At 46.1% G+C, this 127,781-nt stretch overlaps 2 protein-coding genes across 4 annotated transcripts; one reads left to right on the top strand and one right to left on the bottom strand.

Annotated features, from left to right (window-relative positions):
• Positions 1-19,151: 19,151 nt before the first annotated feature.
• On the bottom strand, positions 19,152-66,261 carry TTI1 (TELO2 interacting protein 1). 2 transcript variants are annotated; one of them, XM_045832773.1, is made up of 9 exons: positions 66,204-66,259; positions 63,940-64,074; positions 45,459-47,794; positions 40,605-40,811; positions 37,282-37,430; positions 34,230-34,370; positions 32,077-32,281; positions 31,702-31,789; positions 19,152-19,840 (listed from the first exon to the last, which is right to left on the bottom strand). In XM_045832773.1, exons 3-9 carry the CDS (start codon positions 47,758-47,760, stop codon positions 19,561-19,563), a joined length of 3,372 nt encoding a protein of 1,123 aa, XP_045688729.1. In that variant the 5' UTR covers positions 47,761-47,794; positions 63,940-64,074; positions 66,204-66,259; the 3' UTR covers positions 19,152-19,560. The 2 variants fall into 2 exon arrangements, 1 of the variants encoding a protein (XP_045688729.1); XR_006784990.1 differs by lacking the exon at positions 37,282-37,430 and having other exon boundaries at positions 19,789-19,840; positions 66,204-66,261.
• Positions 66,262-66,315: 54 nt separating this feature from the next.
• On the top strand, positions 66,316-117,819 carry RPRD1B (regulation of nuclear pre-mRNA domain containing 1B). 2 transcript variants are annotated; one of them, XM_045832775.1, is made up of 7 exons: positions 66,323-66,891; positions 72,284-72,413; positions 80,912-81,045; positions 89,274-89,386; positions 91,246-91,372; positions 97,633-97,808; positions 115,230-117,819. In XM_045832775.1, the coding sequence occupies exons 1-7, from the start codon at positions 66,741-66,743 to the stop codon at positions 115,377-115,379; spliced, it is 981 nt and encodes a 326-aa protein (XP_045688731.1). In that variant the 5' UTR covers positions 66,323-66,740; the 3' UTR covers positions 115,380-117,819. The 2 variants fall into 2 exon arrangements, with proteins under 2 accessions (XP_045688732.1, XP_045688731.1); XM_045832776.1 differs by lacking the exon at positions 97,633-97,808 and having other exon boundaries at positions 66,316-66,891.
• The last annotated feature ends 9,962 nt before the right edge of the window (positions 117,820-127,781 follow it).

The raw sequence follows: 127,781 nt of genomic DNA, 5'->3' as shown, positions 1-127,781 counted from the left end.
TTATTCTTAGATTTTGAAATAATTATATGTACAGAAGAGTGCACATAGACATGTTGACACTGTTTTGTGAATAAATAAGCTATAAAGCAAATAAAGGTGAGCCACCGCCAACCAACAGCATCCCAGAACAGAACCCTCAAGTCCCGCCCACCTGCCTCCCTGACCCCAGCCCTCTCCTTTCTTCTTGAACTTTACACATGGGATTGTCCCATCTCTATTCTTGGGGCACCACTGTATTTACGATGTTCATCCACGTTGTCACGTGCCTGTCAGTTGTCCAGTTTTATCACTGTCTAATGTTCTACTGCAGAAACAGTCTAGAACTTACCAATTTTCTGCTCGACTGGTGACAAGAGCCTGCCTTCCCACCCGAGTGCTGTGGTCACCAACCACAGAGCCCTGAGCCTCCCAGTCCAAGTCTCTGACTCCCAGGGCAGGTTTGCCGGTCGTGGCTTAGGCCCCGACTGACCTCTAGGGATCGCATTTCCGCCCGGGACGTGTCACCATCCCCTTATCAAGGCCGAGGAAACAGGCTCAGAGAGGCCGAAAAGCTTGCCAGGAGCTCACACAGCTGAGCTCTGCTCTGCTGGCTGGACCCCTCCCCCACCCTCTTCCATCCTGGGCTTTGGACTCTGCTGAGCTCATCCCAGTGTAGGGTCCCGCCCCCCAGGGTAGTGCTGAGGGTCTGCCTGAGCGTGTGTGGGTCTGGGGCTCTCAGGTCAAGCCCTGGTAGCCAGCGTGGCCAGCTGGCCCCTCCTCTGTGCAGAAATCACAGGCGCCACTCCCGCTGAGCCTGGGGCAACTGCCTGTCCTGAGCTCCCCTGTCAGCCATCTGGAAGGAGCTCCCCTCAAGGGCAGACACTGGGATCTGTTGAAATAACGACTGATGCTGGGCGAGCACAGAGCATGATGACCCCGGGGGTCATCATCCCCGGGGATGGTGACAGCATCCCCGAAGTGTCCAGATGAGGAAACCAGTGTTAGAGGAGGACGGGTTGGAGGATGGATGGACGGATGGACGGACAGACAGATGGACAGACGGATGAGGAAGTGAATCAATCAGACCAGGACGGAGGCGGGGCTCCGGACCTGTTGCGGAATCCAGGTGCCTGTCCCAGGGCTGGATGGACGGTCCAGGACCCATGGCCCTCTCAGGCCAGCGGCCAGCCTTTCCTCAACGACTACGGTCCCCACTACCTCCAAGACAGCGCTAAACTACAGAACTCCCAGGGCGCACCTTCACCTTGCTTTTACCTTGAAGGTCATCCAGTGCTGTTTCCGAAGCTGGATTTGGAACATACGTTCGGGGTCTCCTGTGAGTGTTTTAGGATACTCAAGGCTTATTGATGAGGCACCAGAACCCTTCAGTGTGAATGCCCGTCTCAAGTGGGCCCCCCAAACCAGGTTCCAGGAGGATGCCTACTTCGCGCCTTAAAAGAAGAAAGAAACATTTCTAGAAAGATGCTTATTTTAGTCACATCACGTGCAGCCCCGAGAGCCAGCAGGAATGGCATTTAGAGCCGGGGCTTAGGCAGATGATAGACGTGGGTTCCAACTTCCGTTCCGCCACTTACCAGGTGTGTGGTGTTAGGTCCGCCTCCCCTCCCTGAACCTGCACGTCTCCTTGCAGAATCTGACGGGGCAACATGAGCTCCGCATCCGGCACACCGAGGCTGCTCTCACCCGCCAGCACGGCGGGGCGCTGGGGGGCGCGGGGCCGGGAACCCGCACGGCCAACGAGTTTCTCTGCCCAAGGAAGTGCGTGAGCTGCCGGGATAACACGCGTGCGCAGCAAGTTGTCCGAAAAGACAGCCAGCAAGTGGGGCCTGTGGTCACTTGTAAGAAGCGCGACAGAAGGAACACCCCATCGGCTGAATATCAGGCAGAGGCGACTGTTCTGTCACTTGATACACATACAGATCTAAAGAAGACCAACCAGGAGACAGAAGAACATAACATGGGGGAAATGGAAGGATGCCAGGGTTGGCGGCGCTCCGGCTACGTGAACTGTGTGGCGTCCGAGTCCCGGGGATGGTGAGAAGGTCCTTCCCTCGGGCGATGAGAAGTGTCTCCTTCCGAGGAAGCCCTTGCTGACCTCCGGGGAGCACACCCTGGAGCCACGCCCACCCGCCCTTCCTCCACTCTACTCTCCCACCCTCGTCCCCCCCCCCCCACCATTCCCCGCCTTAATTTAGTCCTGATTTAGTCTAAGCACCCACAATCCGTTGAAAAGGCCACTGGTCTCAGAAGAGCCTTGCCCACTCCCAGGCCCAGGGCGGGAATGTCGCTGAACCTAAGCCAGGGGCTCTTCACCTGGAGTTCCCAGATGACCCCAACCAGGGGCCGAGGCTAAAACACTGGCATTTGCAAACTTTCACGAGGGAGGGAACAATGACTTTTCTGTTTCCGCTGACCTCCAACTGAAAGGTCCTGTCTCCTTCCCTGATGAATGTGAGCGACAGAGCACAGTGGCCTGAGCAGCAAATCGTGACTCGTCAGCAGGAGAGAGCTCAGCTATCTTCACGGCTCAGCACGGTGGTTATGTTTGTTACGGTGTCTCAGACCGCCGTTCACACTCATCACCGCACCGCCTTCGAGACCGCCATGGTTATTACATCTGCCGCTAGGTGTTGTTATTTAATGCGCTAATAAGGAAGCACGTTTATTCCTATACCACACTTTACAAAATATACTTTGAAAGTCATATTCCAATATAATTGGTTTTGTAATCCTATCATTTTATTTTATGCAGTTAAAGACACTGGGCTGGGGAGGGCCTGGAGGCCTGGCCACACTGTGAGAGGGACCTTGGTACAGGATGGTGGATGGGCCCCGCTCCAAGCCAAGGCCTGGAACACCTCTATCGCCACCATCTGGGACTAACTTTGGAAGTGTCATGTGACCCAGGTGTCAAATTCACAAGGAGATGCCAGGGGACATCTGCTGGAGGGAGAGGGGAGTCCCTCCTGAGAAAGGTTCCTTAAAAGAAGAGACAAGGAAGACATACTTTCCTCCTCCACTTCTAAGTGTCTGACACGAGACCTGGGAATTTCTTCCGCCACTGGGCAGCCGTGGCGGGAACAGCTGATTCAACCAAGATGCAGAAGCGGCCGATGGGAGAAGCCTGGGCCTTGGACGATGCGGTTTACCTGGCAAACCAGCCAGGCCTGGGACCTCTCCGCCTCTGGACTCCAGTTTCCAGGCAGCAGACCCCTCATGATTTAGGCCGATTGGGTCTGTTGTCATTTACTTGCAGCCAAGAGCACCTTCTCCAGTCCACCATGCTGGTCTCGCCCCGATGTTTTCCACGCTGTCCTGCCATCGGGGCAACGTGGAGAAATGAGCCAGCTCCTCCTCCCACCGGCCCTTCTGTGGGTTTGTCAGACCCTTGTCCCTCTACGCTGAGCATCTTCAGGCCCTTCAGCTGGCCTCAAAAGGCACAGTGTTGAGGCCTCGGTCTCCCTCTCACAGGCGTGTCTGTCTAGGTGAGTGGTTCTCCAAATTCCCCACACACCGGACTCGTGCCAATGTGTGTTCACGTTAACTGGTTCGAACACACACTTCCAGCTCTCACCCCCACAGTTCGATAGGGCTGGAGTGGGCCCCGATAACCTGCATTTCTAACAAATCCCCGGAGGATGCCGATGCTGCTGGTCTTGGGGACCACAGCCTGAGAGCCACTGGGCTAGGTCCCTACAAAAACATGGCCCCCCACAGTGAAACCACTGCTGGAGATGGAGCCCAATTAGTGCTGGGCGGCGCAGAACCATGGCCGCCCTGGACGTCCATAGCACGCTCCTAAGGTTCAGGCCCAGATCACGAACTGCTTTTTCCTACTGCTGAGCTCTGTGTTGAGAAAACTCTGAACACCAGGGTATCCACGTGGCTCCTACTCTCTCCCCTGCTCTACAGAATGGAAAGAATCCCTTGTGAATGCTCACCATGTGCCAAGGGCCTTCATGAGTTATCTCATTTGGTGCTAATAACAACCCTGGAAATGGTCAGTTACCTATTTCTGGAGAGACGGATGCCCAGAGAAGTAAAGAAAGAAAAAAAAGAAACTTCCCAAGGTCACCCGCTGGTAAATAAATGAGGGCCCGGGATTAGAGCTGGATTGCAGAGCTCGGTAATTAAGAACTTTCCTCCTGCCGAACAGCATCTATTAATCAGCTGCCCTTTGGGGCCCAGGACAAATTTACCTAATTGCACCTCATCCAGCTCATTTCTCTTTTTTGTCTACAAGGTCATCAGACGCGATTTTTGTCAAATGTCCTGGGTTTCTTGAGCCTGCGGTATCTCTTTCCCCTGAAGCTCAGCCCTTTTGCTGCCTGACTCTCGCCCCCGAAGGAGGGAGAGCCGCCCGCTGACTTGCGCGGGGACCCACGTGAGTCTGGTGAGCTGAAAGTGTTCACTGTGGGCACATTGTAACACAGGCCATTTTCTAGGCTACAGCTACTGAATGTTCCAATTTAATATGCAAATGCACCCCACGTGATTTAGGGTGTGCTGGGCCTTTATTGTCCTGGTTGCCGTTATGCCGCTTTAGCCCACAGCATTGCGGTTACCAATTTAGCGAGCAACGTTATTTTTTCATCTTCCTTTGTCCTCATGCCTCATCCTTTCCCACATTAAGGGACTTAGGCCTGTGTTAACATTTAATCTAATTAATGATCAATCCTTGAAGAAGTGTGGCTGCAAAAGGAATCCATCCAAATGCTAGGGAAGGCTTTAAGTTCACGAGTTTTCCCCTTCTTGGTGGGAGTCTTGGTTTCATCATAAAGAAATGCATTGACTCACTTTATCTCCGGCAGTGCTTTTTGCACTGTGTTCTAGTTCGCCTGATGTTAACATTTTTGGACCGATTTTCTTGGGTTAGTATTCAGCTGGGTATCTTTTTCTGTCTTATCTGCAACATTTCTGCGTCATTGTTTTTATAACACAGCTTATAGCTGGATTTGGTTTTTAGAAATGATCTGATAGTCTCTGCCTTTAACAGGTAAGTTTAATCCATTTATATTTATTGTGATTACGGATTTATTTGGACTTATTTCCTACCATCTTATTTGTGTATGTGTGTGTCTTGTGTTGTATGTTGCCAGATTACTTTCAGGGGCTGGGGAGGCACATGTGGTTACTTTGTTTTTCTTGACTTTTGATGGGTGGTATTTTTAGCCCCCATCCCTTTGCCTCCCCACTGATTTGAAGGTTGTAAAGCACCTTTCTGTAGCAGTTTCATTTTAATTATTGAAGTCCTTCACTCTATATTTTCCTAACAATAGACTCAGTATATCTATTTTTCTACGAGAAAACCTCTTTAATACAATGTAACTGCCGACTCAACTGCCCCATACCATCTTCCTTATTATTATTTAGAATTTTACTCCCGCTGTTTATCACAAATTCGTATTTATATAGTCAGAAACTGATTAGATTTACCAACATATTTGGCCAATTTCCATATAAAGTTTTCCTTCCTTCACTCTCCTTTTTGCTGGAGCGCATGCTTTAGCGATACTCTCAGTGAAGGTGCGGGTGGTAAACTCTCTTCGTCCAGGAAAGTCTGCAGATGTCCGTAACTCGTCCTCCTTTTCCACTGTGCATCGGCTGGGCACTGAGCTGGGTGGTTGTAGCTCCCCTCCGCATGTTCCAGCGTAACTTCTCTGTCTGTATCCACTGCTGCTGATGAGAAATCTGCTGTCAGTCCAGCTGGCATTCCTTTGTAGGCGATTTTCTTTTCTTGTGACTCTTAAGATTTTTCTCTGTCTTTTTTGACATTCTGCTACATTGTTACGATGTTTCTGGTGGACATTTATTTTTAACCATCTCGTTCAGCCCATGGAAAGTGTTTTCCATCTCAGGGCTTTCTTTTTGGTTCTGAAGTGCTCTCAGCCATCATCTAAATATTGTGTAAATATTGCGTAACCCCCACTACAGCCTTTATTCTGTCCTGGACCTCCTGTTGCCCTTATGTCACCATCTGTCCATCTGCTCACCACATCGTCACTGCTCTTTCTCATTTTCCGCGTCCTTATCTCTCTGTGCGGTTTTAAGAACTCCTCAGGAGTGTCTTTCAGTTCACTGATTGTCTTTTCAGCTGTGTCTCATTTAGGGTTTATCCTATTTGAATGCACTTTAAGAATCACAGTTTTCATTTTTAGGATTTCCAATGGCTTCTTTCTCATATCAACAGTCTATATCTATTTTTATTTCATGACTTTTTTCTTTTTATAACTCCTTCTTTTCTTTACTTTTATTAGGGTCCTAAACTTACTGTAAAGTCATGCCCAGCTGTCTCTCTTATTTGCACTTATCACAAGTGAATTCGTCTGCTAAGGAGTTGAGTTTTTAGCGGCCTCTCCAAGTATCAGTTTCCTCACGTGCTTTAGGATTTTGGTGTGCAGGATGATGTCGAGAGGAATTTCCTGTCCACTTTCTTCCTTTGCACTTGTATGAACCTGGACTCTCAGGGCCCTAGTCCCAAAGCAGGCTTCCTATTGGCAGCTCAGGATTCCCAGTTTTTGGTGACATCAGAGATGTCACAGATGCAGTTAATGAGTCAAGAGGGCTTGGTTCAGGTCCTAAGGGCCAGACCTGCACCTGTTCCCATTACCTAAGGTGTGGTTTCAAGCAGTGAGTCTGACAGTAGACTTCCATTCTCAAAGGATCCCGTGGTCCCCATTTACTCTGTAGGCCTGGAATTCCTGGTCTCTCCTGCCTGTTTGCAGACTGAGAAGCTTTGGCTTCCACTTAGTTCGTGTCTCTGTTTCCTCCCTATTCCGAAGAGAGGCTTATCTCTTTGAGGGGGGCTCTGTCATTTTATTTAAGCATATAATTTACTTATTATTGCAGCATATACACAAAGGTTATTTTTTCCCATTAATTCATGACAATCTAATTAACTTTCCTTAGGTCGGTTTTATTGAGGTATGATTTATATACAAAAGCACCAATTTTAAGTGTTTAACTCAGCAAATCTTGATAAATACATAGTAATCAGCATTACCACCAAGAAAAGAAAACTTCCACCCCCTTCCACACTTCCCTGTGCTGCCCGGCCGTCAGTCCCCTTCCCAGACTCCAGCCCCACAGCACCACGGGTCTGCTTTCGACAGGTTGCTTTGGCTTCCCTGGAATTTCAGATAAATCGAACCAGACAGCACACACTCTTTTGTGTTTGGCTTTTCACGCTAAGCACAGTGACTCTGAGACGTATCCATGGTGTGTGTCCAATACTCCACTCCTTCTCGCTGTTGAGCAGTATTTTGTCGTGTGGACACATCGCAGTCTATCTGTTTCTCTAATGGCAAACATTCAAATTGTTTCTAATTTGAGGCTATTGTGTGTAAGTTGCCACGAACATTCATCTACAAGCCTGTGTATGGACGTGCTTTCACTTCTTTTGGGTAAATATCTAAAAGTGGGATTTCTGGGCAGTTGGGCAGTGTGGTCAGTGTATGTTTAACTTTACACCTAACTTCCAAAGAGTCTTTATAAGTGGCCGGACCATTTTGCACGCCCCCCTGCAATGCAGAAGAGTTCCAGCGGGGGAGCGGGATTTTTGAAAGCGCAAACTTAGCGCGGTCTTGACTGGTGGTGCCTGTGACAACGCTTCAGGGCGTCCACTGAGCTGCGGAATGCTGGGAGCAGCGATGAAGGCTCCGCAAGGGCACAGACCCCATGGGTCCTGTTTGCTCCTGTGTCCCCAGTGCCGAGCGCAGGCCTCGGCCCGCAGCAGGCACTCAATAAGTAAATCAATGGATAAAGATTTGTCTCTGACAGACAGTAATGCTTTGTAAGGGTTGAGTCAAAGTTGGGACCTACTGCATTTTAGTTAGCCAAAGGGAGCTTTTTTAGGCTCTGTGTTCTCTTTCCTGAATTTCACAAGACCTTTGTTTGAAGCTAATGGGCATTTCCACCTCATTACTGTGAGATCAACTCCCCCTCGGCCACGCTTCTCCTTGCAGCCCAGGACAGCCACTCCCCGCCCCCCACCCCCCAGCACTGGGTCTGCACTGCAGCCAGCAGGAGGGGGAAAAGGGAGAGAAGGGGACACACCCTCTCTTCAAGGATGTGTGCTTCACGTTGCAGGGATTCTGCTTTTCTTTCATGGGCCAGAACTTAGTCACGTGGCCACATGTAGCTGCAAGGGAGACAGGAACATGTGGCTTTTATTCTGACCAGCTGTGTGGCTAGATGAATACCAGGGTTTTCTTTACCTAGAAGAAGGGCAGATGACATATTGGGTCACTTCCAGTAGGCCCTCCCCTTAGCCTGATTCTTTTGTCTGAAACCCCAGGCACTTTGAGCTCAATGTGCTATACTATTTGAGAAATTTGTTTATTCCTCAACTCCAAGGAGCACCTTTCAGTTCGCTACCCCCTCAAAAGCCATTGTCTCACTCAGCACCGCCCAGATCAGCCACCCCTCCAGCCCCCCCCACCACAAGGTTTCTGCTCTAGCTCCAGGGCTGGGGGGTGATGCACCCAAAGAAGGGGGTGTTAATAATGGGCTCTGTAGACCACCCACACGGCTGGCCTCCCTGGGGCCTGAGTGGCTGCCTTCTGGGTGGTCTGCCTGAGGAGCTCTGGTGGGTCCCATGGCTGAGCTGGTGCAAAGAGCTGGGTCCCTTCAGCTGCCTTTCCCACCATCTGCCAGGTGTGGTCTCCAGGAAATTTAGCAGTTTACAGGGAATGGGGCATGTCCCAGGCCTGTGTGTCCAATACAGTAGGCATTAGCCACATGTATCTATTTAAATTTGAGTTATAACAATAAAATAAAACATTCGCTTTTCCAGCTATACCAGCCACACTTCAAGGGGTCAGTAGATGCCTGTGGCTGGCAGCTACCATCTTGGATGCACATACAGAACATTTCCATCACTGAAGAAAATCCTGCTGAACAGCACTGCCCAGAGGAAAGACATCTCAGGCTGTATTAACAGAGGCAAATTACCAAGAAAGAGGCCGGTAATGGGACTGGTTTACACTGTGCCAGGCTGAGCCCAGCTGGGCCACCTTGGTCCATGGGGTTCACACTCTGCAAGAGAAACAAATGAGAGAGAGCAAGCGGTTCAGGCAAGGGCCAGCAGGACGCAGAGGGCTGGAAAGGTCGCTGTGTCTTGTCTGAAGGATGTCTGAGCATCGGTTCCTCCGGAAGCAGATGCTGGGACAGAGAATTAAGGGCAAGTAGTTTACCTGCGAGGTGATCCCAGGCAGGACCTGTAGGGAAGTGGGGAAGTGAGACCAGGAAACCGTTCGTGGTCAGGCAGATGCAGACTGTGAACGCGGTGGGGGGTAGGGGAGTCCATCCTAGTGTGGGACGCGGGGAGCCAGTGCAGACAGAGCACGAAGCTCAGGCACCCTGCCCGAGGGGTGTGGAGCTGGGGTTTTTATTCATCAGCTTTCATCCGTCATTGCTGAGGGCTGCTCCCAGGGTGCTAACTTCCCCAGGACTTCTGGCCTGCCAAGTATGGAGACAGAAGGCCTTTCCTACCTGTAGAAGGTCCTCAGGCAGAGAGATGCGAATACCTGGCAGCCGGGAATTGGCCGGAGCACACGGGGGTGGTAAGACCTGAGGGGTATGGGCCGGGCACTCGGCACTGTGTGCAATGATGCAGTAAGGCCGACATGTTTGACCCCCGGCCTCATCACACATGTGCACACACACACATACACACACGCTCCTTACACACTGGCTTCTCACACTGGCTTCTTCCTTTCCCTCACACTCACCCTGCTCCCTCCTACCCCAGGGCCTTTGCACATACTGTTCTTCATGTCTGAAACACTCTCTACTCCTTCCCATCCCTTTGTATCCAGTTCAGTCCTACTTACTCTTCAGATCGTGGCTCCGACATCCCTCCCTCCAGGTGCCCTTCTCTGAGGGACACCACAGCCCCACCCTGGGCCAAGATCCCAGCTTCCTGTCCTATAGGTGTGTCATTACATGTTTGAGAGGTTAGTTGAGTAACACTGTCTTCCCCAGGAGACTGAGGAAGGGATCTTGTGTGTCTGATTCACAGTGGCACATAGTAGGTCCTCGAGAAATGCCTGTTTAGATGAACGAATGAATTCCAGTCAGGTTGACTATGACTCCCAGTAGCCAGAGAGGGAATTTTCCAGCGAAAGACCCCAGGAGGAGGAGGCTAATTAGCAATTCATTAGGATCCATTTTCACGTCTGTAGTCGATGCTAATCACTTGTTTGTTTAAAACAGAAAGTTCTGCACTCATTAAATCCATTAGTAAATGAAAATGTTTCCCTGGGAAGTCTGGCCTCCCACACTGGAGTGTAAACTCAAGGTCCTCGCCCCCTCTTTTGTACAGACCGGCCAGAGGCCGGCAGCCCGGCGAAGGCCCTGCTCACCAGCTGAGAACGGCCCAGTGCTCCCTCCAAGCAGGACCCGAGGAACCTGCCTCTCCAACTCTCCGAGCCAAGTTCCTGTCCCCGGGAAATGGGCGCAATACCCAATTTCCTGGCCGGCTGGGAAGGTCAGAGGGAGTTGTGTAGCCGGGACAGTCCCCTCACACCTTGGTATTATCGCCTGTCCCACAGCCCACGGTGGGTCTGACTTGAGAATGTTGCTGCCCCGCGCAACAGCGCCCCCCCCGCCCCGCCCCACAAACTACTTGAACCACTGCCTTGAACTCCACTGGTCCTGCTAACACACGGGTTCCTCTCTCCCTGCAATGGGCCCCGTTTAAAGGCTGCTCCCAGACCTCATGTGCTCACTCCCGCCTGGCGTCAGCTCGGTGAATCCAAGCGGCAGGACCAACCAGGCAGCCACCACTACCTGCATTTGCCATGTGGAAACTGAGGCTTAGAGAGAAGAGATGCTTGCCCAGGGCCTTCCCCCCGCCCCCCCCCCCCCCACCGCCGTGAACACCCTGCTCCCGGAAGCTGCCTCCCATCCTGGCGACGGAGATGGTTGCTCTCCCCAGCCCGGCTCCCGCGGCAGCGTTCCCCGGGACCTGGTGCTCTGCAGAGGCGCCACAGCTACCGGTGCCCGAGCGCTAACGACATACTAGGCTCCAAACTCAGTGCTTTCTTTCCATGCCCTGAATCATTCAGTCTTCACAAAAAGTCTACAGGGGGAACTACCATCATCATCCCCATTTCATGACTAGGAAACTGACTGGCCGAGGCCTCGTGGCTGGTCAGTGTGGCGCGAAGACTGCCTGCCTTCAGAGCCCATGCACTCCCCCTCTGGGAGGACCGTTCTGTCCCCACACTGGGCCTCAGGACAGGCGAGGGGAGGGCTGGACAGTGGCCTGGTAAGGGTGAGCTCCGCCCTGCACCCACCCGGAGCCCTGCGGAAGAGCCCCTCAGAGCAACTTCCCCAGAGGCAGTGCCTGCCACCCACCCTTCCTCAGGCACCCCCCGAGTGCCCAGGGGAAGCGGGGCTCCGACCCACCCCTGGGGCATTGAGCAGACCAGCCCCCCTCCCCCGAGTTTCGCCCATTCCTTCCGTCTCCTCCCCGAGTGAGCCTGGGGACAGGCCGTTCCCTCCGCCCAGAGGGGCCCTGCCCTCTGTGTCCAATGCGCAAGCACTGCAGCGGCAGCTTGGAGGGCTGCTTCTCCATGAAGCCTCTTCGTTTCCTTTCGGTTCAGCCTCTGTGCTGCCCTGTGTGCCTCTGAGGCATCGTCATCGTCACCGTGAGGACCAGCTCCCAGAGAGCCCTGCCCAGGGGCCAGCCCGGGTCTAATTCTCGCTGTGCTCTCAGGGAGATTCTCTTCAGTCCCATTTCCTCGAGTCTCAGAGCGAAGAAGCGACGTGCCCGCGGCAGCAGGGCCAGGGTTCACAGCCAGGCTGCCCCCGGCCCCCCCCCAGCACAGACTTCACGGAGGCCTTCTCGTGACACCTGCCTTGTTCAGCCCTCCTCTGGGCCTCGCTCCTAGGAGGCCGCGCTGTGTCCCTTCGTCTCTGGGCCTGGCCCAGAGCAGGCCTGGAAAAATGCCTGTTGAAGTTTCCAACCTGCAGATTCTGGACCCTGCTGTCCACACCCTGATGCATCTGGCCATGTGACTCACGGTGTGATGTGAGCAGCCTCAGGTTCAAAACCTACCTTTGCCCCTTTACCTCATGGCTCTGGGCCCGTCAATGGCTCAGTCATCCCAGTGAGAGCAAGGTGCACGCCGCAGCCCTGTCCAAGGTGCTGAAGATGCAGGTCTGAGTGGGACCCTTCCGTGGGGGAAAGGCTGTGAGCCCCAGACAGGGCTGTGGCGGGGCCTGGGACAGGGGGGCACTCCGCGGGGTCCCTGAACCCTGCCTGGGGAGTCAGGAAAGACTCCGAGGCTCAGTCTGCTTCTTTCAGGGTCCCAGGGGGCTCGGGCGAGCTGGAGCATGAATGGAGATCACCTCCCTGCACGCACTCAGGGGCCATGGGGTGGCCGCCCGCACAGCACACAACCCAGTCCCTGAAGGGCATCCTCTCTGCCTGTTGGACTAAGTACTGCTCCTCTCCCCGGAGCCCTGGTTGTCTCCAAGGAACGCAGAGCACAGGCGAGGGGACCAGATGATGTTAGGCCCCTAACATGGCGATGTGTTCATTCACCATAGAATTTTAGACTCATGAATGCCTTACATTCAATCACAAACCACTGTCAGTGACTCACACATGTACATGACAAAAACATGTAAAAGGGGTACAATGTGAAGAGACGTCTCATCACGGATCCTGTCGCCCTTCCTAGAGGATGCCACTTGGTGGTTCTTTAGGGGAAATTCCACACACGACACACCCCTGTCCCCCATAAACAGCAGCGTTGCTCTGCTGGCTTTTTTCTCGTGTACTGTGTCTTGGACAGAGACCCAGAGAGAAGTAGCTCTTTCTTTTTAGAGGCTACGTGGCACTTAATTAGCCAGACCTGTCTGGACGGACCTTTAGGTTGTTTTCAGTCTTTTATTAATGCAAGCAGTGCTTCAACAGACATTTTATTCATCATCTCTGCACGTGGACAGGGGAATTGCACAAAGCAGGACTGCTGAGTCAGAAGGTGTGTGCATCTTCAATTCTGAGAGCCTTATTCATTGCGTTATGTCGGTGTAACATTCAGAGTGGGGCAAAAGTCTGCTGTAGTGGTGAGTATGTGAAACAGTTTATTCCTGTGTTACTATTTGTTAATTATTGTATCACTTTCCATAGGAACAGTGGTAAACCTGCTTTTGCCCCGCCCTGTAGTTCTTTTAAGCGGTCCATCCTTCCTCAGTCCCCAGCAGCTCCTCCAGCTTGCTTTTTAATTCCGTCTTTACTTTTAGGAAAGAGTCAGCGGTGACACGGATGACTCCGGTCTGGAGTTTCCGTGTTGGCAGGGTGTTGTGGGGCGTGTCTCTTCCGGGTGCACATTCAAGTCCTATGCTGAGGTCATTTCCAATCTCTGGCTTCCAGTATCCTGAGAGACTGATGTAAAGCATGAGGCATAATGCCTGGCACATGCTGGGCATTCAATGTTTGTGAGTTTCTGTAAAAGACGACATTACAGCGAACTGCCTAGGCGTGTGCTTCTTCGTGCATGCGAGTATTAAATTCTTAGAGGCAGATTTGCTGGCCCAGAGGTAGGCTCATTTACATCTGACAGGTACTGCCAAATTAACCTCTGAAGAGCTTGTACCAATTTGCACACCCTTTCCCCCACACACTTGCCAACACCTCATTATCCAATCACAGATGTTTTAGGGACTGAGAGACTGATTCTTTCAAACTCCCTAGCCAACAGGGAAACTGAGGGCTTAGGGGAGGGGGTGCCCGAGGTCGTCTGTGAGCGGTGGCACAGTGATTCCCATTTGTGGCCTTCTGGCCTCTCCCAGGAAACTGGACAGTGTCCTGGGTGGGATGTGCGAGCACCAGGTGGGGTCCGTGAGATGAGGAGGATGTGAAGATGGGGTGAAGGGGAGGTGGGGTGCACTGAGGTCTGCCTACTCCGCACCTCTGCCTTGGGGAATGCAACATGTTTCATTTCATGAAGAAAAACTTCTGACTGCCCTCACACAAGTGGCTCAGTTGGTTGGAGCATCAATCATCTTGTACACCAGAATGTTGTGGGTTCGATTCCCAGTCAGGGCACGTGCATAAGTTGCAGGTTCGGTTCCCGGTTGGGGCGCATACAGGAGGCAACTGATCATTGTTACTCTCTCACATCAATGTTTCTCTCTCTCTCAAACCAGTAAAAACATATCCTCAGATGAGGGAGAATAAAATGAAAAAAAAACCTGACTCTTCTCCACTACTTCCACCGCCTCCCCCAGCCCCTCCAACATCCTTTCCCTTGGAAACGGCCTCAGAGATTCTGAAAGGTGCCCTCCTCACTCCGGAGCCTGCCTGTGTGGGAGGAAGCCGAGGACGTGAGGGTACTGGCTGAGAGAGCAGGTTGAGACCCAGGAGCTGCTGTGCAAGAAGAATGGCAAATGATATAAGGAGGGAGGCCGGCATGGGGTGGTGGAGGCAGCCATACATCAGCGCTTTTTAACCCCTTCCGGCCGCGGACACGGGCAGCCTGGATGCAGGGGGACTGTTGCGGCGAGAGAGGTCTTCATAAACGGTTTGCGCAGGGGGCTTTGGAGGGAGGACGGCACGGCTCCCTTCTGCCCTTTGCAGACAGGCTTTACACTCGGGTAACACTGTCGGAAAAGGTAGAACAGCTCCTCATCTAGGAAATGATTCCTGTGGGAAATCAGGCTGCTTTTCAAGCACAATTTGAAAAGCTGCTGCCTCCAAACTTCGTGGTGGCGGGGAGTGGGGGGGGTGCGGAGGGAAGAATGCCATTTATAAAGCAATCAACGCTTCCACAGAGTCAGCCATCACTCAGAATTATTTTCTGAAATTTGGCCTCTATTCCTGCCTCGGGAGGGAAGGCAGTATGGGCACTGCTTCCAATCAAGCCCGACACGGAGGCTGGGCGGAGGCGCACAAAGGGAGATGGCCCGCGCTGTTCATCCCAGCTGGAGCCACGGAAAATTGTTTCCAGGGCTCCGCCACTCTCCGAGCGAGCCGGAGGAAGCCTCATCAGAGGCTCCATTCATCTCACTTCTTACTTTTAAACTTTAAAGAACATATTTATGTGCCTCAGGTTGCTCATGAACCACGGCATGTCAAACAGTTTGGGGCTGATGGAAGAGGTACATTCTCTCGTCCTGGGACTTTCAGAAACACATTTCCATTGCCGGTCTCTCTCCCTTCCAGTTCCTCCTGTATGCCGCCTCGAGGTGAATATTCTTAAAATGCTGCTTTCGACACATCACTCACCTGTTCAAGAACCTTCCAAGGCCACTTCTTGATCTCCGAAGGCCAGGATCCCCAGATCGGCAGTCAAGGCCCTCTGTAAACCTGGCCTCTAACTTCTGCCACGCAGCCTCCCCAGCCGCTGGGCCCACAGATCGGGGGTCGGGGAGGGGTGCCTGCCAGTTTCGCCCCTCCCCACCCTGGCAACCAAACGCAGCACTGCCTGCTGGGAAAAACCACTCCACCCCAGCTCTCTCTCCACGTGGTTTGGGTGAGCTGACCTGACCCCGCTGCCTCCGGACCTGCCCATGAAAATCCTCTAGACCAGGGGTCCCCCAAAACTAAGGCAAAAATTCCCCTCCACCTATTCTGTAAGGCCCTTGGGCTAAGGTTAATTTTTTTCTCTTTTAAAAGGTTGTAAAAAAAAATCAAAGAAGAATATGCCAGAGAGACCAGACCCTACGTCCTGCAGAGCCTAAACCAGTCAGCAGCTGGCGGTCTCCGGAGACAGTCTGCGGACGCCTGCATGAGGCTGGTTCGGCGCCGCGCAGAGAACCCGCGGAGCCAAGGAGCAAGGAGCAAGGAGCGCCAGGCTGGGACTGGGGCCGCAGCTGCCTAGGGGAGGTGCACACTCTCCCGAGTTTGTTCACGGAGGGTACAGAGGCCCGGAGCTAACAGGTGGCCGTCTCTCATGCTTCACAGAGACAGGCTGCGAGAAGACGGCCAACGCCGGGGGAGCAGCATCAAAAGGTGGAGGCGGTGGCGCGGGATCTGGAGCCAGCTGGGCCTCTCGGTTAGGAGGCCCAGGCATTTCCTTTGCTCCAGCCAGTTTGAGTCGGATGTCCTGTGAGTTGCAACTAAAGAAGTTGTGATGGACACAGACATTGGCAGGTGTGGCTGGGTGCCTCTGGGCGTGTTATCCTCCGTGTCTGGAATGCCCTCTGTCCTTCCCCCACGCCCCCAGACCAAGTGTGTCTGTCCTACCCCCAATCTTACCCCCTCCTCTCTGTGGTCCCCCCCACCACGCCCCTCTGAGCTCCTGGGTGGTTTGGAGATTTATCCATCTACTTCCTCAGCCGTAACTGACTGGAGGAGGGTGCATCGCATCCCTAACAAAGCCATGAGCTGTGGGAGCCGAGGGGGGAAGAAACCCTCTATAAATTTCTGCCTCCCGAGGCAGCCACCCCAAGAGGCAGAGGCAGCAACGCCATTTCAGAGATGGGACAGTGAAGTAAAGTGAGTCGCCCAAGGTCACACAGTTACCAAGAGGAGCGGGGGTCAGGAGCAAGCTCTGGGTCTGACGAACTCGAGATCATCCTTGCTCCCTCCACCATATGGTGCCTCCCGAGGATCACACCCCGCCCCCTTCACAGGACCCCCGGGCCCAGCGCTCCACTTTCCTGAATCCTCTGATGCCTGCGGGTCGGGTTGGGTCGGGGCTTCCACGCCTCAGCCTGAAATTCAAGCCCCACCCCTACCGTTAACTCCCAGCTGCAGCCAAGCCAGGACTCGAAAACCCTGAGTGAGAAGAGAACCCCTCACTGCACGAGCAGGATTTAACACGGGAAATGATCATTTTGTGACACCTACGTTCCCACGGACTACACTGAATCAGCCGGACAGGTTCAAAATTAAAGTTGCCTGAATATAATAACTGGAGAGTCACTCTAATTAGTTTTTTTTTTTAATCAAGTGCAACAATCTGCCTGCAGGAGTCCAAACACAACTCAGGATGTATTCTCCGAGGAAGAGATGGGTTTCTGGCAAATCCTCCCACACAGATTATCTCCGGGAGAGCCCCGAGCCCCGCCCCCTTTTACAGGGGCACGGGATGGGCGTGTCTTTCCCCTGCCTCCCGCTGGCGCTGGTAACAGGCTCCACAAAGCACGCCCCCTCTGACCTGGATGCTCATCAGTCAGGATCTAGACACTGAATTGGCCTGTCACTGTGTCCCCCCGTGGGATCAGGGCCAATGCTGTGACTCGCTTTATGTTCTCAACTAGAGGGCATTCTCTCCCTTTCCCGAAGAAAAATCATCCCAGAATTTTACAAACTGGAAGAGTGGTTCTCTCTCTTCCAGGGGTTCTTTACTGGGGGTCCCTGCAGGGTCACACGCGAAGCCTCTGGACCTGCGCGTAGCACTCAGTGAGGGGGGCCGAGCAGACGTAGCCGAGGAGGAGGTGGTGCGGGGCTGCGGACTAGGGGTCGCAGCGCCCTCCCGGGAGTGACGTGGGTCAAGGAGGAATGTTTGCGGGGAGTGGATCCCTGGATTTCATCAGATTCCTCGGGGGTGGGGGGTAAGCAGAATCCCAAAAGATTACAAGCTCTCCCTTCATCACGCTGAATAAAGGTCTTTAAAAAAAGAAAAAAACCACTCTCCTTCAGGCTCAATTCCTCTTCGCAGGTGGGAGGAGTGAGGCCTGAACAGAGGGAGGGCCCCCCAGACCACAAGGCAGGCTGCTGCCACCTGGCCCCGAGCCGGACACCCCACCGCCCTCGCAGGAGAGACCCGAGAAGGAAATCAAGGGGCTCCTCCAGAGCTGGCCGGGGGCCCAGGGGCCAGGCAAGGGTCCCCATGCCAACCACCTGCGGGGGGAGGGGGGGTTTGTAGAGCTTGGGGGGAGTCCCTGCAGGGTCACATGACCTACGTTACCAGGGAAGTTAGCTGGACAGCGCCTCCCCGTGCATCTGGCTCCTGGGACCCTGCAGCACGTGTGTGCACCCAAATTTACATAATCTATACGTTTTACACCACCCAGCCAGAGATATCAAATATTTATCCTGCCTTTTCACACTAACTCCTTCAAGGTTACAGCACGGTGCATGGAGGGAGGCTCCCTCTCACAGCTCCTCGAGCTGGAAGCCGGCCAGCATGGCGGGCCTGGCCCAGCCCGACTCAGGGGACCCAGCCAGGGTCGCCAGGGACCACTAATGTCACCAGCAGAGATTAGGCATTATATGCCATCTGATGGATGTGAATTGACACCACCTACTGAGAAGTGGTGCCAACCCCCCCCCACCGCCAAATATCCAAACCCGATCAAGCCTCCTGCTCCGCCTCCCCACGTACAGGGAACACAAGCCGGGAGGAGCCTGTGCAGTGACCCCTGCAGGGTCACGATCAGTAATGCAGACTGTGGGGGGCGGGGTGGCGGTAAATGGCCCGCCCTTCTCACCGTAGGTAAAGCTCGCAGGGAAAAGAGGAAAGGTGGAGGGGGAACCTACAAATGGAGAGAGATGTATTAACTAGCACAGGGGTCCCCAACCTCCAGGCCTGTTAGGAATCAGACCACAACGCAGGGAGTGAGATGGAACGTAAAGTGCTTGCATCATCCTGATGTCATTCCCTGCCCCCGGGTCTGTGGAAAAACTGTTACCCACCAAACCGGTCCCTGGTGACAGAAAGGTTGGAGACCGCTCTATGAAGGGACATGCTGATAACAGCAGTGTACAAACGTTATGTGGGTGTGTCCTGACTGACGACAATGTTAAACGACCATCATTCCATTTTTCGTAGGTGTGATAATGCCGTTGTGATTGTATGTTTAAGAAGGTTTGGGTATGACATCTGGGATTTGGGATTTGCTTGAAAACAGCCCAGGGCTGCGGGGGTGGGGTGAGTGGGCAGCTCGGCCAGGCCCGTCCTTGACGGTGGCCGGGGCAGCCGCGCACCTGGGGCACCGGGGCGCTGGTGTCCACAGTCGGAATCAGAAAACGCAGCCTGCCACTTCACAGAAACCCAACAACTGTCACGAGTGTTTGCTCTGGGGGAGAACCACCAGATGTCTGGGGACCAGGAGACCGGCTTCTCACCGCTGCTGTTCTGTGCAGCGTGGATTTTCACACCACGGTTCTGGATTACCCATTCAAGAACATGCACTCATTTTCTCAAAGTCACCCAGTTTATATGAAAAACTTCAAAGTGAGCCCTTGATCATATTTTCATCCACGAAGTGTCTTTATTTCATTCTCTCCCAAAGAACAGGTTAAGTGCAGAGAGCTCCGTCTCAGCACTTGCGGTGAGGGAGGCGCGTGTCTGTGGTGCTGTGTCTGAGGACTCCCGGAGAGACACTGCCTTGTGGTCCTCGGGGTCCCGGGGTGCAGGACAGGCCTCCGGCCCCCGTGTCCGCGAGCTCTCGCGTGTGTGGGGGCCCTGTGAGGGCTGGCCTGTGAGGCGGCTGGGGCCTCGGGGACAGTGAGCAAAGGAGTTAAGCCCTTAAGAGCTGCCTGACAATGTCATCGGAAAACACCAAGTATGAAATGTAAATAACAGTCAGCTACTTTCCTTCAATCCAATTTCTAAGCAGTTGCGTGATCGATCAATTTATAAATCGATCGGCTGTCTAATCCACCTTCGCAGTCCTCTCTGCAGCTGCCACGGCCTTCGGCTGGGTGGGGGTGGCCCCCGTCTGCAGGCTGGGGAGGGGGCTCGACTCGGCGCCCTGCAGCTCCCGGAGCAGGAGGAGCACGCTGGCCGTGTAGGGGTTCTGCTGCCCCGTGGCCCCCCGCAGCTGCACAGGGTGCAGGGAGGGGTGGGGGGGTATGAACTGCTCAGGGCAGTAAAGCTCGTGCAGCAGGAACCAGGTGGAGTCCGGGTCCACCTTCATCAAGTGGAGGAAAACCCTGTGGAGAGACGGACAGCAGTGAGGGGAAGTGGTGGGGTCAGGGGCACGGGGAGGGCAACCTGCTGGTGCTGTACCCGAGAGGCTTCTTACTGGGCTATTCAAAAAAAAAAAAAAGCTAAAACATTAAATCACTTGAACAGCAGAACAAACCCACTGAGCTCATAAGATAGGGCCACTGGATGGTCCCAACACCTAACAGAAACAGAGGGAGAGAGTTTCATATACCTTGACATACAGAAAAAAGCAGTTAGTCTGAGCACAACAATATTGACATCAAACAAGATCTTGGCAAAGGAACTGGTTAAGATCTGGGGCGTAAAGCAGGAGTTCCCACAAGGAAGAAAACTGACCAGCCCACCCTTCACAACAGGCTCCACGGGGCTCACAGGACCCACCCCGGGCAGGCCCTCAGCTCACCGCCGCTCTGGAGCTGACCCTTTCTGGCCACGGGGAGCCATGGATTCTTGGTGGTTTGGACATGCTTGTACAGGGATCAGATCGTCATTCTCCTGGGACAGGACCGACCGAGACCTGTCCCGTGACCTGGGCAGAGGCAGGGCCCTGATGTCCCACATGTGACACAGACGCAGCTGCAGAGCCCGGGCCACCTGACGGCACAGGCCCACCACACATGAGGCTCTTGTAGCCTGAACCTTGGGGTCACAACCTTTGCCCCCTACCCGCTCACATCCCACTCTGGAATGATTGGCCTTGTGCGCAGGGCCACTGCACCAGGCAGTCCAAATGCTGGCCTCGTGCACCTGACTCAGTGGTCCAGGGTCGGGCTTGCCAACCCCAGGAAGGATGAAGCCCCTCTCTAGCTGAGCAGCTCTCTCTGGGCGGGCCCGCCCATCTCAGCTCACGTATCACCTGCTCAGAGAGGTCTGGCTCCCTGGGCCACTGAGTCTAGGGCTGCCCCTTGTCTGTTTTTCAGGACACTCTCCCTGGCACTCATCGACTACCTGTCTATTGGCTGTCTCCCTCCCTCACCGTGCAAGCTCCCGAGGGCAGGGGCCCTGTTGTCTGCGTGGCTCACTGCTGCCTCCCAGCCCCGAGCACGGCCCCTGGGAAACTCTCCATCAGTACGAATGGAACAGGTTCTCACGCTGAGTGACTGGCGTCTTAGGTTGCACACTAATGACTGAAGGTGGCACCCCTCTCTGGAATATTTACATTCTGTAGAAGGATCTGAAGGACAGCTCACCTGCCCACCACCACGGAGGGACTGAGGGACACTGGCAGGATTCACACGACCACGGACATCGCTAGCTAATTGGCTGCGGACGATTTTTCAACTTGTCTCGGTTTATTTCCTCAAAATGTAGAGGGCCCTGGCTGGTGCAGCGCAGTGGAAGGAGCACAGGCCTGCGAAGCAAAAGGCTGCTGGTTTGATTCCCAGTCAGGGCACATGCCTGGGTTGGGGGCCAGGTCCCTAGTTGGGGGCATGTGAGAGGCAACCGATCGATGTTACTCTCCCTCTTTTTCTCCCTCCCTTCCCCTCTCTCTAAAAAATAAAATTAAAGAAAAGAAAATCCTGAGAAACAAAATGCAGACGTATCTCATCCAGGGGTTTGCAGACGCTGAAGCGAGGACACACAGCCCCAGCCCCACACAGTGCCTTCCGTGCGACCCCGTCTACCGGCGAACAGAGGAAACGATCGATTCGATGGGCCCCATTTCATCCTTAATGACCATTCCTAGGAGCCTCTCCCATGCAGCTGGGCATCAAATAGGAACCTAAATGCTTGCGAAACAAAGCTAAATTCTGTTTTTTAATTATGTTCATCTGAAAAGCCTGTGTGTTTTTGCTTTTTTCCCTGGGGTTTAATATTCATAAGGTGGAGGGGGGCACTTTGAAAAATTTCCTGGTCTGTTTTGTGCCCACACAATTTAAGTTTTCTTTATTTAGGATAATCTCGTGTCTATAACCTCCGCGGCGGATGCTGGAGAAGTGATTAGAATATTCCAATTCTTTGTTTCCACTTCGCCGCAGAAAGGAGATGGGGCCTGCGTGGGAAACAATTTTTGTTTAAAAACAAAAATATCTTTGATAATTAGAGTGGCAAGGGAAATTAAGAAAAAATACACCAAAACTGGGAAGCAGACTTCTATTTACATGTGATACGGCTGACAGTTTTCCCCGGTGCCAGAGACTGTTAGAATGCAAATGGTTTCATTTGATTTTCCTCCTCCTTCAACTGGAACCATTTCTCAAGCTACAGCGGGGCGCACGCTCAGCTTCCAGGGATATTTTGATCTGGGCGACACCCGGCAAAGTGGTGCCAAGGCTCAGTCCGGTCGCGGCTCTGCTCCCACATCCAGGGCGAGAAGACGTTGCAATGTTCGTTTTCTGGGCCCTTTTTAGCATGCTAAGTGAGAGTGCCGTATTATTCGTCCGCAGAGGAGGAAAAGCCACTCTCGCTGCCCTGTGAGATCTCTAAATAAGATGCTAACAGGGAAGCGAAGTAAAAACGTGTATGAAGTTCACCTTTTATTAAGCAAACGCCGAACTCTTGAAAGAATTACTGTGGGTCTCATTTCTTAGCCCTTAAAGGCATGGAGTCCGCAGCGTGACAGGCACTGATGAAGTTCCTTCTCCCACCTCCGGGGCCCAGGACAAATCATCTGGCCTCCGTAAACCCGTTTCTTCCTCTTTTTCCTAAGGGGAGGCAATCACGCCTGCCCCACCCTGCTCACAGGTTCCGTGCGAGCCTCTCGGGAGGTGAGGTGCAGGAAAACACTTTGAAGTGTATGATGAAAACACTGCTCCTTCCAGAAACGGGGGTGTGTGTGTGTCTGAGGAATAATTATCACTACGGGCCCTAGCACTCTGCCTTGCCACGGAAGATTCTCAGACACTCTGAAAGGGGTAAAACATCTGTCTTTGCTTTCATTCGTAATTTCCTTCATACAGACTTGGTGGGGTCCCAGTTCTCGGCCAGCTGGGTTCTAATTTCGCCCAGTATTTTAAGGAAGAAATGAATGCAATCCCCTTTGACTCGGCCAGCCCGAGGTCAGAAGCAAATACCGTGCCATGCGACCAGGCGGAGCTGAGCTTTTGCTGAACTCAGACAAATTCTGAGCTTGGATCCTTGTTCCCTTTAAGCTCCCGAGAGCTGAGCCTGAGACCCAGATCTTGTCTGAATGCTCAGAGGCCCAGCTGCGCCCCAAGCTCTGGTACTACTTGGTCCTGGGCCCAGTTCCCGCCCACCCTGGGTCTCCTGGAGAGCAGATCTCGAAAGCCTTTTCTGCATAATCAGGAGCCACAAGACAAAGCCGGGGCTTCTGCTTTGAAGCGCCTGCAGGAACTGCCTGGAAAATGTTCCCAATCCATCTTGAGACATGGCAGAGATGGCTGTTGAACATGCCAAATGGCCAGCTCCATCTTTTTTCATACCCAAAGAGAAACACTTTAAAATATATATGTGTACACGATTTAACTTCTGAACAAAAATTTCTCTCTCCTTCCCCCAGGCCCAAATCAGTGGCTTCAGGGAGCACAGTTATCAAGAGATTACCCGGTCCCCAGAGTCTGGGGAGGCACTCGGCCGTGCCCCGCGCCTCCCCGTGTCCTGAGGCGAGTGATTATCTCTCAATAACCTGTAGGGCCGTGTAGCTTAAATGATAACTTGACTTTAAAAAATTTAGAACTCGCCGTTAGGCAGTTTCTAAGCAACCTCTGTTTCCATGGCAAAGAAGCCTGGTGTTTATACTGATTTTTCACTTAAAATGCGGTTTTATTGAATTTCACTTCATGCAGGCAGCCATTTCCCTGCATTTCAGCCTTATCTACAATTGACGGGTATCAGTAAGTACCTAATAAACCCCAGACGCCAACCCAACAGAAGCGGCTCATTCCTTTGTGATCAATACCAGGGTGCTCTGGGTGACAGAGCTGGGGGCAAAGTGGCCTGGCGAGGCAGGACATGTGCCACCAGCATCCGGTCAGCTGAGTCTGGGTCCCATCTCCTGTGGTTTACCCAATGTTCCTAGCACCTGGGCCGGCCAGGCACCGTGCCAGGTGTGTGGCACACAAGGGTGGGTGGGTGGACAGTGATGCTGGCCTCCTGGCTCCCCGTCTGCTGGGGAGGACAGACTAAGTACAGAGGCCCGTGGTGTCATGTAGAGAGGGCCGCGTTAGGAGTCACATGTGGGGGCAGCCGGGAAGGAGGGGACAAGGCATGTTTCTTTGTTCTCTGTAAAGAGGGGGCACCAGGGAGTTCTAGGGCCCCTTCCAGCTCCAGGTCTACAGCGGTTCGCAAGCATGGGCCCTGACCACGGGCCCTGCCCCCCAAGTGTGGCAAAAGCAGAAAGAAACGCCCTCTGCTGCAGATGCAAATATCCCAGAGTGTGTCCTCACCATCGCAGTCTAGACAACATCTGCTCCCAGGGAGCTCTAGAAAACCGCCAGCCAATCAAGGCCCAGTAAAGCTAAATAAACTGTAACCGAAATTCAGAGCTTCCAGCTCTCCTGGGTGACAGGCTATTCTTTCTCTGTCAATTACTTGCTTGAGGGATCTGCTGCTTCTTGTCTCTTTCTGGATGTATAAAATGCGCTCGTGAGCTGTCTGTGTAAATGCCAGTGATAAAGAACTTGTGGCTTTGTGATCTGTTTATTTATTTATTTATTTTGGGCTTCTGAAGCAGTTATTCAGGGATGTCTCCGTAGGAACACGATACCGACCGTCTGTACATGGGCATGACTAAATGCAGTCGGAAAATCAACTCACTTGTTGGAAAGCGAGCAGATTCACAAAGTTATTTTAGCTTCCCTGTTACTCCCTCTCTGGCAGATCAGCCTCCACGCTCTTCTTTCCTGTGACTCCATACATGCTGATGCTACAAATGAGGCTGTGTGTTTCCTTTTAAACAAATGGATGCTCAGGGCGTCGACGTGTCCTAGCCAGCGAGCAGTGGGCCGACGCTTCTACACTCGGTAATTTACTCTAATGGGTCTTGGTTCATTGGTTAACCAGTATTTCAAGCCTGTCCTTTCTTGCTATTCAATTTAGCTATCTTCCCCTGCACGGAGGTCGTTTTTTTGTTTCTAAATGCTGAAAATGGAGGATTATGACTTGAAGCAACAATTTACTTTCTAAATAAATACTACCAATTACCTTTGCAGCTTACACATTCTCGTTAGACTTAACTACATCCTGTTCAAGACCATTCATCTATCAATCTAACTCCAGCACACATACTCATACTGAGGCTGATATTAAAAATATTTCAGTGCAAGGGGACAGGATTTAAAACCATAAACACCAGTAGAAGCTTATGATGGTAATCGTGCCCCTAAAGTACCTCAAGACAAAGTATCATAAATGCAGCGGAACGACTCCATTGCTTTGTGCATATTTAAAAAGATATGGCGCTGAGAGGACCAATCTGTTACAGGCAATTCAAAAATAAAACAGAGCCTCGGAGGCTTTTAAGTCCCACGGGGGCGGGATCAGAGAGAGCCCCTTCCATCCGGCCAGCCCTCCAGCCTCTGGGCCCCCTGCAGGCCCAGACCCCACCCCGGTGCTGATGCTGCTGGGTGCGGGTCTCCCAAAGTGGCCCTGAGTCGAGCACCGGGGCTGCTGGCGTGGGCCTGGACCCCGGCTGGCTCTCAGGCCACATGCAGCGTTTCCTGCTCCTCCCTGGAAGATTCACGCCACTGAAGACAAAGACATCCCGGTAGCAGCCCACCAACTCTGCACCCCTCCCCCTGGACTGTTTTCCTGGAACCCACGCCCTGGCACTGCGCCAGCAGCCTCCAAGGATGGATGCTGCGAGAAGCAGCTCTGGGAAATGTACTTCCGTGTTTACGGCAAGGCTGTTAGGGATATTAGTCACAGCGATACCCAGTGTTCCTCTAAGACGACCCACGGAGACATTTTCTTAGGGTTCAGTACCAAGGAAAGCGATGCTTCTTTCCGAAAAGCTTCCTTTTCTTACTCCAGCAATGACCAGAATTGTAGCTCTAGACCCGCATTTTATACATTAACCTCAACCCTGGTTTCACCTTGTTTTCCTCTTATTTTTCCTGTTAAGAAATTTGTTCACTTCCTATTCTCCTTGTTGCATACACTTAATTTGTAAGCTGCCCGAGGTGTTTTTGGGAATAAGGGGGAAGTTTAAATAACGACAACTACTATTTTCTCACTTTTCAGTCTGTGCTGATATTTTGTGCTAGAGAATAATCTATATGACTTTACTGAATCCTTGTAACAACTGTATTAGGAGGAAAATAATAGATGTACTTATTCTAGTCTTGTAGATGAGGAAACAGACTTTGAGAAGTAAGTTAATTTGCTCACGGTTACACTGCCACTGAGTAGTAACGTGAGGCCAACTCGAGCTTGGTTTTCATCTTTGAAATTTTTCAGCTCTCAACACAGTGCCTGGCTCACCCCTCCAAATCTTTTAAATAAATACACATGTAATAGGACAACCAGGGCCATTTTCCTGGCTACTTTACTAGGTACTGAGACCATCACATTCCCTCCAGCTGCTTAGGTGTTCAGGACAGACCACAGACCACAGACGCTGCAACGGGACAGACAGCGTGGTGACCCTGTGGTCTGCCCGGGCTTTTGGTACCTGAAACCCACTTCGTGCAGAGGGTCCAGCTACCAGGAGCACCGAGAACATCCCGGTTCCCGACCCAGCGCGGTACGTACACGCACATCCCAGACCTGCCTTTCCCCCTGGGTGGTAAAACGCGCCCCCCACCCCCCCGCAGATTATCAATCACACGACAACACCGAGGAAGCGGGGAAAGGACGGGCAGCATCTGCTTTAAGCAGCGCAGAGGTCCCTGTCTCCAGATCTGAAACCCGGCAACCCACTTTGTTTGTAATCTGCACGGCAGATGTCTCTTATCTTTGACACCAGGAAATCATGCCTATATATGCACAGCGAACGGCCTCAGATCTGAGTGTATTTTTAGAACAATGAGGCTGGGAAAGAAAAGCAGCAATGCCTGTCAAAAGATGGATAATGGGGAAGCTAACTACTTGGGTCTGGATTTGTCAACTATTAATCAAATGTCAGAAGGAAAAATATTAGCAGTGCCTTCATTTCCACGTTGGGTGCAATTCCAGGGGGAAGCAGCTTTGCAGCCCAGCCTCATACCAACTGCCCACACCATTTAAGGAGATGAGCTACTAATTTCAAGCTCAGCTGAACTAACGGATCACCTCTGTGACTCCTGATCCGTTCGAGTATAATAGGCTCAGGTGTGGGTAGAGCGAGGCGCGGGACTCTGACAGGGATGAAATGAACGCGCCTGCGCCAGCCGGTGTTCGTCCAGGGTTTGAAGGCACCGGCTGGCTCTTTGATGGGCTGGGATCCGACTGCTAGAAAGCAAGCGGGGAAGTCCGTCGGTAAATGAGCCTTCGAGCCTGGTAGTGACTTCTCAAACGCACAGGCAGTAGAGGCAGGTGGCATAATTAACGTGACAAGATCATTCTGAGGCGAAAAACTGTTCCAGTCTGAGTAAAGATGAAGCAACAACAGCAGCAGGGACAAATACCATGCCCAAGTGTATATGCATACACACAACGCACACATAACACATCGTGCACTTGGTAAGTTTCTATATCCCACAGGGGTATGTACACACACATAAATGCACGTTTGAAACGTAAGTGCGTGAGGGCAGAGGCCTCCTGCCTGGCCCCCGCAGTTTTCAGTGCCTGGACCAGTCAGCGCCCGACACACAGCGGCTCCTCGGCTAATCAGTGAATGCCGAGTAGACGCCCTCACATATTAATGCAATTCATCTGCACAATGACTCTGGGAGGAGGTGTTACCACCACGCCACGTTTATAGAGGAAGGAAATGAGGCAACTACATCATTTGCTCAAGGTCACAGAGCCAGTAAGATCTGAACCTAGATCTGTCCACTTCCAAGCCTGGTGCGCTTTGCCCTCATATACAATGGCTAGGCGGAGGACGATGGCAGGGCACCCCAGCCCCCAAAACACACACACACACACACCCACCAAGGGCTGCAGCATCCAGTACTGGCACAATCACAAGGTGACCAGATGGTCACTACCTGTTAGCACCCTGCACCCCCACCTGGACTCTAGGGTTGGCAGGTGGAGGTAGGACTAGAGGTGAAGACCAAGTGGCCTAAAAACATTGCTCCTCAACGTGAGTCTTGTTGGGCACGGACTCCATCTTTTAAAAATAGGTATTGTTCTGTGTGTTCTTTATAGCCCTGGGGTGGAAGACTCATTGGATGATTGAAGACCTCCCTGCACAAGACAGGGAGCCTTAGAGGCCGCTCAGAGAGGCCCAGGAGTATGGTTTTAGTGGAATTGAGTTGAACCAGGCTGAGCATGTACTGGCTTGAAGGAAAAACACAGAGATTCAGTGTGTGCTTGCATCTCAAATTCCTTTCATGTTTGGGAAGGAAACACTCCATGGCCAGAAAGGCACAGAACTGTGGAGGCCCACTGCATGCTGGGAGATATCTCAGAGGCTTCCGAGTCCACTTGGGAATTGAAATCAGTTAAGTTTGCCTCTGCCAAGGATGAGACTGGAGCGTAGCTGATATGACCTGTCATTCTGTAATCCAATGCTTACCCTCAGGAGCACTACCTTATTTACAGCTTGTGCTATGCTCGCCCCTCCTCCTGACCCCAAGTATGATTTTCTCATTTGTTATCCATTGAAGCTATTTAACTAGATGCACTTTGGGGGAGCCGGTATTTTTCTTGCATAGCCAGTTAACAGTGACACCTGGTGGTAACATACAGCAAGGTTATACCCTACCCCCATCCCCACCCCGCCCCCAAGTTACAAGATTTATGCCCCTCCTTACGAGGCACAGTCGCTAGATAAAAGCATTAAACTGGAATGGCATCTCCGTTCTCAGCATTTACAGCCTCGGTTATATCAACCACCCCCTGATCAATTTCCATTTCTAGAGTTTACAGCCTGGATGTAAAAGCCTGCCACCAAGGCTATATTTAATGTGACAAATTAAAAAAGCAAACACAGGCTTGGTCATTCTTTGGAGCCAGGAAAAGCAAACAGAAGGAAGGAAGCACCCAAGTGTAGTGCACACAAAGAGGAACCTTTACAGAGCCGCCGGATTTGCCTCCATTCCAGCTCCAGGGCGGCTGCCCAACGGAGGTCCCATCAACCCGCCTGCAGACCTCCAGGCGCTGGGGCTCACCCACCTCCTCTCAGAGCAGTCACTGCCCCTCACAGGTGTCCCCACCGGCCCTGTCAGATGGGGAAGCCCCTTGCAAAGCAAGCTGGTCATCTGCCCAGTGTGGAACTCACTACCTTGGAGGGACAGCTCTGGCTTTACTGGTTCTGAGTGCTGAGCTGAGGCTGGAGTTTTTGTAACCCTCTGGCTAGAGGGCTCCCCCTCGGGCCCTGACAACAAGCACAACAGCCCTGTCTTCTCCCACAAACTGACTGCTGTGTGGGGAGTACCGAGGGGCAGGCGTGGAAGCAGGGGGCCAGCAAGGAGGCCTGTGCAGTCATTCAGGTAAGAGACGAGGATGGCCTGGCCTGGCCTGGAGGTTGGGAGGTGAAAAGAAGCAGGCAGTTTGAGACAGGTGTTGTAAGTCAGGCAGACAGGCTTCACTTCTGGAAGGGGTGTGGGGCGTGAAGGAAAGAGAAGAATTAAAGACAGACAGCTAGCCCTGGCTGGCGTAGCTCAGTGGATTGAGCATGGGCTGCGAACCAAAGTGGCGCAGGTTCGATTCCCAGCCAGGGCACATGCCTGGGTTGTAGGCCATGACCCCCAACAACCGCACATTGATGTTTCTCTCTCTTCTCCCTCCCTTCCCTCTCTAAAAATAAATAAATGAAATCTTAAAAAAAAAAAGACAAACAGCTGAATGGATGGATGGCATGGCCATCTGCTGCCCTCGTTCATCGGTCCCCGCAGGTAGGACTGTCTCGGTGCCAGTCGGCCCACCCCATCTCCCTCTCTCCACTAGGTAATGGAGCTCACAAAGGGACCAGGTTTCCCATTGTCTCAGGCTTCCTCTCCCATTTAGAGAGCTTATTAATTTTCGAATCAGGATGCCAAATCAGCTCCAGATCAAGGACAACACTGATGTTTTCTCCCCTGACTTCACAATAAATGTGCAGATGATGTATTTGTGAAGCAATCAACCTTGCACTTCCTCCCCTCCCAGCCCGGCCAAAGGAAGGTCATCTGACTCAGCCCCGCACGGAATGCACGGAGCAAACAAAGGCGCCGCAGTCAAGGGGCCTGGCTGCACCTCCTCCCAGGCACCAGGAACACCAGCTCAATATTCGGAAGGCCCAGTTCTGGGTTTAATTGGTTTTTGTGGCAAAAAAAAAAAAAAAAGAAAGAAAGAAAGAAAAAAGAAGAAAAAACGGAAAGATAACGAATTGCTAATATTAGCTTGTCCGCTGGGTCTAAACGCAAAGGACAAGAAAGGGTGGGTGCAGAAGGCGGAGAATGGGGCAGGGACTGGGAAAACCAGATCTTTGTAACTCTCGGTTGTAAGAGGCTCACAAAAGAACTTACTTCGAGATGAACTCATTATGGTCTCGACTTGTACTTTAAATCATGCACACTTAGCCTCCAGGACACTGCCCAGGGGAGGACCACTCCCCCCTAAATCAGCTGTCTGAGGAGTAAGACTGTCTGGGGGCAAGAACTGGGTTAGGATGCACCTGTGTGCCAGAGAAACCTCGACTGATTCTGTGCCTAGGGGATGTGATGGGAAGGAGACAGAAAGAAAAAGGAAACCGGGGACATCAAGAGTAAAAAATTGCAAAGGACAATAAATCAACTAAAAGAGATTTCCATCAGTCCCGGAGAGCGAGATTTCTAAGGGAGCAGCAGGTCGGCTCTCCCCATTCCCCAGTCAGAGCGGTCTCCCAGCCCGCAGGGAATGCGGTTACTCCCACCCCACCAGGGAGGACCGGGATGTTGCTAGAAGCCTCAGAAGGGGAGGGACGGTTTCTCTGCTCGAGACACAGAGCTGCAGGGACACAGCGCCAGGCCACACAGGCCAGCTTTTGCTCTGGCAGCGGAGGTCCGGGGATGGCAGTTCCGGGGCGCAGGCTGCTCCCAGCTGAGAGGAAAGCTGGAGAAAGGGGAGCCAGGGTGCATTTCGGATCTCAAGTCTGGGGGACGCTGCTGTGGTCAGAGTTTCAGCTTTTGAGAAAAAACCTTTAGGACTCAAGGAACCAGATACAGCTTCTTCCATCAGAGGTGGTACAGCTCTTCTCGAATAAGCAAGACTCTTAGAAATGAGAATCACATAATTTCAGAGTCGAAAAAGGCCCTTTAAGCCATTAACCCAGTGGTTCTTAACACGTCTTGGTTCACAGGCTCCCGTTATAATTGGACGAACAGTAAGAATTCTGTCTGGAGGAAGGCATGTACGTGTCTGCTTGCACACACCCAATTCTGCATATAATTTGTGAGGGTTCATGGCATCTGATGCCCATTAAGATGCTCCCTGGAGTCAAGATATGCAAGACCAGTAACCCAATGCTCTCACTTTGTAGATGAGGGGGCCGAGGCCCGGAGAGGTGCCAGGGTCACCAGACAAGCAGGGCCTGGAAGCAGATGGCCCTCCGACCAGGAGAGCGCTCTGTCCCCGCCAGCGCACCATCTTTCTGTCTTTTGCCCCTTTGGCATTGTTGCTGACATTGCAGCAGAGGTAAAGGTTACTTGCAAAGAGAAATGCATCTACTGAAAATACCATCTCTAGAGGCGGCGCAGTTAAAGAAATTACCTTAACCTAGCAAGAAAGACAGAGAAGAGGAAAGCGCAGAGATGCCTCAACTCCACTTGCCATTAGCAAATCATCCATAATTTAGGACAAACGTAAAGGGATGCAGATGATCAAGCAGACGTACCTCCTAGCAGCCTCTTGTAATTTCACAGGCTGTTTGGCGCTGAGGTAAATCAAGCAGGCATCAGCCACTTTATTCAGGTCGCCCTCACCTGCAGAGAGGAGAAATCAAACAAGCGCTGGCCTCAGACTTCATCTGGGACAAGCGGTGACCAACTACTGTGTGGTCAAACCGGAAGAGCCAGGCAAGATGCCATGGGCCCTCTACTCCACCCCACAAGTTAAAAAACACATCAGGGTAAGTGGATAAGTGAGGCCAAGGTCAGACTGAAGGACGTGCAGAGGAAGGGAGATGAGGGGAGCGTGGTTAGGCAGACAGGGCAATGGTGGGCATGAGACAATGACGAGTATGTGTCCGGTGACACTACCCGGTACCCACCTAGGTCCAGTCTCTCGCAGAGGGGGCCCAGGCCCTGCAACACGGCCAGCTGCAGCTTGAAGGCCAGCGTGTGGGAGTAAACCGGTCCAGCCCGGGCACTGATGGGAGCCTGGGTGACTAAGGAGCTGGCCAGCTTTGGCAGGACATCTTTGCAGAACCGGCTGCGGAGGAAGTCGCCACACTTGCCCCCCAGGGTACGCAGCACCTGCAGAAACAGCCCCCCAGCTGGTGACTGAACATCGCCAAGGCGGCAAGAGAGCTAAAGAATGCTTGGTAATTCAATTTCATCCAGGCCTCTGCTTGAAAAAAAATAAAATTACTGCTGTTAATTCCTTGCCCATGGTTTGTGATTCTGACAGTTATGAATTTGGAGGTCTCTGCTCCCAAGGTACGGCTGCTTCTATCCATAAATACAGATTACACGGAGAATAATGCAAAGAAATCTTGGGTTGGATGAATATGATTAATCCCTTGATTTTCCTCCCTCTGTTGTTAAAAAAGACCTTAAAGCAGTTCGCATAGATCATCTCTTGAGTCTCCCTAACATCCCTTGAGAAAAGACTTGTGTTTTTAACTCTCACTAGCTAAACAAACACAGACGTCGAGGCTGGGCTGCTGCGGGCAGGCGCCCGGAGGGCAGCGGCTGGCCGAGGCCCCTTGGCTGAGTGCGGGCAGAGTCCCCAGTGGCCAGAGCCGCGTCGGGGTGCCTTCCGTGCCACTGCGCAGTCTCCCGCACACGTCACCCGCACTCCATCTCTCACAACGGGCCGTTTCTTTGCATGTCTCATTTTAAACTTTCTCTAGTGGAACATATTGAAACGCTGTGCCCCGCTGCACAAGACTGAGAATACAGGATAACAGGAATTTCTTTAAAAATTGGTAAGCAAGGCAGAACCAGCACAGAGAGAGAGTGCCGGCTTTGCAGAGAGCATGGCGCCTGCTTCGGGTCCCTCGGCTGGGCTGCGCCAAGGCCCCGCAGACCACAGGAGCCCCGACACGTCCGGGCCTGGAGGGCAGCCGCAGTCCCAGTGCACGCGTCTTCACGTCCCTTCCCTTTCCTGAGCTCGCTGTCACTTCAGATGACCTGCTCACTTCCCCGAAGAAAAGCAGCACCCCGATGAAATTAGCAACACCTCCCTCCCCCACCCCTTTCTCTCTCATGCATTTTCCACATACATACACGTGTGTCATTTCGTGTTCTGCCTTTGAAGAAAGAATTAACAATTTCATATGTTTTAAATGTGTGTGTTTGATCTGCTATGTGCTGAAGAATCTCACAGAAAACCCGACCACCTCTGCCAAGCATCTTAGCTGCATTCCTGGCTTCATTCTTACATCCCTACGCATCTTTTCCCTAGCCTCACCTTGCTCACACACTTCTAATTTATATTATTAGCTTGCCACGGTAAATGTATCTCTGTAGGCTGCCTTAAGTGCTTTTTAGAACACGGAACAATATAAATAAATAAGCTGAAATATGCGTGTTAATAAAAGCCAAAGTCAGTCAGGGAGAATAATACCTTACATATACGTAAGGGCTTTCAATTTCTCAAAGCATCTCGCCAAACAGTCCCCCGTTTTACCCCCGACGACAACTCTGCGAGAAAGGCGGGGCAGGTGTTCCTAAGCCTGACCTGGACACGGGTGCTCATGGGTTTGTCTGGAGTCACTTGGCTGGGTGGAGGATGCCCATCACTAGGACCTAGGTCCTTTCCCTTGACTCTTGTTCAGTGCAAAGAACCTGGGCGTGCACTCACAGATTTGGGTTCTATCCCTTACTAGCTGTGTGACCCTGAGAAAATCCCTTAGCTTCTCTGAGCTTGTTTCCTCCTTTGTCAAACATGGGGATAATGATATCTGCCTTGCAAGGCTGTGGTATAAGGAGATGAGCTCATGAATGGGGAAATGCCAAGCACACCACCTGGCACACAGGAGGTGCTTAATAAATGTTGGTCTAACAACGCACCCTGCTTCAAATTCAGAAGGAAACTGGCTTTTATTTTCTTCTTTGTGCCTTTCTTATTTTTCTATACTTTCCTCAAGGTGCCTTACACCGCAATCAGATAAAAAGAGAGCCGGTCCTGAAGGACACTGGTGAGCTCTGCACTCCTCCCCTGCATCCCCACGACGGCAGCAGGCCCCCAGGGCGGTACCTCGAAGGCTCTGAGCACTGCCCGGGGGTCGTCGTTTGTGAGCCGGTGCACGAGCGCAGGCCAGGCCCGGTGAGCCATGGGAAGGAGCTGGTCCCTGTGAGCCTGCAGGACTTCCACACACAGGCCCAGCACGTCCAAGACCTGAAAAAAAGAGGGCACGGCTTCAGGGGATGGGAAAGGCTGGCTCCCAGACACTTGGCGATCAGGTCAGCATTCTAAAAGAATAAAATTTCAGAAACTCATCAACCAGATAAATATGTACTGAGTCCTAACAACATGCCAAGCACTGGCTAGGTACTGGGTGGGGGACATACAGGGACAAAAACACGTTTCCATGCCTTCGAGGGGCTTCTGGTCAACTGCGGAAAGCCCTGAATGAGCTAACAGCCGAATAAAAGGATGATTACCTGTTGCAACAAGTGCTAGGAAGGAACCCTCTAAGAGGAGACACAAAGGATGAGCAGGGGCTAGTCATGCACGCAGGGTGCGAGGGTGTTCCTGGCACTGCAGGAACGAGGAAGACCCAGGGCCGGGGAGAGGGGGGGCCTGCAGTGCTCGGGGGCCTGGAGCAGGGCAGAGCAGGGGCGAGGTGGGGCGGGACCACACAGGTGTCATGTTAAGAATTTTCCACTTTGTACTAAGGGCAGTGGGGAGCCATCAAAATGTTTTAAGCAGAAAGTGGCATGGTACAATTCATGTTTCATAAAGGTCACGCTGGCTGCTGGGTGGAGAAGGGACTTGAAGCGTGAGACAGGAGTGAGGAGGCCCTTTCGGAAGCCACGGCACAAGTCCACACGAGGAGGAAAGTGAGGTGGCCACGTGACGGTGGCAGAGAAGTGACAAGGTTTGTCACCTGTTTTGAAGAGGAAATGGCTTGTATTGCTGAGAGAGTCGATACTGGGGAGATGAAGAAAGGTATGAGAGCTGCTTGGGTTTAGGCTTAGCGGCTGAATAGATGCAGGTGCTGCTTAACGAGACAGGAACGACGGAGGAGGAAAATCGAGAGGCGAGGTGAGGTCAAGTTCTGCTGCTTCTGAATGGAGAGGTCAAGTAGGCAGCTGGGACACAGGTCCACCTCAGAAGAGAGGTCTGGGGTAGCCCAGACGTAAATTGCATCTTTCACTTTCCATCAGAATATGTTTCCTGATCGCTCAGCTCTCAGCGCTCCCTCGGAACAGATGGTCGGCTTCGGTCAGCACAGGCGGCCGCCGACGCAGGCTCCCCGTCACACGGCCCTCACAGAGCAGGGGTGGGGGCGGGTCCGAGTCAGAAATACAGAGGAAGTCTTTATTCAGTGCCTACTACGTGCTGGTCACACTGAGACCAGAACAGAAACAAAGAACGAAAGAGTCCTGCCCCTGAGGGGTGAACAGGTAGGCAGGGGAATGAGAGCAACCTCCACACACAGCTGAGAACAGAGCAGCGCGGTGGAGATGGCTTGGGTATCACCCACTGGCTTTGCATTTGAGTTCTGTTATTAATTGGGCAGGTTATGCCATACTTCACTGATTCAAGGACACACATTCTCCTCCTCTGCCTGCAACCTTCTTCTCTGCCTTTGCCCCTAGGCATGGCCGGCTCCTTCTCAAACTTCTAAGTCTCGGTTTAAATGTTACCAGCAGAGAAGCCTCCCCGATGACCTAAACCAGAGTGCAAGCTCCGTCTCATTCAACAGGGTCTGGCAGAGTAGGTCCCCGTGTTTACTGTGTGGGTGAGTTGTTGTTTTGCATCACAGAACCCTCTTATTACCTCCACCGAATTTCCTCAACCTGTCAGAGTGTGTTTGGGTGTCGCCTCTCTTCCCCACAAAACAGGACGTTCCACAAAGACGGGGATCACACCCACGTCCCTTCCTCCCATGCACCCTCTGCCTGACCTGCAGCAGTCCTCAGTAAGCAGTGAGTGACTCGGGGAAGAAAGGAATGAGGGTGTGTCACACTGGACACTGTTTTGCATTGATGATCAACGCCCCAGTGAGTTAGGTACCATCATCTCCACTTTACAGATGAAGACGCTGAGGCTCAAAAAGGTAAATGAATGACTCAAGGTCACATGGCTAGTAAGAGGCAGAGCCAGGATTGGAACCCAGGTCTGTAGGAATGACTCCAACACTGATGCTCTCAATAACTACGCTGTATATACAACTGCTACAAAGTCTCCATAAAAGGGAAGGCGCTTGGCTACTAATGTATTAATACCAACTAGACACAGCCTTGCACGGAGCAGGCATTGGAAAAGTGCCTCCTGAATGGGAACAACAGATGCATGCTAAGAAGTGCCTCTGGGGAGACTAAGCAAATCTCTCAAAACACAGAGGCTGAGCTTTGAGACAATCTGTGCAGCGGGGTTTCTCAGCCCACCACCCTGAGGAGGACAACATGCTCTCGTTAGTACCAGTAATTTGCCGAGGCAGTTGTGTTTCTCAGTCATGCTGCCGGCAGGGATGAGTGGGCCAGGCCGTGTGTTTTCTCTTTGGGTATTAAGACTTCCCCCGGATGATTCTGAAAGCCCTGTCCTGAATGCCCGCCCCACTGCACTCCACTGCTCTGTTCCTGGAGTCACAACTGTGTAGTGTAAGTCCTTGCTGATAGCGATGCTGCTTGGGAAGCTGCCGGCAAAGATGTAAGATTAAGAATGGTGTCGGTGTTTTTCCTGGGATGAAAACAGAAACAGAAACAGAGATACAGGCTAGCCTCAGGCTTGGAGGAATGGCCATTGTAAAGTACTAACCACATCTTGCACTAAGGCAGCTCAGACAGTGACATCCTTTCCAAAGCATCTACTTCTCTTTCCCTTGGAGATTCAATGACTCTCCAAAACTTTGTGGTTTTTTAATTCCACAAAGGAGACTCAGCTCCTTTAGGCATCTGAGCTAATACAGAAAGACCCAAGAATGACATCCCACAGATAAATTCCTCTTGTAGCTTCTCTTGGCCACCACACATGGAGTAGGAGATAAGGGCAGCTACTTGCTCATCTGTGAAGTCGCTGCCAGCCGAACCAAAGTTAGTCCTGCTGCTCCACGAATGCAGGGAGAGGGCCGTGCACTGACCTTCAGGCGGATTTTCAGATTTTTATCTGACAACAAGTGGATGCAGCGCTCCATCACGTCTGTGGCTATCTGGATCTGCAGTGGTAGCGGTGGCTTCACATGGGGACCGGTGTCATTCTCGTCCACTTTGGGAGGGTCTGACTGCTCCTCTGGAAAAAGCATAACCGGGACAGTGTTGCATGCGAGATGCCCAGCTTCAACTCGATCTCCCAACCTCAGATCAGGAACGGGACTTATGTCCAGGGAAAATGTCTAGGAACTGATCTGTAGGAACCCATGTTAAATTTGGGTCAAGATATGAGTCACAATATTCATCGAAACATTAATTGTAACAGCTAAAAACTGGGGAAAACCCTCCAAGTCCACTCAAGAGGGAATGGTTTTATAAATCTTGGTACAGCCCTAAAACTTGTGTTTACCAAGGGCTTTAATGACAAGGGAAAATGCTTATGAAATAATAGTGGTAAAAACAGGAAAGCGCCCTGACTGGTATGGCTCAGCGGGCTGGGCGTCGTCCCGCAAACAGAAAGGTTACAAGTTTGGTTTCGGGAAAGGGCACATGCCTGGGTTGTGCGCCAGATCCCCGGCTGGGGGCGTGCAAGAGGCAACCCCCCACCCCCACCCCCGCCGTGCAAGAGAAACCGATGTTTCTCTCCCTCCTTTCCAAAAATATAAATAAAATGCTTAAAAAAGAGACATTCATTATAAAAAGAGGAAAGCAGGATACAGTGTTGTACACACAGTGTGAGCACTATTATAGAAATTTTTATACAAAGATGGGAGGAAGCGTGACAAAATATTAACAGAGAGGGGTCATGAGAGATAATAGGTGATGACTTCTACTTTTCCTAGACCTTCGGTCTTTCCTAAATTTCAATTAATAAATATTTTAGACTGAAGACACAGGGGAGCAAGGTTCTAACGTGGAGCCCTGAGGCCGCGCAGTTGGTCGTCCGGGCGGTACCTGGCCCTTCACTCCTTTCTCCTGGCCCATCCTCTGCCTAAAGGGGGTGTGTCTCTGCCTCCGCCGTCAGCCTTTAGGATCTTCTGATGGCCAAGATCAAGCCTTACTCATCTCTGAATGAGACACCGGGGCAGCGTGGCGCCCCACGTGGGGTTTGGTGAGAGGCGGTCAGTTCAAGTCTCGCCTGCACAACCCGTTATGGGTCCTCTCATCCCACATCACCTTGTCTGGTAACACGGGTAAAGCATGTGCACCTCTTTCGCTTGCTGAGAGAGTTCAATGAAATCAATGTTGCCAGCTATTATTATTCTTTCACTGCCTAGAGTGCTCTGTTGAATGAGAGAGGTATACGTTTGTAAATTAAAACAACGACAAAAAGACTGGAGAGTTTCATGAAACCCATGCCCAAATCCCTACCCTGAAAAACTTTCCCGTTTACTTAGAGCCTCCGGCCCCCCCACCCCACCCCCATTACCAGCTGTGCTTATTTCCATTAGGCTGAGCACTGCTCCCTCAACTTTTTCCCATTTCAGTTTCCTCTGCTGGAAAAACGGAATCTCACAGTAGAGGCCACACCTGTCTCTAACAGAGGCTGAAGAGATAAATGAAAATGCGCTTGTACAATGCTTGGTTTTCTCGGAGAAAGGGATCTCAGATACACAAGGTGCTTTTCTGGTGGCTAAAACAAAAAATGCATGTCAAACCAGCATCAAGCCAAACATCCTTTATAATGCCAAGTGTGTGGTGTGCACTTGATGAATGATAATTATAAGGCTGATAAGGCTGTGCTGTTCTTCCCAGAGGAGGATTTGTTGTTTGAAATTCACCCACTGCCAAATGTTATTTGAGGGACGCGGATTTTTCTGCTACTGGAAGAAAGGCTTGATTCATTCTGTCTGTTCCTTGTGAACATCAGCTAGGACCAGCAGATCCTAATCGTGAAAGAATGGATTCACTGACAAAGCCCGAACTTCAAACAAGAATGGCAAATCCAGATTATGAGGAATCGAGCTGCCTTCCCTTCTTCGGGTTCGAGCGAGGGGTGCAGTTCACGAAAAGAAGGACTGGGTTGGAACAAAACGGAAAAGAAAAAGCCTGATCGATTTCTGATCAGAAAACTCTGTCCTTGGGGAAGCCAATGGGTCGGCTGTGCATAAATCATTACTTGGGCCCCGTGATGCTTCCCTGCTATTTAGAAGGAATTTGTTGTAATTAGTTGCATTGAGCTACAATTTCCTGCTATCCTGGAAGCACTGGCTTCAGTTCATCAGAGTCTCAGAGTAGGAACTGCCAAAAAAAGAAAAAGAAAGAAATCTGCTTGATTCCAATCTAACAAACTAATTTGGGACTCAGTCCGATTTAGGATAGTTCTGAGACCACCAAGCTCATTATAACTTGGCATTTTATATTTGCAGAGGAGATTCTAATAATTTATTAATCCTTTTGTGACCTGCAGCTCCAGATTGAGCTTGTGAATAAAACAACAGGCCAGAGCTTCAGCTAGCCTAAACTCCCTTTTCCTTTATCATATAAATTGGTAAGAAAAACGCTGAACCCTCCTCCCACCAATAAATAAATGAACAAAGCATATGAATAAACAATGCGTATAAGTAAAAAAAAATGTCAGGAAAGAAGCATCGAGAAAGATGTTCAATGTTTCCACTAATCAGAGAAACGAGAAGTAAAATAACAAGAACCCTTTTAATTTAGCAAAAAGTAAAATCGGTGATAGCCAAAACTGGCAAGGTTGTGGCAAAACCAGTATTAATTCTGCACTGCTGAGGAAAGGCATTACCACCTTTCTGGAAGGCAATTTGACAAGCATAAAGTAATGTTCACATCCTTGACCCAGAAATCCCACTTCTGGGATTTATACAGAAATATGCAAAAAGAAGGAAAAGGTCACGTGCACAGAACCATGCACTGCAGCTGTTTATCAGAGTGAGAAGCGAGATGCAACCGAAACTTCCCACAGGGGGACGGACACTTGGCGGCGGCTATTAAAACATTAATTATGAAAACTCTATAGCAACATGGAGAGTGCCTTATTATATAACTACACACAAAAAGGGCATAATGCATTTAAACGGAGGCTGCAGCCATACAAAAATAGGTTTGCAACAACAAAAAAAGGGAAACAGAAGGGGAGAAAACAAGAAACAAGAAACAAAACACTACCACCACAAGAGGGGGCGGGGGAGAAGGGAAGATTACACGAAAAGGGAGAACGCCAGTGTCAGCACCATGATTATGGTGGACTTTCTCGTCTCCGAGCCTTCTATAGGGGTGCTTCATTGTTTTTACAACAATCTGCTTCAAAAAGAAAAAAAATGACTAACCCAAAATAAATGACAGTTACCTTCCTCATCGAAATCTGTGACATTTCCATCGGCCACGTCCTTTTCCTTGAGGTAGTTGAGCAGGAACTGTTCGACGTCTTCGGCTGTGGTGAGACTCTCGGGTCCTTTTCCAAGAGCTGCCGGTCTTTTGCTCAAGTGACTTCCCTCCTCCCCTACACTTTGCTCTTGTTGTTGCCCAAGATCACTTGTGTCTGGGAACCACTGGGCTGCAAACAAAGTGTTACAATGATCACCTTGGTCATCGACAACAGGCATTAATACTTTACAAGCCGAATAAGCTTTTTTGCCGTGGCCCGCACGGCCCCTGCGTGACCCAGGCCCTACCTATCTCTCCAACCCCGTCTCCTAACCACTCCCAGTTGCCATGCCATCCTCCAGTTTCTCCCAAGTGCCAGATGTTTTCCCGCCTCAGAACTTTTGAATATGCTGGTCTGTGTCTGGAATACTTCCCTCTCCATGTCACACCTGGCTAATTCCAACCTGCTCTCCACGTCCCAACACCATCATCATCCCTTGCCCACGACTAACTGCCCCTTGCCCCTTCCCGACCTAACTCAGGCCCCTCACGTGCTGCCTTCCACAGCACCGCGCTCCCCGCTCTCACGCCGGCTCCCCGTGATGCGTGATCATACTGAGTGTGTGTGTGTGCACTGTTTAGACCCCACACCCCGCTGATCGCCACTGGGAATCCAACATGCCCAGCAGAGGACGGGCCCTCAAAAGCATATATGCTGAATAAATAAATACACTGGATCGGAGAACATGTATAAGTGACAAAACTCTGAGCACAAGATACGTGAGCAGAAGACGGGCTCTACGGAGCCTGGGAATGAACACGGTCTTCCATCTGTATTTCTGGCATGAGACGATTCAGAAGGCTGCCATGTTCTCTCCAGAGCTCTTCCTTCTGCAGGGACGCTTCATTACTTCTGACGTGTCACCAAAGAATAAGCCTTAAACATCACTGAACCAGAGGTTCTCAGACTGTGCTTTGAGGAGCCCCGGGGTTCTGCATAATTGTCTTAGGGTCACAACAGAGAGGCCAAAAGAAAGCAGGCTGAAGAGGGTGGGTCCGGGGTGCCCAGCCCTTCTTTAACTGGGGCAGCTCTAATTTCAACAATTTTTTGTGCACTGGGCTCCCCTAGGGCTTTCATTTCAAAAAGGTTCTTAGACATGAAAGAAAACCCCCTGGCCTGAATTTCGCTCTCCTCTCGCAGACAGCCGGGAAAAAGCATCCTGTGACCTTTAGCGCCCGCTCATCTCCCCTCCATCAAGGAGCATCTGCACCAAGCCAGAGGAACAGCAGGTGGGGACGCCCGGTCAGGCAGGCGGGAGGGGCAGGGTGCAAAAGCCAGAGACCGGGGCCTTCGCTGCAGTATCTGGAGGATCCTGTATGTAGGGGTCACTTTGTCTCCACACGTAAATCAGGCCCATAATGTACTCTAACACTGCATTCCCACCGAGTCAAAGTTGGGACTCGATATTCACTCTGCTGCAAGTAGACAGGCTACAAAGATTATTTTCTAGATTTAAGGCTAATGCCAGACATTAAAAAGTCTTTGCTCACAAACGGCTTTTTTGAACGTCTGAGATGAAGCTCCACCTGACTCTTAGTGCAAATTAAACTCTAATAAGGTGCTATTTTTCTCCTATTAGATTAGCAAAGATCAAAAAGTGGGGTAATAAGCAGTGTGGGTGAGGACGTGGCAAAATTGGCACTCTTACGTAGCTGATGGGACTTTAAATTGGCATGAACTCTCCGGAGAGAGCAATTTGACACTCTATTCAAAATTTAAATGTAACCCTCTCCAAGCCAGCATTCACCTACTGATATACTTAGCCATGTTCATAATGGCCTGCAAAGACATTCATAGCAACATTTTGTGTGTGTGTGTGTGTGTGTGTGTGTGGTGGCAAAAGACTGGTAACCACCAAAATGTACACCAAGAAAGGACTGCTTAAATGAATGACGGTGCAGCCACACAATAGTTTACACAACCATCAAAACAATGTGGCAGCCCTGCACGTACAGATTCCCGAGGTACGTGACATTGATGCTTTCTTTCGAAGCTACCTTCCTGTTTGGTTGTTACGAGTAATCAGCCAGCAGCTGGTGCTGAGGAGTAATTCCACTCACGACAGCTCTCACCCTCACCGTGGTACCTAGAGTTTTTTAGTGAATGCTTACGAAAACACCGTGTTTATGGTAACTCAACTTCCTCAAACATGTCCTGGATTCCTTTAAGACCTTTTGGAAGTTCCCTGAGACCGCACTTCCACTACCATCTTAAAAGAGTCACCATCAATCAGACAGTCGGGTAACAGAATGGAAATGCCGGCACCGGCGCCACTCTGACCCCAGCGTGAGCAACCAGCTCCACCTCAGCACTGCTGGCCATCAGGACACAGGTGTGCTCTGGGTAACCTCCGAACTTTCAGAAACACTGTCCCCAATAGTGCTTCCTTTCCAAGGGCACCCTCAGGTTAACCTTCCCTACCCTGACTCTCCTCTCTGCAGTGGAGACTTGCTCCTCCTCCACTTCAATTAAAGGAAAGTGCTACCCAGGATTTCTCCCTGAGAGATGACCAAAGCCATCAGCAATCCAAGGCAATTCAATTTTCAAGGTCCAAATTGAGATAGCTCCAGAGAGAATATATTTAATAGGCCTTTTCTTAATATATTTTTTTAGATCTCAAATTAACATGTAGTAGAGTTCCCCAAAGTACTGAGTGTAGAAGTCTGGAGTGTACTTGGACCATGGAAGTCAGCCGTAGTCTCAAATGTATAAGCAGTTAGCCAGTCTTTGCAGTGGTCCCAGGAGGACGCTGACGGCCCAGGGACTGGTCCAGTACACAGGCTTCCAAGTGGTTGCAAAGTAAAACCGGACACTGCTTCCCTTGGTCTGCAGGCCCTGCAGGGTTTGTGCTTGCCCGCCTTTCTGATCTCAGCTTCTATCACTCTCCCCAGAATGACCTCCCTTCCATTCTCCAAAGACCCCAAGCCCTTTCTTCCCTCCAGGCCTTCGCACCTGCTGTTCCCTTGGCCTGACTGTTCCTAAAACCCATAAAAAGGATGCTGACAGCCTTCAGGCACTAGCTCTATAGTGTCACTTCCTCAGGGAGGCCCTCCTTGACCACATGCTTTTACCCAAAGAGCATGTATCTACTCAAAGAAGCCTGTCCCTGTTACTCTCTTGTATCACATTGACTATTTTCTTCACAGTGCTTATAAGAATCTGAAATGAACTTCATGATTTGTTCACTTGTTTATCATCTCTCTTGAAGCAGCAGGAAAGCTCCATGAGCTTATCCGTCTTGTTCACTGCTGTATCCTGATTACTTAGCACAGTGCCTGACATATGGCAGGCATTCCTTACTGAATGAATGAGCAAAGGAACAATTTATACGGCATGTGAATGTTCATGAATGAACGAATGAACACTAGAAATGGCACTGGCTACAGCCCAGGGGACTGCCCCTGTTCCAGCTACCTTGGGGGAGCAACTTTCTTACCCACTCTTGTCCTCCTCAGATGGTAAGATGAGGTGGGTCAGTGGCCTTTCCACCTACTCTGCAGGCTATTGGCAGGACTGAAACAAGTATCAGAGCTGTGCTCTTTGGATAAGAGAGACTCAGGTATATAGCTCATTTTTTTTTCAGTCAAAGACTAACTAGTTGAGGGATTTGTTTTTCATAGTCAGTCCCAAAACTGCCATTTTAATGGCGGCTAACACCTCTGACAGACACCCAACAGGGTCAAAGGGAAGACGAGACTCTCAGACTACCTCATACAATTACATGGTGAAAAGAAAGTTTCTAGAACTGCTCTGTTCAACATGGCAGGCACTAATTACACGTGGCTATTTAAATTAAAAGATTCAGTTCCTCAATTGCACTAGCCACACGTAGCTACTGGTTATTGTATTGGATGGAACAGATACAGAACATTTTCATCGTTGCAAAAAGGTCCTCTTGGACAACACCAGACTATCTGTAGACTGAATAATTCATGTTATTTCTGTTCTCCATCAGCACAGAAACTGCTAATTCTTAAGTATCATCAGGAGCAGCTTGGTATAGTAAAAAGAGAAAAAAGCATAAACCCTGACTTTTCTCCTTATTCAACTGTGTGACCCTGGCTAAGCAGGATACCACTGAGCCTTAGCTCTTCTTGTCTGTAAAACAAAAATAAAATTTACACGTAGTCTGTAGGCTTTACGTCCCTGGCACAGAGCAGGAGCTCAACAGATGCTGGAAATGATTCAAGTGCACACATGTATACTGGGGCGGGTGAAAGTAGGCTTACAGTTGTGAGTACCAATGGCCAGCGGCCCGGCCACCACGATCACCAGACCTCTCGCCCCAATGGACTTCTTCTTTTGGGGTGTTGTCAAAAATGAAATCTTTTCATGAAAACCACGTCCTGTGGATGATACGATTCACTGCCTAAGGGAAGCATGTCAAGAAACTGACGTGTGCTTGAGGATACAGTAAGCAGACTACAAGACTGTGTAAACAATGAAGGGGGCAATCTGAGCGCCTACGAGATTGTACTTAAGTGCACTGTGCCATTCTTTTGCATTAATAAAGCTACTGTAATGATCAGAACCTGCATGCCTTTTTCAACATGAACTGTAAGCCTACTTTTGCCCACCCCTGTGTGTGTGTGTGTGTGTGTGTGTGTGTGTAAAAGCAATGGAACTCCACCATAACATGTGGGACTGGATAAATTCAAACAATATTCAAATAATGTCCTCTGAAGCATAACCACAAACAAAGAAAAAAAATAAGGTGAGGCAAATACGGATACGAGTTCTTCCCTGAAACAGCATTAAAAAGGACTCTGAGTGTACCTAGTGCTGCCAGCAGGGCGTGCAGAACACTGACAAAGGAAGTAGCTCTCTTATCATAAAATTGATCAAGGGCAGCCAAGACATCTTGAACCACATCTGCCACCAAAGGAAGCAGGCTAGCATCAGAGTTCCGTAGCATGACTTCTAAGACCTTTGGGGTATGCGGGTGCAGAGACAGATGACGCAGATTTAAAGAGATCCCATTTACCAAATAGTCTGAATTTTGATTGATCAGGTGCCGCAGGGAGTCGTAGCCACAGGCATGGCAAATGTCCATCATGGCACTGGTAGCTGCCTGGCTGATGAGCAGAGTTTGGTCTCCGGCCTTCTCCAGAACTGGATAGAGGGCCGCCATCAAGAGCAACCGGAAATCTGTTCCTAGTGCATATGCAAAGTGGCCAATCCCTTCCAACTGGATGCATATTTGCCAGATGTTGCTGTTCATGGAGCAAATCGTGGGGCTTGGCTTCAAGAAGGCTGGAAAAGATGTAACTTGGCAGGTGTGGGCACCAGATGTGATAGCCTGGAGGCCTGACTGCTTCACTGTTAGCTCCTCCTCCACTTCTTCAGCTTCCATACAAGTGACCAAATACCAGTTTTCCTGGCTTGTGTATTCTTCAAGTAGTGATGTCACGATCTCTCTCAGTTCCTCTGGGCTTGTCTTAATATGATTTTCATGAAGATTTTCCACTTCTAGCCCAGCAGCCCCTGCAACCAGTTCATTAAGGATCATGGCGGCCTGCTTTCGGTAAACCACAGATTCACGGTACAGGTCCGTAAAGTGATCGACAAGCAAATAGAGGTTCCCATAAAACCCGAGGAGCTGACAGACCTGCTGCAGGAGCAGGAAAACCCTGTCATCAGTGAAGAAGCGGAAATACCTCCTCTGGGTTTGACTCGATGGCCGTGCGGCTGGGCTCTCCGGAGAGGCACTCAGATGATCCGAGTTCCAACGCCGCTCTTCGACAACTTTGACATCAGCCACGTCCAGTTCTAGAACTTGGATAAGGGCTTTGGAAAGGCGCTGGAGATGGGCCCCAGAGTTTAGGACGAAGTTCACTTTGGGGCCCAAGAGTTTCAGATAACCGAGTAGCAAGGAAAGAGTGGAGAATTTGCCCTGATCGTCTTGGGAGTTCATTAGGCGGGGAAGAGAGGTGGCCAGGGAGTGCAGGTTTTCCGACAAGATGTCAGCAAAGGCTCTGCTGCCCACCACTGCCTTCTGGTCTGCAAGATGTCTCAGGACTTCGTTGCACCGGGCTTGGACTTCGGGACTCTCATCATTGAGCAGACCCACCAAAGCCTTCAGAAGGGGACCGGCCGACTTGACCAGTGACTGACTGCACTTCAAAAGAAGGGTCTGGACAAGTTCTATCAGCTCCAGTCTCACCTTCCAGTGCGGGTGAACCGAAACCCACTCAGTCACCTTTCTAATAAGGATAGTCAACTTGTCACCAGTGTTTTTTACCCAGTCAGCGCCCCTGTGCACCATCAGCTCTGCTACTCTGTGCTCCACCACAGGCTTTGCCTGAACCTTTGAGAGTCCTCTGAGCTGTTCATCAGCCATGACGAAGCCCACCGTCTTGTAAAAGATCTTTAGGGAAGATACGACAATGCCGTGCCCTTGTTTGAAGTCTCCTGTGATGATCCTGGTCAGCGCAGTTGAGATTCCAGGTAAAAAAGAAGCAAACAAGTCCCCCAGCTGCTCTTGCTCAAGCTCATCCAAGGACCTCGGGTGGTCATCACAGTCACACTGAAGGAGCAGGACCTGCAAACATCTTAAGGCAGCAATTTTAATGTGCTTTGATTTCTCCTGTTCTGCTAGGCCTAACAGTAAAGACACTGCAAACCCTAAACGAGGCAGAACGGAGGGCTCGTAGAAGGTCAGAATGATGTCCCCATAAGCGGAGTGCATTAACGTGCTGAGGCCCTGGACCACGGCCAGTTTCAGCTCCTCGGACACAGCGGCGGGCTTCTGGGAGCCGGGGGAGTAGAGACAACTGGAGAGCTCTGAGAAGAGTTCCTGGAGAAGCTCCTGCTCCTTCACACACGTCGAGGAGAGGACAAAGGTGAGGCACTCCACCACGCTCTGGATCAAGCGCTCCCTTTTGGGACCCGGGGTCTTCAGGGTGAACCGCAAAGGGAAGAGCACGTACTGCTGAAGTTCCTGAAGCGCAGAGTCACTCACGGTCTGTAACTGTGCCCGCAGCTCCTCCACGTTCTCCACTGTCTGTGTCTTGGTGAGCCGAACGCAGACGGGACGTAAGATGCCGAAGGCCTCCTCAGGAGTGTCAAAAACCACCATCGTGCAGAAGCCTTCCTCTCACCGAGGAAACATCCTGCGGGCCGGAGGAAGGAAACTTTTCAGTGAAGGAGGTCCAGCTCAAGGCAAACAGAGTGAACCTGCATTCATTCATTCATTCCACAGGCAAGTAGTGGGGGCCCATGCGTCAGTCGCTGCACAAGGCAGCAGGGGCGCAACGGAACTGAAGAGCTGGTCCCTACCCTTAGGGAGCCCCCAGTCCAGTGAGCGAAGCAGGTGGACGGTTACAACACAGTCCGTCAGGTAGCAGGACAGACCTATGCTATGGTCCTTAAGTGAGTGTGGAAGACCCACGTGTCATGACCCTGGCTTCGTTTCCCAGGAAGATGCTTGAGCCAAGAGTTGGGGGAGGAGTGAACAGGAATCTGTGGGCTAGTCTAATGAGTCAGGATTTTGACCTGTTGTCATAATGAAGAGCCACTGATTTTTTTTTTTAACGTGAGGCGTAACATACATAAAGTAAAATGCACCAGTGTTAACGTACAGCCCAGTGATTTTTATGTATGTAGAGACCCATGTAACCACTACTCGAAACAAGATACAGACTATTTCCAGCACCCTGGAAAGCTCCCCGTGCCCTCCTGCAATCAACTCCAATCTCCCTGCCCAGAGGGAGCCGCTATTCTGACTTCTATCGCTACGGGTTAGTTCTGCCTGTTCTCGTCATGGAGAGGTTTTACGCAGGGGGTGGTATGATCAACTTCGTGCACTGAAAAGATGCCCTGGCAGCCAGTAATATGGGAGAAGATCAGAACTAGGTGAGACTGAAAGCAAAAACAAAATGAGAAAGAGTGGCCAGAGAAGTGGAAAAACCAGGAGCACGCACTATCACAGAAGTCACGGGAGGGGGGATGTGAGCAGGACGGAAAGATGGAGGCAGGCAGGCAGGCGTGCAGGCGACGAAAGAGGTAAGTTTAAGAGTAAGAGACGGAGCTGGGCAACTTAATATAAGAGTCTCTTTCCTCTGTGAGGAGAAATTCCAAGTCACGGCTGACAGTGAACAAGGAGGGTTCACAGAGAGCTTGAGGAGTCCCTTTGGGGCAGCAGAGCATGCTGGGAAGACACAGAAGTGTGGCCCAAGGGTACTGAGGACCGAGCTGCAGCTGCAGACCATAAATGACTAAGACTGTAAAATGTTGGCACTGGATGGAGGCCCAGAGACCATCTCGTCTGGGGGCGTCTCTCTCACTTTCACTTGCTCTTTCTATTTTTTGGCTCTACTTGCTGGGTGTTTCTGAACAGATGATGACAAGAAAGTGTCTCTGCGGCCTCTCCCCACCCCAATCCAGTGAACTCCATCGAGCCCCAATGACTAGGGCTGGCAGGCAGGGGACACTTGGTGGGTGTGGGCAAGACCGCTCGCCCCGAGAGCTGGTCCTGAACTGTCCCCGTGTCAGGAGAGGGCTCTAAGGCAACAATCAGGCTTTCATTCCCTGGAGAAAGACTGATCCACAGAGCTCCACAGACCCCTGCGAGGAAGGGCGATGCTGGCTTCTGTGAGGCTTCTTGGGAGCGTATCTCCTGGTCTCTGTGACCCCCAAGAAACCAGGAGAGGGAAGAAGCCCAGATCCTGGGCTGGGAAAATGCCAGGTGTGGATGCCAGGCAGCTTGGCCGGGGCCTACTGACATCTCAGCAGCACTGGCTCACACACTGATGACCCAGGGGCCGCTGTGCTCTCCTCTGCCTGAGCTGGAACAGCAGAAGAAATGGAAGGCTGCTTAATAGGACCTCACAGTCAGAGGTAGGAGAAGCAAATAAGAATGCCCTGGAGATGGTGAATCTTAGATTAACAGGACCACTAAAGGAGACAGACAAAAGTTTTAAAAATAGCAAGACTAAAAAGGAAGCTCAATTACAAGACAAAAGACATTTCTCAGAGTTTTCAAAACATGATTTTCCACACCAAAAAAAGCTCAGTTGGTGGGGGAAACAAGAAAAAAGGGCTCCAATTAGCGGCCCGGAAGACCAAGTAGAGCTGTCTTAAAACGCTGAGCAGAAATACAGAGGCAGGAAAACTGTGAGACCCGGAGGACAGATCTGGGAGGACCAACGTGGAACTACCTGGGAGCTCTGGAAGAGGAAAAGGAACAGATGGAGGAGCTAAGACAAACACATAACTGAAACATTTCCCTGGGCTGCGAAACAGGATTTATCTGGGTACTAAAATGACCGAAGGATACACATGCAGTCACACTCTGGTAAAATTCCTGTACACTAAATGACATAGAAAAGTCATATACACTTTCAGGAAGAAACAGCAAACAACTTATTCTGGCTTTGAATTTCTCATTTACGACAATGTATACCACAAGACAGTACAACTACTAACTGCAAAGAAAGGCCTGTGCCCATCCCCCAAACCCCATAAATACCCAAATGTTCACCGGTGAGGGTGAAAGAATATCCAAGGATTGTGAGAGGGTGTCACCCATAGGCCTGACCAGAGGAAGATCCCCGAAAAAGAACTTCATTCAAACAACAATTGAAACAGAGACCTAAAATGGGAAGATGAATGAAAAGGGGACACTGCTCTGAAACTTTTTCTTTTAGCATAGGAAACTTTCTCCAAATAAGACGTTTAAGTGGGAGCTCAGCCGTAACACAGATAAAATCTGAGGGTCCAGCTAACGCTGGGTGAGGCAATGGGCTGAGCTCTGCATCTCTCTCATCACCTCAGGGGTTCCAAGGCAACCTCGGGTGCCCTGCACTATGCTCTCAGGTTGTGCAACAAAAAACTGTAACCGAGCTAACGAAGTGGGAACACACAGTATGTGCAAAACGAAACTTACCTGCTCTTCCTCCTATATTCTCTGTGTGGGTGGTGGTCCTCACCTAAGCTAGAAACTGCACGCTCTCTGCTCTCTGAATCCCACCATTCTCTTAAGTTCCATCAATTCTACCCCTTTAACGCCTTTCACATCTGTTGATGATCATCTTCTACTTAATGCTGGACCAACTACAGCACTTTCCTCCCTGGCTCCCTGCCGTGTGTGCCTGCTCTTCTTGAACCCATATTTCATGCCCACATGACATGTAAGCAGTAATTCCAAACAAAAATCTGATACTTTCCTCCATGCTTAAAATTCTTCAGCTGCTCTCCATAGCCTGCCTAAAGTAAAAACACCTGTTTACTATGGCCTACAGGTCCCTGCCTATCTTATCAACCTCATCTATATTGCGCTTCATTGCTTGAACTTGAAACTGTATCCATGTAAAATTCTAAAACTTGAATTTCCCAAACAGCTGATGCTATTTCACATTCACCTCCTTTGTTCTACGGCTGTCACACACCACCCCTGTAACACACTGCTACTCTAATATTTAGCATGCTGGGTTATTCTGTATACGTCTGTCTCACCTACCTTACTTACACTAGGCAAGCCTATACCTACAGCCTCGAGGGGCATCTGGCACCTGACAAGCACTCAAAAACAACCATATATCTTGCTTCCAAGCAGGATATAGCAGGATGTGACAGGCCAATGTTCCTGCTGGCAACTAGAAAATACCCAGATAAATGACAAAAATCTCTTCTGAAATCATCAAATAGCTGTGGAAGAAACATGATGTACTAATACTCTACTGAGGGTGAATGTTCAGAGTGAGCCAACAATCAGGGGAGATGTATTTTCCCCCTTGGTGCATTTGCTGATCTTGGACACAAGCTTAGGATTACGGTGTGGCCCAGATCGGGGGCTGCCACTAAATGAAGAGACACTAAAATGCTTTTCCTACGGTCATGTGGGGAGAAGGGGGAACAAAACTGCCATCTTCGGGGATCTCAAGCTACATGACTTCTGGGAGAAGGCTGGGGGAGAAATGACTGAGAATACAAACAAATAAAAGAGATCAACCCACAAATTCAAGAAGCGCAGCAAACCCCAAGCTGACAACACAATGAGAAATAAAGACACACGGCCACCTCATAGTCAAAATGCTGAAAACCAAAAATAAAGAGAAAAGTCTTATTTTTTTGTAATGGAGCAGTAAGATGGACAGACAGCTTCTCAAAAGAAAGGATAAAATCCAGACGACAACAGGATGACATCCTAAAAGTGCTAAAAGAAAATAACTACCAACCTTGAATTTTACATCCTACAAAACACTGTTCAAAACTGATGGCAAAATACAGATGTTTTAGACAAAAACGGAGTGAATTCATTGCTATCAGGTCTGCACTGAAGGAAAAAAAAAGGAGAAAACGAACCTCAACAGAAGCAATGAAACGTAGGAAGGAATGAAGATCAAGGTCCATATAAAAGAATATTAACTATATGAAGCAGTAATTATGATGTCTCTGGTATTTTGAGGACACATACACAAAACCAAAAGCAAGACAACCATGCACCCAAGAAGCATGAGGGGCATTGAGAAACTGAGTGTATTAAGAGTCCAGCAGAAAATGGTAAAATAATTTGTGTTAGACTAAACCTTGTCAAGAATGCATGATGAAATCTGCAGGGTAAGCTAAAAAAAAAACCCCAGAAGAATATATACGTAACAACTGTAGAGAACGGTAAAAATGAGATAATAAATAATATCAATTCATGCCCCTCCAAAAGGTAAAAAATGAGAGGAAAAGAAGAAAAACCAATGGGTCAAATAAACAACAACAACAACAATAAGATGGTAGGCAGAAGCCCAGAAGAAACAGTAACATCAATTCAGTTTCTCGACAGAGGCACTATTGACGTTTGAGGCTGGAGAATTATTTGTTGGTGGAGGCTGTCCTGTCCATTTTAAAATACGTAACAGCCCCTTTGTCCTCTGTCCCCCAGATGCCAGTAGCACACCCCCAGGTGTGACAACCAGAAAAAAAAAATGCCTTCAGACACTGCCAAATGTCCCATGGAGGGCAAAAATCGCCCCTGGATGGAACCACTGGTATAGAATCAACATCATCTGAATCAAAACCCCAGAAGGATTTTTGTACAAAGCAACAAGATGACTCTAAAATTGATATGGGGACACAAAGCACCTAGAAGAGCAAAGACGATATGAAGAAATAGAAGATGGAGGTGCAGACAGACATGCTTTGCCCCCTCGTGCAACCACAGAGAGAATTACAACTATATCTCAAAACAAATAACAACCAGAACTGTCAGAAAACCGAGCTGTTTGGAAGTCGGACAACCAGGGATTTAAGGAAGCCACGTTCGTCCAGACGGGTAGGAGGGGTGGAGACACGGTGTGGTGCGGAGAGGCAGTGGCGGCGTGTTCCCATGCTCATGTGCGGTGGATAAACCTAGGAGGGTTACCTTGGGAAGACAGTGATCCCAGCCCCAGGCCAGACTGCACAGCCCAGGGTTCCAGTGCCAGGAAGATAAATCCCTATAATTCCTGGCTGTAAAAACCAGTGAGGGTTGGGGCAGCAGAAGAAACTGCTGGATTTTCAGACGAGTCCATTTAAAGGGCCCACATGGACTTAGAACGTATGCAAACCCACCTGCTCTGGGATTCATCACCAGGGCAACAGCTGGAAGGGTGCCAGTCGAATATGGGATGTGGGTGAAGTGACTGAAATAGGACAAGTGCCCAGCAAACCTCCGGAATCCAGGCAGTGGCACTGTCCCCTCTTCGAACCCTCCGCCCACCCAGAGCCACAAAGTGGAGAAGTGGGTTGCTCCACCCTGGCAATTACCTAAGGCTCTGTCCCACACAATTTACAGGTGCCTTTTCTAAGACAGGGAGTCAAAGCAGCTCCACCTGATACACAGAAACAGATGCAGGGAGGCTGCTGAATTGAGGAGACAAAGAAATATGGCCCAAATGGAAGAACAGAACACAATCCCAGAAAAAGAACTAAATGAAACAGAGATAAGCAACCTATCAGATGCAGAGTTCAAACCACTGGTGATCAGGATGCTCGAAGAACTCACTGAATATGACAAAAACATAAGGGAAGAAATGAAGATTATACTAAGTGAAATGAAAAATCTACAGGGAACCAACAGTGGAGAGGATAAAGCCAAGAATTAAATCAGTGATTTGGAACACAAGGAAGGAAAAAGTATTCATCAGAACAGCAGGAAGAAAAAAGAATGAAAAAACGTGAGGACAGGCTTAGGAACCTCTGGGACAACTTTTAACGTACCAACATCCAAATCATGGGGGTGCCAAAAGGGGAAGAGGAAAAGCAAGAAATGGAAAACTTATTTGAAAAAATAATGCAAGAAAACGTCCCTAATTTGGCAAAAGAAATAGACATATAAGTCCAGGAAGCACAGAGAATCCTAAAGAAGTTGGATCCAAAGAGGACCACACCAAGACACATCATAATTAAAATTCCAAAGGTTAAAGATAAAGAGAATCTTAAAAGCAGCAAGAGAAAAACAGAGAGTTACCTACAAAAGGGCTCTCATAAGACTATCAAGCTGATTTCTCAGAAGAAACTTCGGGCAAGAAGGGATTGGCAAGACGTATTCAAAGTGATGAAAAGCAAGGACCTACAACCTAGATTACTCTATCTAGCAAAGCTATCATTTAGAAATGAAGGGCAGATAAAGCGCTTCCCAGACAAGGAAAACTAAAAGAGTTCATCATCACCAAGCCATTAATACATGAAATTTACAGAGACTTATTTGAGAACAAGAAGATCAAAACTATGAACATTAAAAGTGCAACAAATTCACAACTATCAACAACTGAATCTAAAAAACCAAACTAAGCAAACCAGAACAGGAACAGAATCATAAAAATGGAGATCACATGGAGGGTATTCAGTTGGGAGAAGGAAGGCGGAAAATGGGGAAGAGGTACAGGGATTAAAAAGCGTAATGGGTAGTTATAAAATAGACAGGGGGATGTAAAGAACAGTATAGGAAGTGGAGAAGCCAAAGAACTTATACACATGGCCCATGGACATGAACTAAGGGCGGGGGCACTGCTGGAGGGAAGGGGGCACTGGGCAGCAAAAGGGGAAAAATGGGACAACTGTAATAGCATAATCAATAAAATATATTTTAGAAAAAATGAAGAAGAAGAAATAAATTGGTGAGTTGTGGCAGTATGAGTTCTGCCACCATCTGATTTCAAGATTAACTGTAAAGGTACAGTAACTGAAGGCAGTGCAGTGTGTTGCTGGCAGAAAGAAAGACAGACAGATTTAACGGGACAGGAAACGACCCGGACACAGCCCCCACACGTGAGACGGAGAGTCCATCTACAGACTCGCGTGCCCGAGGCAGGTGATACTGGGATGAACTGGGGGAAAGAATGGTCTTTTCAACTCACGGGACCGTTTCCCTTGGCTGTCCACTTAAAAAAAAACCTATGTCTTGATTCCATCTCATGCCAAATTTAAATGTGAAATGTAAAACAACAAAGCTTTTCAAAGAAATCAGGGAGTATCTTTGTGATCTTGTAGTAGGCAAAGATTTCTTAAACAGGATACAGAAAAGGGCTCACCCTAAACAAAAAGAGGGTAAATCCCACCACATCAAAATAAAGAACTGTGTTCATCAAAGGTACCAGTAAGAGGGAAAAGACCCATACAGTGGGGCAAGAGGTTTCCCACATATCTGACAAATCACTAAAATTTATAATGTAAAAGATTTAAAAACAAATCATTAAGAGAAAGGCAATCCAGTGCTTTCTTCATCTTCTCCTAAAAACTTTCCTCCACCACCCCCAACACACACACACACACACAAAAACAAAAAAAGGGAAAAGAAAGAAAAAGACAATTCAACATGGAAAAGGACCTGAACAGACACATCACAAAAGAAGATATTCAACTGGCCAATAAACACTCAAAAAGAAATTCAACATCATTAGTCAGGAAAATGCAACTTAAAACCACAATAAAATACCATTAAATACCACATTAAAGTACCTGCCAGGAGGGCTAGGCTGAAAAAGGGGGAGCAAGAGAAAAAGAAAACAGTAGGTGCTGGCTGACGAGCATACGAAGCAACCAGAGCTCGTAGTCACTACCGGCAGGGGTGGAAACTGGTGCAAACGCTTCCGGAAACACATTTATAGAATCTGTTATTCTGAGGGTATTATATAAACTCTATGATCTAGTAACTCCCTTCTTTTGTATTTACCCAACAGAAATGCATGCATAAATGTATCAAAAGATGTGTTCTGGAATACACTACCCACATTTGCCTCTAACCAGAAACGACCCAAATGCCCATCTGTGGTGGATAAATTGTGGATGTAGTGGATAAGTGGATAAATTGTGGTATATTCTCTCAATGGAATACTATACAGATGAAGATTTATACAACAGAAAATCTTCAAAAGGATAGGTTACAGGCTCAGAAACACATAAACTAGCTTTCTGTGAGGAAGAGAGTATAACAAATTGCTACTTTGACATGACTATAAAAGGCAATCATATACCTTTATGGGATGGCCATGAAATCACAGTTGTGTGACAATATGTCAATTATAGAAGGAATTGTTTAGAGATTTAGGGCCTTAGAAGCCCTAAGGAGTCCTAGATTCTATTCCTATAAAACACAACTCTGATTATTTAAAGTGGTGCTGCAACATCTGATGTCGGTATAAGCGACAGCAACGGGCATTCTGGCCCAGAAAGCGATGCTGGGATGAGGCGTTCAGAGCAAGCTGGTTCTCTGGGCGTGCAGAGAAACAACCCAGAGTGCAACGGTGGCAGGCAGCGACCGAAGCAGCACAGCCTGAGTAACCAGTTCTTGACTGCTGATGGCTATCTAAACCGTTCCTAGTTCAGAGGTCTCCTTCTGTGGTCGTGGAAGGCAGTTACTAGAGGGCGAGGCCAGAGATCCACAATCACAGAGCAGGAGTGGACCCACTCGCCCTGGCAGCCTTATCCCCGCTCCCCTCTCCTCCCTCCCATCACAGGGGTCCATGCTGTGAGGTCCCTGAGCCTGGTGTACGGGCAGTGTAGACAACTGGGGCAACCTGTACAGATTGCTATCTTCACAGGCACTTAAGGGATAAGATGGTAGGTCACAAGGTACTTATTTTATCATACAATCAAGGAGTGAAAGGGGGAGAAAGAAGTACAAAGGAATTCGGACAAAGAACGAAGACCAGCAGGTTCACGGAGGGGGAGAACCGGCGCTGGGGCTGGGAGACTGAACACTGGGGTGGCATGGGAAGGCTGCTCATGGGAAAACACTTGGCCCCAGCGAAGGCCAGAGGTAGTAAAAAATCACAGCACCTAGTAAGGCAAAGAGACAAGACAGAGATGCCATCATGGCCAGGGGGCCACACCTGCCCCAGGCATGACACAACATCCGGTCACTTGCTTAGGGCCACCGCTTGCTGTTTCAACACGTAATCTCAGGCTCACTCTCACTTCTTTCAGGGCCTTGCTCAAATGTGAATTCCGAGTAAAGCCTTCTCTGATTACCTGTATTTAAAACTTACCTGTCCTCACTGCTCCCCACCCTGACACTACATATCTCCCTTCCTGGCCTTTAAAAATTTCATCCATAGTGGTTGGCACTATCTGTAAACCAGATGATCTACCCGTTTCTTTACTCTCCCCCCCGCCCCCCCCCCCACTGGAACACAGGCTCTATGAAAGCAGCGATATTTGACAGGATCGTTCATTGCTTCGGGCACAGAGCAGTATTGTGGTAAATGCCTGTTGAACCAACAGCCATAGCCCCAGGTCTGGTCCTCTCACTGGTAGAGCGTTAGTAACAGCCAAGTCTGAACTGGATTCTGGGTAAAAAAGCCACACCCTTTTTCTCTTGGGGTGAGATATTCTCCTAGGTGGTTGATCTGATCCATTATGAAAAGATCTTACTACATTCATTCTCAGGGGGCCATCAGAGGTCTAGATTTTGGCTGTACCCAGCCCACTTTTAGGCTGTTTCCAGGACAGGGAGAAAAATGAGTATGGGAACACGAATCTGACGATCTGGCTCTAGTAAATGGCTGTGTGATTTCCATGAATTTCAGGTTTTTCATCCTAAAAAAACACAATCAAACCCTCGGTGGATAAGATGGTTTCCAAAACTTCTAGCTTCAATTAACCAGCATACAGATAGGAAGACTGAGTTTAGATCCCAGAGAAACAGAAGTTCAGACATAAGGATTCCCAACATGAGTTCTTGAATATAAGGAGAGAATTAATATTCATTGAAAACACTCGCCATGTGCCAGGCAACATATGTAACATTTCATGTATTTTTTACATACATAAATTCCTCATCCATAAGCCAAGTAACACAAGACTCAGAGAGGTCAAGCGATGCCCACAGTCCCCCAGTAGCCACTGTCAGACGTGGAATTCAACTCCAGCCTGTGTTAGTCCAAGGCCGTCTGTACTCTTTCCACGATGCCCGAGGTTCGAAAGCCAACTGTTCATCAGAATCAAGGAAGAACAATGAAAGTAGAGATTCCTGGGCCTTACACCCGATCTACAGAATCAGAATCCCTGCTGGGGCTGTGGGTGGGGCTGTGGGTGGGGCTGTGGGTGGGGCTGCCAAGGTATGCTTGGGAATCTATTTTAAAAGCTCACAAGGTCCAGACGATGACCAGCCAAGTGTGGGAAGCCTGCACTGTACGTACTCTACACACACTGTGCCTCCCGAGGAACGTGAGTCCGGTGATGAAAGAGGTACTCCCTCAGTAGCAGTGCCCATTGTACTCTGGAGGACTACGGCCTCGGGTTGCAATGACTGGCTTATCATGTGTCTTTCCAACAGAATGGTATACTTCTTTAGTGTTTCAGCTTTACTGTGGTGTTCCTTGCATCCGGTGAAATGTTTGCCAAGCAGTTCCCACTGACTGTTTATTTAATAAACGAGCAAAAGCTGGATAAATATGAAACCTCCAGCATACCCTGCAGTTTTGTAGCTTCCTGCTCATGTTTCTAACTAGAAATGTTTCCTTAGCACATACTACATGCCATGCCCTGTGCTAAGCTCTTGAAGAGGAAAACGGAGACACAAAGTTAACTAGTGGATCTAGCCCTGCACGTGGGGAGTGTACTCAGAACATTAAGTACACAGACCAGAAGCTGGAGGAAGGGAATCAAGGAGACTTCCCATAAATCCTTCAGAAACTACTCCACAGTCACTTAGCACTTTGTTTACAGTTGTCCTCTGCAGAACACTAGTAAAACAGTGCCCTGCATTTCACTGAGTGTGAAACAAAACCGGGTATGACTGAAAGCACAGGTGACCACAAGCACAGGTGGTGACTTCAACCTTCGCCTCTCAACAACTGACAGAGCTAGACAGGAAATCGGAAAGGATAACAAGAGAACTCGACAACACATCAGCCGGCAGGATTGAATCAACACTTATAGAACACTTCGACCCACAACAGCAGAATGCGTGTTCTCTTCAAGTGCTCACAGTACATATACTGAGATAGACTATATCCCGACCATGAAACAAACCTCAACAAGTTTCAAAGAATTAAAACCACACCAAGTATATTCTCTAAACATGATGGAATCAAATGAGAAATCACTAACAGGTAACAGGAAAATCTCCAAACACCTAGAAACAAAGCAACACTCTTCTAAATAACCTATGAATCAAAGAGGAAATATCAAGGGAATTTTTCTGAAAAACATGGATATCAACAAAAATGAAAATACAACATATCAAAATGTGTGATACACAACTATTGCCATGGTGAGGGGAAATTTATAGTACTAAAGACACATATTAGGAAAGGGGAAAGGTCTCAAATTAATAATCTAAACTCCCACCTCAGAACCTAGAAAAAAAACAAGCAAGATAAAAACAAAAGTGAGCAGAAGAAATAAATAAAAATCAGAACAAACCAATGAAATTGAAACAGAAAACAATAGATAAAAATCAATGAAACAAAAAAACTGGTTCTTTGAAAGGATCAATAAAATTGACAAATTTTTGGGAAAGACTGATGAAAGGAAACAAAGAGAAATTAGAAATATCAATAATAAAATGAGATAACACTACAGACCTTGCAGACATCAAAAAATACAGGAATACCACAAATATCAGTAACTTTACACAGATAAATTTGACAACTTAGATGAAATAGTGAGTTCTTCAGAAAACACAAACTACAATATAACTAGTATATGCTAATATAACTCACATAATATGAAATATATCATTTGAGTAGTATTATAACTTTTAAGAAAATTGAATTTGTCATTTGCAAACTCAAAAAATAAAAAAGAAAATGAAAGGAAAGAAAGAACTCTCCAAACTTAGATGATTTTACTGGAAACGTCTACCAATCATTTATAATTTCTTTTTTTAAAGATTTTATTCATTTATTTTTTAGAGAGGGGAGGGAGAGGGAGAGAGAGAGAGAGAGAGAGAGAGAGAGAGAGAGAGAGAGAGAGAGAGAGAGAGAGACAGACATCAATATGCGGTTGCTGGGGGTCATGGCCTGCAACCCAGGCATGTACCCTGACTGGGAATCGAACCTGCGACACTTTGGTTCACAGTCCGCACTCAATCCACTGAGCTACGCCAGCCAGGGTGCCAATCATTTAAAGAAGAAGTAAAACTGGACTCCCGGTCAAGATGGCACTGCAGGTAAACGCGGCACTCGAATCCTCCCACAACCATATCAAAATCATAACCAAGCCAGTCATAACCATTTAGAACTGCCTGACATCTAGCTGGACGGAAGTCCTATAACCAGGGGTTTAAAGAGGGAGCCACATTGAGACTGGCAGGAGCGGTGAGGACTCGGAATGGGCTGGTCCCACAGGCACATGTGGCAGATAAAAGTTGGGAGGGATATCTCAGCTGTGGAGGTACCCCCTTGAGGAACAAGGGGCCCCAGCCCCACACCAGGCCCCCATCCCAGGGTTCCAAATTCAGAAGTCTGCATAACTTCTGACTGTGAAAACCAGAGGGGACTATGGCTGAGAGAGAGAGAGTGCCTCTGGAGTCCCAGGCAGTTCCTCTTACTGGGCCCTCACATGGACTCACTCAGACCCACTCCCTCTTGAGCTCTAGTGCCGGGGCAGCAGCTTCAAAGGAACCTGGGACTCTGCACGGGGACATACACGGAGGAACTGAATTGTCTGGCATCAAGGCAAGAGCTAGGGAGGCAGCTTTCTGCCAGACAGAAGTGTGGGCAGAGCCCTGACCGGTCTGGCTCAGTTGGTTGGGCACTGTCCCACAAGGTGAAAGGCTGCTGGTTCAATTCCCGGTCAGGGCACATGCCTGGGTCGTGGGTTCAATTCCTAAATGGGAGGTGTATGAGAGGCAATGGATCAGTGTTTCTCTCTCACATGGATGTTTTTCTCCCTCTCTTTCTCACTCCCTTCCCTTCTAAAAATTAAAAAAAAAATCTTTATTATTAAAAAAAGTGCTGGCAGAGGCCATTGTTCCTCTTCTGGACCCACCTGCCCACAGAGCCAGCAGGCAGGTGCCATATCTGAGTCTCCAACAATTGGGCTAACACGGTTCGCACTGCCCTGGTGATGCCTTGAGACCCCACCCCACCCAACTTGTAGGCCAACACAAGCTGTTTCCAGAGGCTTTTTTATACAAATGGCCTCTCTTGTCTCATGCTCTGGACTTTCCTAAAAATCTCTCAAACAGACCGCATCTAGCCTCTGTGTACCCCACACTTCTTGCTAAATGGTCCCAGGCCCAGCACTAGTTGCAGCAAGACTTGGTTCAAAGCTAGGCTTCTCCTGGGCCCTCCAAGTGCAACACAAGTAGCAGCCATCTTTAGATGGCTCTGCAGCTTGTGCTGGATGGCCCCAGGCAGGGCACAGGAAGTGACTGACCTTGTACCTCCTGGGAGGCACCAGAGCCAGTACACCTGGTTGACAGCTTCAGACCATGATGGATTACAACCCTACCACCTCTACAAGTGACGTGACACACTCAAGGGGTGGACTTGGACAGCACCAAAGTCCTGGTCCCCAGGGTCGGCTTTTGCACAGCAGTTCCCCTGCTCTAGTCAGAGCCAGTCCTCGCAGCCAATGGGCCCAGGGCAGACAATCCCTCCCAGTGATGCCAAAAGCAACCAAGGCTCAACTACAACAGGACAGTGCACCCAGCCCACACAGGAACACACCTGGAGCACCCAGCTCAGGTGACTGGAAAGGCTGCACCACTGAGCCCTGTAGGACACCTACTACACAAGGCTACTCTACCAAGTCCAGGCAATGTAGCAGCTCTACCTAATAAATAGAAACAACCATAGAGATGCAGCCAAAATGTGGGAACAAAGAAACAAGTCCCAAATGGAAGAAAAGGAGAAATCTCCAAAAATGAAATGGAGGCAAGAAAACTACCAGATACAGAGTTCAAAACAATGGTTATAAGGATGCTCCAGGAACTTAGTGAGAACTTCAACAGCATGAAAAAGGACACAGAAACCATAAAAAAAGAAATAGCCATAAATGAAGGTACATTAGCTAAAATGAATAATTTATAGGGAATCAACAGTAAAGGTAGATGAAGCTGAGAATCAAATCAACTATTTGGAATATAAGGAAAGAAAAAACAACCAATGAGAACAGTAAAAAGAAAGCAGAAACACCAAAATGAAGATAGTGTAAGGAGCCTCTGGGACAACTTCAAGCATACCAACAATTGCAGCGTGGATGTGCTGCAAAAAGAGGGAGAGCAAGAAATTGAAAATGTATCTGAAAAAATAATGACAGAAAACTCCCATAACCTGGTGAAGAAAATAAACAAGTCCAGGAAGCACAGAGTCCCAAACAAGCTGAACCCAAAGAGGCCCATGCCAAGACACATCATAATTAAAATGCAAAAGGCTAAAAACAAAGAGAGAATCTTAAAAGCAGCAAGAGAAAAGCAGTTAGTTACCTAAAAGGGAGCTCCCATTAGACTCTCAGCTGATTTCTCAGCAGAAACTTTGCAGGCCAGAAGGGAGTGGTACAAAATATTCAAACTGATGAAAAGCAAGTACCTACAACCAAAATTACTCTACCCAAGAAAACTATCATTTAGAATTGAGCTTCCCAGATCCCCCCCTACACAAAAAAGGCTAAGTTCATCACCATCAAACCAGTATTACATGAAATGTTAAAACATCTTCTTTAAGGAAATAAAAAGATAAAAAGATATCACCAATAAAATGGCAATAAATACATATCTATCAACAACTGAATCTAAATAAAATAAATGAACAAGGAGAACAGAAACAGACTCATAGTTACAGAAAACTTTTTGATGGTTGCCGGATGGAAGTGGGGTTGGGGGAATGGGTGAAAAAAAGTGAAGGGATTAAGAAACACAAATTGGTTGTTACAGAATAGTCATGGGGATGTAAAGTACAGCATAGAACTGTAGTCAATAATATTCTAGTAACTACGTATGGTGTCAGATGGGTCCAAGATTTACTGGGATGATCACTAAGTGAGGTATACAACGTCTAATCACTGGGGAGTACACCTGAAACTAATGTAATATTGTATGTTGCTGTAATGGAAAAATAAATATTTTCAAAAATTTTTTAAATAAAATAAAACATTCAAAACATAAAAAAATGAAAATTAGCACCAACTCTACACAATCTTCTAGAAAAGGAAGAGGAGGAGATATTTTCCAATCCATTTTATGAAGCCTGTATCATCCTGATACCACCATACCCAACAAAGACAATACAAAAATTAAAGGAAAAAAACTTGCAGGCCAACTTCCCTCAGCAACAATCCTGAAAAAAATATTAGGAAATATAATTGGCAGCGTGTGAAAAGAATTATACATCATGACGAACTAGGGTTTACTCTAGGGATAAAAGGTGGGCTCAATATTTTAAAATCAGTCAGTGTAAATAATATTAACAGGCTAAAGAAGAAAAACCACAGGATTGTATCATCCTCACCTTTCAGACCTCTAAGTGTTGAAGTGTCCTAGGACTCAGTCACATGGGCCCCTTTTCTTTCTGCACTTCCTCACTCTCATGACCCCCATATTTATACCTCTAGCCCAGATCCTTCCCCTGAACTCCAGACCCATAAATCCAGTCAATCGCCCACAAAACAACGCCTCTACTTGAATAGGCATTTCCAAATGGACATGTACAAATCTTATTTGCATAATTCCCACTCTTATTCCCCAAGCCAGCTCTTTCCTCCACTCAGTAAATGGAAAATCCATTCTTATGATTGCTTAGGCTAAAACCTTGGGGTGGTATAAACTCGTCTTCTTTTATACCTCATTTCTAATCTGTAAACAAATTCTGTTACCTCTTCTAAAATACAGTCATACCTCGGTACTTGTCAGCTTCAGAACTCGTCAAACCTATTACTGGTCATGTTTTTGATGAGAAAAAACGTTTCAGCACTCAGTGCTTGCTTGCCACTTGTCGCACTTGGTAGAACTTCTATGAGACACAACGAGACCCTGCAAGAAAAGACGGTTCATCAGTTGTTGCTTGCCTGCCACTCACTGGAATAAACTATCGACGAGTACAGAGGTACCACTCTATCCTCATAATCTGAACCTTCCTCACAACCTAAACCATGCTGTGCATTATCCTTTCACCTGGGTTATTACAGCAGCTGCCAAACTGGTCTTCTTGCTTCAACTCTTGCACCTTTACTGTCTATTTCCTACCCATCAGCCACAATGCTCCTCTTTTACTCATAATCATCCAAAGGACTCTCATTTCACTCAGTAATATTCAAAGTCCTTAATATCCCCTACAACTCCCCACGCAATATGGCAATATGGTCCCTGGCTGCTGTCTGAGCTCATTTCCAGCCTTCTGGTTCATATCACTTCAGCCTTATGGTCCTCCTTGGTGTTCCTCAAAACTGCCCAAAGTGGTCTAACCTCAAAACTTTGTACTTGGTTTTCCCTCTGTCTGGATCAACTTTCCACCCCATAGCATATGGCTTGTTCTCTCCCTTTTTTCAGGGCTCTGGTCGAATGTCACAGTATCGGGGAGGCCTTCGATGACCCCCACACATAATAGACTCCTATTCGCCACACCTGCATTCCTCATCCCCCTTACCCTTCTTTTTATTTAATGCACTCATCACTTTCTGACTCATTTCATACTGGCAAGTTTGTTTATCCACCTTCCCCTATAGAAGTTAAGCTTCTTGTGACATAGACTCTGACTGTTCGCCTAGAGTAATACTTCAGACATAGATGTTCAAAATTATTTGCTGAAAGAATGAATGATCACTGGTGCAGGAGTGAGGAATTTGGGATCAGATATCAGATAACCTTGATTTGATTCCTGGCTCTGTCATTTCTTCTGTCCAGGTGACACTGGACAGATTACTCACCCATGTTTCATGCTTTCTCATTTATCAAATAGTGATAACCCCCACCCCAAAGAACTGTTGTAAAAATTAAATAAAAGAATGTATGTAATGTGCTTAATACAAAGTAGTTTGGTATAAAAGAGCTCAGTACATGACACTGTTACTTAATACACAAAGATGGATACACTAATGCCTAGGTTATAATTATTAGATGCTGACTGTGTGATTTTACGCCATTCATCTTTTACATTCACTCATTCAGCTGTCAATCAGGTGCTGGGGTAAAGAAGACAGGTAAGATGCAGTCCCCTCTAATCTCCGTTAAGTGATCTTGGGGAGGTCACCTAACCTCTCTCAGCCTGTTTCCTCACTTGCCAAACAGGAATTACAAACTACCTCCCTCACAGCTTTTTGCCAAGGATTAAATGAGTTACTGCGTGAACACACTGTCTAGCCTACACCGACTGCTCACCACATTGACCACGATTATGAGTCTGGTCTGGAAGAGAAGCATCTAGGCAAAGAGCTACAAGACAGTGCGTTAAAAGCAGAAACAGGCATCAACTAGGAGAGACTATCTCCTAACCAGAGTCTGCCGGTTAAGTTCTGGTTAAGTTCTGTGATGATCAGGAAAGTCTAAAATTCCACATGTCTACTATAACCTAACTTCAGAGCAGATGGACAAATTTCCCTGATGATTTCTTAACTGGAATTTAACATGGTTTTTAAAAGGAAAGAGGTTCCGAGCCTGAAATATTGTTTCTTAAAGGTCAATGGACTCAATGACTTCTCTGCCCTCCGAAAGTTAGCATTAAATCTGAGGCACAGTCAAATGGACCCCCAAAGGGCAGCAAGTACTTTCCCGAATAAAGCAACCAAGTAAGAGCCAAGGGCAGAACAGTGTGTTTTGTGGAGGTGCTGCCACAGACTAGACGTCAGAACTGGACATTAAAGGGTGGATCTGGAGCCCAACGGGAGCTCATCAGGTGAGAAAAGGGGGGCGTCACCTTTGGAAAAAGAACAGCCAGAGCCGTGGCATGGGGGCGTGAAAAGTGCACGTGGGAGGCTTGGTAAAGCAAAAAGTTTTGGGGGGAGGGCGGCCAGAGATCGGTGTACATGGAAGAAGAGTGTGGCCTAGGGTATGCCAGGTGAGCACATCTCCCCTCATAAATCCAGGTCATTATCTCTCAGCGTTGGTGTCCCCTCAAGATCCCCCTCCTGTTGGTCTCCCTCTAGCTCCCGCCACTCTTCCCTTACCTCGTCTTCCAGCCTTTCCCTCTCCCGCCTCCTCCGCCCCGCCGGAAGTGACGCGTAACTGGCGCGCCGCACCGCGCGAGAAAGGTTCAGCGGGACCGGGAGAAAGGGTTCCGGTAAGACTCACTGCGCCGGCGTGCGGGCGCGAGCGGTCAAAGCGCCTTCCGGAGGCCGCCAAACTGCGTGTCTTTCCCGGTCTGTGGCTGTCGAAGTGCCCTGAACGAGATTCAAAGAGGCCTCCGCCGCCATTGGAGGCGCGTTTCTACAGTTTTGAGGCCTCGCACTGTCCAGCTACTCCGGCCCTTGCCCTTTGACCCTGCTCTCGCAGCGGGGTGAGAGGTCGGTGGCCATCTTGTGGCGGCGGCGCGGGCGGCTGTTACTGCGGAGACCCATCCCCCTCCCCCCTTGTCCGCCTGGCTGTCTTGTCAGTCAGTGAAGAGTCCCGCAGGAGGTCCGGTGGGGCCCCGGCCTCGAGCCGTCGCTCTTCCCGCCGCAGTGGGCGGCCCAGGCCGCTCCCTGCCGGGCCTCACCGCCGCCACCATGTCCTCCTTCTCGGAGTCGGCGCTGGAAAAGAAGCTATCGGAGCTGAGCAACTCTCAGCAGAGCGTGCAGACCCTGTCCCTGTGGCTTATCCACCACCGCAAGCACGCGGGACCCATCGTCTCGGTGTGGCATCGCGAGCTCCGCAAAGGTAAACACTCCTTCCCCAATCCTCTGGGACCCTCCCCCCGGCTGTCCTCTTTCCCACTCACTGCTGAGGCCCCTCTAGCTTCTTTATTGAGCCTGGCTTTGCTGGCCCGGGCCTCTGATGGCGCTTTTGAGGTTGGAGACAGTGTTATCCCCATTTCTCAGAAAAGGAGATTGAGGCCCGGGAAGGTTTAAGGTATTCCGCCGGCCAGGGCCCCAGGGCCCAGACTTCCAGTGCAGCCAGCCGTTCTCCCCTCGGGCTCCTCCGGACACTTGTGACTGTTATTATCTGGGCAGGGTTCAGCACCTTGTGGAGGTTACTGGCCCTAGCATGTTGGGTGCAAGGTGCTCTACTGGGCGTTTGGAGTAAGAGCCAGCAGACTCTGGGGTAAGGCTGCTTAGGTCGAGTCCTGGCTCAGCCGCTTACTAGCTGAGCGATAGCGGGCACGTTTCTTCATCTCTTTGCCTCTGCTTTTTCATTTGTAAAACAAGGACAAGGATAGCTACCACTTACAGAGCCCTTATTCTGTGCTTGACACTATGCCGAGACCTTTGCAGATATCCTCGCGCCCCGTTCTCAAGAACAGCCCTGTGAAGTGGATGCAGCTACTCCTGGTATAGAGAGGTTAAGGGGCCACACGCCACCTCTTCTCTTGCAACGTTCATTGATTTTATTTATTTATTTAGAGAGATGGGAAGGGAGGGAGAGAAACATTAATGTGTGAGAGATACATCTACGCGTTGCTTCTCCCACACCCACAACCAGGGACCTGGCCCAAAACCCAGGCATCTGCCCTGCCTGGGAATCGAACTGGTGACCCATTGGTTCACAGGCCTGTGCTCAATCCACTGAGCCACACCAGCCAGGGCTAACTTCATTGAGTCTAGATTCTGCTCACGATCCATTGAGCTCCGCTTGTTACGTGCCAGGCGCTAGGTTGGGCGCTTGAAAGCATGCTGGCTACCTGGAATTTAAGCCTGACTTGGTCAAATGTTTAGTCAAAATGTTGGACATTTACTGACCCCAGCGGCTTAAGGTCTTTGCTCTTCTGTTTCCTTACCTGTAAAAGGGAGATGACACTTACTGTGCCTTTATTATGTGCCAGGTGTAGTACTGATATCTTTACATACATTGCCATTTCTTAAATTCTAAGTAGAAACGGTGCGGATGAGGAAAATCTGGCTCAAAACAACTTGCTGTGGAGAGGAGTAAAGAGGACAACCCATATGAAAATGGAGCCTGGTGTCTTGGCACCATGTAGGCATTGGGTAAATAGTGGCGAGGTGGGATTAGAGGTTACTCAGTGTGAGGCATGGTCTTCGCCTTCAAGTTGCTCACAGGCTGGTGGGGAAAGGTGGTCGCCTACACAGCTGTCTGATGCCCAGGCGAGTTCCATAGCAGAAGCTGAGGGTGTGACGCTTTGAGCTGTTTTGGGCAGCCTGTTTGTGTGGTAGGCTCTTCAGAGCACAGGAATCCACTTCAGTTGTGTTCTCTACTGTAATGTGCGAGGTAGGGATTCCACCCTGTTTTCTAGATGAGGAAACTGAAGTGGCTAAATGGTATTTTTAAGGCATTATAGCTGATGAGGCTTGGACTGCATCAGGATGACAGACCCCAAAATTTGGAATTCTTTCAGGAGACCCAGTTTAGCCCTTTAGCAGAGACTCCCAAATATCATGGGTCCCTTTGGTCTTCTGGGCAATTGGGGGGTAGAGTCTAGAGCTCCCAGAGCCTTCTTCACATCCCCCACCGCACCATTCAGATATTTCCAACATCTGAGCTGTAAACAAAATGTGAATCGCCTCTGTAGGATCCTATCTAGTAGGATCTGAGACAGATCAGAGTCCATCTCAAATATCACATTTGTGGAGGCTTCTTGGTTCCCCACCTTACTCTACTTGAGTTTCAAACACAAAAGCACAGAAAAAAAAGTTTACAGAGTGCATTCATCTATAAAACTCGTTTACTCCAAATCGCATATGGAAAGTTATGTTGTAAGTGGGCCCGGATTATTAATCCCCATTCAACAGATGAGAAGATAAAGATACAGAGAGAGATCAAGTGCTTAGTTTAGAGGCACACAGCTGGGGCAGGAGCCCGGAGCTCTCTGACACCAAAACTTGGGCTTACAAGTACCTAGTACCTCATTGCACTCAGTAAGGGGAGGTGATCATAACCTTCCAACCTAATATGTAGTGTTTTTGTTCATTAAAATTAATCACTGCATCCCATTCCACACCCAGTCAGCATGTACAGTTGGTCCTTTGTATCCATAGGTTCTGTATCCGACTGTGGATTGAAAATATTCCAGAGAAAAGGTTACGTTGTTGCTGACATGATCTCTTGTGTAGTTAGGCCTAGAATGGTTGCATCTGTACTGAACATGTGCATACTTTTTTTTTCTTGTCATTCCTGAAACAATGCAGTATAACAACTATTTACATCGTGTTTACATTGTATTAGGTAATACATGTAATCCTGAGATGATTGAAAAGATATGGGAGGATTTGCTTAGGATATGCAAATACTATATATCAGTTTATACAGGGACTTGAGCCTCTTAGGCTTTGGGTATTCACACAGGGTTTGGGGAGGGGAGGGCCTTAGAAACAATTCCCCCCATGGATAATACTGAGGGACTATGTACTGTATGTTATTCTTGCTAGTTATGTCTTTTTCATTAGGTTGTGTTTTGAGGGAGAAACTAGGCCTCTTGTTTCTTTGTAACACCTACTGTTTTGAGCATGGTGTCTGTTACAGTTTAAAAAAATAGGTTAGGAGTTAAATTATGGTCTCTGACATTTTGACTAAACAGCACTAATACAACTTCCTGTGATGCTAAAAATATTTTACATCCATGCTGTCCAACCAGGTAGCCACTTGCCACCAGTGGCTATTGAGCACTTGAAATGTGTGACTAAGGAATACAAGTTTTAAATACATACAATAAAAAATTTAATTACTGAATTTTGCTAGCCACAATTCAAGTGTTCACTCATGTTGCTAGGGGCTACCATGTTGGACAGTGCAGAGCTGGAGGATGCTCTACCCAATACCAGCATACAGCTTCCCTGGTGAATTGCAAGTGCCCCCACACTAAAGTGGAGAAGATTTTGTGCCCTGATGTTCAAATTGACCCGCCCCGTAGGTTCTAGCTCACCTTGTTAGAAGTGTACATTTCTGTCTGTGGTCATTTTCCCTAAGATGTTCACAGACTATCTCTGAGTTGCCTTCAGAATATTTACCAGACTTTTAAAAAATTATTTTCCGTGCTCAAATACCACTTCTAATGCTGTTGTATTATTTTTCTTTCTATTTCCTAGGAACTTTTCCCCTTTATGGTTCAATTTGGTATAAAATACTCAATATTAGCTGAATATTTGTTACTAATGTTTTTGTATCTTGGCTTGAAAGCAAATCAGTAATCCTTATTTCCAAACTTACTTTTCTAGTTGTCAAAACCAGCCGAACAAGTAAAAATTATTGGTCAACTAGTTATTTAAACCTTGCTCAACTATCTCATCCAGTTTGGAACGGGCATAGGTAGAGTGTGAAAAGATCCATTTTGTCATTGGAAGGACATCTGAGTCAGTGAGCTGTCACTTGGGGCTGGAGTAGACGGCGTGTGTGTTGTATATGTTACGATGGTTCGTTCAGGTGCTCTAGGGCTTTGTTGTATCATATTTACACACATAGTGCTTAGGTTGTCTGTTCAGGATGCTGGATGTGGAGGGACAAAGTTTTATCTTAAATAAGCCCCCATCGCCAAGTTTAAGGATGATGCAAATTAATTGGCACTGCAGATATTGAAAACCTTGGCTCTCTGGCCTCTTAGCTGTCATATTTGTAATACTGAAAAATGTATCAGGTCTTTCTGGACTGTCCATGGCGTTTTATAATATGGATTTCAGTCCATGGCATTATAGACTGGGTAGTTTTACTTGCTGCAACATCCCAGAAGAAGGTTTGCTTTTTTTAAAGACTTTTGCCGTAATCATACCTTTGTAGCAGCACAGCTCCAGGTTTTCAATATTCTCATCAGACGGCCATCAAAGTTAGGTTATTGCCAGAAGGTTAATACAATTCAGTATATCCATATTTAACTTTTTGGAGCACTTTAAGTCACCAATTTAAGCCATAAATATGCTTTAAAAAATTTTTAAAATTTTTTAATCATTTAAAAGTGTCAGTCAGATCTGCCCTGGCTGGTGTGGCTCAGTGGATTTAGTGCTGGCCTGCGAACCAAAGGGTGGCTGGTTCAATCCCCAGTCGGGACACATGCCTGGGTTGCAGGCCAGGTCCCCAGTAGGGGACACATGAGAGACAAGCACACACTGATGTTCCTCTCCCTTTCTTTCTCCCTCCCTTCCCCTCTGTCTAAAAATAAATAAAATAAAATCGTAAAAAAAAAAGTCACATCTTATGCCCACCGTATCCGAATTTATACATGTCGTGTGCATTTCAGAAGTAGTATGTGGTTTCTGAGAAAAATGCAGTACGGACTGCGTGTGTGTAGAGGTTGACATAGGTCTTGCTTGAGATTTTCAGATATTTTGAACTGTCTGATTGTGTTTTTATTTATTCCTTTTAAAAGAAAACTGGAACCAAAAATTGTAATGATGTAACTTTATGGTTGAAAAGTTATGTGCATAGAAGCCAGGAAATTCAGTAATGTTCCCCCAAGCAACTGTAACTCATATATTGCATGAGGTTTTTATGGTTTAATATATGATACCATATAGAGTAATAGGAAATTCTGCATTTAGTATGTATAAGAGAGAAGAATTATGGTTTTTGTGGGAGCCATAATTTTGCATATCCAGATTTCAGATGTGTAAATTTTCATTTATAATGTAGCATTAATGTGTATCTGTATTTGAGATAAATATCCGTTGCTGCACCTAGAGATTCCTCTGGATTGTAGAGTTGATGTAATTGACTGATGATGTTATTAGAATGTTCAAAGGGAAATTCTCAGTCTAAGAGCATAAATTACAAGAACCTAACTCAGTTGTTCATTCTGCAGTATTTGACAATTAATTGGGAGTTAGAAAAGTTCATTTTTGCAATAGAATAAGTGAAAACCTTGGTTTTAACACGTCTTCTGGAGAATATTGACTGCTTACCCTATAGGAGTTTTCTTTACATTGTCTTCATTTTACTGCTAATTATCCTGATTAAAATAACAAAGAAATGAAGATGGCCTGTTCTCACTTTGCTTTTTACAAAAATGGAATTCTCAGACCTTTAGGTTGTTTTTCATACATATAGCACCCTTGATTTCAAGTAGATAATGCTTGTCTTAATATTTTTTAGGAGTAGCTTTGGGCAAAAGAATTGTGAATTGCGAATTTCCTTGGTGTAAGTTAAATTATCTTCTTTTTTTTTTTTCCAGCCAAATCAAATAGAAAGCTTACTTTTCTGTACTTAGCAAATGATGTCATCCAAAACAGTAAAAGGAAAGGACCTGAGTTCACTAGAGAATTTGAATCTGTCCTTGTGGATGCTTTTTCTCATGTTGCCAGGTATGTTGTCTCTTGTTTTGTTTTGTTTCGTTTTTAAATACATTACCTTTCCTCCTTTTTGTTTTTTCCTTTTCCAAGGTAACTTTTGGAAATTGACCACTTGTACGTACTTATTAGAGATGTGCTTTACAGAGTGATGCAAAGGCTAAATTACAGTTTTATGTTTTGCTGGTCCCTTAAAAATTACCTTAGACATGTAAACATTTTGATGCTTTACAGTGATTTAGTGTAGCACTTGAAACACATCTTTTTCCCTAGATGTAGTAATTTAATGTAGTAATTTATTGAATTAATTTCTTCAATATGCTATTTTTCTTGGTTTGGCTGAATTGTCTCATTAGCTTATGGTCTAAAAAAACAAAGTCAAATAGTACAAGGGAATTTTCCAGTAACAAAACCTTATTAGCAAAAAAATGTGTTGCTTATGCCTTTATTTTTACTTCCTTCTGGATGTCTAGATGTCTGGTTTACTAGAAATAGTGGTTATTTCTGTAAGCGCAAAGATACTCACTAGTGTGGGAAGGAGATATTTGCTCTGGCTGTGTCATACGGAGTCTCTGCCACTGTCGTGTGGTCTGACGGGACTGGAGTGCAGAGCACACCGAAACGCACATCAGAAAACATCCACCTGAGTAAAAGTTGTATAAATCACTTGTTCATTTAAAAACAACTTGCTTTTCTGTAGACACAAGTTAGTTGCCCAGGGAGAGCAGAGAAGAACTATTTTTCATTAGAATATTACTAAGTAAACATACAAAAATAAACATCTTTACAAAAGGAAATTGGGGAGGGCACAGAGGAGACTACTGGTTTAAATAAAAATTGTTCTAGGGTCTGAAGTGCAAGTGGAAGGTCTAAAATGTAAAAAGTAAGTCTGGCATTCCATAAAAGATTTGAAACGGTTGAAGGAATAAAATGGGAAACCCAAAAGAAACAAATGACATCTAGCTTTTGGAGGTACAAAAAAAGACTTTTGTTTGTCCACTACATTGCTGGCTTGCTCGTGGGTGAACATGGACACTGAAGAAGCAGAATGTGTTATGAACTTGAATAAATGCTGTCTCCTTATAACAGAGGGTCAGCTTAGAACAAACTACTAGAGTAGCTATTTGAAACTGCAGACAGCCTTTTTAAAAAATTATATTTTATTGATTATGCTGTTACAGTTTGTCCTCATTTTTTCCCCCTTTGCCCCCCCTGCTCCCAGCACCCCCCACTCCTCAGGCAATCCCCTCACCATTGTTCATGCCCATGGGTCACGCCTGCCTATAAGTTCTTTGGCTCCCTTTCCTATACTGTACTTTACATCCCTGTGGCGATTCTGTAACTACTGATTTGTACTCCTTAATCCCCTCACCTCTTCACCCATTCCCCCCCCCCTACCCCCCAAATCTAGCAACTATCAAAACGGTCTCTGGATCCATGATTCTGAAGCCAGTCATTTTTTTTGTTTTGAGGTGGTCAGTTCAGTTTCTTAGTCATTGGCTGTAGCTCTGCCTCCAACACTGAGCGGCTTTATATCTAATGCTTAGCATTTTGAGCCTGAGTTTCCTAATTAGAGTTGTGAGGCTAAAGTAAAACAGTGTATTTGAATATACATAGTACAGTGACTGATCCAAGGTCTTTGCTCCTTTATGGGAATATACTAAATTATAAACTCTGTGATGAAAAAGACCATTTCTTTTTTTGTTCTTTGCTGTATCCCAAGCACCTGCTGAAGTGTCTGGCACAGAGCTGCTGGGCCATGTGGCTTCGGGGACACCTTTTCTGCAGCCTTGATGGGGATCCCCAGTGGTGTCCCAGGAGCTGGGCAACATTCTGATCTGCCCTGGCACAGAGAGTTGTTCAGTAAATATTTGATGAATTTGTAAGTTAATTTAGGGTATAGGAAATTGACTAAAATAGTTTTCTGTAGGGTTAATAGGTATAAGATTTTTATTTAAAAATCAAACAATAACCGTTAGGTGCCCCAAATCCAGAAAAGGGCAAGAAGAAGGGGTATGGGCAGTACCAGGATTGAAAAGTTTCTTTTCTACTTGGTAGCATTTTAAAACCTATCTAGAAGGAGTATAAAAAGGTTTTGGCAGATTCTGTGGCATTGTTGGAAAAATAAACCTGGACCTTTTTAACTAAAAAATAAAATTTAAAAAATAACCCTAACTTAATTATTTTTTTCATTCTTCTAGTTTTCTTAAGGTCCTAATTATTTTTGGGATCCCCATGTTTCCAAGCCCCCTCCGCCCACCATTGTTAGAACAGAAAGACCAGCCCCTCCACTTCAGGCCTGATGTCCCTTACCAGCAGTAAGAAGCGCTCTCTCTATGGGTTTCATGTGGCCAGTTGATGAACAAAAATAGCTGACCTATTAATACTGACCAAAGTTTATTAGGAATCTCTTTATGATAATTGCCTACCTCTTCCGTCAGCCACGCCCCACTCCAAAAAATCGCCAAACCGAACTTTTCAAGTCAGAGAAAGCCGCCAAGATCATAGGATAGATTTCATTTGAATAGCGGTTCAAGCAGCTAGATTTTGAACTGGTTTTCCACACAAATGCCTTCTTGTTTTCTTCAGACTTTCATCAGTTTGAAGATGGTTTTGCACCTTACTTTTCGTTCAGTTGTATTTGAGTGCCTTCTGTGTGCCAAGAACTGATCCAGACAGTAGGGAGCAGCCATGCATAAGACAGACAAGGAGAAATAAGTGAACAAGACACTTTCAGAGAGTGAGAGTGTAGATACAATAAAATGGAGTGGCATTCTAGAGTGGGATTTCTTCTAGTGTGGCGAAGGAAGGCCCCTCTGAGGAAATGACATCTGAGGTCATCACATGAAGTAGGAATGTCCGGCAGGAATCATCTTGGCGGGTTAAGAGGATCAGGATGGAGGCCAGTAAGGGTAGAACACACTGAGCAAAGGGGAGAGTGGCACCCAGCTAATATCAGAGAAGTGGGCAGATGTCAGTCACATGCGCCTTGTCAGTGTTGGGAGAGAGGGTTTTGGGGTCTCAGTCATGAAGGGTTTTAAGCAGGAGAATGATATATTCATGCCGTCACATTGTTAAAAGATCCCTCTGGCTAGGTTTGGAGAATGGATTATTAGGGCCAAGGGAGGGGCAGGGACATTAGTTTGGAGGATATTGCTCTAATACAGTCTAGAGATGTCATTGGCTAGGACTCAGAAGCAGTGAGAAGATAATAGCTTCTGTTTATTGAATGTTTATTTTGTGGATAGATTTGCTCCATCTCCCCCACTGCCACCACCACCACCACCACATAAACTGATAGGATTTATGGGAGTTGAGTGGGAGGTGGTAGTGAGGGAAAAAGAGAAATCAAAGATTATTTTTTGGCTTTTGATGTAAGTGGATGGCCAGTGGTGCCCTTTACTGAGATGAGATTTAGGGAAAAGGTATGGTGGAGGAAATCAAGAGTTTTGCTTTGGCCATGTTAAGTTTGTGATGGCTGGTGGATATTCCAGGGGGCAGTGCAGAGGGGTAAAATATAGCACACCCTGTTTATTGTGCTTCACATTATTGCACTTCACAGATGTTGTGTTCTTTACAAGTGGAAGGCAAGACCCTCCACCAGCAAAAAGAATACAACTTGCTTTACTGAGATACTTGCCTTGCTGTGGTCTGGAACCAAAACCACAATATTTCCGAGGTATGCCTGTTGTCTGAGCTCAGTAGGAAATTAATTCCTGAGACAAATTGGAGTTAGCGTCATATGCTTATTTATCTGCCTTATTTATCTGCCGTTGTGTCCCAGGTCCCAAAGGCCAACGTTAGGGTGGTGGCTGGCTAGAAGGACTCACAGGACTCAGTGAGTGTGTAGTTGTGCCCATGGTTGTGAGTCCTTACAGTGAAAGGGCACAAAATAAAGTCGGTCCAGGGAAAGATGTGGAGATGAAATCCAGAGGAGCCTGGGTATAAGCTTCCAGGAGTCCCTCCGCTGTGGAGCGGCAGTTCTCAACCGGTGTGCTCGAGGGATTTTTTTTATCCTCGCCCAAGGACATTTTTTTCATTGCTTTTAGAGAGAGGAAGGCAGAGACAGGGAAACATGGATGCGAGACAGAAGCATTGATTGGTTGCCTCCCATACATACCCAGACTTGGGGGGATCTTTTGCACCTGAACCAGGGGTCAGACCTGCAACCCTTCGGTTCTGGGATGATGCTCCAACCAACTGAGCCACACCAGCCAGGGCAAGAATTTTTGAAATATGCAATATCTGACTATTTAGCCAGGGGCACTGGCCTCTTTTCCCTTAGATTGTCAAATTTAAAAATGTTGACAGCCAATGCAATAGCCGTCCAGTGTGAATGAATCGGAAATTATACCTGTTTTTTTGTCAGATCAGCAAAAAATATTTTTTGGTGTGTGCCATGAGTGGAGTCACACAAGATATACTTAATTCCCCCTGCATTGAGTAATGGCAGCACATGTGATACATGTACCTGGGAAGCTCATTAGAGACTCAGCGCCCAGGATTTTTATTGGGGTTGGCTACAGGCATCCTCTGCCAAATTTTCAGAAAGAAAGAAGTGTTTAGCATAAACCATATTATTTGCACAAACAATTTGGGCTCAGTAAACCACCCTAATTGGTTAGGAAGAGGCAGGAACCCTCCTGAAACCCAGGTTCCCAGGTGCTCATCACCAAGGGCCAACCTTGTAAGCAGGCCTTCCTATGGGTAGCAGTGTCAGGTTTGCTGTTAAGTCTCGTCTGCACGCTTGCAGAGGGAACATTTGTGCCCCAGCTGTACATGAAGTGCTGTTGGAAGTGTTAGGGGTACTTACAATTCTTGCCCTTAGTAAGCTACCATATGTCTACTGTACACGGGATAAGACAGAAACACAGAAATTACAGTGGTCATACTAAGGAAGTGCCATTAAAACTGCAAAGGAAGGAAAGGCAGCAATCCTGTGTGTGTATAATACACACTTTTTACCAAAAAGATCAATTTTGCAAAGATTAAATTTATAATTAGAATAAAGTACATACTAAGTTGTGTTCTACATAATAAGTTATGTATATAATTATCACCTTCCAGTTTTTTCACTGATTAGTGGTAACAGTTCTTTGGTGTTTTTTCACTTAAAGATTTTTCAATTTAGAACAAAATTGAAATGCAACCTGAAAAGATAACTCTGTTATAAAACTACTTTATTGCTTTAGTTGTATTCAGTTCTAGGTGCCAAAGTGACATTCAGTTTTTTGTAGCTACTTATGGCAAAACCTCATCAGTAAAATAATTTTTTGACTGCTGTATCTGTAACTTTGAAACTTATCTGGCAAAACCTTGATTTACTGTAGTTCTCAAAGAATTAGCCTGTCCTGGTTAATTACATTCACCAAGTATACCAGGGCCCCCTTTGGGATTTAGCCTTTAGTGGTGGAAGCCTATTGAAAGTGTCTTTAGGTTGTAAAGTGGCAGAAACTGTACTTAAATCAGTCTTAAAAGTCTTGAATCCCAAATATCCCCAGGGATGGGTGGGTGGGTATGTGTTGTGCCCCTCCCTTCCCTTTTAACTAAATCCTAGGTAAGAATTGGTTGTTTTAATTAAGGTTTCTCTTTCTTCTAAGTGAAAGGAGACTTTGCAGAGAACAGATTCTGTGTTAAAAGTACCAACCAGCTAATTACCCGTACTCCTCTTTGCCTTCAGGAGAAAGGCCACATGCTTTATATGGCATTCAAGACCCTCGATAATCTAGTCCCACTTGATCCCTCCAGATTCTTCTGCTATTTCTACATACTCCCCAGATACTTAAGCCACCCGAATCACACACAACTTCTCCCTCTTCACCTTGTTTTACTTAGGGCGGGGGAGGGGGGTTCCATTTCAAGGAGAGGTGATAGCATGAGCGAGAGAGAGCAAGTCCTGAGTAGAAAGGACTGGATCATACGTAATTTCTCCTCAGGACTTCCTCTCTCTCGCTCATGCTATCCCAGGTAGGGAATGGAAAGGCTACTGGGTCAGACAAACCCTTGAGGGCAGGACGTAGGCCTAACTGTGGATTCCAAGCACAGTATTTCATAAACTTCATAGAATGAGTAGGTGAGTGCTTATTTGGAGTCTGGCATGAATGACCTTGATGTAGTAAGATGATTGCTTTAGGTTAACTAATTGTGTGACTTACCAAAAACTATCTAAAACCTTTTTTAAAAGGTTACAATTAGGTATTTATTGTTCTAGAGTGGATAGCAGTGGGGTGAGGGGGGAGACAGATCCCTGCCTTTTTCATTCAAATGGAAAGAGTGTAAGAGCCCTGGTCGGGTAGCTCAGTTGGTTAGAGTGTTGTCTGATACGAGATTGCAGGTTCCATCCCTGGTCAGGGCACCGTACAAGAATCAACCAATGAATGCATAAATAAGAGGACCAACAAATCGATGTTTCTTTTGCTCCCCCCTTCCTCCCTCTCTGAAAAAGCAGTAAAGTTAAAACATACACACACACAAATGGAGAGAGTGTAAACAAGTAAACTATATTAGCATATCAGATGTATTGTATGGAGAAGAATTAAGTAGGGAGTGTACTTTGAAATAGGGACATTAGGGAAGGACTCACTGGAAAAGTGCTGTGTGGGTAATTTCCTGCCTACAGGGGGAGAGCAAATGAGCCAGGCATCACCTGGGACTCGGGGAATGGTTCCAGGCAAAGTGAATTTAAGTGCAGAGGCCCTGAAGCAGGAGAGTCAGGGTAGCTGTTGTTGGGGACTGGGGAGAAGGTGAGGCCTGAGAAATAGTGGGCTTTCTAGGATTTATAAGGACCTTAACCTTTATTCCAAGGGAGAAAAGAACCATTGGAAATTTTGAGCAAGAATAACGTGATCTGCCTTAACACAACAGCTAGAATTATATTTTTTAAGCTCCATAATAGCTTATAGAAGGGTAAGAGTGGAAGCAGGGATACCATTAATGAGGCTGTATTGTAGTGATCAGGCAGGAGACGGTAGAGGCTTGGACCGGCTTGATCGCAGAGGAACAGGTGAGAAGTAATTTGTTTCTAGATATATTTTGAAGATGGAGTAGAAGTGTTTTGTCATAAACATCAAATATTTAGTTCATACCTTTTAAGTTTTATAAACTATTTATGGAATTTTTTTCTTTTATCCTCACCTCTGACTAAAAGAAAAAAGTTTAACAACAATAACAAATTAATTTGTATGTACCCTGGTTTAGTACTTTAACCCCAAGTTGGTGAAATTTGCCAGTAACAGTTCATAAGTAATACAGCCTGACCAGATCAGGCTGAAAGCTTACATCACCCTGAGTGTTAATGTAAGTTTGAGGGAAAAGTGCCGTCAAGGCTGAGAGTGAATGAAATTCCCATTTCAGTTGATTTGGGATGATTCCTTCTTGAAGTTCCCATTAAAGATACCGACTTAGATACTAAGACGTCAGGATATCCTTCTTGTTTGAGTCATTCAGTGCAAGATCATTGACATCCAGACAGGTCTGCAAACCAGAAAAATATGTAGTAACAAGTGTACGGTGAGGGACTTTGTTTTCCTTTCAGAAAGTCTTCCCCACTTTCCCACTTTCGCTGTCTGACATTTTAGGTAAGTGCGAGTTATAGTCACCTTATTGAAAAACTGTCTGTTTAGGGGCGTAGCATGTCAGGAGAAAGCTGCCTAAATTACTAAGGACCGTATTATGCTCACTATGTTCTAAGATTATCTATTAGACACCTTTGGGTGAACATGGACTACAGACCTAGCCCAGAATTAAGATAATTATGAAGTGGTTAATTTAAAGTTGAGATCAGTCTTGGCATATATTTGTGTGTAATTGTATTTATAGATGTGGAGGTATTGGTGTGTTTGCATTGATGAGTTGTAGTGAGTTTATTCCCCATTTCAAACATTTGTGTTTTTTTAATATATTTTTTTCCCTCCTTAAAAGTTTTGGTTCCCCATTAGCTTTCAGCAGAATGTCTGGCACTAGATTTCAATTGTCATCTTTTTTATTTAAAAAAATGTTATTTATTTTTAGATCAAGGGGAAGGCAGGGAGAAAGAGAGGGAGAGAAACATCGATCAGTTGCTTATTGCACGCCTCCAACAGGGGACCTGTCCCGCAACCCAGAATCGGTGACCTTTTGGTTTGTGGGGGGACGCCCAATCCACTGAGCCGCACCAGTCAGGGCTTGATTAACGTCATCTTAAAAAGCAAGCTGTCACGATAGTATCAGTTTTTGATGATTCCATCTGTAAAAATCAGTCATTGGCTTTTTGCTCAATTTGCCCCATCTTTCAAAGGGGATAAAAGACACAGATTACTTTTATCATATAATTTTTCTCATTCCCCTGCAGGAAGAATGTAGTTTCTGGTCAAGTTTTGGGTATCCACTTATCACAATATATACTTTACTCCTCCTTATGTTTTTAAATGTGTAAACCATCTAGTCAGTTGTTGATTTTTTTTAAAAGTACATCTGTCCTAATCAAAACCAAAAAATCTTAAGCTTATATATATCTTTTCATCTTTTCTGGGCAGAGAGGCAGATGAAGGCTGTAAAAAACCTTTAGAAAGATTGCTGAACATCTGGCAAGAAAGAAGTGTGTATGGCGGCGAGTTCATACAGCAACTGAAGCTGTCTATGGAGGACTCCAAGAGCCCTCCCCCCAAAGGTAGAAACATCACCACATGTTTACAGCTCTTGGTCTTTGCCTACTTTCGAATCATATGAAAAGCTGCAGTGGGGGTTGCTGTGAACCACCAACGATTATGTGATTCTTCAGAGAGATGATCATAAATGATGGTGAGAATTTATGTAGTGCTCGCAACGTGTAAGCCTGGTTCTAGTATTCATACTATTCGTCATCTCACACCCTCACTTTTGCTTTGTTCTCCTTGGCTGCCCTGCCCTTCAGAGACTTTCTGTGCACGAGGGAAAGGAACAACCTAGACTTGTGGGGTGCTAGGAAGTACCCTGGACTAGCATTTTGTCCTAACTCTGCCATTGATTACTATAGGATTGTGGACAAGTGTCGGCCCTCTTAGAACTTGGTTTCGTTAAATATTGGTGCGGTTTTGGACCATGCTTTTGATGGTTGCCAGCTTGCTGTCTAAAGTTGATGTTGGTTTCTACTGAACTTAGGATATCCCTGGGAAGTACGTGCATGTGTGCGAGTTTTACCAAGCCCTTAAGAGTTCCTTGTTTTCTTTAGGGGGAGGGTCAAGCATTATTTGGTTCTTTTGCTTCCAGTTAGTTGTGGTTTAATTCCAGTTGGCATGGCATGTCTCTAAGCTGTGATCTGGTCTGACTGCACACATACTTATTTCCTGGAGGATCCAGTCCAAGTGCTAAGATATTTTTTAGGACCCTTTAAAGTCTGAACTAGTTTACTTTTGGAGATTCTTGTGCCATTACCTCACATATACCATGTTCTTCGGGCGTACCAAACAGTTTCTCCTCTGAATACTCTGTTGGTGCCCCTTCCTTTGCATCTGTTACCTCTGCCTGAAATGTCCTCCTGCCCCCTTCACTATGTGGCAAGCTCATTCTTCAGAAATGCTGCTCTCATCCTGAGGTCCTCTGGCACACGCAGCCATTCCCTCCCTGTTCCTCTGGTACTTCTCACATGCCTCTGCTGTAGAATACAGCCGTGGTAACAGCTCTCGTTCAGCAGCCCTTTATTGTGTGCCTTCCGTGATCTCTTCCAGGTCTGAGTTTACATACCGTTTAAGGTAGGATGTTCTTTGAAACTAGAGGTTAGAGGCTAAGAATGATGCAAGTGCTTTCAGACGGCAGGTCATTGTTGTTTTACTTGAAGTGGATAAAAACAGTTTTGGGGTTGCTCTGCACAGCTTCTGAAAAGCAAGACGTTTTCTACTTTGGATTCTGGTGGTGTTTGTATTGTGTCCTTTGGTGGTATTTTGCACAGGATTGAAGAATTATTCAGCATTTTTTACTCTGCCTTAGAGTCCATTGGTAAACAGCGCTGATTTTTCTAAAGTACCACTGGGCAAGTAGGAGAGCTCTGAAATACAATGTTTGAAGCTAACTGTTGAATTTCAATTCAGCAAGCATTTGCCAGACATGTGCTCTGAGTAAACAGCTATGTTATAGGAAAGCGAGAGAGAGAAATGAGAAATAGTTCTGCACTTAGGGAGCAGTCAGATAAATTGGGGAATTTGTGGCCATAGTAGGTTTCAAAATAGCCCCATTGGGTTTCTCAGTGTTTTGAGCGTCTAGATATTAACAACAAGAGAGGCAGAATTCCTCTGTGGAGGGGAATGCAGATCTGAAGATACTCTCTCCTCTGTTCTCTGAAGACAGAAACACACCAGGAGGTTCCGACGTGTGTATTAGTTACTCACTCTGTCTTCTCTGGACCTGAGTTATCAGTATTTTACCACAATCCTTTCAAAATATTGATGATTTCTCCAGAAGTTTATTTCCCAATTTAAATAGTCCTTTTGTATTTCAGCTTTAATTCATGAGTAATTCTTTATTTTCAGATAACTTTGAAGTTTATCTTTGAAACAAGAATCTTCCTGTGGAACTTTGAGTTCTTATAACATTGGAGAATACTTGAGATTAGGAATTTGGTTTCAGGGCTAGAGATTTCTTGAGTTACATTGCCTGTCTCCCCAGGTGCAAGACCCAGGTGTTTTACTGAAGTTGCCTCTCTGTTTGGGGGAATACTCAAGCTTTTGCTCGCCTGAATGGAACTATTATTTACCTGAGAAACACGAAAATCACATAGAGTTGTATAGTTGTAGAGCGATTTAGAAAGGAAAGGCAGATAGATACACAGGAAATCACTTTTACTGAACATATATTAAGTACCAACTTCTCTGCCGACTGCTCTTTATATTAACTTATTTTAGATCCTTACAAGTACTCTGTGAATTTGATGTTATTTTCATAATTCAGTTGAGGATACTAATACTAAGAGTCACAAGGGCATAGTAATTTTGCTCAGATAGATGTAATTGATAATGGAGAATTCAGATCCAGATCTATATGACTTTAAAGCCTATGTGTTTTTTTTTTAACTTTAATAATTTTCAGAGAGGGAGAAAGAGAAGGAGAGAAACATCAATGTGTGGTTGCCTCTCATACGCCGCTGCCCCCTCCCGCCCCCCAGGGGACCTGGCCCGCAACCTAGGTGTGTGCCCTAGACTGGGAATTGAACTGATGACCCTTTGGTTTACAGTCCGGCACTCAGTCCACTGAGCCACACCAGCCATATGCCATAATAAAGCCTATGTCTTTATACCATTCTTTTTTCTGAAAGCATAATAGATTTGAATTAGGGTATGAATTCAGGAGCAGGCCGCCCAACTTTCCTGGCTCTTACATAATTAGTGTAGCTATTCAGAGCAGAGGTTTGACATCAGACTTTCAGAGTATGAGTCCCAACTTTGTCACTTCTGAGCTATGTGACATTGGGCCATTTGACCTATCTGGGCCTCAGGTTCGTGGCTGCTACTAGTAATACCTGGTAGGATTGTTGTATTACTTGCGATAATGTAGATAAGATATTGTTAATCAAGTGATGATATGACTTTTATTTGTCTCCCCCAGTTCTAATAACTAATATTCTGAGTTTCTAAATATGAACTATAGCAGAAGTAGGAGGACACTTATTAGTATTTTTAGTTTCTGAGATTTTTGTGCAAGACTAGAAATACCTGAGCCCAGATTCCCTGGGTTCTTGTCTGGACCTGGCCACTCCGTTGAGTGAGATGATACAGAAAGTGCTTTCAGAGCCGTGCTTCAAATGTCAGCCCTTTGTTTGTTGCATATGTTTTACTTTCCACAACTAAAGTTTAATGTGCTTTTTAAATTCGTTTTATTGATTGATTTTAGAGAGAGGGAAACATTGATTTGTTGTTCCATTTATTTATACATTCATTGGTTGATTCTTGTTTGTGCCCTGACTGGGGATTGAACCCACAACCTTGGCATATTAGGATAATGCTCTGACCAATTGAACTAATGGCCAGGGCCTTAAATTTCTTTCTTAATTTTGCAGAAAGAGAACAAAGAATAAGGAAGCCATTGCAAACAATATTTCCAGATTCTTTTTCATTATAAAATAAATATAAAATCTGTGGGGTTTTTTCTTCTTTCTTTTAACCCCAGAAAATTCCAAGTGCAGTTTTTAGAAGATCCGGCTTTACCAGCAGATGACTGCATTTTATAATGTGATTTGGGAACTTTCAAGCTAACTTTCTGCTTTATGTCTGAAATTCTACCAAAATTTGGGTTTCCAAGAGACATACCATGAACACTTAGGTAACCAGGATAACTTAAAAGTTAGCTAAGTACAAGTTCCCCCAGAGACACAGGGGCGGGTTGGAGGATAGAAGAGAAGGTGTACAGGATGAGCGTAGAAGGGTTTCGATTAGCTATAGGGTTTGCCCTGCCTGTAACAGTGTTTGAGAGAGTACAAACAGGTGTATAAATATCAATACTGTGGTCAGAAGCCAAATTGGTAGTGGTAGGGTGCCTTATCTTAATTTAGCTGTAGGGAGGGGACTAGTGGATTTCCTAGGTTATTTTTAATGGCTGTCTGACTAGATTGAGAATACTGGACACCATACCTGCTACCTTGGTATAGATGAGTTGGGGGTTACCAGAGCAGGCCACCCTGTAAAGGGACGCAGTGACAGTCATTTCTGGCACAGTCCAAGCTCTGTGTGCTTCCTGCCTTCAAGAGGTTTCAAACTCAGGTCTGTTGACACTTCCCTAGGTATTCTAGGGACGTAAAGGAATAAGACACTTAGAGGTACAGCCAGTGCCTGCCAGTGGCCATGAGGAGTTAGCAGTGGCCACATGCTGTGGGAATTAGACTGAGAGGATGCCTTTGAGAGAGGGCGAACTCAAGATGGTATCACGTTACCATGAGTAGGCTCAGCGCTTGGATAGCCATTCCAGGTTTTTTAATAGAGGCACGATGGGGTGAGAGCTCAGCTTTAGGAAGGTTAATTTAATAAGAGTAATCTAAGTTGGAAAAGGAGTGACGTAGAGGCAGAGAGACCAGTTGGGACAGTGGTCTGAACGAGGCGTGGTAAGGTCCAGATTGCTGGTAAGAGGTATGGGAAGGAGTCGAAAGAAAGGAGATACGCAGGCTATTCCTCAGAGAGAGGGATGGAATCTGCTAGAAGTCGGGAGTTTGGGAGAGATCCTTGTGGTTCCAAGGTGTTGTACTTGGAAGATGAAGCCAGTGGGGGAGTTTGTAAAAGAAATAGGAGCTCAAGAAAAGAGGCCCCTGGTGGGGGAAAGGATGACTGACAATTCATTTCCAGTCGGTCCCACAAGTGGGGGTAGTTGACAGTGGGAAAAGCAGGATGGTAATGGCTACCTCCTATTATTGCACCCTCTTCCATTAGAATGGTGAAGGACAGAAGTGGCCCTAAACTTGTCAGACTGGCCAAAAAGTTGGTTTGGTTTTTTCCATAAGATGCCTCTAGTAGCCCTTGTCTTTAACTTCATTCAAAACAACTTTGTATGATTGTATTGTGACAGCTGTCATCATTGTGAATTAAAAAATATTGTCAAAATTGGTGAATTGTTGTGTAGTCATTCTAATGTTGAAGATGGAAGAAAATAACATTTTTGGGTGTATTATGCTTTAGTATTTCAAGAAGTGTAAAGACATAACTGAAATTAAAAAAAGATTTGTATGGTGTATGGAGAAGGTGCTGTGACTGGTTGAGCATGAAAAAAGTGATTTGCAAAGTTTCATGCTGGAGGAGGAGATTTCTCGCTCAACAATGCTCCGCAGTCAGGTAGACCAGTTGAAGTTGATAGCGATCAAATTGAGACATTAATTGACAACAGTCAACATTATACCACATGGGAGATAGCTGACATACTGAAAATATCCAAATCAATAAAGTTATCGATGAAAATGAAAAATGTCTTTTATTTTACGGGGAAAAAATAAACGGACTTTTTAGCCAACCCAGTATTTGCATTAGTTTAATTTCAGCCTTTGTCAGTGTGTGAGTGAGTGGTAAAAGGAACTCCAAACTAGGAGCAGGTGACTTTGGCTGTAGGACTCAGACTAAGCAGCTTTCTGACTTTGGACAAACTGGGCCTTGATATTCACATGAAAAATAAGGTGGGGAAAGCAAAGACATGGGTTTCTCTAAGGCCTACCAGTGCCCCAGTTCAGTGATTCTGAGTGTCCAGAAGGATTTAGTGATGTGTGGTTTTCATATATAAAAATTTTTGTGTCAGGGTTTTCAACCCCTTATACAAAAGGATTCCGTTTTTGTTTTTTCCTGCATTCTTTAGTATATTTAACAATTATTTATGGAGCACTCTTCTAGGTTTTTGGAAGTGAACAAAATAATACAATTTTTTTTTATTCTTGTGCTTTAAATTCTACATGTAGTAGCTAAATGTCTGTGTGGGTCATACCACATACTACACATTAGTTAGGTAGCTACCCTATGCAGATGACTGCTAGATACTTCATGTGCAGCTTTGATCCTGGTAGAGTTTCTGTTTTACAAACACAGCAGTCCTTGCATTGCATAGCAGTGCAGGACTGTAAAGTGACCATGTAAGCTGAAACCATAATCAATAGACAAAGTTATGATTGTTCTGTGACTTTTAAGATGTTTTTGTTAAAGAGTTAAAATCTCACTGTTGATTACAATTATATAGGGAAACCAGAAAGATAGTAAAGCTGGTATTTAGTTTGCTATAACAAAAAATCAGAAACATTGAGAATTAAAATGTTTATTTCCTTGTAACAAACATTAAGAGCTTTTTGAACAAAACTTGCTTGCTTGTATAACTAATGATACAGACTGAGCATCTTTTCTTAGTGAATTGTCATATTCTTTCCAAGTTTGGATCAGCTTCCAACATTTTATTCTTTGTATTTTCAGTGTTGTGAAAGATATTTGAGAGTTCCTTTAATATTAGGGTTTTTTTTTTAAAGATTTTATTTATTTTTAGAGGGGAAGGGAGGGAGAAAGAGAGAAACATCAATGTGTGGTTGCCCCTTGCACACCTCTACAACCCAGGCATGTACCCTGATCTGGGAATCAAACCTGCATCCTTTTGGTTTGTAGGCGGCACTCAATCCCCTGAGCCACACCAGCCAGGGATAATTGGAGGATTTTTGGCAGCATCACTTGCCCTGGGACATTGTCATTTTCATCACAACCACTTTCTTCACTTACTTTGATGTTGATAAGTTGGCCTTTGCTAAGGTTCCTTTGGATTTGAACCTGGAGTCTCGAGGAGCCTGTGGCAGTGCCTGCATTCCCATAGCAGCTATTTCTCCTACAGCTCTATTGATGGCCCCTTCAGATTGCACTTCTCGCATTAGTTTTAGTCTTAGTTTCTTTGCTCCTTTCATCTTCGTCCTTCCATTCCTTGTTTTGATTACGTCATGTGGGTCTTATCACTGGGAGGCAGCACAACTCTGTTCTCTGTGTATGAACTGAGTAACAGATGTGCAGCCACCAGTCACTGACCTTGAAGAAGTGATATGGTCACTGATCATGAAGCACTTCTATTATTTACGTAAAGATTTGTGGACTGAAGTTAGTAGTGAAGCTTGCTCCATATGCTGTTATTCATAGTTAATATGCCATGGTAACTGAAATGTGAACCACGTTGTTGAGGAACTTGTGCTGCTTACCTAAACCACAGTAACAAATCTGTGCATACTAGAACTGTGCAGAGTGAGGACCGCCTGTAATGCAAATGTTGTTTATTTTCTTGCTGGTAGAGCAAACGAAAGCATTAAGAAAAAATAAAATCCATATTAACTTGGCTTTCATATCAAACACAGCTTGGCCAGTTAATATGTAAGGTAGAAAATGGGAACTACATACATCCTTGGTTCTGGAGGAAAATGTTCAGTTAAGAATAGTGTGTTCCGTTTATAACTCGCAGTTCTGAGGCAGGTGCGTGGTGGCTCCTCACCTGACAGATGAGAGGGGTAGTTGTGTGGCACTGAGTAATTTGTCTGCAGTGGAAAGAGCGCAGATTTTGTAGTCACACCTTTAGATGAGTTACTTAACCTGAGTCCTCATTTTCTCACCTGGAGAATGGAAATATGGCATCTTAGAATTGTTGGAAAGATGAAATGTAAAGAAACTATTGCCATGCCTGGCACATGCTGGGTGTCTGATAGTTTTTTTACTTTGTAAACCTAAATTTATCATTGAGATTTATGTCCTACAGTTGCTTGGCATTTATTTTGTATTATTCAGTTTGATACAAAATAAGTGATTTTAGAATTAACACATCTATCATAATTTAAAAGCGTACAGTACAAATAATTAAAAATGTAATCTGTTAGCCTCAAAAGTGGTTAATTTTAAAATGGAAACATAATGTCTCCCAGTGTTATCAATCATATTTTTTATTAATGGTTATTTTTAATTGTAAGGTAAAATTTTGCTTTTAAAAAGGATATTTGTGTTTTGAGTTTTTGGCACAGTTTTATTGATGGGTTTCTTTCTACTATTTATTTCCTGAACTTATCCTAGAAAGTGTGAATAATTTTATTTTGTATGCAATATATTCTCTAAAAACCCTTGCACACATCGGCTTTCTTCACTGTGTTGTCTGATGGGTCTCTTACCATCTTACTTTTCCTGTTAACTTTCTTTTTTAAGATAATGAAGCTTTTTATGAAATGTATTAGTTTGGTAAGTTTCACGTGATTTTAGACGCTTGTTTTCAGTAGTCTTTTTCCAGTAATGTAGAACTACCACCTATTTAAAATGACTGGCATAGAGGTTAATGTTAAGCTGTCTCTGGAAAGTACCCCTCCTGCCTTTTTTTACATGTGACCCATTGTGCATAACATTTGACTCAACCTATGCAAGCTTTAGTGAATCAAACTTGTCACTTTTTTCTTTTCTGTAGCCACAGAGGAGAAGAAATCTCTGAAGCGAACTTTTCAGCAGATACAAGAGGAGGAGGATGATGACTACCCTGGAAGCTACTCTCCCCAAGACCCTTCTGCAGGACCTCTCTTGGTATGTCTTGACCCCCAGAGGCTAGGGCAGAGTGGTTGGGTGAAGTGACTGCTAGTTGCAGATTATGACCACAAGGTGGTGCTAGTGACCAACAGTATGTGCATCTCTCAGGGCACTGGGTGGAGACCCACCAGGTGAGGCTTGCCAGACAGTGGGTTTGACTTTGTCATTGTGTGCCAGGATTTTGGCATGGATTTATGTTTACAGTGGACTTGGACTTGGAGTTTTTTCACTCCTATAAATTGAAAATGTTCTTTAAAAATAGATTTTTTTGTGAAAGGATGTAGAATTTTATTCATGTTCTGCCATGGGCTTTTGAACTGAACCAATGCCTTTTTGCAACCACAAAACACAAATCCAACAAGGGCTATCACACAGAAATTGAACAACTGTCTCTTTGAACAGAGGTGTAGCAAGCCCACTGCTTCAAGTTCCTAAAAACAAGTACTCAAACCAGGAATCAAACACAGCATCAGAGCAATTAAAACTATTGCACCATTGTGAAGGAATATATATATAAATATTCTGTACTAGTAACAAGGCTTTTTGATCTGTAACTCTTGGCAGATTTCTTCAGAAACAACTTATGAGTACAATCATAAAGTGAAAAAATGCTTTCTTTGGAAACAAAGAACCAATTTAAAAGCAATTCTATGCAGAACATACCATTAGCCCCTGTGAAAGCTAGCTGATTATGGATAGATATGCCCAATACACAACAGCTTTTCTTTCCAGAGCCCCACAGTTCTGCTTCCAAAGGGGCCAAGATGCACTTTCATTTCAAACATCACAGCATATTCCAGTGGGGCCTTAGTAAGGTCGTGTGGAGGATCCTCCATGAAAAGGGGTGTCAGCAATTCCATCCCAATAACACAAGCTCTGAGGAGCAGAGGAATTCAAGAGAGACAGCAATCCCTTTCTCCTTTCACCCCCGCCCCAGGTCTGTAACCAAAATATGCTCATTCCATGAGTTTTGAGACAGCTGTCTGAAGAAATGGAGAAAATCCTCATGGTTTCAAAGCCTTTCTGGGGAAGAGTATCTAACTGTGTTGAAGATTGACTTCCCTTCACTGTCTTTGACAAACTCCACAGGGAAAACCGTCCTATCTGCATGCCCTCCTTGCTGCTCCAGCTGAATTCAGGTCATCTGATGGATTGAGTCTGTCCAGTAGGATAATGTTTCATTTGGTGGACATTCTTTACATATTCACACATGTGTATTATGTTTACAGAGTTTCATAACATGAAACTAAGTTTTGTCTTTATGCATTTTTTTGAGGTCTGAGGCCCCAATTTTACTGTACTGTGAGGAGTTGTTTTTTAAATGCTTTGACTACAGAAGTTTTACATGATAACTCATAGATCTTCAAAGCACATCCCAAGTTTAACTGAAGTCCTGTCAAACACATGATTTCTTGTCATCAGTAGCAGGGATTTCCCATCAATTTCCTATTCCTGAAGAGCACTAGCTTGCTCCTCAAATCCCGTTGTTCTGGAATAATGGACTTAATGTTCATTACGGCCCAGTCTGCAGGATCTGTTGGTCTCCCATTCTCCACCAAATCTAGGCTCTGGCGGAGAAAGGACAGGACACTGGAGACACGTGCAGAGAGTCTGGGGTTCGTGGCTCTGAAGAGAGAGCTGAGGGGTCGGCCACCGGGATCCTTGTGCTGAGCCACCATCGTGGTCATCGTGTGTGTGTGTGTGTCTCCCCAGATACTGCAGAAGCCCTGCCGTGGTGGTTTGAATGTCAGGAGTGATCGTTCTTACAATATCATTTGCTGCCACCTCATCAATTCCAGCTAATTTTTTAAAGCCCCATATGTGTTAACGGATAGTGTTTGTGTTTTATTACATAGACTGAGGAACTAATCAAAGCTTTGCAAGACCTGGAAAATGCTGCATCAGGTGATGCTACTGTCCGCCAGAAAATTGCTTCTTTGCCCCAGGAAGTACAAGATGTTTCTCTGTTGGAAAAAATAACAGGTAAGAAGGTAGAGTGTGGGTGAAAGATGAGGGGAAGAGGGACATAGCTCCAGTTCATCAAACCCTAGGGCATACCGGAGTGTGCAGTTATAGCCTCTCCATTTGGTGTTGGGCACCCTGTCATCGTGGGCTTTGGAAACAGCTCACATGCTAAACAGCAAAGCTGCTGGAATAATGCAAGCTTGAGTAGAGATTCTAGGAGTTGTCGCAGAAATGCAATATGCCACAGGTCAGGGCTGGGCGGGGTGGGCATTAAACTCATGACTCTCTTACTAAAAAAAGAATTATAATTCAGTACTGTGTGATTTTTGCACCGCACACCAACACACGCCATAGATGATACTGTCTTCAGTGCCAAGAACTCGAGGTGTGCATAGTTAGTTGTGTCCATTTGCCCTGTTGGTGATCACCCCCAGTGAAACAGGGAGGGGCAGTTGTCATTATTCTCGCTTTATGCAGGAGAAATTGAAAGGAAGGAATGAAGCATGAACTAATATTAATAGAGCGTACCCTGTGCCAGATACTCCTGCTCTTTGTGATAGTTAATCTTTTGAGATCACTGAATGCTAATCCCTATGTACATAGGAGGAAATTGAGAATTTGAGATGTTAGAGGTCTTGCCCAAGGTCCCATGACTAGTGGATCTTGGGGATTCAGCTTACCCTGCGAAGCCTATATTCTTTCTGTTACAGAAGCTCAAGCCTTTCATTCCACTCTTCCAGGGGCCACTGTTTGTCCCTTCCAGTCCCTTGCCTTGGCTGCTTCACTAACTTTCTCCATATCCATTTGAAGGAAACCAAAGTTGGTCGTGAAATATTTCCTTCCTTCAAATATTTGAGGCACGCTGTGTTAGCAGACACTCTCGGTGTCCAACCCACATTTCCTCGTGGCATAAGGGCCAAAAAGAAGAACAAAGCAGGAGTGTGATGGTGGGGATAATTGAAGGAGGTACTGTTACACAGGGAAAGACCTTCAGGCAGGAGCGAACCTCCTGGAGAACACACACACAGGCCTTCTAAACCACACAGGGAACATTTGGTCTCACTCGCTTCCCGGCCTCTGACGGTGAAACCCTGTTGGCTTTAAGAGTCTATTGATCCGTCTGTCTTTTCCCAGCCTTCACTCCCCTTCTGTCCTCATTTTCTTTGCTTTGCTTAGGTTTTTGTAATCTTAAGTGTAACAGTTCAGAAGTATTAAGTGCATTTACATTGTTGTGCAACCAATTACCAGGATGCTTTTTATCTTGCAAAACTGAAACTGTTTGCCCATTAAATAACAATTTATCTCCTCCTCCTCCCCCCAGCTCCCTGCAACCACCATTCTTAAATCCAGCTTTTCATCTGTTTCTGTCCAGGATGTGCCCAGCTGAATGTGGCTGAGGAGGACAACTGGCACACATTGGCTGGCTTTTCTTCCTCTTTCTGGGGACGAACCTGCTGTTTTCTAAACAAGCCTTTCTACTTGTTTGCTAGACTTCCTTCTCATCTACTCAAGGGCATTGCTTCAACAGCTCTCCCCTTTTCTCTTGCATCTTCCATTTTTTTCCCCCGGATCATTTTCCATAGCATAAAAACATCTATTTTTTTCTCCCATGTGGTAAAAGTTTTTTCTTCACCCATGTCTTCCCCTAGTTACCACCTTATTTCTCTGTTCTTTCTAGCAAAGCATCCTAAATAGGTCGCCTGTGCTCATCTGTCTCCATTTCCCCTCCTCTCATTCTCTTCTGATTCTGCCCTACTGAAACTGCTCTCAGCGAAGTTGCTGATGACCTCTCTAGGGCTAAATTCAGTAGTGAATATTTTGCCAAGAGTTAATTTGAGGTCATCGTAACTTGATTTCAGCAACATTTGACCTAGTTGGTTTCTTTTTCCTGAAAATACTTCCTCATTTGGTGTGGTAGACAGGAAAGTGATCTCCTTAAAATGTTAATTTCCTGATCCGTAGAACCTGTGAATACTCGTATATCCCCTTCAGTGGCAGGGGGCACTTTGCAGATGTGAGTAAGTTAAGGATCTTGAGGTGGTGACATTGCCCTTGTAAGAGGGAGGTAGGGAGGAAAGAGAGAAGGAAATACAATTATGGCAGCAGAAGTTGGGGCGAGATACACTTTGAAGATGGGAGAAGGGGCCACAGTAAGTGTTGAGATAATATGTTTGTGTTGTTTTAAGCCACTAAGTTTGTGGTAATTTGTTACAGCAGCCATAGGAAATTAGGACCCTGTATTCTCCTAGTTCTCCTTTCTCTGGCTGTGTCTTTTCAGTTTCCTTTGCTGGTTTCTTCACTTCTCCTTGACCTGTTAACGTTGACCTCTCCTTAGCCCTTTTCTCTAGCTAGGTTCATTGACAGTTTAGCTCATCCAGTTTGATTACTTTAAATAACAGGGTTTTTTTTTCCCTACTTAGTGATCCCTAATTTATATCTCTGGTGTTAACCTCTTCTTATCTTGAGATTCGTACATCCAGCCTCCTATTCACTGTTACTAATTGGCTGTCTCAATAGACATTTCAAACATAACCTGCCCCAAACCAGACTTCTGGTGTTCCCTTCAAAACCCGTTTCTCTCGTGGTCTTCCCCATCTTCATAAAGTCTCCCTCATTATTCCTGTTGATTGGGACCAAGACCAGTGTGTGGCACCTTGCCACCACCTCCACTGCCACTGCCCCCACTGCCACTGCCCACACTGCCACCGCCCAGAGGGAGGTGAACAGTGAGCACCACCATCTTCATTTGTGTTAGCAGTCACCTGGTACCTGGTCTCCCTGCTTCCTCCTTGTCCCCCACTCCTAGCCATCATTCTGTTCTCAACACAGCAATCAGAGTGATCTGTTAAAGTGGAAGTGGGATCGTGCTACCCCAGTCCCCTAGAGTAACAGCTGGGCCCCTGTTACCACATAGATTTTTACTACTTTCCCAATGCTCACTGCTCCAGTCACATGGGCTTCTTGCCTGTCACTCACCCCTTTTGTAGGGTCTTTCTTCTTGCTGGTCCCTCTGGAACGATCTTCCCCAAATAGTCCCACTCTTTCCCGGATAGTTCTCTTAACTTCATTCAAGGCCTTGGTTTACATATCTTCTCAGTGAAGCCTGCTCTGAGCATCTAATCCAAAATTACAGTTCTCCCTTTCACTGCCTTGTTCTTCCTCCTCTGCCTAATTTTTCTCCAGAGTTCTTATCTCTGACTGATGAAAAAGGAAAGTACAGTGTATTGTTTCTGTCTACCTGAGGGTGTAAACCTGGAGCAGAAAGGTTTTGTCCTTTGTGTTGTGTTCCCTGCTGTCTCAGAGCCCAGAGTGGTGTTCTGTGTGCAGTAGGAGCCCAGATACTTGCTAAGCCAACTGGAAGATTTTGAGCAGGGGGTTGACGTGTGTGCAAGTCTGACTGGAGTGGCCTTGGTGACAGGAGGAGAGAGGAGGAGGGTGGGGGAGGGTAGACAGCTCCCTTGAGGAGTGCTGCAAAGGGAACAGGGAAAGGGGGCAGTGGTCGGGGAGCGGCCCGAGGTCCAAAGACACAGCAGCACATTTGCGTGCTGATGGTAGTGCTTCCGGAGACGGGGAGAGAAGTTGGGGAGGCACAGGGAAACAGGACGTGTGGGGAAACTGACTCGGGAGTACTCGAGAGGGAGTGGGGTGCTCGTGCACGCGGGGAGGGCTGCTGAAAGACACGCAGCCGTTCCTCTGTGGAGCAGGCAGGGCTCAGCACCTGGGACCGCCACAGGTAAGTTCTCTGAAGTGAGCATCTCGCTGCTGCATTCTGGCGGCATTTTTTCTATAACTTATAAAGCTATTACAAGTTATTTTTCTGGGTTGAATTATTTGTGTGAATGAATTATATCCCTTGTACATGTTCTTAAGAGAGTGAGAATCTATATTTTAAAAGTTTTAAATATTTGTGTTTTCCTTGCAGTTTTTTGCCACGAGTACTTAAACATCTCAATGAATTAACCATTTAAAAATATTTAGTTAAAGCCAAAACCAACCTAACCACCCTAGCAGCTTATTCCCAGGCTGGACTGCCAGTATGAGGCAGGACCCCAAAAAAAAACGTAATTATGTTCTGAAGGGCAGGTCCTTTGTAGTACAGGCTTTCCCTGCTAGGTGAGGGTTCCTGGAGCCCATCTGCATCGGTGTACTAGCTGGCATTGTTGTGAGAGGCTGGGTTTGGCTTCAGTGAATTTTTTTTGAAGACTCAGTGCGTTTGCCTGATTCATGATGGGTGCTTTATGAGCGCCCCTGCCCACACTGCGCTGAGTGTTCAGAAATTTCTGACCAAAAACAACATGCCCTCCTATGCCCCACCTTCCCATTCACCCCATCTCACCCCGAGTGACTTTTTTTGTTTCCCTGGATGAAAAAAAGTCCTCAAAGGGAAATGTTTTGCTGATGTGGAAGAGGTGAAACGAAAAACAGAAGCACTGAAAGGCACTGAAATCGACAAGTTCAAAAACTGTTTTGAGCTGTGGAAAAAATGCCTTGATAGGTGTATTGCATCAAATAGAGAGCAGTTGAAGGTGACTGAAGTTTAAATGTGTAAGAATAAAAACACGATTTTTTCTAAATAAATTTCAGGTTTTTTGAGGTCCCCCCTCCTCCACTGTCCTCTTTACCCTCCATGACCGAGATCATCTCTTTCCTTCGTGTTCTGTCTGGCTCACTCCTCCTTCACCAAAAATGTCTGCTGTTTCCCTCCCCTGAAGCGGGTGGAAGTGTCTGGTCTTGGGGTCAGACCTAATTTGGAATTCTTCAACTGTCCATCCCCCAATATTCATATTAAGAAGGCACCTAAACGCCAGACAGTTTGCCAGAGAAACTATGTCGGAATTCTTAATTCCCAGTTAGTTACCTGTGAGAATGCTGAGGTTTCTCAACTCAGACAACTTGTAATAGTGGCAACTGTCTAACTCATTTTTTATCCCTACAACTACTGGAGTCCCTGGTGCTCTTTGTTTCGAAACACCTATCTACTCTTCTGACCCTTAAAAGCCTTTTAAAAATGAGGTATACATATTTAAGGTCTAATCTCACTACTCCCGTGTGTGATTAATTACATTCGTTCTTTTTAAATATAGGTCATCCTTTTGTTTCTTCTCATTTCCCAGTGTTGAGCTTTTTTCATCACTTCTTTCTAAGAATACCCTCTCTTATACTTTGATACTTTGGTACAGTTGTGTTTTGTTTTTTTCTAAACAATGAATTATAACTCATCAATTGGACATGAAATCAATCTGGTAGGTAATGATCGTTTTTTTTAATGGAATAGAAGATAGAACACTGCACATAGTAAGGATAAGTATTTTATGAAATAATTTCTTTTATATGTGTTCATATAAGTATATTTATTAGTGTGGGTCATATTCAAAAGCATTTAGAAGTCCATTTTATCAGACCAGGTATTTTGCTGAACAGAAGAGAGCTAATTAATACCCAGTTTCAAGGCTTGCTCGGTGTGAGAGGTAGAGCCCAGTAGGTCCATTTTAGAAACCTGGTTTGGAGTCCCAGCACCTTAGCTAATGATATCAAACCTATTGTGTAAGGTTTCTTGTGCTACTGTGTAACATCCCCCCCCCGCTTTTAAAGATTTTTATTTATTTTTACAGAAGACAAGGGAGGGAGAAAGACAGAGAGACATCAGTGTGTGATAGCCTCTCACGCACCCCCTCCTGGGGACCTGGCTCACAACCCAGGCATGTGCCCTGGCTGGGAATCAAACTGTCAACCCTTTGGTTCTCAGGCCAGCACTCAGTCCACTGAGCCACACCAGTCAGGGCTAATTTTTTTTTTTTTCTTTTAGTGTCCACACCCAAGAAGTGAGTGCTAGCTTTTGTATTTCATAATGTGCTTTATAGTGCTGTTATTTTGTATTTCAGAGTATTGTTCAAAAAATACATAACAAAGTAATATGAATGAAAGCCCTTTTGAAATTCTCAGGGACCAGGAAAACTTGTCCCATGTATGACACTAAATCTTTCTGTTTATTTTATTTGTAGAGCTTTTGCAGGAATAGGCACTTAGAAATGTCAGCCAGATTCTTCTCCCTGCACAATTGCCTCACTTCAAGTAATTTAGAAAGGTCCTGTCTTGTTGACAGGAGTGAGTGCCTTTGGGTTTCTCTGTCAGCCCTTTGAGTTTCTGTCCACAGGTTCTGGCTTATTCTTGGATTCTCTACTTTCAGAGAGAAACTGTTAACCTCCCCCAGAAATGTTTGCAATGGTGCCTATGTGATTTGTATATTGTCTCTATTTTTTGGTCTCATTTGTACTTAGACAAAGAGGCAGCTGAACGTCTTTCAAAAACAGTAGATGAAGCATGTCTGTTACTAGCAGAATATAACGGGCGCCTGGCGGCAGAACTGGAAGACCGGCGCCAGCTGGCTCGGATGTTGGTGGAGTATACCCAGAACCAGAAAGATGTTTTGTCAGAAAAGGAGAAAAAACTAGAAGTGAGTACCTCGCAAGGCAGACCTGGACCTCCCAAGTTTCCTTTCCTATAGCCCGCATTAGGAGGTTTTTATTATGCCTTAATTAACACTTTTTTTTTGTCTTTTAAAAATGCATGTGATGAGAACATCATTCAGATATTGCAACTGTGTGAACTAATTGAAAATTGAAGTCACATTTTTATGTATCTAAGAAAGAACAAATTGGAATATAGGAAACACATGATGAACTCCTAAATCATAGCATTTAGGATCTTAACCTTGTTTTAGTTTGAACTCATATTTTTTAAAAATTGTAGATTGAGGTACAAAAAGAACAGGAGTCAGCAAAATCAAAGACTTTATTTGGTGGTATCTGGGGAATACTTAAAATTTTTCTTTTTGGATTATATTAAGATTTATTTCTGACTTAATCATGCTAAAGCTAATAAGTAGTTTGCCTCCAAGCCATGTCTGTGATTAGTTCTAAAATTTCAGTCATGTGTAGGGAGCCAGTTCTCAATCTGTTGGAAAGGGACCAGTTTTTACCCTGAGGTGACATTAGTGTGAATGCCTGTGGGAAGAAATAGTTCTTCTCCATGCATTTGTTTGGATTCTTAATTAAGTTCGTGGTGGTTTGACATTGGTGCTTAGTCCCTTGGGGTGTCACAACCACCATGGAGGACATCTGGGAACTTTTCCTTGCTCCAGGCTACTAGACTTCCTTTCAGGAGAGTCTGCCCCTCTTTCCTTAAGAGACACAGAGAAGAGTTGCCGCCAGTGGTTGGGACAGGAGGACAGTTTTGAGTTGGAGAACTAATCACATGTTGCAAGAAATCCCAGAGCCGATGGCGGGGGGGTAGTCTTCCTGCTGCACTCTGCACTCAGGAAACACTGCTCTCTCGGGTGCCAAGGGAGGGGGCATTGAGCTGCTTCGGTGGCTGAGATTGTTGTTTGCCTTTGAACACAGTCATTGACTTGAGAAGGGAAATGAGCGACAGGTACTTTTTATCACATCCTTACCTTCGGTGATTATGAGAGTGATGATGGGTAGTGGTATTGGGAACTTTATATTCCTGGCCAGACTGAAAGTGGAAGATGGGAAATGGCTGTAAAAATAGTATGGCTTGGATTTAGAAGTCAACACTGACCAAAAATCCTAAAGGGAGTTTCCAGGCAATACCAGACGGTCATTTATCTGAAACTCGCGTCTTTCACCGAGGAAGCATTTTTAGCACTGTGCCCCGGGACTAATAAGAGAGTGTAATTAATGATTCTGGTTGTAAGTCACCATGCCATCTGTTGAACTGCCCCTTGGCGACACATTAAGGGCTTTCTCTGATCTGTCAGACATTGATTATCATGAGCAGCTGTTGTTGGGTGGCAAGCAACCAGAGAGGACGACGGTCTTTGGGAAGGGATGGGCCTGGTAGAGTCATTAACTCTTTGTTCGTTCCCCTTCCTCACAATTGTGCTTTACTCCCCATTTGGGGGGATTGTTCCAGCGTCTGTATGCCCAGTGGTTCCCTGGGTGCCCTGAGCGGTCATTAAGGCAAAGAGATGATCAGAGATTTGGGTCTGTTCTGTAGCTTTCCAGCCCAGATTTCTCTACTTATCTGGGCATTAGAATTCCATTGCTTAAGAATCAAAGCAGAAAGGACTCACCACTGAGGAGTACAGATTCTGAACTAAAGGTTTTTATCCCAAACCATGTCTCAGCCATTTGAGCAAAATCATGTTTTTTTTTTAAAAAATGGAGCTAAATTTGCAGTATTTAAAAAAGGAAACGACTAGATACAACATAAGATGTTGAGAAACGGTTTTAGTTTTTTAAGTGTGCTGAAAATGTGAACTGTCTGCCCTCTAGAATGTAAGATTTTTCGCTCACATCCTGTAATAGACTGGTCCTGTTTCATTATCTCCTCATGGTGGAGGTAAGACTTGCTGTGTGCCGCTTGAGAGATGTGAATTCTTCCAAATCTTCCACAAGTCTTTTATTGATGAGGACAGTACATAAAACGTACCTATCTTTTTAACACTCATTTTTTTAACACTGCTTGTTCTTGTTTTAAAACTGCCACACCAGAATGCTAATGAAATCTGCTTTTATTTTTTAATCTTTTCATTGTCTTTAGTGTATAAATACATGGAATACTTAGAACTTTGGGAATGTAATCATTTGCTTGAGAGTCTATTTTCTTCTCAAAGTTCTAATTTCTTCACTCATTTTTCTTTTTAAGTTTATAAACATTTGTTCTGTGAGTAGAATTCAGCACTTGATATGATCTCTTTCTATGTAGTTTTTTTAAGTTGTTTGAAAAGTGGTTTATCTACAGATATTTTTTAATTGAGAAATTTACAGAACATTAAAAGTAACTATTTTATAGTCTGAAATATTTCACATTTCATTACACCAAAAGAAAATCCCGTGAACCAGTCATGCCTGTGTCCCCCTTCTCCCAGCCCCTGGCAACCCCCAGTCCGCTTTCCGTCTGCATGGATTGGCCTGTGCTGGGTGTGTCATACAGTGGTGTTTGGCTTCTGCCACTCACCATATGGATTTGAGGTTCAGCTGCATAGTGGCATGTATCGGTACTTCGTTCTTTTTGCTAAATGGTTCATTGTATGCAGTATGCAGCAATTTGTCCATCCGTTTGTTGTTGATCATTTGGGTTGTTTTTGGTCATTATGAATACTGCTATAAACACTTGTGTAACAAGCTTTTATTTTTCTTGGGTGTATGTATGCCTAGGAATGGCATTGGACTCATAGGTAACTCTGTCTTCAACTTTTGGAGGAACCACCAGACTGTTTTCCATAACAGGGGCACTATTTTACATTCCCACTAGCAATGTATGGTAGTTCCAGTACTATTTTTTTTAATCCTAGCGCATATGAAGTGATAACTTGTGATTTCGATTTGCACTTTCCTAGCGATTAATGATTGAATATCTCTGCATGTTTCTTGTACATCTTGTTTTGAGAAACATCTATTCAAGCCCATTAAAAAATTTGCCCATTTTTGAATTGGGTTGTTTATTTTGCTGTTGCTGAATTGTTGCAAGAGTTCTCTATACATTTTAGGTAATAGACTCTTACTAGCTATATGATTTACAAATATTTTCTCCTATTGTGTGTTTTAACCACTTTCATTATAATGCCTTTTGAAGCACGCAGGTTTATAATTTTGATGAGTTCCAATGTCTGTTTTTGTTGTTGTTACTTGTGTTTTGGTATCATGTTTTAAGACTCCATAGCCAAATCCCAGGACATGAAAATTTACTCAGATATTTTCTCCTAGTTTTATAGTATTAGCTTTTACATTTAGGTCACATTTGAGTTAATGTTTGTGTATAGTGTGAGGTAACAACCAGTTTTGTTCTTTGCATGTAGATACCCAGTTGTCCTAGCACCGTTTGTTGAAGAGACTGTTCTTTCCCTCACTAAGTGAATGCTTGGCACTTTCGTCAAAACTCAGCTGGCCAGAGAGATGTGGGTTTATTTCTGGACTTCCCATTCTGTTCTGTGATCTGTGTGCCTGTCCTGTAGTGGTACCGTACTGTTTTCATCGTTGTGGCTTCATAGTAAGATCAGAACATGTGAGTCCTCAAACTCGGTCCTTCAATATATTTTTGCTTTTGAGGGCCTTTTGCAGCTCCATATGAATTGGAGGATCAGCTTTTCCATTTCTGCACCAAAAAAAGGCTGTTGGAATTTTAATAGGGATTGCATTGAATCTGTAGATTGCCTTGGGGACTCATCATCTTCTCACTCTTAAGTCTTCCAATCCATGAACATGAGATTTCTTTCCATTTTTTTAGATCTTTTTTAATTTCTGCTGCATAATTTTTTAAAAACATGCTAGGGTACCACTTACTGATGCATTTGATTTTACAAAAGCCCTCCTGTTCAGGTGCCATAGGTATCATGGGCCACCACAGAAGGCAGTAGTGTATGCTGCCTTTCAGTAGGCTGTTTAGCCCCTCCTCTAGAAAGTAATGAGTCCGTGTGTGCGTGCGTGCTCAGTAAAGCTACTCAGGCACAGTCGTGGCAGCCAACTTCACTCTGCAAACCCAAGTGGCACATAGAAGCCTGGGTGTCTCGGGGTAAAGTCTAACAGGGTTACTGAACTGGTGGAATGAGAGCTCGTGTAGTCTGGTTTCAGAGTTGGTGCAGAACTCAAGACTCGGAGAAGGGAGTTAGAAACAGACCAGGGATAGAATCCAAGGCAGACGTTTTATAACTTTCCATCAGGTTTGTGGTTTTGTTTGTTTTGTGTCTTTTAAATTTGATTCCTTGAGGTCAACAGCTGGAATACATTCTACACAGAAGAGTAGCCAAAGTTGAATTATTTCAACAATTTCTCAAGAACTTTGTTTTAGAGAAATGACATTTTATGTAGTGGGATTAAGATAGTTTCATCGTGCATTCCAGTCTCCTCCAGTATATACCTTTCTAAACTTTCAGGATACCCACTCTGCTACCACGGTTCTACATACTGAGTCCTCCTTATGACTGCACGTTCTTGCTCTGAGGTGTGGGGAGGGAGAATTGGCTGACTGAACTTGAAACTGCTGCTGTTCCCCCCCCCGCTTGGCACCTTCCCCTGGTTGTATGAATTCTCAGGAGTAGAGCCTTCTACTTCAGACAACATGGCAGGGAAAGGGGACATGGCCCAAATGCTGTGTGAGTCTTCACATTTCTGTTTGTAATTTGGTTATAACAACTTGAGAAATTCTTTGGCTATAGCGGAAGGAGTACTAAACCAAACTAACTGATGGCCATCTGTTGTTTTTGGCAGCATGCCCCACCTTCCTGCAGGGTGCAGATGGTTAGAAGCGTTCATTTCAATAATGGGATAGGCGATAGGTGGAGGCAGAGAGTCCACTTTGGAGTAAATTCTCCCCATTCCCCGTGAAGATCAAAGCCAGTGTCTCATTGTCCATTAAGAGCATATGGAACCGGGTGATCTAGTCCTCATTTTAGATGAGAAAACAGAGCTCAGGGCTTCTATAAGCAGTTTCAGGTCACGGAGAAAATCACGAGGACCAGAACCATGATCTCTTGACTCCTGACTCTGGGAAAGAACTGAAAGGTTTTGCCTAGAGCTGCCTCTCACAGCTCTGGGTAGCTTAGCCCCACCTGTTTGCCAGTCCTTTGCACCCACTACCCTTCCTTTGCATGTAATTCCTCCCAGCACTAGCAGTGCTGGCACCACCACGAGCTGTTAGAACAGTTGTTGAAAAGGTCAGTGATCAAGGGGTGTTGTCCTGTCTTTCCCCACGTAGCAGGCCATGGTTCGCTCACTGCTTTTTCATTCCTGTTTTGATATGGAAGCCCTTTTTCCCCTAGGTTTCCCTCCAGTAGGTGAGGACATTTTTTGAGTTGTGTATTTCTGTGAGTAATAATGGAGTCTAGAGGCTGTACATTGGGTGTTTGGCTTCCTTTCATTCATGTCTGTCACTGCTTACCCTTATAGCTCTGGCCAGATTGCCGTTAGAATATCAAGGTGCATGTGTGTGTGTAAGTGTGTGTGTAAGTATGTGTGTATTCTTTCCACATCACGGTGTGAAACCTTTGGTGTTTCTTCATCTTTTTCCTCTCCGGGGGGGAAAAAAAGCCATGTTATAATCATTGGAATATACTTTGTGTACTGGGCAACCCAGGGGCACAGTTCACCAACATTAGAGGCTTCCCATAGAAAAAGTGACATGATTTCAAAGCTCTCCCACTAGAATTCCCTCCTTTTAGCCATAGCATCGTTTTCATGGGTGTAGCCCAACTCTTGTTGATCCCTCCTGCTTTCTGGAAGAGCTCTACTGAGTTTTAGCTGGTGCACGCACTCATTTTTTGTGTTTATAAATTACATGTATACGTATTGTCAAAACATATCTGGGCCCCTTGTCACTGGGCTCATCTGCCAGAACAGTCACTTGTAGTCAGCTAATACAAGTTCTTTATTTCTTTTATCCAGATTACAAAAGAAACATATCACAGGAAACCTGGTGATGGCGGGGGGGTCCTTCCTCAGGGTTAAATCATACTTCTAATTGTGGTGTAGTTCCTTTATTTTTCTTCCCATTTTAAAATGAAAAGGATTGTAATTATTTCCTTTGGGCTAGCTCTCAGTATTGGGATTGTTTTTTCCTGTAAATTTCTACATGTGGACTCTGTGTGTGTGCAGCTGTCTGCCTGTCTTACAGTACGCTGGAGATGGTACGGGTTTCAAGGTGTTTGATGCCAATTTGCATTTCTGCTTTAGAAGTTTTTTTTCCCCAAAGCATCTTAAGCAGTCCAGAACTCCATTGTGTTTTATAAACAGACAAGATGTGTTAAAGAATAATCTATGTTTTGTGAAGGAAAGAACATTAAGTAGTTTAATGTGACACGCAGGATCTCTCTTCTGAGTTTCAGTTATCTGTTTACATTTGAAACGGCTGTGGGAAAATAGCAGCTACTTATTATAGCATTGGCTTCAGTGAGCGCAACTTGGAGAGCAGAGTTCAGGTTACAGAAACTTGAGCTCGTGTCTGTGTGTCTGTTTGACCCAATGGGTACATGTTATTTTGAGCAAAGATCTAATATTAGGCTTTTTGAGTATCCCTACTACAGGCATAACTCATTTTATTGCGCTTCATTTTATTGCATTTCACAGATGTTGTGATTTTTACAAACTGAAAGCAAGACCCTCCCCCAGCAAAAAGGGTACAACTTACTTTGTTGCGGTGGCCTGCAGCTGAGCCCGCTGTGTCTGCGAGGTGTGCCTGTGCTGTAAGGTGGCCTCTAGTTCCACTTCAACTTGTGGTCTTGGAAGAAAGGCAGATTGCATGGCAGTGCACTTCACCATCTTGAAAATTACGTCTCGACTTCGTTTTCTTCTCTATACAATGTGGGGTGTGAAATAAGGTCAGAAAGAGTCATTTTCCATGATTAGGGCAGAAATGCTCATGGTCATAATCAGAAGTCAAAATGGAGCCTTTGCGAACAGGTGCAGGAGCTCCGAAGGCGTGGCGGGCTTCCTGTGAAGCGGTGGTGGTGCCAGCTGTCATTCGCACTGTGCAGGCCTCCGTGTGTGTTCTCGCTCATACTCGCATCCTGTGAGCGTCTTCGGGAAACAGCGTGGACGGTTCTCTTGCCATTCGATACTTTGAGGATTTTAAGCTATTCTCCTTTCTGCAGAAGTAGAGTGGCTGAAGGTACCCTCAGCAGGCAGAATTCTTTACCTCTTTAATACATACGTATATACATTTAAGCCTCATGCACAGGAGCACACCCCGCACCACTACCGCTGTCTCTTTTTAACTAAGACCGTAAGCTGTTTTCCCTTGCTGCCTCTGCTTTCGAACCCACTGCAGCTTGGTGTGCCTGTCTGCCTTCCACTAAAGGGGCCGGGCGTCTTCAGAATCCCCCAACCTGCGGTCTCCTTTCAGGGCCCGAAAGATACCTCTCCGTCTCTGTCTCTCATCTCGATTTTCTCCTTTTGACCCTGCCTGTAGCATTCACTGCTGCTGTTCATTACCCTTTGTTGTTTTTCCTTCTCCAGGTTCTCACACCCACTGTCTACTGGTTGTGGGTGCTGTGGGGTAGTGGTGTTGGTGGTGGTGGTGGTGGTTGTTTTTGTCCTTTAATAAGCTTTTCTCCATCCTTGCCCTGTAAACGTTGGTATTCCTTTAGCCGTTTTCTTCTCCTGGGCCTTTTCCTTGAGTGACATACTTTACGTATGCCGATGGCTTAAATACAGATCTCTAGCTCAAGCCCTTCCTTGTACTTCAGTCCTTTATCTATCTTACTACCACAAACACCTCAAACTTAACTTCACCAGAACAGACCACCTCTTTCTCGTCACCTTTCCCTTCCTTGAATTCTTTCCCTGTCTTGGAGAATGGCGTTGTTGTTCATCATGGTGAGACACTAGTGCTCATCCAGCATTTCTCCCCTTACTTTTCTCACCCTCCAAACCGCCGGATTGGCCTCCTCTCGTCCCAGACTCTCCCGCAGCCCCTCCCTCTGCTGCACCTCCCCAGACGGCCGGCCTCCTCCAACGGTCTTCCAGGTTGGAGTAATCACCAGTGATTGTGATTTTATCTCCTCAGTTGTTCTTGAACCTGTCCACCTCATCTTTGTCTGCACTTCCGCCACTGTAGTCCATGCTGTCATTGTCTCTCAGCTGACCCCCTGCAGCAGCCTCATTACTGCTCCATCTGCATTTGTTCTGTGTCCTGTAATCCGCTCTACACGGGGCGGCCTTGTGACGTTTTCAAAATGCACCTCTGAGCATGTCATTTCCCTGCTTAAATGCTTAAAAAGGCTTCTCATTGCTCCTAGAATATAGGCCCAGATCCTTGATGTGTCACCCGCCCCCTGCCCCCCGCCACACACCCCTGGTTTTGTCTCTGCTGGCCTTTTTGGTTTTTGGCATACTCTGCCCCTTTACTTCCGTGGTTGCCCTAGCAAGTTGATTCCTGTTCATTGCTTATATCCCAAGTCAGACAATATTTCCCTGACACCCCACTCGCATCTCCACTCCCTGCCCTTCACATACACTGCCATTGCTCTCTCTCTTTTTCCTTCAAAGCACCATGTAGTTTGTCATCCTGTTTATGGGTTATTTCTCTGACCAGATCATAAAATCCTCTCTGTAGTGTCACTCTTTCATCACCGACTCCCCCCCCCGGTACAGTGTCCTGATCTCCATTGGCAGCTTGCTTCACGTTAGGCTAGGTCAGAGTCCAGGCGGGCCTTGAACAACACAGATTTGAACGGCACGAGTCCATTTTTACTGGACTTTTTTTTTCAGTAAGTATACAGTTGGCCCTCCATATACCAGCGTTTTGCATTCAGATTCAACCAACTGCAGGAGGATCAGAAACGGTGTTTTTTATCTGTAGTTGGGAACCATCCGTGGATGTGGAGGGCTGACTGCATGCGTTGTTCTCTGCCGTTTCACACAGGGCACTTGAGCAACTGGGGGGAGTGAGAAGCTATATGGAGGTTTTCAGTTGCTTGGGAGTCGGCACTCCTAACCCCAAGAGTCGCCTGTATACCTTTGAGTATACCTTTGATGGGGACTCCTTCCAGGCTGAGAATGTTCCTGCGAGATCTAGGCTTTACACCGTAGACAAACTCCTTCCCCTCTCTTGGCTTTTAGGTTGATAGGATTGGACTGTGGTACCACTTGATTATAAAATTCTGTGGCTTCCCCCTCATCTTGGAGATCAAGGGCCCTTTCATTTTCTCAAGCCAGCTTCTGGTAAATGTGCTAAATTTTCAGAACATATTCAAATAGTTTGAGAGCGGAAAGATTTTGTATCCCATTAATAATTCTCTTTTTCTTCAATTTGAACATATAAATCAGGAAGATTAAATACTGCTAATAAAATAATAAACATGGGAAGAGTGATCTTCTCCCCTTTAGATCTGCTAATTCACATTGAACAGTTTAGCAAGTCTGAGTCTCATTCAGACCTCACAATCTCTCGTGGTGTGGGCATTATATCCATTTCTGTCTTTTATATAAAGATACTAAGCCCAGTGAGGTGAAGTCATGTCATACCACAGGCAAGTGGTAGTTTAGGATTTGAACTTGGATTTTCTGACTCAGAATTTTTTCTGTTCTGCCACAGCAACCTCCCTCCTTTTTGCTTTGCTAATGGAAAGGAATTAAAGTCTTTAATTTCTCGAAGAGAGCTGTATTCAAATGCAGTGAAGTACCATAACCTACTGACTGGCTTGCCCCCAGCAGACTTCTAGCACCTGAAATTATGGTAAACATTTCTTGAACTCCTTTTGTGTGGAAACTGTCCTTTTCCTTTTTATGCCCTTTGTTTCTCAGCTGCCCTCCAGGAATGCGTGACTTGCCAGTATTTGGCTCAAAGGGAGAAGCAGTGGAAAGATCTGAACCTTCGATGCTTGTCTGTGCAACATCAATGTCCTGGCTTCCCACTGAAGTGGTCCTTAAGGAAGCCAGCTTGTAGGGCTTTGTTACTTACATAAAACTTAAAACATTTTTGGACAGTTAAGTTTTAAAAAGAGAGAGAGAACTAGTTATAAATAGTAAATAGTTCTTCTTGTGCTTTAGTTTTTGGCCTTATAAAATGAAGGACCCATTGCATAAGTAATGTAAACATTTCTGAGGGCCACAGATGCATTTTTAAATAAGTCTCTTTTCAAAGCATTTAATGGACATGTGTTTAAATTGTAAATATTTATCTTTATAATTACATTTGCCCAGTCTTGAAATTGATTTTATTTCTGTTAGTTTAATTTTTTATTGGTTTAGTTATGTGTAAACACTTTTTATTCATCTTCCCTTGCTTTTGCAAATTGCTGTCTGAAGAGGGTTTTTGTGGTTGCAGTAGAAGCTTCCTATAAACGTTTTGTGTAAAGGGGCCTCTGGGGAGAAAGAAGTAGCAGCCTGAAACTCTTCGTTTGGGGTATGATTTCAAGCTTAAGAAGAAGCCCGTTCTGGTTTGGTTCCTCCAGCGGGTGGCTGGATTGCTCTGAGAACATTCCTCTCGCTGTAGCCGTCTTGTCATCTGTCCTTCTGGAAAATACTTCATGTGTACCTTTATTACCGGTGTTATTACCGGTGTTTGTGGTGGAGCCGAGAGGCCCCGAGCACTGGAGCCAGGAGTTCCTCTTTTCCTAGTGTCTTCCCCAGCATCTTCCTCAGCAGCTCCAGCCTTACTATGACACCCCACAATGCATCATTTTGAAATGTCACAGCTGCCACTAAGTCATGTGGGAGCATGGAGCTGGCTGGGAGAAAGGTGCGAGTCAGTGACAGTTTTTTTGTCCCCGCATAGATCCTTGAAGAAAAATTAGAAGCAGCATTTTTATATTCAGTCCAAAGATTTGTATATTGTATTTTCCCTCTTTAAAAAATCAGAGGGAGAAGAATAAGAAAATTGTGATTTAAGTAAAAGCTGTGACTTCTGAGTATAGGTCTTAGTGAGCCCTATGGCTAGAGGTTAACCCCTGGCAGGATTAAGGGGGCTGAGTGGGCATTTTAAATAATATTAGGGTGAAGGCCGACTTCCCCTTTCTGCTTGGCTTTCCTGACCTTCATGCGATGAAGCAATTCTTTGACTTAAATTCAGTGTGGCAGGTCACCTTTAAAACCGGGACCTTCATAAACTGCTATGTGCATAATAACCTTTTATGACTCTTAATTGTGAGTAGCCGAGCAGCGGGTAATTTCTATACACCATATGTCCTGTAGCACAATGGGGCGAGATAAAGGAAAGCATGAGTCTTGATACTGGAGATCTTGTTTCATCAAGTCAAGCCCCTGCCTGTGATGTTATTTCTAACATAATTTTGCTTATGTAAATACTTCCTAGCAAGAAAAATACAGGCTTGACAATGTTTACAATTTGCTCAGTATTCCTTACAAGAGTTGCTAGAGAAAATACTTAGAATTTTGTTTGTTTTGAAAATGAAATTCCTGTAGAAAGGTCATTGCAATGTCAGGCCTTGTCATTTTTAACCCTCTTATCCCAGAGCTGATCTGCAACATGTCAGGTCTGGCTCACTGCTCCAACCAAAAATGGCAAAGAATGTGGATGCCTTGCTCTTTCAGCCAGTTGTCTTGGTGCTCCGTGATGGTCTGTGTTCACACAGTGGCAGCTGAATCCAGGAAGCAGGGGGTGTTGGAGACATCTTCTCTTGCAACTTTGGAGAGTCTGTGGGCTGAGATTCCAAAGTTTTTCCAGGAGCATAAATCCTGGGCATTATCTCAGAACTACACATTGGGCCTTTACCCTCTTCATTGTAAACATTTCTTGGCAGTCAGATAAACCCAGGCAGTTCATCACGGACACCCACTTTTCCTTCCGCCTCGTCCTCAAGGATCCTGAAACAGAGGGTAGCAGCAGAAGTCCGATGGAACTCTTACCTGTTTCATGGCTCCCCACGGCCTCTCAGGGGTGAGGTAGAATTTTGCTGTAGTCGGTTGGAGGATTCAGCTGAACCCCTTAGCTCTGCCACCACTGCAGTATAAATTATGCATGATCAGGAAGGGGAAAGCAATGGGGCTGCGCGGGTTTGCCTTACCTTCTCTTGCTTAAGGTGGGTAGTGGAGGAAAGGCAAGTGTCTGAAGCCGAGAGTACCAAAAAGCATGAACTGTGGCTGAGATGAGTCAGCCGGTGGGCAGAGCAGAGCGATGAGCAGGGTAGCTGCAGGTGTCATCCTGCTGGTGGAGATGTGCAGGTCTGGATCTCTCGGATTCCTGGACCAGGCAGGGCAGCATGAGTGTTGTATTGAAGGCTCGGCGCTCTGTTACACACAGAGTGAGGTATTTTACACGAGGCGCGTGGAAGCACCTTGCTGCATCTTTTCTCTATCTGAGTGGCTCTTAGGTACTAAAGAGATTGTGGGGTGCAGCACACTCAAGTGAGTCAAAAGAATTTGAATGGGTCTCATCACACTGAGGTCGGTTTTTCTGTTACCATGAAAAGAAGCCTGGATTCCTTCCGAGAGCAGGAGTTAGTTGCTGAGGACACAGTTTGGGACCCAGTAGCCGCAGAGCTTATGGATCACACTTCCGTCAGAAGGCCGGCTGGTAGGTTGAGAAAAAAGATTCCTGGGTTTTCCTGAGGTCTGTTCCTTAACCTGTCCAGAACCAAAGACAATAGCTGGACAGGCAGCTGCTGAGGGAGTGCCGTGACCCGACCAAGGCTGTTGAGAATAAGGGGAAGGATGGGAGGCAGGTGAATGCTGGAGTTGTATTTGGGGAATAGATTTGTTTGATTCATTCTTATTTTTTTTGTTGTTGGTCTCTGGCAACATTTATAAATGACTTTATTTGCAAAAAGGCTGAATCTATTTTAAAAGCAGGGAGATGTGGGGGAGATCATGGTCAGTTACTGCTGAATCTATTTAAGGACTATAAAATTACTATAACTTCAGTTCAGCCTAGTCAGAGCTTACTGCAAATTCTAACCTGCTCATCTCTCCTCAAGGCATTAAGATGGGTCATTCAGCTGACCCAGTTGAGCAGGTATGTGTTTTAATAGTTTTAAAGGCAGCCTTGATCTGTGTTTGGATATTCAGAATATATACCTACTCACCCTTGCAGATGCATTTAAACCTCTGGGCCCATGGGTCTTTTATTTTTTAATGCTATTAAGAGTAGTTTAAGGAACACAGAGATTTACCATATATACCATGCCCCCACATGTATATATAGTCCCCCCTGCTATCAGCATTCCCCACCAGAGTGATACCTTTGTCACCATTAATGAGTCTACACTGACACATCGGAATGACCCGAAGTCCATAGTTTACATTAGGGTTCGCCCTGGTGTGATAAATTCTACAGATTTGGACATGCCCATTATTAGTAACCTCATATGCATTCCCCTAAATGTCCTCTGTGCTCTTTCTCTCCATCCCTTCCCCCTCCAACCCCTCTCTCTATAGTTTTGCCCTTTCCAGAATGTCATGTAGCTGGACTCTGTGTCTTTTCATACTGGCTTCTTCCACTCAGTAATATGCTTTTAAGGTTCTTCCATATCTTTTCATGGCTTGATAGCTCATTTTTTTAGTATTGAATACTGTTCTGTTGTTTGTGTATACCAAATTTTATTTATTCATTCACCTACTGGAGGACATCTTGATTGCTTCCAAGTTTTGGCAATTAGCAGTAATGCTGCTATAAACATTCATGTGCAGGCTTTTGTGTGGGCGTAAGTTTTCAGTTCCTTTGTGTAGATACAAATGAGCATGATTTCGGGATCCTGTGGTAAGAGTATGTTTAGTTTTGTGAGAGACTGCCAGACTATCTTGCAGAGTGGCTGTACCATTTTGCATTCCTACCAGCAATGTATTGGTTTGGCCAAAAAGTTCGTTTGGTTTCTTCCATAAGGTAGGTGCTTCTAGTAGTGCTTAGTTGTCTTTAACTTCATTTGAAAAAAAATTTGTCTAATTGTATTGTGACAGCTGTCATCATTATCAGCTTGAATTTTTAAAAAAAACAACAACATCAGAATTGGTAGCTTTTTGTGTAGTCATTTTAATATTGAAGTTGGAAGAAAATAATCAACATTTTCAGCATATTTTGCTTTATCATTTCAAGAAAGGTAAAAATGCAGCTGAAATGCAAGGAAAAGACTTGTGCAGTGTATGGAGAAAGTGCTGTGACTGATCGAATGAGTCAGAAGTTTGCGAAGTTTCATGCTGGAGATTTCTCACTGGGTGATGCTGCATGGTTGGGTAGACCAGTTGAAGTTGATAGTGATCAAATCACAACATTTAGTCAAGGTCAGTGTTATACCATGCAGAAGATAGCCGACAGACATACTCAAAATATCCAAATCAATAAAGTTATTGGTAAAAATGAAAAATATGTCTTTTATGGGAAAAAAACACACAGATTTCCTGGCCAACCCAGTATGAGAGTTTCTGTTGTTCCACATCCTTGTCAGCAATCGGTGTTATCAGTGGTCTGGATGTTGGCCATTCAGGTGTGTGATGATATTTCATTATTTTAATTTGTTTCCCTGCTGGCTTTTGCAAACATTTTCCCTCAGTCTGTGGCTTGTCTCTTCGTTCTCTTGACAGTGCCTTTCACAGAGAAGAATTTTTTTTCATTTTAATCAAGTCCAGCGTATTAGTTCTTTCATGGATCATGTCTGGGTGTTGTATCTAAAATGTCATCACCAAACTGAAGATCATCTAGATTTTTTTCTGTGTTATCATCTAGGAGTTGTATAGTTTTGTGCTTTACATTTTGATCTGTGTTTCATTTTGAGTTGATTTTTATGAAGGATATAAGATGTCTAGCCTTTTTTGGCATGTGGATGTCCAGTTGTTCCAGCACCATTTGTCGAAAAGACTGCCTTTTCTTCACTGTAGTCACTGTATTGCCTTTGTTCCTTTGTCAGGGGTCAGTTGACTGTGGAGTGGGTCATTCTGGGCTCTCTGCTTTCTGCTGTGCTGGTCTGCTTGTCTGTTCTTTGGCCAGTACCACCTTGTCTTGATGACGGTGGCTTTGTTGTAAGTCTTGAAGTCAGGTGCGTCTGACTTTGTTCTTTTTAATATTGTTTTGTCTGTGCCGAGTCTTTTCCCTCTTCATAGGAACTTTAGAATCAGTTTGTCTTGTCTGTTTCCACAAAAGAACTTGCTGTGATTTCGTGATTGGGATTGCATTGGATCTGTAGATAAAGCTGGGAAGAACTTACACCATAACAGTATTGAGTCTTCCCATCCATGAACATAGATCTCTCTAGTTCTTGGTTCATCATTGTGTTATAGTTCCTCATGCAATGTTGTACATATGTTGTTAGATTTATACCTAGGTATTTCATTGTTTGGGTGCTAATAGTACTTATTCATTGATGGTGAAGTCATTGCAAAGCAATAGACTTTTGTATGTTAATCTTGTATCTTGCAACTCTAGGTTTTTTAATCCTTCTCCGTGGCAGTCCCCTCCTTTTCTAGTAACACCCTCCCCCTGGGCTTATGTGCCTGCTCTTGAAATAGAAATCCCTTGGAAAGACTAGCCTGGCAGCGTGAGGAGGGGTGGGCTGGATTCATTCAATATTCAGAGTGGCCTGAAGACTGGACTGTATGTTTTATATATTAGTAATTCTTGGGGCGGCTGTGTTGGAACCTACTGTTGGTTTAGAACCCTGCTGGTCATGGTGGGTGCTGGGTGAAAGCAGATGGATCTGGTTCTGATCTCCTGAAGCTGACAAGGTTGATGGGGTGTCATTATTAATCATTTATGTAAGTCATGGTTTTAGTTGTATTGAGGCTACAAAAGAAAGAAATGGAGTGCCAAGAGAGCTTACTTTCTTTCCCTGTCTCTTCATCTGACGGCCTGTGCGAGCAGCTGTTGTTTCAGGGACAGCTGCCTGACCGCCTGTGGGAATGTGGGGGCAGAGCCTCCCTGCCGTATGCCCAGCTCGCCTCCCCTGCTCCCAGCGTGGACTCCGCCTTCACCGCAGGAACTAAGTGCTCTTCGTTGAACTTACTTCTTGTCTTGTCACTCTTCTCAGGAGGGCGTCTGCCCTCCGACCCTCTGTCTCTCCAAGTGTGCCTAAGGTGTTGGTGTGAAGGAATATTGACCTTGAAGAAAGATTTTATGGGTGGTCCAGTTCTTTCCTTTTCAGATAAGGAAGGTGAGGGTGAAGGAAGGGGGGGGTGCGCGCCCATAGTCACACTGCACGTGAGAGTCCGAACCGGGACTGAACCCAGGTCTCTGAGCTTCAGCGTTCCTGCGGGAGAGGCATTCGGCAGCGAGGACCCAGACTTAGGAACACCCTTGTCGCCACAGAAACGCCGGGGAGGGGGACAGAGCTTGAGGAGAAGAGACGAGCTCCAAGGGCTGTAAACCACAGCCCTCCCGTGGTCCGGTGGTTACTTCACGCAGATTCACCAGGAGGACCTTTAGCTGGGAGCCGAAGAAAGAGAGTAGTGTGCTCAGCTCCTGCCATCCGGGGACTTGGGTGTCAGAGGAACACGGAAGCCTGACGTGTGTGGGGAGAGCGCCGGACAGCGGCCTGTCGGGACGCAAACGCAGTCCCAGCGCACGCAGGGCTCCGGAGCAGGCGGGGCGGGGGCCAGTCTCCTGGGTGAGGTGGAAAGGTTTTGCTGGAGAGGTGGGACTCTGCCGGTAGGCAGAAGACTGGAGGCAGCACTTGGCTGGGACCAGGGAGGAAGGATCTGTGTCTAGGTTGTGTTCCCCTCCGGGCTTGAGGAGAGTCCTAAGCAAATGGCCGTTGCAGGCCGTGCCGCTGCATGGGAGGGCGGGGGTTGTGAGAAGTGCAGGTGGCCGAGCTGACTTTAGAAGACCCTGAGCTGTGACCAGTCGTGGAGACAGCGTGGTGCCGTCTCGCTGTCTCAAAGGGGTGACTTGATGAAAGCCGGGCTTTCGGAAGATGAGTCTGGCGTGTTCAGGGAAGACTACCAGAATCCTCATCGGGGACTTGTTCAGTTACTTGGGGTGGCGGCATTGGGCGTTTTGAACTCATATAGTCCTCGTCTGCAAAAATGATAAATCTGGTTTAATCTCTGCGCTTAACACAGAAACTGTAGTTTTATAGTGATTTTTCTAACTATGTTTAGATGTAGCCTTCAAAATAATTGTAAGCTCTAAGCATCTGTATTATATTTTATAAGGCATTTTGAAATAGCTAAGAGCCGAATAAAATACACTGCAAATACAAACTGCCACTTTTTACTTCCAAATCTCAAGTGCTAAGTGAAATACCATTTCAGGCTGTCACTAGTATTGAACTCTGCTTTCCTTTTTTATATATAAAGTTTTGCCTTTTGAGAGTTTAAAAACCCTAGCATTGTCCTTTAGCTGAATAGGGGAGGGGTGATCTGTTGGAGAGAAAGTAGAGTAAGAAGAAGGTGAGAGTATCTGTTATCAGTTCCTTAAACTTGACCATCGGCACACAAAGACTTAACTGCATGTCTTCTCTTTGTTTCTTTAGGAATACAAACAGAAGCTCGCTCGGGTGACCCAGGTTCGCAAGGAACTGAAGTCCCACATTCAGAGCTTGCCAGACCTCTCTTTGCTGCCCAACGTCACAGGGGGCTTGGCTCCCCTGCCCTCTGCTGGTGACCTGTTTTCTACCGACTAGGGCAGGTGTCATGCCCCAGATTCCCATCTCTACCAGCAGAAAGAGGAGGGCAAGTCATGGTTGGAAATGACCTTGTAGCCCCTGGTTCTGTCCCTCCTTCCACTCGGTTCCCAGCCTCCCAGCCTCCCAGCCTCAAGAAAGAACCACAGACTCTGATCTCCTCTCCAGCCTCTCCTGTTGAGCACAATTCAGAACAGGGGCAAGTGGAATCCAGTTTAGATTGGTATTTGGAAAGAATATAAACTCGTCCACCTTGTGTTTTTATGCCCCTGTTGGTTTTCCATTCTTAACCCTCTTTTTATACCCAAGAAGTTAGGAAAATCATGTGTACTTTTGGAAGCTTTCAGAAGAACCTTGTCCCTGATGATAATATTGTGTCACGAAAGCAGCTTCTGTCTGAGCTAGGCTCGTTCAAGTTCAGTACAGGCTTCCACTGAGGGGCTCACTCTGGAGTCACTGGCTTTCCCTGACTCCTCTAACCCTAGAGGTAGGCACAGCTGTAGAGCAGGTTTGCCATAAGGAAGGAGTTTGCCAAATCTCCAATTCTATTTTCCCATTACTTCTAGTGACATGTAGTCAGGGGTTCGGTGCATTTGTTTTGGAAGCAGACGAGAGAATCTAGCAAGAAGATCCGAAGATGATCTGGGACATAAAATCACAGTTCAGAGACAGAGTAACAGCAATTACAAGTATGAGTTAAAAAGTAATTTGCTTCAAGTTCCTACAAACAACCTTCCCAGGCTGCCCTTACCAAGAGTCCACCCAGTACCGTAGAGCATGTCCCTAAAAACACGGTCTTTGACCACAGTTGGTTGAGTGGGTGCTTTGTAGAAATGGCAGGGGTGGGCCCCAAAAGCCAAAGGCATACTGAGAGTCGGCTCTGTGTGGGCATTGCTTTGACCCTTTCTTTTGGGGAGTAGGGCACACAGTAACATTTAACTCACTGGGGGGAGCATATGTCCTCAGGATGGTGACGAAACTTGAATATCTCCTTCGCAAACATGACACTGCGCGCATTCACCGGTCCGTCAGTGCGCACTGCTGCACGTGTCCCTGGGTCCAGGCGAGCTCTGCACCAGGCGTTACTGAACAGCTCATCTCGGGCAGGGGACGTCGGGGATATGAATTTGGGGTTTTAATTATTTTATCATGCCAGCTGACATTACTACATAATGTAGTTGGGATTTTTACCTTGTTTTTAGTCAAGGTTAGGCCTGCCAACTCTTAAATCATTCTGATTTGGCAGGCTTATTTTGACATTGGAAAAGGGCCAACAACTTGCCCCCATAGTATAATAAGAATTATAGCCCAGAGGCTGAAGTCCCAAAGCTATAAAAAGGGATCCCTTTGGGAGGGGGCTTCAAAATCTCTATTATGTTGAGGATTACCAAAAAGCCAATTGCATGTGATTTTACATGTTAAACATGTTAAAATACAACCTATGTTTTAAAAAGTATAGCAGGCTTCCCGTGAAGGAATCCTGCCTGCCATGAAGTGAGAACAGCGGAAAGTCACGGCAGGTATTCGGTGTAACTGCAGGACCCAGTAGCATGTAAGCTGTTGCTCAGATTTGAGTACGGACCGTGTGTTCTTATCGACACTGCCTGCTCTCCTGTCCTTAGTAAATTAATGAGTCTGTATCTGGAGTTTTTCTCTCAGAGGCCATAGGGCAGGGGGTGACTTGACTGAAATCGCAGGATGGACTCCAGCCTTGGCTGTTTCTGCACACGCGCCCCTCCCGTGTGCTGTGCTGCTTTAGTCCTGCTCAGGAGCGGGTTTCTCACAGACCCCGGACATCCTCTGGGCTTCGCCAAGGACGCAGAATCTTACTAGCCACAGAAGAACCCCCGAAAGGGTTTACATAGTAGATACTTGCTCTGGTCAACCTGACGAAATGTTCTAACTGAATGGATCTTCCCCACTGTGATGTTTTATCTGATTGAGTCTGACCAGCAATTGGTGTGTAATTATTACAGCAAGAGCAAGAGATGAAACTAGCAATTATGTAAATGAATGTGTTGGCCTCTTCACACATGTTACTAGTGGACTTCCTGTGAGGAAGTTAGGGTTTTTTTGTTTTGTTTTTTTAATGAAATGCTTTTGGTTTTTAAAACTTAATTCCCTCATATCCTCCCCAAGTGTGCTTACTTCATTTGTTTAATTTAAGGATCTGGCGGGGTGGGGCGGGTGCTTTTGTTTTGTGTTCTTTTCTTCTTTACTTAGGGCGTCCATAGACCTCAGAGGACTTCTCCTTTAGGTCATGTTCCTCAGAAAGTCTTCATCCTTCCCCCTTTTTCTTAAAGAATATTTTTAAAGCTTAAATTTGTATATTAATTTAGGACTTTATTTAGAAGTATAGGCTGTCTTTGATGGCAGCAGTATATTCTGAAATGTCTCATAGATATATATTTTTGAATAAAGATGGTGTTGTTGAACGACATTGCGTGCTGGTTCCTTTGCCTTCCCTTCTGCCGACTGCTCAGTGCCTGCTCCGTAGTCGGTGGGTGATTGGTGATTGATTGATCACCAGTAGGCCCTGTGCTCTCTGCGCAGGGTCTCATCCCTTAAGAGTTCTTGTGGCTCTTAGTGGCCCGTAATACTCAGCACTTAGTATTTTCTAGTTCTTTCCGGAGGCTTAATTAGCTTTAATTAGCCAACCCACACAGCACCCAGGAGAGGCACCTCCAGTTTTATCCTCATTGTGTGGAAGCGGGAACTGGTGGAGAGAGAGAAGTCCAGTGACTCTCCCCGGTACTGTTGTCTCTAACCGATGAAAACTTGCAAGCCCTTTGATTTCAGTGCTTTTGTTTGCACCACCAGGCCTCCGGGGAAGTGTTTGATTTTGGCAATACAGTGCAAGTCACTCTGAACAGAAGAAACATATGAGGTAATTCAAACCCAAGCCTTTAACAATACTTCTGTGGGTTTACTTTGAAACTCGAAGTAACAGAGAAACAGTGTGAGTGTGAAATAGTTCCTTTTGAAGTAATTGATCCTTGGAAAGATTTTTGTAACCTCTCCACAGGGTGAGGGCAGCAGTTGAGGAAAGGGGTCGGGTCGCCTGTTTGTCTCCCAATGCAAAATCCGCAGTAGCTGTGGTCCTTCAAGAGTAAATGCAACTCAGGTCAAAGTCGAGAATGAGGAAAGTTGGGGCTGTATTACCCAGGTTCTGTCTTAAAACACAAAGGTTGAATTAGTGTGTGGATCTCAGGAGACGAGATCTCCTGCTGTCCCCAGGATTCATGGCCTAGTTAATGTCTTCACTCCTGCCTATAAATAGTAAGTCCATAATTCGTCTGGTTTAATTAGCACTTCAGGCTACAAATGTGACTCTGAGGTCCTCAGAGCCGAAGATGGAACTACCCAAGAGTTCATGAATCTGTCAAAATGCTTAACTTCTGTGATTAGAGCTGTTAACTGTGTGACCTTCCTGGGCCAGGTGTTTTTCTCTCTCTGGGCCTGTTTTCTTAGTTTTGAAATGCGACATTGGATGAAATTATTTCTCGGCTCCTTGCCAGCCCTGCAGCCTGTGGTGGTCGTACTGCATGAGGGTACATGCGGTGTTGGGGGGAAACCCCAAAGGTCGAAATTCAGAATCCTTACCGAAGAACAGACGTGTAGCCTTACTCAAATTCATAAGAGCTTGAATAGGAGAAACTGACACGGGCAAAGCAGCTGCTCCCAGTGGTGGGCCGCCGGAGAGAAGCCCCGCCCCTCCCAGGACAGGGTCTGTTCTCCTAAAAGGGGTTAATAGTAAAACCATGGGTGGGTAGTCACCAGGAAGAACAATGCATTCTTACAGGTAACACCAGTCAGTTATCACAGTCTATACATTCATTACCTTTCCTGGGGGCCTTTTATCTTCAGGTGGCATCCCACCTCTCCAGGTAGCCAAGCCCGAGGCTATAGAGTTGAGTCCAACATTTCCCAGACGCCTTTGGTGCTGGAGCCATACTGCATCTCAGTGCGTTTCCCTCTGAGGACTGCAGTCTGGGAATGCTGGATGGCATGTCTTAGGTTCCCATATTTGTTAGATGAAGAATGTCGCCCTTGTGCTAATGTATGTGAAGAGCGTATATGAAACCCTGAGTTTGTCATCTAAGAGGATCAGAACATGAGAGCAGGCCACCACTGGGAAGATGGGAGTAACAACAGTAGTTCACTGGGCACGAACAGTCAGCGCTTGGTTTATTTCAGATCTTTAAGAAAAAGCTGTTTTCCAGTCTGATGTGCGTTCTTACTTTCTCTTGAGATCATTCATCTGGCTCAGCTCCTGTCTCATCGCCGCCTCCCTGGGATTTTTGCATTTAAAAACCACTCTTCGGCTCTGAGGCACAGATTCCATGAAGAATCCGTGACTCTCCCGTGCCTCGGATTGGGATTCACGCAGCTTTACGTAGTGTTGGAAGCCCAGTGTGTTCGATTTTTTTTAGACTAAAATAGTTTGCATTAAAAATTCATTTCTACCGCTGGTTTGATAGATATTAAAATTGGCAGTATAAATCAGAATTTAATAATGTGTTTTATGGATAAGAGGCAGCTGTGGCAAGTGATAACTCGCATCTGATCTCTCACCGTGATGACCTTGGGTGCATCCCCAGCCTTGTGGGGCCCCCCACAGTTGCCTCAAGGACATGAGTGAGGTCGACTGTGTAACCTCCGAAGTCCTTCCCAGACCTGGCACTCTGTGGCTTTCAGAATAATGTGTTCTACCAAAAATCTTACTACTAATGTATTCCACAGATTTCTAAATGCCAGTTATCTAAATTCTTATGAAAAGGAAAAAGTAGTTACAAACATACCCATAAACTTTAAATGAAATGTTTGTAAAGAGAGCCTGGTGTCATGTCTGGGGCAAATTAGGGGCTCAATGACAGCTGTTACCACATTCAGCAATGAACGTAGGTATTAAAATTCACCTGTAACAAGAGGTTAAAATGGATTTGTTTTGGAAGGCAGCAATGGATACCTCATACCTATGCCATATGCTGTATTACAATGGAGGTGCTTGAAACTCTGCCGCCCCCCTTAAACTCTTGTTGCCCACATGAAGGGTATAAAAGAAGAGCTAGAGTTGAAGAAAGAGGATTTTTGATGGGAATTTCTTTGAAAAGAACCATTTGTGTGTTTTGCACCCCCTAAGGGAGAGCAGAGGATGATGCCACCTGCCTCTGACCTCAAGGTGCGGGAAGGGGCCTCTTTGGACCTTACTGTGTGTCCTGCAGGGTGGTGATCTGGTGGACTAGACAGACCCCTCCCTGGAAAAATCTAAAGGATGAGATGCCAGTGGCTGGCTAGACACTTTGATGATGGAGCGCAGGAGGGGTGGCTGAGTCAGACGCAGCCGCCATTCCTAGACTTTTGTCAGACCAGATGTGAGATGCACGCAAGGGAACCACCGGCACCGGTCATCTCAGAGTGAGACCGAGAGGCAGGCATCTGTCTCCTCAAGGAGGTGAACTTCTTTCTGACTTGCACTGCTGAGGAGCAAGAAGAAGATAAAGAGCGGTGGGGGGCGGGGGCAGGGGTAGGTGACACCCCTGAGCGCTGCCTAGTGATGGATGGAGGTGGAAGACGGGATGGCAGGAGAGGGTGAGCCACTCGGGAGTGCGGCTGCGGAAGCCAGCGTGGGAAAGAAGTGAAGCTCTCGCCAGAACGCCTCACGTAAAGATTCCCTCCTGCTTTGCTTTCCTTTCCTCCCTCCCACTGCCCTCACCCTGACACGGTGCTGGCTTCCCACCACGGCAGGCCCAGGAAAGCCTCCACTTCCAGTGATAAGCCATTTTGACTATAACGTGGGATTGGATATTTAAATTTCCAAATTGAAACTGTTTTGCATCATAAGGGTGACTATGGGCCTTACTGTTGTCGTTATTAAAGAAGATTGACTAGAGAAATTGTGGAGGCCTGAGCTTGTCTTCTAGGGTTTGCCGGTGCACACACCCTGCAAGTCGGATTTCAAGGGACAGCTGGAGAGAAAAATAAAGCTGCTTTGTGAATCAAGTTCCACAAGCCTGCCTGTGCATAGTAATGGTTACACACAGGATGTTTTTTCGTGATGACCTTTAATTCTCACTTCACTGTTCCATTTCTGCTGACCTGAGAAGTTCATTCCCACAACTTTGGTTTCTTTGTTAGTATATTCATGAATTTTCCTTCCACGTGTACTTGGACCACATGGGTTTTTTTTTGTCGTGGTAAAATACACATGGTATACACTTAACCATTTTAGCCATTTTAAAAGTGTACAATTCAGTGGCATTTAGTGCATTCGTAATATGCAACCATCACTGCGATTTAGTTCCAGAAGATTTTTTCATCCGCTCAAAAGGAAACCCCACACCCATTAAGCAGTCACTCCCATTAACCCCCTATTCTCCCCTGGCAACCACTGATCTGCTTTTTGTATTTATATTTTGTATTCAGAATATTCAGAATATTTAACATAAATGAAACCTACAATACATGACCTTTTGAGTCTGGCTTTTACTCGGCATAGTGTTTTCAAGGTTCATCCATGTTGTATTTGTCAGAATTTTATTCCTTTTTATGGTTGAATAGTATTTCATCTGTATGGATATGCCACATTTATTTATCCATCAGTGGATGGGTAATTGGGTTGTCTCTACTTTTTGGGTATTGTCAATAGTGCTGCTGTGAACATTCTTATACATATTTTGTTTGAAGACCTGTTTCCAATTCTTGTAGATAACATGCCTAGGAGTAGAATTGCTCAATCACATGGTAACTCTGTGTTTAACTAATTAAGGAATCACCAAATGATTTTCCACCGTGGCTGCACCATTTCCTTTCCGCCAGCAGTGTGTGAAGTTTCCCATTTCTCCGCATCCTTGCTATATTAGAGCTCCTTGGAGGAATAGAATCAACAAGGTGTGCATATAGAGAGAGACAGATTTACTTTAAGAATTGGGTTACACATTTGTGGAGTCTTGGCAAGTCCAACGCCTGCAGGGGAGGCCAGCAGCTAGAGACCTAGGAAGGAGTTGCAGGTCAAGTTCAAAAGCAGTCTGCTATCAGAAATTCCTTCTTGCTCAAGGGGGATGTCAGTCTGTTGTTATAAAGATCTTGGATGGGATGCGGAACACCCACATAATATAATGTCATCCAAAAAAACGCCTTCACAGAAACATCCAGAATAACGTTTGACCAGATAGCTGGGTACCATGGCCCTGCGAAGCTGACACGTAAAATTAACCATCATACTTGCCAGCACTTGTTATTTGTTTTAAAAATCATACCTTGGATTATTAGCATGTCCTGGAACTCTGTAAGAAAGCACCACAGACTGGGTGGCTTAAAAAAGCAAATTTCTTATCTCAGTTCTAGGGGCTGGAATTCCAAAATCAAGGCATTTGCAGAACTGGGCTCCCTCCAAAGCCTCTAGGAGAGAGGACCCTTCCTGCCTTTTCCAGCTTCTGGTAGCCCAGGCGTTCTCTGGCTTTGACAATGTAACTCTAACGTCTGCCTCTGTCTTCATGTGATCATCTTCCTTCTGTGTGTCCAAATTTCCCTCCTGTTCCTAAGTATACCAGTCATATTGCATTAAGGTCCACCTTCATAACCTCATTTTAACTTGATTCAGTCTACAAAGATCCAATTTCCTAATAAGGTCACATTCATAGATACTGGTGGTTAGGACTTCAACACATGTTTTGGGAGGGGACCTAATTCAATCCACAACAGTAACTGTTTTCATGGGGATGAAGTGGTATGTCCTTGTGGCTTTGATTTGCATGTCCCTAATGACCGAGGACACTGAGTATCTTCTGTGCTTGTTGCCCACTTGTATATATTCTTGGAGGAAATGTCTTTTCAAGTTCTTGGCCCATTTTTTAATTGGGTCGTTGTTGAGTTGTAAGAGTTCTATATATTTCCTGGATAATAGACCCTTATTAAATAATGATTAGCAAATATTTTCCCCCATCCTGTGGGTATCCTTACACTCTCTTGATAGTGTCCTTTGATGTGTATAAGTGTTCATTTTAATGAACTCGAAATTAATTCTTTTATTAAATTTTCTTTTGTTGCTTATACTTTTGGTCTCACATCTAAGTAAACATGGCTAAATCCACAGTCATGAAGATTTACTCCTATATTTTCTTCTAGGATCTTATACTTTTAGCTCTTATATGTAGGTGTCTGGTCCATTCTGAGTTATCTTTTGTATACAGTAGGGGATTAGAGGCCAACCTGACTCTTGCATGTGGGTATTGAGTTGTGCCAGCACCATTTGTTGAAGAGATTGTTCTTTCCCCTTGAATGCTCTCGGCACCTTTGTCAACATTTTGAACACTTTTAAAAGTGAATTTAAAAATTAACTGAAGTGTAGGCATAACTTGGAGATATTGTCGGTTTGCTTCCAGATCACCACAATAAAGTGAGCAGGGTAATCAAGTGAGTCACAAATTTTGGGGTTTCTCATGCATGGAAGTGATGTTTATACTATACTGTAGTCAAGTGTGTAATCGTATTATGTATTTAAAAATGTACATACTTGAATTAAAAAATACTCTATTGCCAAAAAATGCTAGGTGCCTTGGCTGGTGTGTCTCAGTTGGTTGGAGCATTATCCCATAACCAAAAGGTTCCAGGTTTGATTCCCGGTCAGGGCACATACCTAGGTTGCGGGTTAGATCCCTGATTCCTGGTTCAGGTGCATATGGGAGGCAACCAATTGATGTTTCTCTCTCTCCCTTCTATCTTTAAAAAGCAATGGAAAAATGTCCTTGGGTGAGAAAGAATAAACAAACAAATAAATGTCAAGCATCATCTGAGCCTGTTGGAAAATGGTGCCAATAGACTTGGTTAACCCAGGGTTCCCACATACTTTCAATTTGTAAAAAATCGCAGTATCTGTGAAGCACAAAAAAAAAAAAAAAACAAGGTATGCCTGTAATGAGTTAATTTTTTATCAACTGGGTTAGCCTTGAAGATCGCTATCCAGCTCAACATTTCATAACAATCTTGACAGATCCTGGCTTACTGATAGAATTGTAAAACTCACAAATATTCATGAACTAACTCCAAACACAATTTTCTTAAAGGTCTCTAACGATCTTCGGTAAATCACCATCTATTAGTTAAATGGTATTTTAAAGTATAAACTAAAGCCAAAAACAGCTAGTGTAGATTAAGTGCTAGGGAAATTGCCCTCCACCATAAACAACTACAGAAGCAGGCAAAATATATGAAACAAATGTTTTCAGACACTGGACATCAGGAAGCACAGAACAATGACCCTCTAAGAGAAGGGAAACAAACAGGAAAGGGGATTAGCCCCATGTTCCTCACCGAGGGTGCTTCCAGTCTGCAGCACGGAACTGGGAAGCCTCTGCCCACTGGATCACTGAATCAAGAAGACAGAGATCAGGGTTCAGGGAGCCTGATGAGTCTAGAATTTGCAGGGAGAAATAACAGAAAAGTGGTAGCTGCACAGAGACAGAGCTCTGAAAATCTCAGTCCTTAAGTGAGTTCTGATCAGGGCACATGTGGGATGAAACTCCATGAGACCAGGGAAAGAAGGAGACCAGGTAATTCACAGAGCTCACACAGGTCTGGGAATAGTTGGAGTTTCTGCTAGCTCGAGTGGAGAGGCCTTGAAATAAACAGAGCGTTAGGTCGAATCCTCAAAAAGGCCATGCCTTTGTAGTGGGGCTGAATTAGCACCAGAATAAAGGCTGCTTGCTCTCTGCCTGCCATTAAAAAGAATAGCCATCCTCAAACTGATCTGCAAGTACCTTAACCTCTTGGCAGAACAAGTTCGACACCATTTGAAGAAATACAACAAAACCCAAGATTCAACAATGTAAAATTTTACTATGTTTGGCATTCAACAAAAAGTCACCAGACATGCAAATAAAAGAATGACCAGAGCCAGGAAAAAATAATCAGTAGGTCTAAAATAGCACAGATTATGAAATTAGTATACAAAGACCTTAGACAGCTATTAATTCATATCATAAATAGTAAGGACACAAAGGAGAACATGAACAGAATAAGGAAAGACATAGGATATATAGTTTTAAAATCCAAATCAAGTTTTTAGAGATGAAAATGCAATATCTGAAATTAAAACAAACTGAATGGGACTAACAGCACATTGGACACTGCAGGAGAAAAGACCAGTGAAATTAAAGGAATAAGCAGAGCAGCGTGTGGGGATAATACCAAGTGTCAACAATACATAGCAGAAGGAGAGAGAGGGAAAGAGAAAACATATTTGAAGAAATAATGATCATTTTTAAAATGAAAAAAGGTCATTTTCAAAATATGACGAAAACTATAAGATCCAAGAAGCTCAGTGAACCTTAGGAAGAATAAACACAAGAAGACTACACATGCTAAGACCGATCATAGTCAAATTGCTGAACCAGTGATAAAGAGTAAAGAGAAGTCTACAGAGGAACAAAGATCAGAATGGCAGCGGACTTCTCATCAGAAACTATGCAAGCCAAAAAAAGGATGGCATGATATCTTTTAAGTGTTGAAATGAAGGAAAACCTATCAATCAAGAATTTTGTATTTAGAAAAACATGTCTCTTAAAATAAAGGTGAGCTCTGATTGGTGTGTTGCTTAGTGGATTGAGTGCCAGCCTGCGAACCAAAAGGTTGCCAGTTCAATTCCCAGTCAGGGCGCATGCCTGGGTTGCAAGCTGGGTCCCCCATTGGTGGTGTGCAAGAGGCAACCGATTAATGTTTCTCGCACATCAATGTTTCTTCCCTCTCTTCCTCCCTCCCTCCCTCTCTAAGAAGTAAATAAAATATTTTAATAAATAAACATAAATAAAATGAAAATGAAATAAACTTGTTCAAAGCAACACAAGCTGAAAGAATTCATCACCAATGGATCTGAACAACAAGAAATGTTAAAGGAAGTTGTCCAGACAGAAGGAAATTGATACCAGATTGAAATCTGGGTCTACACCAAGGAATGAAGAGCACTGAAAAGGACAACTTACGTGGGTTAGTACACGATTTTATCTCATTATTTAAATCTCTTTAAAGGATAATTGAATGAACAGAAATAACATATTTAGGGTTTATAACACAAGAAAGCAAAATGTATGACAGCAACAGCATAAAAAGGTCAGAAGAGGGAGAAATGGAAGTGTATTGTTACAAAGATGTCATAGTTTATAGGGTATTGAAATGTCACTTAAAGGTAGCATGCAATAAGTTAAAGATGTACATGAAAAAGTTTAAAACAACCACTAGAGTAGTTGTAGCTAGTAAGTCAACAAAGAAAAGGCAGTAAAATTGTAAGAATTACCCAACTATTCCCAAAGAAATCAGGAAAAAAAGGACAGATGAGACAAGATATACTAAAACCTGATCATATCAGCAATCGTATTAAATGTAAATAGTCCAAATAGTTAAAAGGCAGATGTAGTGAGATATTTAAAGGGTGTGGCTTCAGGTGTCAAAGTCACCAAGAAAAACACGACTCACCCCTCTTGTGCTGCACCCCTCTTGTGCTGCAGGGGAGACCCCGTGTCCTCCCGCTGGGAGCGGATACCGCAGTAGGGCTGGCCAGGTGCCGTATGGGGCGCCCGCTTAAGCAGAGCAGAGGAGCACACACATCAAGCCTCTTGGTGGCGGAGACAGTTCCGAACGAGGTGATCCACCAGCACAGGCAGTGAGGGCTGTCAGGAAATGTTTCAGGGCCCAGGTGCACTCTTGTGCAACCGTGCAAGGGCCACCGGGCTGCCTGTGACTGAGAGCCTTTCCCAACGTGTTTGTAAGAAAGAGTTTGCCTGTATTTGGATTAATATCATGCGCCCTTCAGCCAAGCAGAGGCCATGATGACTTTCGGGATCACTGAGCTAGGAGTTCATGAGGTCTCTATGTATTTCCTCCCATGTGCACTTTTATTTATTCTTATTAATTTATTTTTCTTTCTCAGGCCTCAATCAGAAGGACTTGGGCTTCCCTTGGTCGGTGCCAGGGAGTGGCCCTTCCGACAGGTGCACTTCTAAAATATCAGGTGCCTGGGTTGGGTAGTTCTCTCCCACGCCTAGGGACCCGCTGGGCAATTGTGTCCTGGTGGGTGTGCGTGTGGACGCCAAACCAGCCACTTCTCTGAATAGGTTCTTTGAGATAGTGCTACCCTGGAGGGCCCCACTTCAGGGAAATCAGACTAGTCCGCTCAGCACGCTCTAGGCTGGAGTGAAGAGCCCTGAATTTGGAACTCAACTGAAGCTCCAGCTTCACTGCAGGTAAATCATCTCAGGACGGGGCTGACTGACCGGGAAGACTCAGTGCTCACGGATCTCCTGGGAAGCCTCCATCCCCACGTTTAACACTGACGGCCACATGGAGAGGCAGCACAGGTCATGGCACCAGCTCCAGACTCCAGTGATCTGAGTTCGAGTCCCGGCCTCC

This window comes from Phyllostomus hastatus, unplaced genomic scaffold (assembly GCF_019186645.2).
Source record: "Phyllostomus hastatus isolate PE091 unplaced genomic scaffold, TTU_PhHast_1.1 phas_contig_17, whole genome shotgun sequence".
In the NCBI taxonomy this organism is placed as follows: domain Eukaryota; kingdom Metazoa; phylum Chordata; class Mammalia; order Chiroptera; family Phyllostomidae; genus Phyllostomus; species Phyllostomus hastatus.
Note: the sequence above shows the minus strand (reverse complement) of the source record. Positions and strands in the feature narration are given on the sequence as shown.

Coding starts and splice junctions, on each gene's coding strand:
- RPRD1B (XM_045832775.1), top strand. CDS start 66,741: ATGTCCTCCTTCTCGGAGTCGGCGCTGGAAAAGAAGCTATCGGAGCTG. Junction 89,387..91,245: donor CTTCTGCAGGACCTCTCTTG/GTATGTCTTGAC, acceptor TTTATTACATAG/ACTGAGGAACTAATCAAAGC. Junction 97,809..115,229: donor AAAAGGAGAAAAAACTAGAA/GTGAGTACCTCG, acceptor TTGTTTCTTTAG/GAATACAAACAGAAGCTCGC.
- TTI1 (XM_045832773.1), bottom strand. CDS start 47,760: ATGGTGGTTTTTGACACTCCTGAGGAGGCCTTCGGCATCTTACGTCCC. Junction 34,371..37,281: donor ATCTGAAAATCCGCCTGAAG/GTCAGTGCACGG, acceptor TCTTTTTTTCAG/GTCTTGGACGTGCTGGGCCT. Junction 31,790..32,076: donor CTGCGAGAGACTGGACCTAG/GTGGGTACCGGG, acceptor TCCTCTCTGCAG/GTGAGGGCGACCTGAATAAA.